Here is a 140,272-nt window from a genome sequence, read left to right on the forward strand (position 1 = left end):
TTATGACCAATCTACTTATCACCAATTGATTTTAAGTTGGAACCTCGTAATATAACCTAAATTCTAACATGTTATCAGAGCCCAAATCCTAAATACTCTAAATTTTTAATTAATATTAACCTTATCCGACCGGATTTATAGGTCGTAGTTAACCCTTTCTGATCGGATATAAAGGTCATAATTAACTCGCTTGACTGAGTATAATTGTCTTAAAGTTCTGAGATTTCTGACCGATAAGAGCCATCATCTCGAGGAAGAATATTAGGGATATATATCTCACATCGGAAATTCTAAAGGATATTAACTAATATATAATGGGTTAGGGCCAATCTATTAATCGTCAATTAGTTTTAAGTTGAAAGTCTCTGATAAACTCAAATCTAATAGATAATGATTTTTCTGCAAAAATAGAACAATCATATATATTCCTGATTTCTTCATATACGCATATTCTCGATTTCTACAGTCCAATATCAAACTATTCATTTTTTTCAGAAACAACGGGACCCTAATGGTGCATCCAATAAGATATCAAATACATTATACAAGCAAAATGAAACTGGGAAAATTATGGGTTAATCAACCAACTCACCTCCACAGCCACAGACATGAATATTATGGTCGTTGATGTGAGAAATCTCACAAGCTGTCCACATTGACATTTCACTTTGCTTAAATCTTCTTCGTCTGCACTTTTCGTTTTACAAAATCCGAAAAACTTAATTATATTGTTTCCCAATTCTTGGTTAGATGAAAAATGACGTTCCAAAACGACATCGACTTTAAATAAATAAAAAATTGGTCTTCAACCAACATGACCAATTTAGCACATGTACTCCATGTCAGCATTTGAAATTAAGTAAACTGAAATCAAATCTTGGATTTTAGCAACTAACCAGGTTTGAAAACTCTGGGTATGATATTAAATATGAGAATTAGTTCATGGTGTTTTATACTTAGATCCAAAAATTTGTTTATGAAAAGAATGGAAGAGTAAAGTTCACGGTGAAAATGGTCGTATTTCCTATGAATATATCGACATGTGAACTTCTTTTGCTTAATAGTTCATTAGGTGATAATTTGTACCGTATGCGGGATAAATTTATAAAATCAATTATATTTGGTGATTATAAACTCTATTATAATCTTTTGCATTTTAATAATAGTTAACAGATATATACATGTCGAATAATAACCATTTACTTGCATTTTATGCGGAATGAAAGTTGTATATACAAATTATTTTATATACTATTACTTATTTTACATTCTTTTACATTTTGTAACAAAAAATAATAGTTATATATTGAATAATTCAGAAACATTAATTATTACTATATAATAAATTTGGTGCAAACACATAAATCAGATAAATCACTCTTATTTGTTTACTACTATTTTATGGTAAGTAAATCTAAATAATCAAATTTATCTATTTTGTATAATTTCAAATTTAAAAGACACTAACATAGACATATAGTATTTTTTTAGTATGGAATGAGACTTCATAATCATACAGTTTTATGATCATTTATATCTTTTTATAACATTTTTTTTAAATCATTGATAAAAAAATTTTCAAAATGAGATTTTTAATAAGTTTATAATTTATAAATGTTTTTGAAAATTCATTGCAAATTTTGAAATTAAAATATTTATGTATTCTTATATGGCATATAGTTTATATATATGTACTAAATATCTATTAAATGAAACTTTTTACTCATAAGGTTTTAAGATCTGTATCTTTTATAATAAAAATGTTAAATCATTGATCATAAATTCTTAATATAAGAATTTTAACAGTTTTAATAATTTATAATCATTTTTAGAATTTAAAATATAACATATACAAAAAAGCTTACTTTAAATTTTATAGTTAATGTTATTGTTTAATTTATTTTAATAATATAAAATTAAACAAAAATGATGGAAGAGACACAAGTTGTTATCAAATTTTTATTATTAAAATTACTAATTGTCATATATATTATATTAATAAATCTGTAACTTTTAGTTAAGAAAATAAAAATAGTAATTATACACTTTTAATTCATTTATGATTAATTCAATGAAAAGTATAATATATATTTACATGTACTAACATACTTTTTAAAAAATTCTGAAAATTATCATGGTAATGACATGTGATTAGACTTAACGGTTGTAATACTCCTCAATTAATATATAAGAAATTATATTTTCTATTACAATAAAGGTATGAATTTCATTCTTCATCTGTTGAGATGACTATCTTGCCTTCACGTCTTAACCGTAATCAAGTGTTTGTTGTTCTTCGCATATTAAAAAGAAAACAATGTAACTAAATCCCTAGTTTTATGGGATTCGTGACGTGTGTGAACTTTATACAAATAAACAAACTACGTACAGCTCATTGTAGAAGTTCTCAAAATAATTATCTAACATGGCCAAATGTCCAATGCGTCGACTTTGCAAGATAAATCTTTCTTTTCTGGTAAGATGTGATATATACATTTAAATATGTAAAATAAAACACAACGAAGAGAAATATACGTATCAAACTCAAACTGAAAATGATTGTTAAATACTATTCTAAAACATAACGAGGGTTTTCTTGTTCAGATTACTTGTATTTTTTTATCATTCCAACTCGCGGACAAGTTGACTATTGAAAAGATGTTTCTAAATAAAAAAATCTCACATATAAATTGACTACTAAAAAACTAAATTAATTAACATCCCTTAATTATTATCTTTTTGTGGAAGAAAACATCCTATCTCTTCTGTTGAATAGACTTGAAATATAATTTTAAACTAGATCATGACCCGCTCGACCGAGCGGGAGTCAGTTTTTTTTTATCTTTGTTTTTACTAAATGTTATACATAATCGCAATGTGTATTACTATAAAATTTTGATAAATAACAATGTGTACTAATGTGTTTAAATAAGCAATGTGTTTAATTACTAAATTTGATTTTTAAATTTTATGATAACGTAAAGTAATTTTTTCTATATTATTTTTAATATATAGTGCTATATATTTTGTATTTTCTAACATTTATCATATAAAACTTCCATTGGGATATTATTTATATGAAAATATGTATAACATAATATATTTATATATTATATAAACATATGCACACCCGCACGGGTTTTATTTTTAAAATGTATTCTATATTATTTAGTTTTATGTAGTATCGAGTTTGTATATTCAATTTTGTGTTTAAAGAACAATATCAAAACTGTCTTTCGTATGTAAAAATAACATTTTGCAATCGCGAGTTTGTGTCTTTTTATTGTAACACAAAATTTTATATAAAACTTATGTTTTTTTGTACATTACGAAATTTAATTTTTTAAAATAATTATTACGTAATTTCAAAATGAATTTGATCTCTGAGGTCTAATATATTTTGTATGTAATGGTTCAAAGCATTTTTGATATAGATTATATTTCAGTTTGGTTTGTTTTAGTATTACTGTATAAATATAATATTATACAATATTACTATATTCTATACAATATATGAAGCTATGTGTTATTTGTTTTAGAAAGTAGATTAGGCCCAACATAGTTATAAAAATAGTCATATTTTTATGTATGTGTCTATGACTTATCTACTTAATGTTATTCGTACTAATAAAATTAATATGGCTAATGAAAGTTTACTGATCAATTTAAAATGAATTGTATAGGGTAATTATAAAACGATTAATATTTTTAGTATTCTTAGTATATATCTTATTTAAATCGACATGTAATAAATGTAAAATCATATATAGAATATGGACAAAAAAAAGAACTGTATTTTTTTTTTTTTTGCAAAAGAAAAAAAGAACTGTATTTAAGGAAATACATCAATGCAAAGTTAGAGTATGGTACGTATTATATATAAAGAATGAGACATTTAATTTAAATATATGAGGTCCATCTTTAAAAGTCCACCTAGAAAAAGTTGTAATGTTCCTGTTTTAATAAGATAGATTATGTCGGTCTCTCCCTATGTATTATGCTTATATAAAGAGACTTGTCTCTTTTCTTTAATGTTGCCATTTTCGGTTTTCTAGTAATTGCTTTTCAAAAATGGCCGGGGTAGTTTTCAAGGAATTGTTGTGGGTTATTACGGCAATGACGCTTACAATGGTCGAGGAGGCTCGTGCACAGCTAGTGCCTTGCTATTTCGTTTTCGGGGACTCAGTCTTCGACAACGGTAACAATAACGACTTGAATACCACCGTCAAAGTTAACTATTCACCTTATGGTATTGATTTTGCTAGAGGTCCTACCGGCCGGTTCAGCAACGGCCGTAATATTCCCGACTTTATCGGTTAGTCATTGGCCTGGTTTATTTCTTTGCCAACATGTTGTCGATTAAACTAATCAAAGAAACTGCCAAAAATTACAATTTTTTTTAGTAACTGGAAGATTCGAATGGATGTGTGTTTCTAGCTTATGTTATTAACGAATAATACAATAATAATGGGTATATAAAAAGAAGCGGAAATAACTAGATAATGATAATATGCAGAATAATCATAAGTGCTGAATAATATACTATTTTAGTAGATAGTTAAAGTTTTGTATGTATATTGTATTCAAGAATCAGTTTTCTAAAGAAATTTAATTAAAATTTATTCTGTATCATTTTATTGTAGCATTTTTTGTGTGTATTATTCATAACTAATGTATACGATTTCTTGTGTAATATGAGTTTGGTTTATGTGTTTTAGCTGAACTAATGGGATTCAGTGATTACATTCCACCTTTCGCTGGGGCATCTCCTGAACAAGCTCACACTGGTATAAACTATGCTTCTGGTGCTGCCGGAATTCTCGAAGAGACTAGCTACCATATGGTAAGAACTTACTTATTATCAAGAGAGGTTAACTACAGTATTTGGTATTGTTTCGGTTTAGAACACTTAATTATTATGCATTATGGTATTTTTGTATTATAGGGCGATAGAATCAGTTTTGAGAAACAAATCGAGAATCACCAGAAGATTATAATGGCGGCGAGTGTGCCATCGGAGAAGCTGGAGAAATGCCTATACACAATTAATATTGGAAGCAATGATTATCTCAACAATTATTGCATGCAAGGTGATAAGTACAATAGTAGTCGCACATTCACTTACGATCAATATGCTGAATTCCTCATCCAACGTTATCGCTCTTATTTGGAGGTAATATACTTTATATGCCAAGGTTTTGAAAAGAAAGAAAAAAATAAGGGAACTATATATAGGCCTTCAAATTTGACTAGATATAAATTTTTGACGTTATAAATAATTTATTAATTTTACGAAACCTAATAATAAGTAGAAGATTGGATCTGTTTATATAAATTTTATTCATAATTAATTATGTATTTTAAGCAGACATATTAAGAATTTAAGAGACCTTTTTATGTATAGTTATTGTATGTCCAAGGAGCAAGGAAGGTGGCGTTGTTTGGGGTCAGTAAACTAGGGTGCACGCCGCGGATGATCGCTTCCCATGGTGGCGGTCAACGCTGCGCTGCTGAAGTGAACAAGGCTGTTGAACCATTCAACAAGAACCTCAAAGCTCTGGTCAGTGAATTTAACACAAACTTCAACGATGCTAAGATCACTTACGTTGATATCTTCACCAGTCAAACGCCTCTTGCGTATGCTGCCTTAGGTAAGTAGATCTAAATATATTGAACTCAACATTTAGACCCAATAAGAGGAAATCCGTTTTGCCGTTTTTTTTTTGCTAAACTGATTTGTTGTTTGTGTGTTTTCTTTGCCGAACAAAAAACATATATAGTAATGCTTAAAATAAAAAATTTCTTATCAAGGCATTCTAGAAAATATTAATAATTTGTAATAAAATTAAGTTTCTTAAAAACACAATAACCGGTTTTGGGAGGGTTATGAATCCATCCTAAGCGCCAACTAATCTCTCTTTTGGTGTAAAAACGCCTACTAGTCCTGTGGTTGTATGAAAGCTTTTTCGAAAAGATTTTTAAGAATATAAATCTTCATTTTATTACAAATTTACAAATATTTGATCAGTTAATAAAAAATTCTTATATATTATTAAGTTCTTATAATTTTACCTTGCGTATATTTAAACCAAAATAATAATCATGCGTATAATTTTACATATTTGTAGGGTTCACAGAAACACGAAAGAGTTGTTGTACGGTCGAATCAGGGGAAGAACTATGTGCGGCGGATAAACCTGTTTGTAAATTTCGAAGAACGTACGTGTACTGGGACAAAGTCCACAGCACTGAGGCAGCCAACATGTTTGTTGCAAATTCTGCGTTTGCTGGAGTCACTGCTTTTCCTTACAGCCTTGCTTTGCTTGCAATATTATAGGGACAATATACTCAAAAAATGTCATTCGCATTTCTTTTTGGTGAATATAATATATATAAAGACCCTTAAAGACGGTTTCATCAACTCAGAGATTATTCATGTACCAAGACAGCAGAATATGCAGGCGAATCGACTAGCACGTAGTACCAGGACATAACCGTCTTTTGTTGTTCACATGGATGCAGAGTTGCCGGCATGGTTTTCAGAGACCGGATAAGAGTGTGTTTGTTTTTCTGCTGATGATAAAAAAAAAAAAATATATATATATATATATATATATGTTTTAAAGGCCTTCTTCATATTTGATTTTTTTGTTCTTTTTCCTAAATTACAAATGCATGCAGTGGCGGAGCCAGAACTTTTTTCTTATCGGGGTCAAAAAATATCAAAAATATATAAAGTATAAAATTTACAAATGTATTTTTCATATTAGAATTATGTATTCTCTATAAATCTACATTCAAAATTGCAAAGGTAAAAAATAGTAAGATTTTTTTGTTTTATCCCATTTTCAAATATTAAAACTAGATTGTAATGATTTTTTATCAAAATATGATAAATAATATATTATTTATTTGATGAATTAAAATAAATAATTTAAATTTTATAAATTGTAAGTTAAGAATATTAAACTTCTATATTTAAAAATAATTTTAGAATTTAGGAATTTAATTATAATTTTTAAATTTCATAAAATATAAATTTCATGAAATATAGAAGATTTAAAATACGAAAACTAACTCAACATTGAAGAGACAAAGACATAATTTTGAAGTTGTATTCTGAACTTTGTTTTTTCTAAAATAAAAATAAACTAATTAATTTTTAATTAACTAACAAAAGTTAGTGATTATTGTTATATTTAAATTGGGCTTAGACTTATTATGATCCCAAATTTAGTTAATGGAATTGGTTTCTGTAAACCCATTTAATCATTTAGTTAGGTAAATAAATTTTATCATTTTATTTTTAGTGTGTTTAAATTTTTGTGGGGTCAGAGATGATATCTTCATGGGATCAGTACATTACTTACCTAAAGAAATACATATATTTTTCAAAATGAAGTGGGGTCAGCTGATCCCACTACTCTCATCTTACCTTCGCCCATGAATGCATGAGACAAAAGGAAAAAGTGAAAAGAAAAGAAAATTAAAGAAAATGAAAGAGTATGCCATTTTATATATACTAGTGATCGGTCTGTGGTACGCGCAGAATTTGATGTATTTTTGTTTAAAGTATACTTTTTAATTTTTTTGTTGGGGTTATATTTGGAGTTATTGATTGTGGGAATGTTTTTAGTTTTTGAAAAAAAAATCATGGTAAATTGATTGTTGTTGGACCAAATAAGGGAGCAATTTATTCTTGTGTGAGTGAGTTCTAGAGGTGTTGAAATTAATTAATTAAGTTTACCAAAAACTGGTTACTTTACTTTGTTAATATTTAGTTGTATTCATTTATGTTTAGAAAGTGTACCATTCAAATTTGAGAAACATTATGAACAAACATATTAGAGCATCTGCAATAATGGTCTTTAGCACAAATCTTTAAAGAAAAATTATTATGAAATTATGCGGGTTCTACTTTATCTATGTTCTTTTGCCAACAAACCTTCGGAAACTCTTTAGCTAAAGACTGATTCGGTGGAGTCTGTTAACTATTCGCGGGTCCCACTGATATGTGGTGGTTCGCGATTAATTAAAACAAAATTTTAATCTGAAAAAATAATTAAAAAATAGAAAATCATTTTTAAGGATTCTAATGGAGGTACACGATTGCGGATACTCTTAAGAATGGGTGGGCCTTCGAGTATGCCCTAAATGTTAAACTTTTTGAGTTAAGTAGCAGTATGCAATAGTAGATATGAAAGAAGATTTAGATCATTTTAATTGCTTGGTCTTGTCTACACCAGTCAAGTGGGTATTAGATATGTGTTTGCAATTTAGTAGTTTTGTAGTATAATAACTTAAACGAAGTAACATGAAAACATGAAATTGGTTTTGAAACAACAAATATACCAATCGTGAGGATTATTACTTTTTAAAAAAGTTTATGTTACAATTTCTGTATCATTATTGTTTAGGGAGTTTTGTATTTGTATATTGGAGGGTTGATTGTCTGGTATGATTTATTTTTGCATATGAGAACACATACTGCGTCGACAAACAATGATAGTTTGCTGGTTGGTGTTGTTGGAGAGGTGATGATTATGTATTGGAAAAATTATTGGGATAATTTTTACAAACTAGCTATTTTTTCTTTAAGATGAGCTTATATTTTTGGTTTGTTATCCTACATGGTGTTGTAAGTGAAAACTTTTATTTACTTGATCGGTTGTAGGCATATATGTGCTTAGTTGAGAATATTATATTCATAGGAAAACTTAACAAAATAATTCTTAATTTTAAAATTTAAGCTAAAAATCTCAAACTCACAAATGCACAATTTTTAGTTAATTTTTCATTTTTTTGTCAAAAATGATTCATTGTTGTTTTGAATACAAGGCATGTAATAGCATAATTATTTGTTCGTAATTATAACTGATTATTTTTTGGATTGATCAGCTATAACCTTATATTTAATAATTTTAGCCTTTAAATACATAAAATTTAGGAATTTAGGGAAACCGTTTTAATCTTAAACTTTTAAAACCAAACTAATAAAACTTCATACTTCCATTTACCAAACCATTTTATTCTCGTCAACCGTTAAATATTTATTAGTCGACTTAACAATTGATTTTTACTAGGTCTATGGCTTGGTCAAAAGAAACTGAAATATCGATGATATAGTTAACTAATGTGCCAACGTCATCTTTTTATTTTTCTTCCATTCTGTTAAATTTACACTATTTTCATCACTATTCGATATAGAAACTATTACTATTTTTTTTATCCGTTTTTTCAAAGGATGGATACTTTTTTATAGTCCACATTGATAAAATTTACATGAGTTTATAATTTTTTGTTAGAAAACAAATGATTTAAAATAGATTATATTATGATATTTGAGTTTCAAACCGTGCTTTTGTATCTGACCAAAATTCATGATTGAAATGGTAGATTCGGCGCCCAGTACATTATACATTTCAAGTTTAATGAAAAAATATTAATTAAAAATCTGATATAGTCGGATAAAACCCCAAAAGTATGTTATTAACCAGTTGTTGTAGTCTTTATGAAAAATGATTTGAATCAATTAAAATTTAAAAGAAACAAACACACATCCTCAAATAAATGAATTAGATTATTTAGAAAATGATATATCACGTGGTTGAATTTAATGACCCCAGTGGACTGTAGTCAAATGATCGTAGTACATTGTTACATTATAATTTTGATTAGTTATGTTTAAAAGAATTAACACACGTGACTAAAGATGTTTTCTACTGATTTGTGTATCGTAGAAGTATCATTAATTTGTAAAAAAAGAATATCATTTGTGTATAACAGGTTTTCAAAAAGATACAGTTCTTTGTGTATGATAAAGTAAGACCACTATAAGTTTGACTTTATAGGCTATATCTAAGGTTAAAATTCAGTTGTGCATAATAGAATGTTTTTTTCTCAAATTATACTAATTAGTTTCAAATTTGGATATTTAATAAATGAATAATCTTGATTATTATGACTCAAACCCAATATTTGTTTGGACATCATTTGTAGTTCTGGTCCCAAAACATAAAATATCATTAATGAAAATTAAAATTGTTTAGAAAAAAGGTAAAAGTCTTTTAGATGAACTGGACTTTCATTAAAAATAGAAAAAAAAAACAGGATGATCATGTTTTAATATTATAGACAAGACCTAAAAAGTAAAACTTACTTTCAAATACATTAATTGCATCAAACTGTAATTGGTCTTGCTAAATATTTGTAGCAATTTAACTTTTTGTCTCAGACCAAAAACAGAATGATCATGTTTTAATATTACACCAATTTCAAATACACAAACATATTTTCCAATGTCCATCATTTTATCTTGTGATGGATTGATACAATGACAGTCTTAGACCACCACGTGCAAAAAAAAAATTAGCTAATCTAAATGCGTTGCAAGATCATACCAAATGTTGCAATTTACAAACTCTCTAAATTCTATGTCAACTTCTGTTATAGTAAGCACAACGATATAAAATTTCAAAAAAAAAAGATGTTTAAGAAACCGGTAGACGGTAATTAGATGTTTTGTATTGTAGGGGTGTGTGTGTTGCGAGATATTGAGAGCAAAGCATCCACCTGCTCGTTTGGAGTATCTCATGCCCTTATCTGTAGCGATAGCTTCTCTTGTGGGTTCATTGGTCACTCTCCCATGGTCTTCTGGTATAGATGTTCAAAGTCGGATTCATCAAGATGAACGGAGCACGCTTGTCATCATCCTGCAGGTTTGACGTTGACTTTGTGTATCTTTTGCTGATGATTAATATATTATTCAGCAGAATGAGATTCACACGTGTTTATTGCATATTACTAATTAAGCAATGAAATTCACTTTTGACAAAAAACAGCAACGAAAAAAAAAACAACGTAAGGTTTAATTATTTGTATATAAAGATACGTAATTTTGTTATTACAATTCAAGAACCACATCATGAGTAGAATCCCTACTCGAAACATCCTTAATGAAAATGAAAATGCATAGATACATGAATACTTTTTTTTTGATCGAGCATAAATACATGAATACTTTTTTGTTGATCAAGCATAAATACATGAAGACTATAACCCTATATATCTTCATAAAAGTGTTTCTTGAAGGCCTCCATGTGAGCCACTTGTTGACAAGTGGCTAGAATTAGAGAGCCGTCTTCATTTTTATCTAGCAATAGCAGGGAGTTCCCATCGAGGTCATTCGTGCCTGGTCCCATGTAGACCTCTTGGCCCCATCCGTAATCAAGACCGTACATTGGCAGAGTTAACCAGCTCACAAGTCCAAGATTAGGGTTCCCATAAAATGGACCTTCCTTTCTTCCCAGAGTATGCATATCTTGAAACTCTTTCAGATCCTCGTGGTTTTTTAGATACTCTATCCCGGTCATCACGTATTCGTTTGTAACATTCTTTATGGCTTTACTGATTTTTCCCGCCGCGAAGCCCAAGTCATTCGATATCAGTTCACCTATATGCATCAGAAAATGTTCTAAATGTAGAACTTTCATTGGTCTCACTTTACGTGTATAAGAAGTAACCAAGAGATCTTCCATCTAAATTCAAATTTCTACGATAACAAGAAGCGTTGAATTTCTACCGCTTGCGTAATATCTTTTAATAGACTGCGATTAGATTTACTGTGATGATAAGAAATTATTGTTTAGTACTAGTTGCGATTAAGGATACATGTAGTGATCGATCGAGTCGTGGGTATTTTTTTATATCAAAAGACTATTTTTTTATCCAAACTAGAAATGATATAGGAAAGTAGACCGGAATCAAACAATTAACAAAAAAAAAAAATTCCTATGAGAAATGTATGCAGTCTTAGCTAATGAATATGCAGTCTGGTTTCGAGCTCGAGGATGATAGACAGTTTTTGAAGTCATGAAAATTTTCTTCTAAGACAACTAACTTCATCAATTCTATCGAGAAGTTTGGCCATGCTGTTAGATCTTGAATCATTATGATTAGATCCTTTCAGTATGTTCCCAACTATTGACAGATTGAGTATCAAAGCATTCATTCTATAATCTAGGTTAGCGCTTCCACTTTTGTATGATGCACGTCTCCTTTGATTTCTTAATCCTAAAAGTTGTTCATTTTTTGAATACTCTTTCCACCCTTATCTACATCCACTGAAATTTGTATCAGAAGTCTATGAAACATCTACTAAACATTTACTACACAAGCTTAAGGCTTGAGGTGTCATCATTAGATGATCTAGTGATTGCTTTCCTCAATGTCTGGTGCATTAGCCACGTTTGACATTCACTATTTGCAAGCAGTATTAGCTCTAAAGGATATTTTAGGACTCCTTTAAATAATATATTATTGCGAACTTTTCAAAGATATCAGATTATTCATGGATAAAAATCTTAATTCAATTCCATGTCTAGAAATCTTTTTTCCTCCAAGAAAAATAACTCAAGTTAGTATAAACACTGGAAATAAGAAAATCTGATGGGCAGGATGGCGTAGGAGATAGTGCCCAATTTTTTTAAGCGGGATAACATCCAAAATAGCATGATCAACATATTCATACGCTTCTCCACATCAGGGATAACGAATATCACATTGCATATGATGTTTCTATTTTCTCGTTGCTGCTAAATTTCTTTTTTTCTTGAATTAACTACAATGTCCAGCGGCCGAAACCAACAGACTATTCTGTGGATCCTGGCGATGCTGATATTTTTAATTCCCCGGTGGCCAACGGGAATCAGACTGCGGGTTGCCGTATTGGGTTTTCCCTCAAGTATCACTATCCCGAGCCAGTTGGTTCAAAACCGTTGTGGGTAAATTTTTTATAGTGAATAACCTCACCACGAAAGGTTCCATATCCAGGAAAACCCCAAAGAATTTTATTTGGATATGTATAGTACCACTGCACCAACAGAGTATTAAACCTGCGACCTCTGGCAGTCGTCTGTGAGAATCTCATGTTACAATATGCCATATAAAATGATGTATCTTCGGAGAATTACTTATGTTCCAAACAAAGGCTTAAAGCTTTGTGATGCTAGGCTCAATTACCATAGCCTCAGGTTCGCAGTTTAGAATATCCGTCTATACCCACTGTAGGGACAAGATTCACAACCGTTTTCCGATCAAACACCCAATATCCGTCTATACCCAGTGATCACTCTTTGTGTAGCTATAACAAAACTTATCACCTCGAGATTGGCTAATGTACAAACTCTGAATAAGAAGTATATCCTCCAGAGTTACTAGGATCTCCACATCCCAATTTTTAGGCTGACCATGAATAAAATCACTCAAAGTCATCACTGGATGAACAACCAGAACATTATGACAAGGTAGCCTTGCAGGAATCCATGGGTCCTCCCATGCTCTTATCTCAAATCCAAAATGCACTTTATGTTGTATGCCTAAAGTCTATAATGGTCTAGCAGTCGATAAACTCATCCAAACATAAGAAAATCTATCTATAGCAACTGGATGCAAAGACAAACTCTTTATGTAATACTTTCCACACAATACTCTTGCGAGGAGAAAATATTGGAATTGTACCGGATGCCACAACTGATTTCTCAACAATCTAAACTATTAAAACTAAAGTACACTTAGCTTTGTCCCCTTAAAATTGCACAAATATTACAAAGAAATGCCATTGATATTAAAACACAGTAGTTTTGCACTTTCTTATTCCCTAAACACTTTTTTATAACACGTTAAACTAAATTATACCACCACAGCCATTTTTTTCTATATTGTTCAATTATTAAATTATAACCGAGTTCAATATGCTGGTACACAATCATATCTAAACTATTAAATTAGACCACCACGAAACCTAAACTATTCAAAACCAATACCCCAGATTTAATAGTTGACCAATCAGCACATACTTTATATTATTCCAATCCAATACTCCATGAAACCTATGGTTTGTAATAGTTTTTCTTTTAGCTAACCCATCATAAACTAAACCAAATGATTCATAACGAATTCTTAACCATAATCTAATCAATATTCAATTTATGGTTTAATATTTATCACAATCGATACTAAATATGCTAATTTGGCGAATTATGGTTTAGCTATTTTACTATTTAACAAATTAATTGTTTGGCATATTTCCCATCTTTTGTGTACAAAATCTAAATTAAAAATCCTATTTTCCTTCCACAATTCACTACCATTAAAAAAGATTCCTAAAACCACACAATCGTTTTTAAACACCCAAGATCATAACTTAATATTTGTTACTTCAATAACAAATCAACAGACTCCTAAATCCAAGCAATCGCTATTACACAAGAGATCATAACTAGATATTTCTTTCTTCGAAATTAATCTTCAATAACAAATCAAATTTTGATTTACCATTAGCCCATCATATACACCCAATCTTGGCCTAAATATTTATTTCATTTAGATCCATTTTTTCTTATTAATATTTACTATTTTGTATATATAATTTTATTTATTCTCTATTTATATTATTCACATCAATATATTTAATATATTTTTCAAGTTTTGATGATTTTGAAGTTTAAAAAATAGTTAGAGAAGATGTGAAAATGCAAATTGGATTTTTCCAAAAAATAATAAATTTAGCGGTTGCCAAATTGTATTTTATGGGTATTCTTAGATATCTATATTATTAAAGTTAAAATACACAATTTGATTGTTTGGAGACAAGAATAGTAGAATAAATGAAATATATTTGGAAATAAAGATAGTAGAATAAATGAGATATGTTTGGAAACATGAATAATAGAATAAATGAGATATGTTTGAAAATATAGATAGTAGAGATGTGTACTTTCTTTTATTTACACATTTAGCCACTGTATTTTTAATAAATTAATAACAAATGAGAATTGTTTAGAAACATGAATAACATATTTAATACTTTCTTTTATTTAAACATTTAGCCATTGTTTTTTATAATAAATTAAAAAACCTTCATTCTATATATCTTTTTATTTACAATTTTGTCACTATATTTACAATTCTTTTTGTTTACAATTCTTTATGGTAAAAATATAAACACAAACTGAAATATAAATAGTATATTATATAAAAAAATTTAAAAACAGTATTATTACTTTATTTAGTTTAGTCAAATATAAAAATTTCAAAAGTTCAATTTTCAAAAACAAAAATCATAAAATTAATAATAATTCATAAAAAATAATGCAAAAATTAAAACTTTGAAACATGGATAAAAGTATATCAGTTTTGAAATATTCAAAATGGACTAATCTAATTACCTAAAAACATTGTTTTCCAATAACCATTATTAAAAAATATTTTCAATATATATAAGAAAAATACAACAAAAAAATTAATTTCATATACCAACTTAAATTATGGTTTTTATATTTTACATTAAACTTTAAGAATATAATATATGTGATTATTTATAAGATAGTACATATAAAATACTATTAATTATATGATTATTTATATGATGGACCACTACAATTAATTATACGATGACGTATATATGATACATAATAGTGATTAGGATTGGGCGTTCAGGTATCCATTCCGGTTCGTTTCGGATCTGTTTGGGTTTCAGCCTCATTCATATATTTCTAAATTCCAGTTCAAATTATGACTAGGGCTGGACGTTCAGGTATCTATTTGGGTTCGTTTCGGACCTGTTTGGGTTTTGGGTTTCGGGTTTCCGGGGTCAAAGATTTCAGCCTCATTCAGTTATTTCTAAATTTCAGTTCGAATTATATTCGGATCTTTGTGGGTTCAGTTCAGGTTCGGATAATCCATTTAAATTATTTTTTCTTCAGATTTGAATTTTTTATCCAACTTTAATATTGACATGAAAAATAAATAGCAATATATTTTGAAATATACACCCGCACGGGCGTGCGGGTCAAAAATCTAGTACCATATTAAAATCAAGGATCATATGCGGAAAGCAAAGCAACATTCATCTTTTGGGGAACACAACTTTTCCGATTTCCCTCAATGCATCCATCATTAGGTGCATTGGAGCTCTACCAGAATCCCGCAATGAAACTCGAGAGATTTTCGCAAATATACAATGGTAACAGGAAAGTTTCTGGATGCGTCGCAAATAGAACAGGTTTGACTTTTCCTTCTATGTCTAGAAATGTAAGATCCTTTTCAAGTGTATATGTGATAGCCGAGATTATATTTGTTAACGCTTCATCGATCTTTTTCGGGTTTGGTGACTCAAAAATATTTTTGAAATAGCTCGTAACAATGGCTATCGGACCCTCTTCTGTCTCGACGATATTATCTAAATCATCAATTAGGCGTGTAATTGTGTCTCTCGCCTGTCTTTGCTTGGTTAGCACATAAAAACATCGAGTTCATATACTCTTAGCATAGCCAAAGTATTCCACTCTTTAGACAATATCAATTTGATCAAATGAGACAAATACTTTTCATGTGAATTAAATTGTACTCTTATATAAGAGGTGTTATAAAAACGAACCAATTAAAAGTGAACCGAATCGAAATAGGAAAAGTGGTTTGGATTTAGTAATACCGAATATAAACTATATAATATAATCAAAAATAACCAACTGAAAATTAAACAAACAAAATACGTACCTGAGGTGCTTTCTGCGACCACATCAAGAGTGGCATTGCCAAAGTAGCCACGTGGCAGAGGTGGCTGCACCCTACTACGAACATCTACACAGATTACCAAACCCGTGGGTTGCTCTGGCGAGTGCCCACGTGCTTTACACGCGCACCTCCATACGTGTCCCGTGACCGTCTCGTACCTTGTAAACCCTCTCGCCGGCTCAGCGTATTCGCTTGTATTCACTCTACTCCTAAGCTTCTCAAGCTGTATTTTGCTTAGCTTTAGCATCGCCACAACCGTTTCCTTCTCTCTTTCTTCTACACAGTTCGTTTTACCGATCAGTAAAGGCGGCTCTTCAAACTCTTTACCTTCGTACTGAGGAGACGAAGCAAATGGTGGAAGCGGTTCACCAGCCCAGAGGATTTTGCGGTCCATAAATGGAATGGTTTTAAGTGGTTCACCACGCGCGATTCTTCCCCATTCCGACATGAAGTGAAGCGCGCTTTGTCCATCTACGACTGCATGTGAAACTCTGATGCTGAGGCTTATTCGGCCGCATTTGAATTTGGTGACCTGAGCTAAAAAGAGAGGGATTGTTTCGATAGGGGATTTGTAGTTTACTTGTGGCACAAGTTTCTCGAATTCAGGCGTCCCTAAGATATTGTTGAAATCCGAAAGCTCTGCCTCGGATTCAGCTACGATGAGGGTCGCTCCGGCAGCATTACAGTCGAGCTCTAACCGGCCGCGAGAGAGCCACCGAAGACGACCAGCTAAAGGGTAGAAATGGAATAGCGCACGGCTCAACGAGTGTTTTAGGGTCTCGACTACATTGCCTTGGAAGGAGTCAGATGGCTTGTCGTAGAAGTAAACTGTGGGAACGTGAGTTATTGTGCCAACTTGATCCCATTCGGCTAATGGAAACCGACCGGTCCATGTTGGTTCAGCCGGTACTATTGTGTAAGTGTTTCTTAAAATAATGGGAGCCATATCACAAATCGCTTCTTTTGTCCTTGAATTTCGTCGTAAAGTACCAATTATAGGATGTAGAGAATCGTATGAGTTTATCGCCTCTAGTTCTATGGCATTTGATTAAAATGTAATTCTCGTGATTTAGTTTGTTTCCTTGTAAACCGCTTACATAATGGAAGTGATAGTAAGGTTTACCTTTTGTCGGTCAGTATGATCATGCTTATTGTCCTCTTTCTTAATTTCACTCTCACGGTACATTAATTGTAATATCCAGCGGTGTATGTATAATTGATTTGGACATTTATATTAGAGTTTTTTTTTTATCATCAAACATACAGACTCATATAGACTTTGTACACCAAACTGGTAGCTCTGCATCCATGTGAACGACAAAAGACGATTGTTGCCTGGTACTACGTGCTAAACGATGCGCCTTTGAGTTTGCCGTCCGTAGTACATGAATGAATGAGATGTGAGCTGTGGAAACTATTTCGTAAACTCTTGATATCCTCCTGGACATTTATATTCGAGTTTATTTATAGAGAAATTGAATAGTATATCACTTTTTAGTTTATTTTCACAAAATAGTATTCAAAGAGAAAAAATGATCAACATAAGTTTTATTAAAGGGTAAAATATGCATTTATATCATTTGGATTAACTAATTTAAACTTACGGTTTAGAATTAAAAGGTGTATTTTGGGTATATGTTTCAAATTTCAAAAATAAAAATTAAAAACTAAAATTTTCAAAACAAAAAATAAACTATTTTGGTCATTTTATATTTTGAGTGCTATTTTTGTAAAAATTTTAAAAAAACTATTTGAGAAAATTGCCCTTATTTATATCACTTATTTTTTTTGTCACACATTTATATCACTTGTCACACATCTCCAATTCATCTCTAGTTTTTGCCTTTAAAATATTTTTTCTATTTCAGTTTAATTGTTATTGTATAGTAAAATTTTTGTTTCAAAATAAGTGTCGTTTTATAATTTCAATAACTAATTTATTGATTTTATATTCTAGTCTATTTTTCCAATTGGTTTAAATGCGGTTAGGTATATCGATAATGATATATTTATCTAGTAAATATACAAAATTGATTTTTTTTCTTAATATGTGTGTTTGCGTCCAAAATGACAATTAAAATGAAACTGAGGACATATCATTTAAATCCAAAATCATTCTAAATAGTTTCTATTTTTCCTTTAAAATAGCATTCTTCTGTATTTTATTTTCTATTTAAAGATTTTTATTTTAAAAAGATACATTATAGCAAAATTTATCTTTATTATAGATAATAGAACATTGTACATAGTCCATAGTGCTGGGCACGAATACTCGTTACTTGCCTTATACCCTAACTCTTGACCCGTATTCGCTTCGTTTTTAAGTACTCGTCGTTGCCAAGTCAAATATCAAGTCGTTAAATTTTGATACTTGCAAGTATAAGGCAAATAACAAGTAGCAAGAAAGAGTTAAAGACTCGCCTTGTTATCACTCGTTACTTGTTTAACAATTGAGAAAATGATAACTAAGCTATAAAAACTAAAGTTCTAAACTAATATTTTTATGTTGTAAAAAGTAAAAAGTACTTTTTATCGAAATATTTGTATTATATTCCTTTTTAATATTAAATACAAATATTTTATTTAAAATAATTCGCGTGTTTTTACTAAGTCGAGTAAACAAAACAAAATTTTATAATCTTCTCTCACAGAATATTATCTATCAAGTAATTTTTAGAAAGAATTGGAAATAAATTTAAATAATTCATAAGTATTTATAAGTAGTAAGTAATCGAACAAAGCAACTAATTTGCAAGTAATATATTTTTGGACTAAGGGGCTGACTAGTTTTCCCGCTACCACCCGCAAACGCAGCTTTTGCGGTTCATAGCGGTTGTTGGCGTTTCGAAACAATCACAGAAAACGCTACAAATCGCTTCAAACCGCTCCGAACCTCTTAAAATCAAAAGCTGGTTCCAGCTAGCGTTTGCGGTTGCGAGCGGTTGCGGGAGGGTAAGTTTTTTTCTTTAAAAACAGAATAAATAAAAATAATAGTAAAAATATCCGATAAAAAATTTCAATTGAAATAATAGAAATTGTAAAATGTATTCATATTATATTTCAATTTATATTATAAAAATTCAAAACTAAAATATTTTCTATAAATTTTTAAAGTTGAATAGTATGATTTTATAAATATAAATTTTAGTTTTATCATATTATTATGATTTTTAATATTTTTTATAATTACATAAAATGTAAATATTGTTAAATTATTATTTAACAAATATTGCGTTTGGTAGTTTACCAGTCATGAGAGTCCCGCAAACGCAACAATTTCTAACAGTTGTACCAGTCGTACAAATCTCTAGAAAACGCTTAAAACCGCAACCATCCGCACCCGCAAACTCCCGCAACCGCAACCGCTGCGGTTACACCAGTCAGGCCCTAAGTATTCGAAATAACAAGTAGTTGTTGTTCAACAACGCTAATACAAGTCCAAAAATCCAAGACATGACAAATATCAAATACATATAAAAATGCAATCGCCTTGGGCCACCCCTAATACTCCAAAGCTCATATCCAACTCCACATTTGAACTTGTTACGCGCTATTGGTATTACATAGGCCGACAATATAAAGCCCAAATAGGTTGGCGGATTATTAAACCTGACCGGAACCCGTACCCAACTGGATCTTCTCTTCTTCTCGCCCAGCCAGTCTCGCAATCGACGATCGAATCTTCGCATCTTTTCTTCTTTCTTCTTCTTTGGAGTGGGGAGTACACGACGACGGACCAACAATCTCTCAACTCAACCAGACCTGTCTGTCACACGACGACAATGGAAGGCGATCAAGACACATCTGATTGCACTTTGGTAACGAGGAAGCCTTGCTTCGGTCTCCCAACGGCTTGCCCTAACTGCCTTCCCGCTTACATATACCTGAAACTAGCCCAGCTTCCTTTTCATCTTGCCTTCAATTCCACCTTCCCTGATTCAGGTTTCTAATCCCCTCTCTACTCTAACTCAATCAAGATTCGTTGGTGTTTATCAGAGTTTAATTAGGTTTTTAAGCTAATTTTAGTTACTGTTTTAGGTTTAAAGGATCCGTTTTTTAAGAGAAAATCAACATTCTTATAATATAGGTTCGAATGCTCGTTAGTTAGGTTTCAATAGGGTTTGTGGTTTAAAGGATTCATTTTTGAGAGAAAGATAAATACTTTGGAGATTTGTGATTTAAATGTGTTTATCATTTGTATATTTTTGTTTTAGAGGAACTGCCATACTTTGAAAGTGGGACATATGTTGCATACAACAACGAAGACGGAGGGGTGATTGAGAAGCTGAAGAAAGATGGGATTGTTAATCTTGACTCTCAGCTCCAGTCTCTTCCTGATTATCTATCCTTGAAGGCTCTCATTGTGTCATGGCTTGATGAAGCGCTTAGGTATGAGATATGGGTTGGTACAGAGGGGATATGTGCTTCCAAGATGTACTACTCAGATCTTCCTTGGGTGATCGGCAAGGTCCTGTTTTATAAGCAGACGTATTTGGCCAAGAACCGTCTTGGACTCACCAAAGAAAACGCGGAGCAAAGAGAAAAACTGGTAACCGTTTGCTTAACTTTACAACACATGTGGTTTATATATTTGTAAACTTGCTACTTATAGTTGAAGGGGCTGAAAATGAACAGATATACAAGAGGGCAAGTGAGGCGTATGAAGCTTTGTCGACTAGGTTAGGCGAGCAGAAGTTTCTCTTTGAAGACAGGTATTGCTGCAATCAATCACATTGACCTTAACTTGATTTGTTGTATCTTGTAACCCCTTGTGTTATAAGATTCACCATGTTTTCTCTTTTGCTCTTCCTTGACAACAGGCCGTCGAGTTTGGATGCTTTCCTTCTCTCACACATGCTTTTTACGATCCAAGTATTACCGGTAAGCAGCTTTACAATGTTCCACCAATGTACTTTTCAGCTTAGAACAATTTAAGTAGTTTCTTTATGGTGAATGGATCAGGAAACATCAGTGCTTCGGTGCAAACTTCTGGAACATAGCAATCTTGTCAGATATGCTGAGAAACTCAAGTCAGAGTTCCTAGAAGCGTCTTCGTCATCTCCTTCCCCTCCGCTTCACTCATTCCCTTCCTCGTTTTCAGGAAAGAGTAAGACACATCCAGATCTTACTATTTATGTAACTCATTCTTATTATGTATCTCACATACAGAACTGAATATATCTAAGCCTGTGGAGCAAATGAATCTTATCTGTTGTTCAGGTTCGAAGCCAAAGAGCAAACCAAAGGCAGAAAAGAGTGAAGAGGAGAAAAAATTCAAGAAGAGAGCGAGATTCTTCCTCGCTGCTCAGTTTATAGCAGTTGTTATTTACGTATCCGTGATGGGAGGAGTTAGTTCCGATGAAGTGGAGTATGAAGATGATGATTAGTACAAGCTAAAGCTTCTCCCTTATTATTATTGGACCAGTAACTCTTTTACTCTCTTCTTTGTAGACTCATAGACAAAAAGAACCAATCATCTCTCTCTCTGCTTTTTCTTGAATTTTTTTTTGTTATATTGCCAAGACTCTTTGTTGTTCAACCACAAAATCAACTGAACTAACTCTGTTTTGTCTTGCTGATAATACAAATCTAATCCATCTAAAAACTATCTTCTGATAGCCAAAAAAAACTACCTAATTTCTAAACTCTTAGGAATTGAAATTTACATCCGGATGTTGCCCTGAAGTGGAGTCAGCAGCGTCCTCTGGTTGGTTAACAAGCTTCGAGTGTTCATCAGCCGAGTTGATAGCAAACTCAGCTAGTGAGCTCACTGCAACAGACATCCCATGGCAGAGAACTTTAGCAGCAACTTCTGCAAGTTTCTCAGCAGTCATCAAAACATCTTCATCAGCCAACACAAGGTCCAAAGTTTCTGACCCGGAATCTCTTTGACCCGCTTCCGCTCCAACTCGGGTCTTCCCTAACCTGTCTTGCATACACTGAACCCATCCCTGAGGCAAAGAACTCGAGTTTGTCCAAGACCGGCTTCTCCTCCAAGCTGCTAAGTAACTTGGACCACTGGATGCAGACTCGGTATATAGGGTGAGGACATGAGGATAATCTAACTTTCTCAGGGTCAGGATCACATCTGAGACATCTGAGAAGCCAGCCAGACAATGCTGCCATGTAGGATCTTTGAGACGTGATCCAGAACTCGAAGCAGGCTCTCCAGTTTCGAACCTGAGCTTCAAGATTCAAAGCAGATTGAGCTAATCTTTGAGAGTTGATAGCCTCTGGCATCATCACTGGAGGCTGTCTCTTCTTGTGACGCTTTGAAACCGGTGCCCCTGCAAGTAACATTTTGGCTTCTTCAAGTGTTCGTTTCTGTATCTGATGACTCTCTGCCATCACTTGCCACATCCTTGTTAATCTGTTATGATCATATGATCTTACCATTTGTCAGTGAGAGAAACCAAAGAGTGAAGAAGAAGTTGTTGTAGGTGTTTGTTTACCCTTGAACAAGCTCGAGAAGCTGAGGCAACAGTTCTTGATCACGAAGAGTCTCGATCCTTTTGGAGATGGATTCAATAGAGTGTATAGAGACCTTAATCTGTGTGTCTAGGTCTCTGATCGTAGCTCTTGTCTTATCAACCGAAGACGGATCATCTCCTTTGACGTCTTGATTCCTTAGCTGCATACATTTCTTCTCGTATGCTCTTCTAACACGTTCTCCAGACTGTTACAAGACCAGAAAGGGCTTGTTCATCTTATAAAACAAGAGAGGCAAAACCGAGATTCCGATTGTCACTACCTTAACTTCATCGTAGAGTTTCTTCTCCCATGCGAAGAGTTTGTCCAATGTGGTTTGGTGGCTGCCTGAAACCATGCAAGATTTATCTGAAACATCGCTTCTACTTTCAGAAGAAGTGATCAAGAATCTTGAAGAGGAAGATCTTGATGATCCCGAGCGGAACAAAGCTACTGGATTCAGCTTCTTCATTGCTACAATACACACACAAAAACACTTCTAACTCAATCACACAAACATAAGAGAGATATTGCAACTTTTTAATTACCACTATGATCATTATTAGCAGATGGTGCGTATTGAGCTCTGCTAGCTTCCAACAGCCCCGAGACCTCCTTAGCCGCGTCGCAGATGGTTGTGAACTGATCTTCAAGATCTTTGATTACCTCTGCCATGCTCGTTGGTCTCCGGTTCACATACACCGTGAAACCTGGCGTCTCTCTTTTTGCAACCTCAACAACATTCTTCACCTCTTCAACCTTCCCAACTCCAACAACATTACCTTTATTAGTTTCTACTTTAGGCACCTCAACGGTTCGCTGTTCTTGCGTTCCAATGCATTTCTCATCTCCCTCGTTCTCACTTTCACACCCACTGTCCGTAAACTCCCCATCATCATCCTCATCATCATCCTCATCAACATCTTCAACTTGAACTTCCTCCTTGCCTCTACTTTGTTCTACTACTTTAGGAGTATTATTAAGACTCTGAAACCTCACAGGCTGAGGTTCATCATCTTCTTCCAAGTCTGGAATCCCTTCCTCCTCTCTAACACGTCTCAACCCTCTAATCTCATCATCCACAGTACCACTCCTATCCTCAACACTTCCTCTATCACAACTATTATCATATCCATAATAATCCAACGAAGAGAAAGGATTCCAGAAAAAGTCCCATTGCGAGTTCTGCGGCGAAGGAGGTGGAAATGTTATGAGTGCTTAACTTTTGTTCAGGAGAGCTCGACGGATTCCAAAACGAAGAAGAAGAAGCTGCACAAGTGTTCACATTCATATCCATATTCATCCCAAAGAACCCATCTGCTTCTCCGTATTGGTGGTGACGACTCGGAGGAGGTGGAAACGACTCAACGCGAAACGTTTCAGGGGATCTCTGTTCGACGCGAACCTGTCTGGTTCTGTTAGCCATCAAGTAGTTCGCTCTCACCCTCGTTCTTGGCTTATCTTGAATCATTTTCGGAGGCATGGAAGAAGGTGAAATGGTGATGAACTCACTGCGGCGGCTGCTCGGTGGTATTCTCTTAACCGGAGTCAACAAGTCGACAAACTCGTGAGGCTTGTAGTTGTTGTTGTCTCCTTGGATAATAAAGTCATGGAGAGCGTCAGAGACTTGTCTAAGAGATAGGATATAAGCAATGTGAGTAGAAGCGAACTTAGTTCTGTGTTCTATGGCTTGTTTGATGAAACGTTTCCTGTCTTTACAGATCTGAACAGCTTCTTCGTCTTCTAACTTGGAATGAGAACATCCCATTTCTCTCTCTCCTCTTAAGCTTCAAAATCCATAGATCAAAAACCTCATTGTAAAATATATAAGTGAAACAACTGAGAACAATAGGTATTTACTTTAGTGTGTAAAAAAAAAAAAAAACTAATAGGTTTATGTTATATCTCGAGGGACGAGGAGCGAGAGTGAGGATTTTCTGTAGGGAAGAGACGTTGGAGAAAGCAACGGTCTAAACTACTGTCGGAGAGAGGAGACAAGTCAATAAGAAGGAGAAGAAGAAGACAGAAACAGAAAAACACAACATCAAACACTATTAAAAGGAGAATAAGAAGTATTCTGAAAGTATCCACGTAAAACATTTAAATCATCCAATCAGATGGTTTAGTTTTGCCACATCAGATGACTTCAATATTTAGGCTTAGGTGTGGGCTTCTTATGAATTCTAAAAAAGAGGCAACGTGACGACGGAAGTCACGAGGATCTATTCCTCTACCTTTTCGTCTTCTCCGACTGTGTTTTGATCGATCTACTTCTACACAATCAAAACTCCTCTTTAATTTGATCAATCAAACACTATTAAAAGGAGAATAAGAAGCCTTGTGAAAGTGTCCACGTAAGACATTTAAATCATCCAATCAGATGGTTTAGTTTTGCCACATCAGATGACTTCAATATTAGGCTTAGGTGTGGGCTTCTTATGAATTCTAAAAAAGAGGCAACGTGACGACGGAAGTCACGAGGATCTATTCCTCTACCTTTTCGTCTTCTCCGACTGAGTTTTGATCGATCTACTTCTACACAATCAAAACTCCTCTTTAATTTGATCAATCAAACACTATTAAAAGGAGAATAAGAAGCCTTGTGAAAGTGTCCACGTAAGACATTTAAATCATCCAATCAGATGGTTTAGTTTTGCCACATCAGATGACTTCAATATTTAGGCTTAGGTGTGGGCTTTTATGAATTCTAAAAAAGAGGCAACGTGACGACGGAAGTCACGAGGATCTATTCCTCTACCTTTTCGTCTTCTCTGACTGAGTTTTGATCGATCTACTTCTACACAATCAAAACTCCTCTTTAATTTGATCAATCAAACACTATTAAAAGGAGAATAAGAAGCCTTGTGAAAGTGTCCACGTAAGACATTTAAATCATCCAATCAGATGGTTTAGTTTTGCCACATCAGATGACTTCAATATTTAGGCTTAGGTGTGGGCTTCTTATGAATTCTAAAAAAGAGGCAACGTGACGACGGAAGTCACGAGGATCTATTCCTCTACCTTTTCGTCTTCTCCGACTGAGTTTTGATCGATCTACTTCTACACAATCAAAACTCCTCTTTAATTTGATCAATCAATTTCTTCTTTATGATTTCGTTTCATCTCCCTTTTCTCCCCTTCTTTATATATTGATCCTCTTTCTGTGTACAAATCAAAACCCTAGAACTGATATAACCTCAATCCATGGCGATGAAATCAAATGGGAAGTCCCCTGAATCTCAACATATGAATCTTCTAAATGAAATACAAAATCTCTAGCCAAGTCTCCGGCGGCTCTATTTTTCAACACCATCACACCAGGCCTCTCCGACACGGAGTTACGCATCAGTTTAATCCACTTCTGGGTGTTAAGAAACAGGGGGCTACGTGTTGGCTTAGAACTGCTGCTCTGCAACAAGCAGGTATGATCTTTTACTGATTAACATATAACCCTATACTGTTTTCACAAGTCACGGAAATTGTTTGTAGGTGATATCTGTTCATCTTCGTGTTTGTCTCATAATTCATATGGCTTGCATTTCATTTAAAATAAACAATAAAAATCAATTATTGATTCTCAAATCGCTGTGTCTAACAAGGGCTTCAGTTCTGAAGCACTCAATTGGAAAATACTTAGCTGGCAGATTCTTTGATTGATATTTACACAATCGGCATCAAAAGCTTTCTTTGTCTCTGAAACACATTGTACAAGTAAGCTTTTCTTTTTTGGATTTTAATATTTTTTGTTGCTGTGCATTTTCACCTTAGTTATTTTTTCTTAGCAGTTACAAGATCGATGCTCTACTGAATGAGAGGGATGGAAGACTTCTAATGATGGTTCTACTTTGCGGAAATAGGAACGAGCTTCCCATGAATAAAGGTAAACCATAAGAGAAACTCCAACCAAAACCCATTGTGTCAACAGAGAATAGCAATTTTAATTTTTTCAACTCAGTTTTCCATTTGTTAGGCATTTGTTCTTTGTCGAGACTGTTAATCATTAGCTCTAGAACTTTTTTTTTTTGGAATTCAGAGTTGTATATTCTTATGTCCTGCAAATTCCAGTTGTTTATTATATTCCTGTAAAAAAATTGAGACTGATAGATTGTTTTGAACAAAAGCTTCGCAAATAAAGTTTCAAGCTTCATCCCTTTTCTCTCCTTAATACTATCGATATGGCTTTTTCTCCAAATTAGTAAAATTAAGGTAAGTGGTCATGGCAGCGGTTGATGCATCTTTTTCTGTTTTATTATGGCTTTGTTTAGACTTCATGATGATTTGTTTTTGGACTTGAGGAAAGAACCAAGTTATGTTATGTATCGAAGCATACATAGAACATTTTCACTCAAAGCTTGGTTTGTTCTGTCACAATCTTCATGTCCCATTTCTTCGTTGAACAACTCTTCTATTTAAGTCATATGGATCTCGCGTCTCTATCTACTTTGAGGGTAATAGAGTGATATGTTAGATTGACTTTGAATTCCGTCCTCTAGAATGAAGTTACCTTATACAGTGATATTTTTGTCTTCTTTTCATTTTTGATCTCTGTTTCTTTTTCTGTGAATCGACTTGATATAAATTTTCCTTTACACATGTAGATTGGTTTTCTGACTGGTGCTTGAAGATATAGCTCTGGTGTATTGAATTCTCTTTATACAAGATTTACTCTCTTAAGGATGATAGCAGGTAAGATTGATTTTTTAGATTTCAAATATTCTTAGTTGTTGAGTCTTTTAACTGTTTTTTTTTTTGCTTTGTAGCTTTAAAACCGTTTCTATGGTCGTTGCATTTTTAAGATCAAGGTTTTTTCATTTTTCAGACAATGATCATGCGGTTGGAAACTCGGTAGAGAGTCGCAAAGATGAGTCTAAGCCTCAAAACTGTTCTGAATAGAAGTGGGAAGATGAAAAGCTTAGGTCTCGAAAAATAGGAAGAACAATAACAATGTGTGTGAGTTGTTCTATGATACAAGAACCAGTGAGGACTTGGCAAAATAAAATGATGGAAACCATTCTTGTGGAGATTCTGATGAGACTGGAAAGAAGTTTCAGTTTTATAACATCAAGGCTAATAGTTCTCCTGAGATAGTTTTCTGGTGTTTATAATGGACAAGTATGTTACGGCATATGTAACTTGCATAGTTTGTTACAAGGAGAACACTTATCATGTTGTGAAGGACATATGTGTTGATGAAGGTGTGACAGTCCAGGAGAAGTTCATATTCGTTAAGAATGATTCTGTGTTTGTGCCTTTTTGGGATTTGTAATATAAAGTTTAACATATTCTTTGATTGTTTTTATTTATTTAATTCTGTAATCTATGTATGTTTATCAATGTTTTCGATGTTGCTATTTTCATAAAAACTGAGAAGGAAATGTTTGATGAGATATGAGTTATGGGCTTTGATTCAATACAAGACCAACACAAAAGTCTCTGTGAATATTGATATGCGTTTTGGTTCATATTGATTTCAATATTATTAATGGTTATTTACATTTAAGTTTCTTTTTTTCATTTTAGTTACAGGTCGGCTCTTATGATTTTTTTTAAATAAATTATTTGATATGAGGTGGTATTTAACTAAAGTTAAACAAAACTTCCAACAAATAATTTGTTATTAAATAGATTTAAATATTTTAAATATCATGAGAAAATATTTCAACAGATAATTTTGTTATTAAATAGAGTTCACCAAAAGCTATAATAATTAACAAAACATAATCAGTAAAACACTAAGATTAATTGAAATTAATTCGCTCAAAAAATAATTATGCACTGAAACAAATATATATTCTAAACATCATTTGCTGTTAAATTAGAAAATACTAATTATTGTTTTTGATATTATCAAAACTATTAATATATATTTAAACATTAGGTTTAGTTATTTTATTAAGCTCTATTAAATTTTTATTGATTTAGTTTGGAGGTGGTTTATTTTGTTATCATGAAAAAACTAATTAGTGTAAAAATATTTAAACTTGAAAATTCTTGAAATAAATAATTTTTTATTAATTTAAAATTTAGATTTTCTTTTATTATGTCAAAGTAAAAAGAAAAAGAAAGAAATATATATCATTACATCTTTTTGAATCACTTTTGTTACTTTTTATTCTGTACACAAAATAAGGAATGTTACTGTTATTTTAAATTCAAACCAAAAATGTTTATTGAAAAAACAATATGATCTCAGAACTCTGTTTATTATTTATTAGTTTATAGCATTGTTTTTTGTTTAGAATAATTAATCTAACTACGACAAAAAAATAAATATAATGCTGTGTAAATTTTAAAAAACTTTCATATGAAATAATTTTAAGTATACTTTTCCGGCCGTAGGCCGGACCAACCGCTAGTATTGTTAAAAAATAAATAATACTCCACTAATGTTAAAATTAAACAAAATAAATAAAGAGAAGAAAAAAAGATAAATGGGAAAAGCTACGACGAATAATAAGACGGTACACGGATTACGACTTCCCCCATTTTGTTTTTCACCTTTACTTTTTATATTTATTACCGGTATTACCACTACAGATGAAAGAGGCTTTTACAGATGAAAGAGGCTTTTTTCATAGGACCTTTTTCATACGAGTATTATAGGCCAAAGCATGGGTATTTTCGTAACTTCCGTAGTATATGGAGTGGGAAAATACGTTGTAAGAATTTAGAAAAAGAAAGGACCGGCCTGTAAAGTAAAAGGCAGGATTGGGACCCACATGATCAAAAGATATCATGAAATGTAGGGATGGTAATCAAGGACCTGGACCGCAGGTCTGGCCCGTAAAGACTTGCTACGGGACGGGATTGAGCTTCCATTTGATAATCCCACAAAATTGCGGACCTCGCGGGACGGATTCAAAGCGGGATGGACTCAAAGCGGGACGGGCCGAAAGCGGGATGGGTTAAACCGCGGGATTTTGAAGACCCGCAATCCTAAGTCGCAATCCTAAGGATTAGACATTATGGAACTTCGTTGATGGTGGTTTCAGGGTCGATGATGCTTTCGGTCTCCCAAGCGCCTCTGATCTGCACCGGTGGAGCTTCTTCAAGCCATCATAAATAATAATAAAAACATTTGATTTGTATAAGCTTAATGTATTGATCTTGTAAGAGTATGCTCGATCATGTGCAAGCTGAAACTCAATTTTTATCTATGTTTGTTTGTGCATGTAGAAACAAGCAATGTAATATTCGATGTCCCGCGGGACGGTCTGCGAAAGCCTACATATTTCGCTGTACGGGATTGGGCAGCTATTTTGAGGACCGCATCCCGCGCGGGACATGCCCGCTGTGTACCGCCAGAAGCCGAACCCACAGCGGTTCAGGACGGGATGGGACGGGAGAGCCCAATTGCCATCCCTAATGAAATGCCTCGATACTTGAGATTTCTCTTCCTCCTGCCCCTGATTATTTCGTTTAATCACGAAAACACCATTTGGTTTAGAAGTAATAGTTTAGTAGTCCTACAATCTTTCTCGATTGGGTTCACGTTTAAATAAGGCCCGACCCTGACCTAAAGTCCAACAAGCAAAGGTTTTACGAGCCACAAAATATATGGTGCCAATTTGTGAACAATTTTTATATAGTACAATGGTTAGAGATGACTGCCAATTTCTGCAGAAACAGAGTTCGAACCCAGCCTGTGACCACATAGTGCAATACTTTTTTCTCTGTTTTAGAGCATCTCCAATGTAAAATTCCATATTTTCCTTCAAAATAGAGTAAAAGTTATTATAGAGTAAAAATACTCAAATCCCACTCTATTTCTTACTGCATAATGAAGTAGTGAACAAAAAAAAAAATAGATTACTCCATTTATAGAGTAAATTTCATTATGGAGTAAGAAATAGAGTGGGGTTGGGGTATTCTTTGCTGCATAATCACTTTTACTCCATTTTAGAGGAGAAAATGAAATGGGGTTGGAAATGCCCTTAGGCATGAAAAAATGTTGGGCCGGCACTGGTTTAGATCAATATCTTACTTGCCCGGTAGACTTCATTGTCATGAAATATACTTAGCCCATATCACATAGTGTGTTGTTTTTGTTCGAAGCCATTGCGATTCGGTCTCAAATCTATTTTATTGGGACTATGCAAAATCCATTTTCCTGAAGCATTCAAGCATTCATGAGTGGTGTAAGTTCAGACATGAATATGGATCTCCAATCATGGCCCATATCAATCTTTTTGTTTAATATATAATTATATTAAAAGAATTACATCCAAATTCTAAAAACAATATCTAAATTAATATCTTTTTATTTTTAAAATATTATTTCTAAATCTATCAATCTATGAAAAATAGTTAATCCAAAGTTAAGTTTATAAATACAAAAAAAACTTAAAAATAAAAGATTTAAATTTTTTTCTTTCAAAATCTAAATATCTGAACCCGAACTAAAAATACCCAGACCCAAATCGAAAAACAAAAATACTCAAACTCAAACATGTTCTATAACCGTATAGTGAAATATCCGAAAATATGAAATACCAAATCCCAATCCGGGTATCCGAACATCCACCCCCTATCTACACCTACAACTCATTTTTTTCAAATTACTCGACTTGCAGCGCAGCTGTTCAAACGGTACAGGATCTGATCTGCGGCTTTTGATTAAAACTTCCATGTCCACTAGCCAGATGATCATCTGCTCATAAAACAGGTGGGGTCATCTGACTTCAATCATAGTACGATTTAGGTGTTTGTTCGGTTTTAATGCAACTTATAAATATCGGTCGCATTTATATTCACAACAGCAACAAAGAGGACGACTAATAAAATTTCATTTTGACGAGGTCAAGCAAATATTCACTGTAACTTATTTGACTTTTCTCATCAAACAACCAATCAACCACACAAAAATCAAATCTTTTCTCTCTTTTCTTTCTGAAATTTTCTAATTCGCCATTGACAACTGAACACGACCGTAAAGTCATAAAGATTTGTCTCTTTTAAAAAAAAGCACAGACTCTTCATATGATCTCTCTTCATCTCTCTCTTTCCTCCAAGCTTTTCTCATGGTTTCTTTCTTCTCCACCCTCTCTTTCTTCTTCGTCTTCCTTCTCTGCATCCATGTCTCTGCCGCCGCAGATACGATCTCCGCTAACTTCACACTCTCCGGAGACCAGACACTTGTCTCCTCCAACGGAACTTTCAAAATGGGTTTCTTCAAACCTGGCAATTCCACAAACTTCTACATAGGTATGTGGTACCAACAACTCTCTATTCAAACAATCGTATGGGTAGCTAACCGTGACAAACCAGTCTCCGACAAGAACACATCACTTCTCACAATCTCCGACGACGGTAACTTAGTCTTACTCGACAATAACAACTTAGTCTGGTCCACCGGTCTCAACTCCTCCTCCTCCTCCTCTGCTCTCGAGGCAGTCTTGCAAGACGACGGCAATCTCGTCCTCAGAGACGACTCGGGCTCTCTCCTATGGCAAAGCTTCGATCACCCGGGCGACACGTGGCTCCCCGGTGTCAAAATCAGGTACGACAAACGAACCAAGAAGAGTCAACGACTCACGTCGTGGAAGAACACCGAAGACCCGTCGCCTGGTCTGTTCTCCCTCGAGCTAGACGTGTCCACAGCTTACAAGATCCTCTGGAACGGGTCGACCCAGTACTGGTCGAGCGGTCCTTGGAACCCTCAGAGCAAGATCTTCGACTCGGTGCCGGAGATGAGACTCAACTACATCTACAACTTCAGCTTCGTCACCAGCGACACGGAGTCGTACTTCACTTACTCCCTCTATAACCACGCGAACGTCTCGAGATTCGCCATGGACGTTTCGGGACAGATCAAGCAGTTCACTTGGCTGAACAACAACAACCAGTGGAACCTCTTCTGGTCTCAGCCTCGGCAACAGTGCCAAGTGTATGCTTACTGCGGCTCCTTCGGGATTTGCAACGACAAGTCTCAGCCTTTTTGCCAGTGCCCTCATGGTTTTAGCCCCGTGTCGCGAAAAGACTGGGACTTGAAGGATTACTCCGCGGGCTGCGTCAGAAACACCGAGCTGCGATGCTCTAGTCGTGGAGAGATCAACGAGTTTCTTCCTCTTACCAACGTGAAGTTACCTGACAACAACAACTCAGAGGAACTAGTATCAACGAGGTGCAGATCAGCTTGTCTAGGGGACTGTTCTTGTATGGCTTATGCACAAAGCTCGAACCGATGTTTGATGTGGAGTAAAGATGTGTTGAATCTTCAGCAACTAGAGGAAGATAACAGCGAGGGGAGTACGTTTTATCTTAGACTCTCTGCTTCCGACATGCCTAGTGGTTCTCCTTCTGGTAAGGGTAACAAAGTGATGATAATCGGCGCGGTTCTAGGGTCGTTAGGGGTGATCGCTCTTGTTACGTTGGCTGTCGTATTAATCTTGAGGAACCTTAGGATGAAGAGAATGAGAGGTGAGAAGAGTGATGGTACGTTGGCTGCGTTTAGCTATAGAGAGTTACAGAACGCGACTAAGAACTTCTCGGAGAAGCTAGGAGGAGGAGGTTTCGGGTCCGTGTTCAAAGGAGTTTTACAAGATTCTAGCGTCGTTGCTGTGAAGAGGCTCGAGGGTATTAGCCAAGGAGAGAAGCAGTTTCGGACCGAAGTCGTGACGATAGGAACGATCCAACATGTGAACCTAGTGAGGCTTCGCGGGTTTTGCTCCGAAGGAAACAAGAAAGTGCTTGTGTATGATTACATGGCTAACGGTTCTTTGGATTCTCATCTTTTCATCAGCCAAAAGGCCGTCCTCGGGTGGAAACAGCGGTACCAGATCGCGTTAGGGACGGCTAGAGGGTTGGCTTACTTGCATGATGAGTGTAGAGACTGCATCATTCATTGCGACATCAAACCCGAAAATATCTTGTTAGATTCGCAGTTCGGTGCCAAAGTTGCTGATTTCGGTTTAGCGAAGCTCGTGGGCCGAGATTTCAGCAGGGTTTTGACGACGATGAGAGGCACTAGAGGCTATCTTGCACCGGAATGGATCTCCGGAGTGGCGATTACAGCGAAAGCCGATGTTTACAGCTACGGGATGATGCTGTTCGAGATTGTTTCGGGGAGGAGAAACACTGAGCAGGCGGAGAACGAGAAGGTCAGATTCTTTCCTAGTGTGGCCGCTACCGTGGTCACCAAAGATGAAGACATCCGCTCGCTGCTTGACCCGAGACTAGAAGGGGAGTCCGTGGATATAGAGGAGCTGACTAGAGCTTGTAAAGTGGCGTGTTGGTGCATACAGGACGAGGAGAGTCATAGACCAGCGATGAGTCAAGTTGTACAGATTCTTGAAGGTGTTTTGGAAGTGAATACGCCGCCGTTTCCGAGATCGATCCAGGCTTTAGTTGAAAACGATGGATCTGTTGTCTTCTTCACTGAGTCGTCATCTTCATCAAGCCATAATTCTTCACAGAAACAGAGCCATTCTTCTTCTTCCTCTTCTTCCAAGAAAACGACCAATAATAACTCTTCGGCTTAGTTTAGTATTGTAAACGGGTTGTGTTATGAATTGTGTAATATTTAGTATATGTTTAATAAGTTGTGAGAGGAATCACTTAATTTTCCTTCATTGTATAATTATTTATTTGTTACAGATTTATGTAAACTTTCATTTCTTAAACCTCATCTTTCTGATTCTCAGAGCACACTAGCTAAGTAATAATCACGCAATGTACAGAGCATTATATCGTCATCATTTCTATTAGAACCGTTACATTTATTGTTAAGATAGATGAGCTTCCGACCTAAAATCAAATGGTGATAAATAGAATGGTTCATCTATTTTATATATTAAGAATGATTCCAACATCCAATATGGAATTTATAATACGTCATCTCAAAATGATGACTATTTGATCGTCAACTCGGAATGTTCTGAAAAAAAAATATCGATTGATCATTTTTAAGTCAGATCAATATAGATTGGGTTGGACTGCGTAGATCAGACTGTGATATCAGGTTAAGTAAGATGTGGTTCCAACCAAAACTAATTAGTGATAAGTAGAATAGTCTATCTATCTTATATATTAAAAAGGGAAATTATTTTTTATAACATCCGATGTGAGATATTTGTCCCTAATATTCACGATTTTATATAATAACTTGGGGACGGTTAACATCGTAAAGCTTTTGTTTGGTATTAAAACTTTGATTTGTGTTTGTTTTGGAGTTAAATAATTGGATTTCAATCTCCCACAAGTAAGGTCAGCTTTATTGGAATTATATGAATCATGTGATAATGGTGTTGAAACCTTAATCATGTTTTGATAATTTTGAATTCTTTCTTGGTATAATTAATTTGTATGAGATTTTGTTTACTATTAGGTCAGTGAGTAAGAACTTATTATCTAAATCTATGTCCATTGATAATGCTTCAAAACAATTAGGTGTAGTTCTGTTCTTGAGAAATATAGAAAAAGGGTTATTGGGTTCTTATTTGACTTGAGAAAATTAAATGCATTAGATGAAATGAAAGTAGCTCCAACAACATTATACTGATTTTTACAGAGCACACTCTGATTTTAGGAAGTTGTCTTGAAACAACACACTTGTCTACTCTTCTTCCCTTCTGTGTCTTGTGTTTTCGTTCACATATTGTTGTAATAGTCCCACGAGAAAATTCACAGTAGGTCCCATCATATTTTTGTAACTTGTTTGACTTTTCTACACTAAACAACCTCACAGAAAACAAATCTCTTTTCTCTCTCTGTTCTTTCTGATTATTATTTTTCTTACTATTCTCCATTGACAAACCAAACCTTACGACTAGTCAAGGAGCACGACCCTAGACAGTAGACTAATGACGATGTGTAGCTTTATAAGAAATGCACACTCTTCATATGATCTCCCTCCCCCACCTCTAAGCTTTTCTCATGGTTTCGATCTTATGCGTCCTCTTTTCCTTCTTCTTCCTCTGCCTCCATGTCTCTTCCGCCGATACGATCTCAGCTGACTTCTCTCTGTCTGGAGACCAGACAATCTTCTCCTCCGGCGGAACTTTCAAACTGGGCTTCTTCCAACCTGGCAATTCTACAAACTTCTACATAGGTATGTGGTACCAGCAACTTTCTCAACAAACAATCGTATGGGTAGCTAACCGCTACAAACCAGTCTCGGACAAGAACGCATCAGTTCTCAGAATTTCCGACGGTAACTTAGTCTTACTCGACGGTAACAACTTAGTTTGGTCCACCGGTCTCAACTCCACCTCTGCTCACGAAGCCGTGTTGCTTGATGACGGCAATCTCGTTCTCAGAGACGACTCAGGCTCTGTTCTATGGCAAAGCTTCGATCATCTGAGTGACACGTGGCTTCCTGGAGCCAAAATCAGGTACGACAAACGAACCAAGAAGAGTCAACGTCTCACGTCGTGGAAGAACAGTGAAGACCCATCACCAGGTTTGTTCTCTGTCGAGCTAGACGAGTCAACAGCTTACAAGATCCTCTGGAACGGGTCGACCCAGTACTGGTCGAGTGGTCCTTGGAACCCTCAGAGCAAGATCTTCGATTCAGTCCCAGAGATGAGACTCAACTACATCTTCAACTACAGCTTTTTCTCCAACGCAACAGAGTCATACTTCACTTACTCCATGTATAACTCTAGGAACATCTCACGACTCGTCATGGACGTTTCGGGACAGATTAGGCAGACCACTTGGTTAAACAACAACAATCAGTGGAATTTGTTTTGGTCTCAGCCTCGACAACAATGCCAAGTCTACGCATACTGTGGCTCCTTTGGGATTTGCAATGACCAGTCTCTGCCTTTTTGCCAATGCCCTCAAGGGTTTAGGCCCAAGTCGCAAAAAGACTGGGACATGAAAGATTACTCTGCTGGCTGCGTTAGAAAGACTGAGCTACAATGCTCTCCTGGAGTCATTAACCAGTTTCTGCCTCTTACCAACGTGAAACTACCTGACAACTTAGAGGTATGGGGGATAACGAGTTTTAGTATGTGCGGGTCGACTTGTCTAGGGAACTGTTCTTGTACGGCTTATGCACATGATGAAAGCTCGAATCGATGCTTGATGTGGACTAAAGATGTCTTGAATCTTCGACAACTCGAAGAAGATTACAGTGAGGGGAATACACTTTATCTTAGACTCTCTGCTTCCGACATGCCTACTAGTTCTTCTTCAGGTAAGAGTTGTAACAAAGCGATGATATTTGGCGCGGTTCTATGCTCGTTATGGTACTACTACCGCTGGTTTTTTCAAGAGCTATGGCACATTGCCTAGACCATTAATAGACTTATTAAAGAAGGATATGATCCATTGGTTGGAGAAAGCACAAGAAGCATTTGATCGCTTGAAAGTCACAGTGTGTTATTACCCCAGTCTTGGCTTTACCGGAGCCAAGCGCTTTGTGGTTCAGGTTGATGCTTCTGGTTTTGGAGTTGGAGTTGTAATAATCTATCTATACTATTATTTATGAAGTAATTTTGCTGATTTGTCATATTCTCCTTAATTTTAGGTAATTTTGCTTATTTGTCATGTTTTTATTAGGTTTTAGCAAAATCATTGATTTATTATTCATTTTTAGAAAAATCACTGATTTATTAATTTTAAAATACCCTTAATAAATCTTATAAATATTAAAAACGAATTTAGTTTTAATAATATTAAATTATATGTTATATTAAAATTTATTTAATTTTCCTTATTTTTCATATTTTTTTAGGTTTTCGACTTTTACCTAGGTTATTGATTTATTATTAGTTTTTAACTGATTCACTAATTTTTTTATTAAAAAATACCTATAATGAATTTTATATATACTTAAAAACAAATTTTATTTTAACATATAAAATTATATGTTATATTAAATATTAAATAATTGATTCTAAAATAATAAAAGAAAATTATCAAAAAATTAAAATAAGATAATTCTTATATATATTGTGTTGCTATCTGAAAACAATTTTTTATTATAAAGGTTAAAAATTAAGATGCAAAAATATTATAATTAAATTTTAGTCAAGAAAATACATGTATATAAAGATAATTTCTAAACTATTTCTAAGATATGAGTGTTTTAAAATATAACACAATAATAAGTATATATTTTTATAAAAAATATTTGACATACATAAATACTTTGATGTTCGATTTAATCATTTGAAAATACAAAATAACTTATTATGCTGGTTTTTAAATTAATAAGACATATATTAATAAGTATTGATAAGAAGATTATGTCCGCATGGGTGGTAAAACACATTCTTAACTAAAATAAATCAAAATTTTATTTGTAGTTGCCGAACATTAAATTATTTTTTGATCTTGAAAATCACAAAACATTATCACAACAATGTACAAAACCAAAATATTAAATCTTATACAAATAATCTATAAAAGAAATAGGAAACTTAGTAAAAATATAAAGAAACATAAAACAAAAATAAAATATTGAATAATATAAAATAATTTAAGTATAATCTAAACAAATAAAAATGTATGTTCTATAAGTTATTGGTTTTTTTTGTCTCTCATAGTTTCTTAAATATAATTTGTTAATAATATATATAAGCTTATTAGTCATGGTTATTTTTGTTGATGTTTTTTTAGCCGTGATTGTTTCTAATATTTTATTGCTGGTGAGATCTTTTTAATTTACAACTACAATAAGTGTTTAATTTCAAATTCAAGTTTCCTAATCATAAATTGGTTGTTAGTAGTGATAAATTTTGTATCCATTTTATACACTTATAAATGCAAAGATGAAAAAAAAGTAGAATTTAATGCATAATGGTCAATACAAATACTGAAATTAAATAATTTACTCAAAATTTGTATCAAATTTAATAATTTACATTTAAACTACAAAATAACACTAAAATTAAATTAATCCGCATAAGGTGCGGGTAATCATCTAGTGCGACTGATTACTTCAGCCATATTTTAACATCACGAGAACAATTTAGACAAAATTATAGTTGTGTTGGAATATTTATAAGTTATTTGATGTAAGCTTAATACATTGACTAGATTTTGATCCGCGCTTAAAAAACGTGGGTTTATTTTCGAAACTAAATAAAAAATTTCTATGAAGTCATATAAGATAGGGGAAATTTCACATATACACTTTTCTTGGTACCACAATTCAACTATACCACTAATCATATGACATTTTCAAAAATACCACATTCATTAATAGGTAAAAGACTAAATTAGCCTTACCTTATTTTCTCTAACCATCGTCTTCTCTCTCATGAGTATCCGTCGACGACGAGATCGAGCGTTTTATTTCTCACAATTAGCTCCTCGCGTAATCATCCGGCGATGAAATCGTCTCTCTCTCCCGTAGCCAGCAACTCAATCACGTCTGTTCGGGAGAATTGAGATTCAAAGCCTCAAACATGTCAGCTCCTCTACAAGATTCCCAGTCTGTATATTTCTAATTGTGTATTTTTAATTGTTTGTTTCAAGTAATTTTTTTTTATTTTGGTCTTTATGTTATAAGCAAAATCAAAGAAAGTTGGTTTACACTTGTATTTGAACAGATCGATCTAAGAGAAAGAGTTTCTATAATGAACATTGAGTTTTTGAAAAATTATAACCCTTTATAAATCTGAGTTTCTAGTAATTTTTGGATTTTATTCCTTTTGTTCTCCAAAATCAAAGAAGGTTGATATAGGCTTGTCATTTGAATAGTTCTGGTTAAAAGAAAGTTTTTTTCCAATGGTGGACACTGCATTTTTAGAAATTATAACCCCTTATAAATCAAGGTCATATGTATTGGTATGTATATGTTTGTGTATACTCTTCTTTGTATAAAGCTTTGTAAATTTGAAGTGCTTATGGATATGTCGCTTTACTTGTATGTTTCGGTAGGTGCTGTGTAAGAATACTATAGTATAGTGATGTCTTAAATTACTAATAAATAAAAGAATCTTTGGTTGTATGCATATAGTTTTGGTTTATCAATAGATACCATTGTCAGGTTCTTGAAACTTAAAAGCTTACTTTTCTTTTGTTCCTTGGTTGATTTGTTATGATGACGAAGAACCTGCCTGTTGCGCTCATCACATATGTCAAACCTGAAAAGCTATGAGATGTAATGTCAGGATATGGATGGTAAGACTTTCTTCTATCTGCATCAATCCAGTTAATCAACGATCAAAATGTTGTAAGCTTTTCACACTTGCATTTCTTTTTTGTTAATGGTTTCTTTGCTACAGGTTCTTTGTGCTTCAAATGACGACCACTCAGTGGTGGAACCATTGCCACCACCTGCTGGAGCTAAACCAGGAGAGTTTGTTTCATTTTCAGGGCATATAATATAATGTAAATTGGTTTAACACCAAACCCCTTTTGATTACTTTGGGTACATGCTTTGTAACATCACTTACTTAAGAACCCTTGTCTTAATATTTATATAGAGTCGAAGGAAAGCCAGAAGAACCCTTACTTTCTAAATGTTTATAACTAATTTATAAACCTTTATAAAATGATTTATAAATGATTATAACTGAATTCTAAACTCTAATAAATGATTTATAAATATTTATGAACTCTTATACATGATTTAGAAGTCTTTAAAATATTAATATAACCTTATAAAAATAACTTATAAACTTATAAAAATATTAATATAACAAAAATGTGAACTCTCAATTAGGTACTCTCTAATGTCAGAAAGTCAAATACTACAAATCTAACCTCTGATCTCACAACAAGAATATCTTGAAACTGCTTTGTAGCTTCCATAAGTTTTGTTTTTAAGTCATCACAAAATGTTTAAAATGTTTATAATGGTTTATAAGAATATATAAAGGGTTTAAAAAATCACTTACAGGTGTTTATAAATATTTTAAACAGAATTTATAAGGGTTTATAAAGTTTATAAAGGGTTTATATAAGTTTATATAAGATTTGTAAGGATTTATAAAATATTTTAATAGGTTTTGAAGAGTTTATATAGGGTTTATAAAAAAATTATAAAGGTTTCTAAAACCGTATAAATATTTATATAACTATTTATAAGGGTTTATAAAACCATTCATGAACCATTTATAGAGCTTATAAAACCTTGTATCAACCATCTATAAAGTTTATAAAACACATATTAATATTTATATAGCTATTTATAAAGGTTTATAAAATTATTTAAAAGGTTTTATAAAACTATTTACAAGAACTTATAAGCTATTTATAAGAGTTTATACATTTATTTATAAGTATTCATAAACTAATTTACAAGGTCTATAAATATATTTATAAGCTTCTCTTGTAACTCAGAGTTCTGAAACCACTCAGTAGTGAGATGAACACCAAGGCAGTAAAGACTCTTGGGCACTTCTTCATAAGCAATCTGAGCATATTTAGCACTCTTCTCAGTAACAGAATTCATATGCCCTTCAAAAGATTGAATAGTAGCCTTGAGCCTCATGATCATGGTGGCGCTGTCGTAATGAAGCGGCTGAGCTTGGTAACGCAAGACAGCCATGTTGCGGATAATGGGTTCAGAGTCAAGAACCATCACAGGACGTCTGGAAGCAGCGGCATTGGAGAGAAGCAGCTGAGAGTTTCGGATCTGAGCGCTAAGGGTCGAAATACATTTACTGTTACTAATTAATTTCAAGCCATTTTGTTTGTCAGATACCTAGGCAATTGTATAAGAGCTTATAAGAGTTTATAAGAGCCATTTTATAAGAGTCTATAAAACCATTTATGAACCATTTATAAATTGTATAAGAGTTTGTAAAACCTTGTATCAATCATCTATAAAGTTTATAAAACGTATATAAATATTTATATAACTATTTATCAAAGTTTATAATACTACTTAAAGGGCTTATAAAACTAAATTACAAGAACTTATAAGCTATTTATTAAAGTGTTAATAAATTAATATACCAGGTTTAAAAATCTATTTCTAAGAGTTTATTAATCACCAAATTAACAAAATTCACGAAGTGCTCTAGAAATTTACATAGTCCCACCATCCCAATCGCCGAGTACGCATCACAAAGGGTGATACTTGGGGACGAAGCTCCGCTGCGTCTCCACTCTGCATGAAAGAATCTGCAAAGCAACAACAACGAGGAGAAGAAGCATCAAAATAATGTTAATAAAATCAACAATGTCGGCCATTACTAAATAATCAATGAATATTTTTTTTTCTTAATCTTGCTATGATCAGGAACGGTTATGTGTATCACATATCCTTACAAACGGATGATTCTCAGTCAAATTAAAATTCCAATCCCCACCTTTCTGTTCGTAACTGATACGAATCAAAAACCCAAAGCTTTTCACAAAGACTGAAATCAATTTAGAGTCGCATCCTTCAAGTGCGGATTGGAGCTCGAGCAAACCCTAGGAGAGGTCCAGAAACGGCATAGCTCATGAACGGATTGATTCGGAAAACCATTTGAGGTTCTTGTCCGGAGCAGATTCTGTGAACGGCGGCTCTGTTGATGGGTTTGATCAACGGAGACGAATCTCTTTGCATTTACATAACCTCGAAACAATATCGATCAAACCTTCTTCAAAATCGTCTCACAGTAATCTGGGAAGAACGTAAGCTTGGCTGATGGATTGAGAAGATGACGGTTCTCACCGGAGTGGTCCAATCACGCCGGAAATTTTGAGCGGACACAGTGAAGAAATATCTAGGAGAATAGAGAATAAGTTTAATAGTTAGGGGTACAAGAGTATTTTGATCATTAAAAATCTGATGGTATAATTGGTTAGTGTAAATTTGAAAAGTGGTATCATGAAAGTGGTATTTTTGGCAATTTCTCTATAAGATAGTGTATAGGTCTTGACACATTTATCCGAAGAACTATAAAAAAAAAACAGAAATAATGCGAATCAAACCCGAATGCTAAAAACTAATAATGCAATTATATTTAGATAGTGGAAAAAACTATTCTATTTTCACAAATTATTTAACTCTTTTTAGTGAGGTACATATGTGATTTATAGACGAATTAAGATATAAGAAATGTTCTTATACTCGATTCGGATCCGCGATCGAACCCGTTGACTTTATATAATCTAGTCTGGCTTATGTTCTTTATGTAGCTTCCTATTAGAGGTTTACGTTCCCACAAAATTTGGATTTAACAAAATCTCAATAATTAAAATTTTGATAAAATCCAAAACCTGTTGTTAATCCTTGAACCGACACCGGTTGATACGAAAAAAACTCTGAAAAAATTGATAATATTTGTTTTAAGACTGATTAAACTTCTCATATACTTTATAACAGTACATAAAATTGAGTAAACTATTTTATTTCTACTGTAAATTAAATGTATTGTATTTAGGTTATTTTATCGACGAATTAAGATATAAGAAATGTTCTTATACTCGATCCCGATCCGCAATCGAATCAGTAAACCCGTTGACCTTATATAATCTAGTCTGGCTTATGTTCTTTATGTAGCTTTCTAATAGAGGTTTACGTTACCACACAATTTGGATTCAACAAAATCTCAATAATTAAAAGTTTGATAAAATCCAAAACCCGTTGTTAGTCCTTGAGCCGACACCGGTTGATACGAAAAAAAAACTCAGAAAAAATTGATTATATTTGTTTTAAAACTGATTAAACTTCTCGTATACTTTATAACAGTACATAAATTGAGTAAACTATTTTATTTCTCATATAAATTAAATGTATTGTATTTAGGTTATGAATATTTACATATTTGTGTTGGGTGCAAATATCCTAATAACAAAGAGGAGTTATTACCTCTTTCCAAAAAATATTTCCAAATAGTTTTCAAAACAGATATATTCTTAAGTCTATTATATTGTTATTACGATTTATTAAAATAATTTTTAATTTTATGATAACTAAAGCCAGCTATGAAAATATATTTCACACATTGATCTAATAAAAAATGTTAAACGAAATATTTAGAACACGATTAACAATTTTAAAGGTGTATTCTCGGTTAAAATAGTGCAAAGTTGTTTAAATATGATTTATTTTGTGTATAATTATCATAGGAAATCTTTAAAAAAAAATTCACTTTTTTGGAGAAGATAAAATTTTCATGTATTTTCTGATCATTTATTAATTGTTTCCTACAAATATGGTATATAGTTATAATTATTGAAATTTTGATATTACCTGAAAAAAATATGTTAAGAGTTAAAAATTGTTAAGAACAAACCACATCAAATCTAAATTTTGAGTTTTGACAATTATTTTAGTATTTAATATAGAATGTAAAGTATGGAACATTTAATTTCTTATGAAGTTATTTGGTTTTGATGGCTAGCAACGATTTGGTTAAAACTAATGTTGGTCTGGTTAAACTTAGTAGTATTGGCAATATATTATAACTGTCCATTTAACTTATGGAAATATAAATGATAGTGTATGCTTGTGCAATATATAAAACATATAAATATAATATCATTTATAGTGTACGATTTAGATGATAGTGTTAGGCATCATGATTTTGACTTATGGTAATATATAAAATAAAAGTGATAATGTACGTTGTGAAATTATAATATTTATCAAAAAAAAGAAAGGAAATCGTAATCGTATTATCAACCATTTGAGATAATTATTGGTTTTACTCTGTGTTGGAAAGTAAATATTTGTACTGGTGGTGACCGTAAATTTCTCTAACATTACCAACATGATTTATTTGAAATATTTCAGCAATATTAAATGGTTCAAATAATATACTTAAGTTTCTAATGAATAGGCCCAAACAACTGGTATAAGTAGATTTTTCAAAAATGCTTCCCTTTTAATAGTATAGATTTAAAATCTTATGTATGTTTTTTTTGTCCCAAATTGAAATACATTCATAATCAAAGTAGCAATATTCATACATAAACTGGCGGCAAAACGAAATAGCCCCAGGACCAAGAACCCATAGAAAGCGGCACACTAAAACCCACACTGAGGCGACTTGAATCTACACAGGGATGACTTAAAAACACAGAACCAAATACACAGTTACCATCTATGCAGGAGCAAAAACAAAGAGCTTAGTAGCCTTTAAACTGAGGAGAAGCCAGTGATAGGGAGATACCGCTGCTGCCCGTAGCCCGCCACCCGGGAACCTCCGCTTCTACACCCAAACCACCCTTATCGCTGCTGCCTCGCCCGCCAATCGATAAGACCAATAACTGGAGACTTCATAAATCGACAAGGGGAACCGCTGCTTGGTCCACGCACCTTGGATAACTAAACGTTCAAATAACTTAGAAAGAAGCTCCTCCATCACACGCACACACACTGAAGATGAAGCCTTGCCAAATTAACCTCTCTGGAGACACACACAAGAGAGGAAAACAGACGACAAGCAACCACCAACACTAAACCCCAGCAAAAAACTACTAAGACAAGAGATACACTCCAAGCAAAAAGGCAACAAACCGACCAAACCTTTACACCACTCTACTGAAAAGAGAACGGGAGAGACTAAAACGAGCAAGGCTCACAAACCAATGCACTTCCACTTCTAGATCTGAAACACGAAATGTGCTGCCCCAACCGACCACAGCCACATCTGCATCTACTAACTCGATGAAACACAGTTCCAACATAAGCATGACGAAAATCATAGAGAAAAGACAGAGCTCACTAAGCTCATGAACCAGCACGAAACTCAATCCAAATCTCAACGAAAACACAAACAATAAAGCCCAGAAGATAAAGAAAGGAAAACTACAAATGATTTGACCGGCGGTGGTGTTAACGGAACCACCACGCGCCGGTCACCGGCAAAAAATCTTATGTATGTTTTACAATCCAGCATATTTTCATAGATTATTATCGTTTATATTCTTAATGTTTATTTTTAATTATATATTTTGCATTGGTTAAAGCACCCTTTAGTGATCTAAAAACAAAATGTTTTACATGATTGATAAAATAATCTATAAATTATAAAAGTATTAAATAATCACTAAATTCTAAACCTAAATGTTTTAGTATTTTCGAAGTGACTTCCAATTTATGGTGTTTCGAACAATTTTTTATGGTTTTCAAGTTCTTAGACGTAAACATTAAGATTTTGTGTCAAATTACAATGATAATTTTAAAATATACATAAAATTAATTAATTATTTAACATATTATAATTTTACAGCTTTATTTTGTTCTTAAAATTAAAATAATAATTATATGTAATAGTTTGTTAATAATTACAAATTTAGTTAGTTATTTAAATATTGAAACTTTCAAAAATATATAAGATTTTGGTTGTACTATAAATAAATATCTATAAATAAATAATATTATTTAGTGGTAGAATAATTTTATGTGTGGCTGTTTATTCTATTAAATTGGTTTATATGTAATGACTAAAATACCTTTAAGAAAACCTTAAAAACAAATCTAGTGTAGTGAAATTTTATGTAAATCACACGAGATTAGGTATATTATATGTGTGTGTATATATATATATATATATTAGTTTTGTCACAATTTGATTATTTGACTAATACTGTTAAATCAAATGACCACTAATAAAGACCTTAGGTGTCGATTGCATAGATGGTGGACAATGGGGGAGTATAAAATGTATGAATGGTCTGGAGAATTTCCTATTAATAATCAGAAATAAACAAGCTCGACAAATACAAAACCTAAAAAATATCATTTGAACAAGATTTATTTTATGAGTTTTGTGGTCGTCAAAGGCGATATCTTCTAGAGAGCAGAGATCATTTTGGACTTTTTGTAGTTTATTTGTGGGTTCTGGGATCGTCAAGCTGTCCCAGAGTATAGAAGAGTCTTCAACCCTTGATTTTGGTCTATCACTTGATGAACTTTGTGATAGGTGCATCTCCATGGATAGTTTTAGTTACAATGGAAACTTTTATAATAAACACATCAACAAAATGTTAGTTTTATATTGTATTTTTTTAATAGAGTGAATTAGTATGTATATTAAAATTTAGTAAACTGTAGTTATCATACATACCTTTTTTTGATCAACTTTATACATATCTACATACCAAACTCACATTAATTAAACGCATACAACTTTATATATTGAAATTTGACTGATCATAGACTAGAGTCAAATAACCCACGTTAAAGCTTTTAGGGGTTGCCAAGTTAACTCACAAACCAGAACATCTAAATAATGTAGATGAAGATCTACCACAAATAAAACTTTAGACCTGTACCACCGACAAGTAGTTCATCTCGGACGAACTACTTGTGATGCTTGACGCGACAAGGTTTTCACACTTGGCCACGGCTCTTACACTCTCTATCAGCTCGTTTGTTCTTCCCTCTTCGGACAATATCTGCAAAAGTTCTTCCGTGTTTATGACCAGCTTCACTTTCCATATATCACCTTTGTTTCTCATACGCTTCCTCGTCTTCTTCTTCTCCTTTTGTCGGGTCTTTCTTGAAAAAACGTTTGTATACGATCTCTTCAACACCCTGCTGTTGTAATCCAGAGACATTCCATAAGGAGTTATCACTGGCAAGGACTCGCTGTTGGATCTTACGTGACAGTTTTCGACAGAAGACTTCAACTCGTCGGAGCCTGCTGTGACGGGGGAGAAGAACTCTAGAACTCCACCGTCAGGTTTTATGACTTTGATCGGTAAGCACTCTTCCATGTATCCTCCGAATAAACAGTTTCCCATGCCTAATTTAAACGTCGTTGACGGTGAGAGAGTGAGCGATTTCCTTATAGTGATTCTTATTAAATAGAAAGATAAGACACAAACTATGTGAACACTAAAGTCGCGTACATCAAAGGCAAAAGACCGTGGAATCTTCTTTGCTTTTGATATTTGAAATACTACATAGTTTGCTTTTTTGAGTAATGCTATTAGTGTTAGTTCTTTTGTTCTTTACTGATGAACATATAGGATACTCAAGTGACCATAACATAAACCAGTTTCTATATTGTCATCCATTTTATATTTATTCATATCTTAAACTTCTTTTCGTAAATCCTATGAAGTAAGAAATATGCAGATATCCATTGTAAGATAAACGCTTTAAGTAGATTACTCGGATTTTATCCCTGTTTTAAAGTATGAATTATCTTTGAAATGATAAAAAAAATATTTATTGAAACTATAATTTTCTATAGTTTATGTATTATCTTTAACCCGTCTTGTATCTTTTAACATGTCTAGTCTTGATAAATTTTTTTAATAATATAATAAAAAGAAATATATATTTATATTTAAAATTGATAGTGAAACATTTTTATTAAAATGAAATCTTTAAGAAGACATTGAAGTATCTTTTAGTTGTTTTGTTTAAGAAAATACAATTTTTATGTTTTTCTTTCCAGAAAACTAAAGACGACTCATTGTTAATTTTATTTAATAGATCAAAAAGTCATTACAACTTATTTTGGCGCCAGAAGCTAATTCTACAGTCTGAGTCTCTTTCCAACTTTCTCTTTAATCAAACGCATCGATCTTTTACTTTTGTTTGGAGGCCACCTTACGTTTAATACGAATACAAAAGTCTGATTTTGGCGCCAGAAGCTAATCTTATACTAATAAAATTGAGTTTTTTATCTCTTCGGGGAAAAAAATGTCATGTGGCATTCTCTTTTTAATAATTAAAATATTTTCTCAATTTTATTTAGTGTGTTTTGGTATTAATTGTGATTAGATGTTAGTTTATTTTTGTTATTAATAATTTATTACAATGATGTTTTAATTTAGGATTGAAAGTTTAATTTATTATGAATTTTATGTTTTGATTTTTTTAGATTTCATAACTCTTATGTTACATATTTTTTTAATACTTTAAATTATTTCTTAATATTTTGTATGTCAAATAAAAAATACAAAAATAGAAACTAAAGTTAAGTATTTTTAAAATAATTTAAACATAAAATAGATACATATCCAAACTATTACTTTATGTTTGAAAACATTTAAAATATTAACTTTAGTTTTTTTATATTTATTTTCATTGCTAATATATTATTATATAATAAAACTAATTCATTTACTAAACCGCGGTTCACTCATGGTTGACCCAATGATTCAGAGACTCGGTAAATCGTCTGGTTCAATGTCCGGGTCGGGTGTCAAAACACGGGTTTATAGGGTTTCTTTGTATTTGATGTTGACGATGGAGAATGGAGCATCTACGATTCTCCATCTTTAACGCAATCGACATAACCGTCGTATAATCAATCTAGAAATTCCACTCATCCCACTCTAATAATGTTTAGTAATTGATGGCGATTCAAGTCCAAAAAACTAACACTTGGTCTATTGGTATTGACACATAAACTCTATGGTATATTTCCATGTTACACTGTGCAAGGAAACTAATAACTTCCATGATGCATGCTATCCGCGTTTACATTTTAAAAACCGTGAATATGATTAATATACTTTTAAAACTTAACTAAAAAAAAGAATCATTACTTCTAATCTGAGAAAAATTTAAAAATGTTGTCTGGTTGCTAAAGTTATTTAAAATTGATGTAAACCACACACCAACCTCACCATTAATCATTTGCACCACATTAACCATTTATTGTCAAAATCATTACTAAATGCAACAAGTCAGCAAGCTCGAATGTCACAGATAGTTAGAAATTGTCTTTCTCATGACCGTTGTAGATGCTAACATCTCATTTACTAATTAACAAATTGACTTTTCAATAGGAAGATTTGGTGAAATTGTTCCATTCCAGTTAAAATAGAAGTTGTCCATTAAATAGAGGAGTTTATAAACCATTTATAGTTTTTAGATAAAAACATATTTAGATTTATATTAAGATTTTATATTTCTAAATAAGGGTGGACAAGCAAGAATTTCGTTATGAACACACACAAAATCTTCCATTATAACAAAACTAATATAGAAAATAATTTTATGTTTCTTATTTTAAGATATATCTTTTTGAGAGAACTTGAAACTAAAGTAACACATACAACTCGCACCTCTATATTTTAAAAGTCAACATGGTAATTTTAAAAATATATATTAGATACTCACCAATTATTTTACCAAAAATTGAAACTTCACCCTTATTTTTTTTATAAAATTTATAAAATTTGAAACGTATTCCATCTTTCTATTATTTGAACTAAATATATTAGTAAAAGTTTTATAGTTCATATATAGTTATTTTAATAATTAATAATATAAGTATGTTCTCTATATAAAACATCAACTTTGTTTTATGTTTAAATTCCAACTAAATTAATACTATCGGCTTTTTATTCTTTTTTATTAAATCGATTAATAACAACCGCTTATGCTATTACAATTTGAACTAAACAACTTCAAACAAAGTAATGCACTACGGCCACTAACCACTATAAAAAATCAGAAAATATCATTTTTAATATATTTTATTTTCATATTAACATATTTTATTTGTTAAGACCATATAATATTTATAAATTAATGTAAAAGTATAACATACGAATCCGGCGCGTAGCGCCGGTAAATCACTAGTAAACTATAAAATATAAAATAGCACAATTAAACAGTAAATGTTTACGGATGACATTTGGAGACATACAAATGGTTTGATTGGTAGAGCATTAGTATAAGCATTATGTTCGTTATTATCCAATCAACATTTGTTACAAAAGCATTTAGAATAGCATTTACAAGATGTTTATGCTCTCTAAATGCTCTTTACTTAATGCTCTCTTATAGATTTTTTGGTAGAGTATTTGCATTTAAAATATATAAAATTTTAAAAATAATTATATATAATTAACTTCTTTTCATTTAATAATATAAAATTATGTTTATAAAAAAAATTGAGATTAAATAATTTTAACATCTTTAAAAGAACAATATTTCACATTTAAAATATAATATAATTTATATAGTTACACACATTATTCATTATTTTTAATAAATAACCTAACATTTAAAATAAACATATCTATATTATTTAAAAATAAATAAATCCTATGTCATATATTAATTTTTATGATAATATTATATATGAATAATTTAATTCTCTACCAATTTATAAATAATTATAATTTATATATATTTTTTATTTTATTTAATAATATTCAAAATTATTCTATGTCGAACAATAAATTTATATTTAAAATAAGTTTTACACTTATTTTTTAAATAATAATATTGACATTCAAAATTTAATTTAATTTATAAAATTAAATATGATTTATTATTTTAATAACAAATATATTATTATTATATATTATAACTTAATATAAATTATTTTAAAATAAATAACTTTTATAATAATTTTACAATTATATACTGCTACTTTTCTACCAACTATCTTATTAAAAATTTTAATAAAATTATACAATTTTTACAGTATATTGCTATTGCTTTTTTGTTGTTAGCAACGTTATTTTGAGTTTATAATTTGAAAAAACACGTGTATTTCCACTCACGAAGAACTTTTTTTTTTTTTTGATCAATCCACTCACGAAGAACTAGTTATACAAAGATCTAAGTACTATTATATTAACATGTCAAATCTGGAATAAGAAATGCTAACACATATCAAAAACACTGGATGTAGTTTTTTAAATTAGAGGTTTAAAGATTTTTACTTGTCAATAAATATATACAAGATTAGTTATGATTCACGTTTTTAAAATGCAAGATTATTTGTGTTTAAAAAATTTATTTAATAAAATTATATTTTCATCCATAATTTACGTATTTTAAGTTTAAATATTTTTATTTAAATTTTTGTACATTATTTATCGTAATTATTTTTAAAATTTAAAATTTTAATTGTAATAAAAATTATAATCATTATTCTATATAGATTTTTAATTAAAATATTTAAAATTGATATGAAAATAGTTAATGAGAAATATCATTTTTAGTTTTATTACATGTGTATAAGTTCAAATTTCAGTCTTTGAACAAAAAGGTCTGAAATTCAATCTTAAATTTGTGAAATAAAAAGAGTTTTACTTTGAGATGTTAATATATTTATATTTTTAGAAATTTAAGAGTAACTTTTAATAAATTAAAATAGGTATTTTATACTACCCATAGTATAACAGAATATTATAATTAAAAACTAATTTTAACATTATATTCATAGTAAGTTTAATATATGTTACATTGATTTATATTAATTTTTTGTTTTACATAATAATATATGTTCATAAAAATTTATATTTGTGTGTTTTAATATTATATATTCAATTTAAAATTTTATATAAATATAACTATACAATAATCAAAGATTTAAAATAGAATAAATTTTTTATTTGGTGTCTCTCAAATCAGTATTAATTTATTTTAAAATATTAAATTGAAACAAAATAATATATCTGTTAACATGTTTTTTACTGGTCAAATTTGTTTTTATAATTTTTAATATAAATAACATATGTTTGTTAAATCTGTATCTTATTGGATTTTATATTGTAATATTGATAAAATAACCTTTAAAAATCTATAATCATAAAATTATCAACTGTAACCTGTTCCACTATACAACAAAATAATATATAAATTTTATTTTCATCAAATAAATATATATGTATTTAAAGTTTTAATTTTTTCTTATATTATAATTTTATTTATAGTTTACGTAAACGACATCTCCATTCTACCTATTCCATTTCGAGGGGTAGCAGTGGATAATGTCTATTTTCATTAACTAAACGAAAACAGAGGATATAGCAGCTGCCGAATATTTGATTAAGATAAAATATAGAGTATTATTTATTTAATATTATATTTTATTATATTTTAAAATAAATTAAATTAAATTTTAAATCTATGATTTTTTGTGTATATAAACTTTAATTTATTTTATTAAATTTAAAATTAATTAATAGGTTACATTAATTAAGTTGCATAATTAATGTAAATGTCTAAATTTGGTAATATCACACAAGACAGACTAATGTAATATTCAAATTCTGTTTCTATTTTAATATCATAGATTTATTATATTTTACAGGATGACGTTTTATCTAGAATATATATCTTATTATATAAAGATTGATTTTTTAAAGCTTGTTTTTGTTATTATCTTAGTATATATATATATATTTAATCATGAGATAAATTTATACATGTCACAATCTTTGAATAATCGAGATCTATACTATTATTTATGAAGTGATTTTACTTACTTGTCATGTTCTCCATGATTTTAGCTAATTTTGCTTATTTATTATATTTTATTAAGTTTAAGCTAAATTATCATTGATGTATTATTTGTTTTGAGCTGAGTCAATAAATCATTAATTTAAAATAATAGTCTTGATGAATATTATATAAATAAAAACGAATTTTATTTTATTAATATTAAATTTATATGTTATATTAGTTTTTCTTATTTGTCATATTTTTATTAGGTTTTAGACTTTTAGATAGGTTATTAATTTATTATTAGTTTCTAACTATTCACTAATTTATTTTAATGATATAAAGTTTATATGTTATATGCTATATTAAATAATTGATTACAAAATAATACTTTAGAATTATCAAAAAAAGATAATTCTTCTATATATATATTCTTTTTTGTGCCTATCTGAAAACAATATTTTTATTATAATTTTTTTTTAAAAAATAAGATACAAAATAATTTATTATTAAGTATTAGTCAACCAAAATATAAATATATTTTCTAAATTATCTCTAAGATATGAGTGTTTTAAAAAAAACTTAACACAATAATAAGTATATATTTTGATTAAAAATATTTGACATATATAAATATTTTGATTTTTGGTTTAACTATTTAAAAAAATAAATAATAATTTATTATGCTGGTTTTAGATTAATAAAACATAAACAAATAAATATTTATAAGAAATTTATGTCCGCACGTGCGGACAAAACACCTAGTTTATATAATAAGATAGAAAATATTAGAGTAGGGAATTTAGTATAACACAATTACAAGTTGATCCAATTATAAAATTACACATCAACTATTAAACTTAGTAACTATTATTAATATAATAATAAAAAGTTAAATCTTAGCAACCTCTCTAGAAAAATTTTACTTCTGTTTTTGAACCGAAGAGACAGAGACTTCTTCGTCTTCTTCATCGTCGTTGTGTGGAGACTTCTCCTCCTTAGGTTTATAGAGTACATACCTAACTTCATTTTACATAGAGAGAGAGAGAGAGATCAGAAGAAGAAACAAAATCGTGAAAAGGTGGAAACTTTTTAAAGAGTAAGGAGATTGAAATTACACAGAAGGAAACGTTTATATGCGTGGATAGATATCGATACGTATACTCCTGGAGTGTTATATACGTCTCTTTGAGTGTTTGTGTCTCTCTCTCAGTTGTTCTTTCGCTGAAAGTTGGGATCTTTGGGGGCGGTCTGTGTGATCCGGCGCCGTTTAGAAGTTTATGATCCAGGTTCATATCTTCTCTTGTCTTAACTAGATCAGATTTGGTTTTAGATTTGGAAACTGTATTTTTTTTAAAAAATATATTCTAGGATTGAGAAGCAAACATTTGTGGAAACTATTGACTGAGATTTTTCTCCTTAAAGCAATGAGCTTTAATGATCGTGTGTGTGTGTATTAAATTGGCTACTAGAAGCTGTGACGATAGTTTTGACTTTTCTTGGTTTGGATATAGAATGGAGTTTGTTTGTTGGTACTAATTTGAATGTTTCAATGTAGAGATGATATATTATCTTCATCAAGAGTTTATGATTTGATTCATATGTATCTTATGCTGTCCAGCTTTGGAAACTTTCAAGGATTAAACTAGAGAGACTATCTTGTTTTAGACCTTGATCTGGTTTAGCTTTCAAAGTTGCATCTTGTGCAGTTATGCTCTTGTCTTGTCCTGTTCTCTTTTGTGTGGTCTGAATGTTTCTTCTTTTTTTTGGTATGTACCTTTAGGTTACGACTTCTAGCTACCAAGTGGAGCTTTTCGGTCTAGCTGAAGAAGCTTGTTTGTACCCCCAGTGGATTAAGAAATATTTGAGGTTGAGGTGTTGAAGTATGCAATAAAGTTTTTTTTTTATGAGATGAAGGCAATTAAAGGGTGGCTTCTAGGAAGAACAAGTTATATGCAGTCCTTGCCTGGTGGTGCTCGCCACCACCGTTCTCCTACAAACAAACCAGTATGGATCATCGCAGTTGTTTCTCTGATTACACTGTTTGTAATTGGTGCTTACATGTTCCCTCGTCACCGCAAAGCTGCTTGTTATATGTTCTCATCTAAGGGATGCAAGGCGCTTACCGATTGGCTTCCACCCTCAGTGAGGGAGTTTTCCGATGACGAGATCGCAGCTCGTGTAGTGATTAGCGAAATGTTGAGCTCCCCTCGTGTCATCAAGAAGACTTCTAAGATTGCATTTATGTTCTTAACACCTGGTACATTGCCTTTTGAAAAGTTATGGGACCTCTTCTTCGAGGTAAACTGTGTCAGATGTTTTGCTTCTGGCTAAGAAGATACTGTCGAATAGGAAGTACAATGAACTCTTTGTAATTTTGTTACCTCGTCACAGGGTCATGAGGGGAAATTCTCTGTGTATATCCATGCATCAAAGGATACGCCGGTTCACACCAGTCGTTACTTTCTTAACCGTGAAATCCGAAGTGATGAGGTCTGTCTCTGATACCTGTATATGTAGATATCATGTCATGACATCTCTCTAATTTGGTCATTAAAAAAAACATTGAGTGACTACATGTAGTTGGTGGCGTGTGTCATGGCTCTGTAGTAATTTTCATGATTGTGGTAATAGAATCATATATATGTTGTTTCTGAAGGTGATCTGGGGTAGAATATCAATGATTGATGCCGAGAGACGTTTATTGACCAATGCTCTTAGAGATCCTGAAAATCAGCAATTTGTTTTGCTCTCTGATAGGTAAACTCTCCCAGACACTTTACTTCTCTGATTATTCTGAGGTTGGCCCTAACCAACTTGGTTGTTTCTTGTTTTGTGCAGTTGTGTGCCACTCCGAAGCTTTGAATACATGTACAACTATATGATGTACAGCAATGTCAGCTATGTTGACTGGTAAAGTCATTTTGATCTAGTTGATGAGATGTCAAAATCATAGTTACACATGTTACCAGATATCTTCCCGGCTTACTTTGTAGTAGAAATATATATGATTTTCTTATATTCTTCAGCTTTGAGGATCCTGGTCCACATGGAACCGGCAGGCATATGGATCACATGTTGCCGGAAATTCCAAAGGAAGATTTTCGAAAGGGTGCACAGGTACAAACTACTTCGCTTATCTAGTACACTATGCTTGCATCATACATGCGAGATCACTAAAATACAAGGACTCAAATATATGGAAATCATTTATGTGTCATTGTTGGGACTGGTGTATTCGATGGAAGGCTTTGAAGTAGAACTATTTTGCTTATCATCATTTAAAGCACATTTGATCGGCTTATTTGGTCAAGTGACAAAAACTGGCATGAGAGTATTTTTAACAAGTTTTTATGGCTTAGTTAACTCGTATCTCTATATCCTGTGCAGTGGTTCTCAATGAAGCGTCAGCATGCTGTAATAACTGTCTCTGACAGTCTTTACTACACAAAATTCCGGGACTATTGTCGGGTGAGTATAACCTAAGCCTCCAAATAGATTCTTCTATTTTATGGAGGCATTGCTATTTAGATCTATGAAAATAGCCACACATTGATGCTAAGACCTTTTTTTTTTAATTCAGCCAGGTGTAGAGAAAAACAAGAACTGCATAGCTGATGAACACTACTTACCAACATTTTTTCATGTGAGAATCCATTTTGAGTCTATAGCTAAAAAGAAAGTGTTTCACTTTCTCATACTTTCTTTATCCGTAATAATATACTTTGGTGTGATAAATCTCTCAGATGCTTGATCCTGGTGGCATTGCTAACTGGACTGTAACATATGTTGATTGGTCTGAGAAAAAGTGGCATCCAAGAACATACATGCCCAACGATGTCACGCTCGAGTTACTGAAGAATCTCACGGTATTGTCATTAAACTGCTATAATCTCTTAAAACTCTTCCTTTTCTTGCTTCAATTGGGATGATTAACTGGTATATCTTTTTGATCCATTTGCAGTCCATTGACGCAGTTTCACGGGTAACAAGTGAAGGAACGGTACACGCTTCATCTCTACTTGTAATCAGTTGTAAATCTACCCTCAGCGAGATGATAATCTCCTTTTCTATTTTCTTATGTCTGCAAAAACACAGGGTGAAGTAACATGGACATCTTGCATGTGGAACGGAATCAAAAGACCTTGTTATCTCTTTGGAAGGAAATTCCATGCAGCTACTCTCAACAAACTGATTGACCTCTTCTCAAACTACACAACCATGGCATGAACCTCTCACAACAAGGCGTTTTGATTGATGGATTAAATGCAAAGCATAAGAAGGTATTCTTTTGACTCGGATTCTTTGACCAGCGTCCCATTACATTCTAAGGAACCAAGTTTTGAACTTGAGGAATAGAAACCCTAGAAGATGTAACTCACTCACTGCAAAGTCCTTTTAAGAGAAGAGAAAATCATTGTGGTCTTGAGAAGCATAGGAACTGTGTGTATTTCATCTGGTTGGGGACTACATCTCATTGTTATTTATATAAAAAATCTTACCAGAGTGCTTTCTGTTTTATACAATTTAAACTCCAGCATCTGATCATACCTCACTGAAACTCCGAAAGGTGGAGCTTTATATCAAAAACTAATCATACAAATTGCTATTAAGCATTCTCCTTTTTTCAGTTCTCTAGAGCTACATTCTTATTACTGCATGTTACAACAAAAAAAAATATTACAAACACAACAACATTTGTTCAGTGCCGATGTCCCAGAGCCACCACAGGAATCCTCACTTTATGTCCACGGCTACCTTTCAACTTCACCTCTCCGAAGCTGTAGACTCCAGAAACCGATCTCACGGTCAGAGTAACAGAGAAAATTCTAGAAGCACCAGGTCTGAGAGTCATTGCTGGTGGGCTCACTTCAATGGCAGTAGAAGGCTGCATCCTAGCTGTTATTGTGTATGTTTCTTCTACTTCTGCCACGTTTGTCACTCTCCTTGTTACGGTCTGAGTCCCCACAAGGTGAGAAATGGCGATGGATGCTGCATTGAAGTTTGAAGGATGTTTCATATCATAGTTGCAGGGCGTGTTGGTGTAGTTTCTTATCTCGTGGGAATCAATCCCCGGGGTTGTGCACAAGAATCCTAGATAGTCCTCATAACCTACAAGCGAAAAATCTTATTGAACAGAGAGATGGAAAGATCTTTGTACAGCGTTGATGAGAAAAACAGTACCTGCATCAAAGACAAGACCAGGATCTAGAGCAGCATGTGGATTGACATGACCACTTCCATAGTCAAAAGGAGTTGCTTTCATAAGCGTTACAGCTTCTGTGTCTGAATATTGCTGTGCCTGGAGAAGCCTTCCTGCTCTATCTATGACTGTTGAGGTTGTCATCAGAGCTGATTTTATAGCAGCTGGACTCCATTGAGGATACTTCTGCTTCACAAGTGCAGCTATCCCGGCTATGTGTGGTGCAGCCATGCTGGTTCCTGATATTAGCGCAAATCCTTCGCCTGCTCAACACCCCCAAAAGTAACAAACTTCATAAGAACCTCCACATGTTAGTTTCAGTACTTTGAATGCTACTTACCAACATAGTTAGGCTCGTCTGTTCCGTTTGGACACCAAGCAGCCCAAATTAGATAACCGGGTGCAAGAATATCCGGTTTAAGAAGATCAGCATCTTGAAAGCTGAAATCTTTGGTGTTAGGTCCTCTAGCAGAGAACAATGCCACTTGAGGTGCTGATTTGTGGTACACAGGTGCTAAACCATCTCCAATGCTTCCCTCAGCGTTAAAGCTTTTCACTCGCCCTGTCCAGTCTCTTGTTGTACTGACATTGTAGTAATCTATCAAATCCTTAAAGATGCAAACACACAGCGTTTTTTTAAGATTCTGACTAAAACTAAGGCTAAAGAGTAAAGTGAAAACAATGAAAGCTCTCTCATTACCATTGACTTAGACACATCTGTTATCAAGATTCCTGGAACGGCAGAAGGAACGGGATCGAATTTTGTTCCTGGAGAAACATTTTCAACAACAAGAACGAAACCAGCAGCTCCGAGATGCTTCACAGTTGCAACAACTTTCTTGATGGAAGCTGTGCCGACAACGAAGTTGAAAGAGTATCCACAGAGAAGAATCTTTCCTTCAACTAGTTTCTTGTTAAAGACTTCTGGTCTCTGGCAATCAGATGGATTATACTTTGACACAGATGAATCCAGCAGAACATCATTTGCAGAGACCAAAGTGTACATGCGATGTGGCCGAGTTGATGCTGCAGAAGAAAGAACACATAATCATTTCATCAAAACATAAACTTGGAATACGTCCAATGCTAAATGCAAGTTTCATTTTGTTTTTTTGATTTTTGCTTACGGGACAGTCCCATCCCAGCCAGCATTTTTCCATTTCCAAGTGTAAGATGGTTTTTGTATCTGCGGTCATCAATAGCAGCTGCGACAGTAGTTATCCAGGGGCTATATGAAACCAAAGTTTTTGGAAATGGGCCTCCGTTTCCAGCAGCTTGAGCAACGAAAACGCCAGCTTTCACAGCTCCAAGAAGTGTAGCATCGAATGGATTCAAGAACGTTGTCTTGGTAGTTGTTGGTGGACTGTTGGGACCAACAGAGAGACTCAGGATATCAACTCCATCATGAACAGCCTGCTCATGAAAATCTCTTCTTATTAATATCAACCAAAGGCATTGTTTACGAAAAAATTAGCATTTATAAGGTTACTTGTGGATGAATAAAGCATATGCAGCAGTAGAAATCATTTCACTAAGCTGAGATCATGTTCTAACTTGTGCTTAAGTACTTTATCTTACCTGATCAATTGCAGCAACTACATCAGCCACAAATCCTCCAAAGAGCCGGTAAAGAGCCTTGTAAACAGCAATCCTGAAAGACATGCCTTTTAGCTTATGAAGGAGAACAAAACAACTTTCATTAAAACTGCCATTTGCACTAACTAACTAATCATCTATCTACCTTGCACGTGGAGCCATCCCACTTGCTCTTCCGAATTCATAACCGTGCATTCTCAACGGAATGCCATTATTCCCAGCTGCAATAGCTGCTGTATGACTGATTATCCAGCAGTAAAAAAAAAGAGAATCAGAATTGCTTAGTACAAAGTAAAAGGGTTTTTGAGTACACCATTAGGAACATAGAGACGAACCTTCCATGGCCATCACCATCCATTGGCGATGCATAGTCAATATTTGGGTTAAATGCACCAGCAGCTTTAGCAGCCTCAGCGAAGTGTTGTGCTCCAACAATCTTCCTGTTGCAGAAGCTCTTCTTGGTATGAGGATCTTCTTCACATTTCCCTTTGTAGTGGTGAAGAGGTCCATAAGGTAATCTATGGTGAGAGGCAAAACTCGGGTGATGCGGATAAATCCCAGAGTCAACAAAACCGATAACAATATCTTCTCCTGCTCTTTCAAAGCCACCACCTGTAGGCCAAACATCTGTTGGAAGTCCCAGAAACTCTGGTGTATGTGTGGTGAGTCTCCTCACTTTCCAGTCTTTGTTTACAGATTTCACACCTGGGGTGCGACGTAGTGTTTCTGCCTAGCAAAACATAGTGGATTAGTGTAAGGGAACACCAACAAACAGAGAAACAATGATCTCATCATCTAATTACCTGCTCTGGAGAGACATGTACTGCAAATCCATTTATAAGGTGTTTATAGCTGTAAAGCTTTTTGTATGACCCTTCCTCAAAGAGCATTCCAAGAATCATATCGTGCTTCCTCTCTAAGTGACGAGCATAAGATGTCACCAATTCACTGCAAAATAATAACAGAGGCAAGCAATGTTATAAGACCGTTCTTTAAAAGCAGAGAGAAACTATCTAAAAAGTACCTTGATGTATCAATCCTCTCATCAGATTCGACAGCAGTTGCTTCATAACCATTTTCTCCACCTTGGTAACTTATGATTGGATCTCCTTCTATTGTCACAATGTAAACATCTGCTGTTACAGTAACAAGAAGCGCCGAAAGGACAAAAAGTATCATGCCCATATCCATACTGGTTCTCAAAGATGAAGCTCCAACTTTAGTTACTGCAGAATCAAAATCAAATGAATGCATTAGCATCCTGAGAGTGAGAGACCAATACAACACTCAAACCACATAAATATATTCAAAAACAATGACATTATTAATCATCTAATCTCATTTACTCTTCTCCGAGAGGGACCAAGCTTTCACAAGACAAAACATATAATCAAACAAAATCATCTCCATGGTCGAGTACTTGCAGGTCAAGAACATCAAAACTTATAATCCAGTGAAAAAAAATTGAAGCTAAAAACCACCAAACAAAAGAACAAGGAAGAGATTCATGTTTCTCACTGTTTCACTTCTCAGCTCAGAGAAACAAACACATAAAAAGAGTATAAGCATATCCAACCAAACCCAAAGAAAAGAAGTTGAAATCTAAACAACAGCTTGAAGACAAAAAAGATACCTATAAGTGTATATAGTACTTACTCTAGAGAGATTTTGCCTAAACACTATAATCAAGTAAAGAAAGTTCAGCTCCACCTTATGCTATTTATATAATAAGAGAAGAAAAAGCTAGAAACCGAAAAAAACAGTAAGTACAGTATAACAACTATTGCTCTTCAATTAATGAGACAAACAAAGAAGAAAGAATCTTTAGCCTAACAAGCCTACATTTTCTATAAAATTTAAATTATCAAATCAAAATATCAAGACTAAGTAAGAATAACCCACTTTCATAAACCATTCAAGCAAAGTATAAACAACAATAAAACCCAGACGAAATAGAAAAAAAGAAAAAATAAAGTGTCTACCTTTATCCTTATAAACTGTAGCTTGAAACAGAGTAAAATCCAAAAAAGGCAAATAATGTGTACGAACTTACATTTGCTTCACGAGACGAATCCAGACGCAACAATCAGACAAACAAACACACACACAAAAGTAGCTTTTTGAGACGAAAGGTTAGAACTTTATTCACTACATTTGCAGAAAGAACAAACCCACAACAATAGAAGCTGATTCAGATCTTTTAATCGAGTGGTTTTGATTCTGGGTTTTCTCGGTAGAAGAGAGATCTAGCAAATGATCAAAAGAAGACACGAGAGTTCAGTAAAAAAAAACAAAAAAAGAAACAAAAGAGTTACTGTGATTTAGTGATGAATGGAGTGTTGTGTGGGGTAGAAATGGAGAAGAAAAGGTTTAATTTTTCTTGTTATTGCTTTATAAAAAATAAAGCAGCTATTAAGGAGACAACGAAGCGAAGATGATGGTGACTAATATTAATTGTTAATTTTAATTGTAATGTTTTGTGTGTAATACTGTAATGGTAAAATGTTTTTAAAAAGTGTTTCTGGATTTAACTAAAAATCCATATGGTTTGATAATGGAATTTACATAAATATCCGATTGTCCGAAGGTGGGGAGGAAGGAGACTGACCATTCGCGCGCGAGATTTGCTGTCAGTTTGTACTAAATGACGATATTACCCCTCAAAAGTAGATACGGGGAAATCAATGTTTTGTGTTTAATGATCCAGTGAAAAGTTATGTGGATTTATTATCTGTACCAAAATATACAGGTTGATTTCCAGAAATTGATGTTTTATTCATTCATTGTTTCATGTAATTAATGGTTCAATAGTACTTATTTCACCTTTTTCAATATAAAGTAGAATCAAAAGGTATCTTTTTACCTGAATTTTTTTTTGGTCAAAACCGGAAAAAATATTATAGATTTGGATTTGATAAAAAAAATATTGTAGATTTGGCAATCGATATAGAAATATGCTGTGGCCTAGACAAACTTAAATTGAAAGATTGTTGACAGAAAACAAAGAAAAGAAGTTTGAGAGAGAAACAATGAAAAGTTCTATATACATTGTTGACCTAAATTGGTTACAGCCTTATTACAGGTTAAAAGTTGAATATATTTTTTTGCTTGATAAAAGAGTTAGATATTAAATTCATAATTAGAGGGCCAGTGTTATATAACTCCATAATGATGTTTGTTTTCAATCATAAACGTGTCTTTATTCGAAAAGGCATAATGAAATCGTAAATTTTACAATAACTAGCTTAAGGCAGACTCCTCAATGTTTTCGAAATCCATACTGAAATCTAAAGTTGAGATTTGATTCCCTTATTTAATTTCGATGTCTTTAGGCAAATTTAGAAAGTTCTTATAGTTTTGCGTTCAGATTTATAGAAATATTACACCAATATATGAGATTTGGAATTCGTATATAATTTTGAAATAACTACTATATTTTAGATAATTACAGTTTTTAGTAAATAATAGGAAATATCTTAGACATTATCTGAAAATGATTTGCCATGTATAATCATCACATTAATTTTGAAATAAAAATCATGACACGACGTACAAACAATGATGACATGATTTGAAATTAATTGTAACATGAATATTTACATTTAATATTGATTTATATTTTAGGTGAGTTTTTTAAAAATATAGTAGTAACTCATAAATCATCATTACTATAACAATAAATAATATAACACTCTTTCCGTTTGATATTAAGTATCGTTGTAGAAATTTTTTTTGTTGCAAAATAAGTGTCGTTTTAGCATGTCAGTGCAGAATTTATTAACTTCATTCTCCTGTTTGTTTTTCTATTGGTTGACATATGAGTAGGTATATGGATAATGATGTTTTTATTTGAAAATATGCAAAATTAAATGATTTTTAATATGTGTGCAAAAGTCTAAACAACACTTAATATAAAATAGAGAGAGTAGTATAAATAGAAATATAATACACCCTCTGTTTCATATTAAATAGTGTTGTAGAAAAAAAATTTCATTGGATAATAAGTGTCGTTTTAGTATTTCAATGCATAATTTATTAATTTTATTTTCCTATTTATTTTTGTATTGGTTAAAATATGAGTAGGTATATGGGTAATGATGTTTTTATATTGAAAATATGTAAAATTAAATGATTTCTTAATCCGTGTGTAGAAGTCTAAAACGACACTTAATATGAAACAAATGGGGTAGTATTTAACAATTTTGGAAGTATTATTTAATTCTATTTTTTAATTATATAATTTTTATTACTAAAAATACTTTAAAATATTATGCAGTTTTTGAAAATTTCACTTTTATAATCCCAATACAATTATTTTCTTTTTAATAACTACAATTTTTTGAAATTTTATTTAGCTATATGTTTTGATAATTATAAATCTAACAAAGTTTTATTTTAATTCATAGAAATTTAATATATTTTAACTAAAATAAATAGATAAACTATTTAGATGATTATAATTTTAAATATATGCATATATAAAATAATTTCTTTAAAATATTTATTTTTTCTAACTCTTACATATAGTTAAATGAAAATAAAATATTTAAAGCAAATAAAATTTAAAAAATTAAGAAATTTTTATTTTAAAATATAATTTAAATCTAAAACTTTTTTTCTGCAATTGGTGTAAGAAAACATCTAGTGCATATAGTTTGTCACTGAAATTCAAATATTTAAACATTACATGACATCATGACATTTTTATTTTGTATACAATTACAAAAAAAATGTCTCTAACATCCACAATCATTTGAAATTTTAATACTTATTAAAATAACAAAATATTTTGATAAATCGGGATTTCAGCAAGGTGTTTTTTAAGAAGAGAAAAAGTATGTGGAGTTATTATTAGAGGCAAAGTCTCTAATATCTGTAGTTGGACATGATCATTAATAATATATAAGATATTAAATTTAATAAATTAATTATTTTTATTTTAATTAGTTACATTTATTAAAATAATATATTGTTGTTTTTTACAATTTTTTCGGATTTGGTAGATATTTGCGACTCAAATTTGCTCAATTCACATTATCTATATTATTAAAAGAGAAGTACCCATATAAAATATCCCTTAGTTTTCACTTTTAATTACAATGGTATGCCACTGACATTAAATAATACTTCCTATTTTAATGATGTCTTTTCCACTTAGATTAATGTGTTTTCTAAAATTATATTTCAATTAAATACACAATTAAATGATACTTTCTATTTTAATGTTTTGTCTTTTCCACTTAGATTAATGTGATTTCCAAAATTAAATTTAAATTTAATACACTTCATTAACTTCTCCATTAAATCAATGTCAAATTCAAAAAAAAAATATATGTTTTTATTAGACAAACAATTCTGGAAATTATAATATCAATTTTTCATTTAAAAAATCTGAACGAAAAAAGTATTAGCAAATTTGAACCGAAACTAGATAATATCCAAACTTGGTATCTAGAGAACCATAACCAAACCTTATCTGAACGAAATATTTTGGATATTCGAATATATTTAAATCATATTTATATACTTCAATATCTTAGCTATTTTTCGAATTAATCTCTAAGATATAAGTTATTTTAAGTTGTTTAAAATATTTGAAATATAAAAAATAATCAAAAGTTAACATTTAAAGTAGATAGACAATAATCAAAACATCAAAAATACTTAAAATATATATTTATTCTTCATCCAAATATTCAAGTTAAACCTATTTTTAATTTTTAACTTAGGTACTTTGGCTTTAGATTTAGAGAAATTTAAAGATATATAAATTTTGAAAATTTAAAAATAGTTTAAACGGGTTATCAAATCCGCAAAGATCTGAATGAAACCGGAACCAAAGGTTATAAATACTCGAATAGAGTTAAAATCTTTAAACTCAAAAAAACTCAAATCCGAATAAATTTTAACCGAATTCGAGTGGATACCCAAATATCCACCCCTACCTTAGTCAATATAAACCGATCAAATATTATAAATATACTATTTAATATAAATAAATAAAAACTAAAACTAAAAATTAATACCCGTGCGATCGCACGGATCAAGATCTAGTTCTACTTAAAATAGACTATAACCGTATCCACATGTTGAATTTTTTGGATGTGGATAGTGTCTCAAATTTCCAACTCTATCCATATTGGTAGTTGGAATGGATCTTAGTAATATATATAATATGTTTATCATCAATTGATTTTAAGTAGAAAATCATTTAGTTTAATATATATGTTTATCATTAATTGGTTCTAAGTAGAAAGTCATTTAGCTTAGTAGTTACATTTTAGACAATCGTAGAAAAGAAAAAGAGTAACCAACTGTTACCCATAATTAAAATGTAAATGCTAGAAATCTATGAGGTTATATTTGAAAAAGAGAAAATCAATATAAGTAGTATATATACACCAAAGAAGCCAAATGGCGTAGTAAAAGTGTAAAACCAATTTAGAAGACACGCAAAGCTAAAGTTCGTTACTTCACTTTAGAGGAATCAGATTAATTACAGTCACCGGATCTGGTCAGTCGACCCATATCAAGCCCAAACTAAACAGTTTTCTTTCAGTTCTATACCCGGGTCGGATCTCACGAATTCGAATATTTTTTGTACCCGTTTCAGTTGCACACACGTGAGTCACGTGACTTTCATCCCGCCCCTGTCTCTACTCTCTCTCTCTAAGCTGATCTTCATCCTCTCTCTAAAAATGTCCCGTCAGCTGTCAAAAACCCTAATTCCCCACGGGAGATTCTCCCTCCGTCGCTTCAACGAGCCGACGTCGCCGCCGAACATCGTCTGTTTCAGCCGCCGTCCCTATTCCTCCGAGCCGCATGTCATCGAGATCGACCTCGATTCTTCCTCCTCTAAAGCCGAGGCCGAAGCCGCGGTCCTCAAGAACCTGAACGAGTTCGTTCGAGGGATCTTCGTTGAGAATCTGACTCCTGACTGGCTCCCTTTCGCCCCCGGCTCCTCCTTCTGGGTCCCGCCGCATCAGAACACGGCCGTGAAGATCGCGAGTTTGGTCGTTGACAAGGTGACGAATCCGTTGACGGAGGAGGAAGCTTTCTCTCTGTTTTCTCCTTATGGCTCGCCTTGTTCCTCTTTCTACAACCCTCTAGGTAAGGTATTGCCAGATAGAGAAATGGGTCTCACTTGTTTTTTTGGTTTTGTGTGTAAAGATGGTTCCTTTAAGCTGTCTCCTATAAAACCAGTTTCTGAGTAAAAAAAAGTAATAAACTTGAATTCTATTAGGATGGTTTAGTCATTGGTTTATTTCGGTTATTAGATTTATCGTTGGTTTAAGTTTCCTTTTGCTTAAACCAATCTATATATATAGAAACAGTTGTACAGTGTAAAGATTGAGCTGAATAACAAACTTTCACATTTAACAAACTTCGTTTTCTTCTCTCTTCTCTCCATCATTGTTGAGCTCCGATCTTCAGTTCCAGATCTCATAATCGATCTTATTATGGTATCAGAGCACACAAACCGATCTTCCGCATCAAGATGAGCTTTCCGGTGACTCTGTTTTCACGATTCTTCGACCTTCTTTGTCTTGCGATTCGCGATTTCATCATTCAGATCGCTCTTTACCTTGCTCATCTTCTTCGATTGTGCCTTTGTTTACTTTGAAGACCTGGAATCTTGACGATCTCTTATATCTCGTTGGATCGATCTCGTTTCTGCTTTCTCGTTTATGGCGACTGTTCCTCCTGATAGATCCATGGTGGATCAATATGATAATCCGTACTATTTGCATCATAATGATCATGATGGTCTTGCTTTGGTTACTGATCGTTTGAATACAGCTTCAGAGTTTCATTCTTGGCGACGTGCAGTGCGTATGGGTTTGAATGTGCGTAACAAACTGGGATTCATTGATGGAACGATCCCCAAACCAAATCCTACGCATCGCGACTATGGCGCCTGGTCTCGTTGCAATGACATGGTTGCCACATGGTTGATGAACTCCGTTTCTAAGAAAATTGGTCAAAGCTTGCTCTTCATCAACACTGCTGAAGGAATATGGAAGAATCTTCTTGCTCGTTTTAAACAGGATGATGCTCCTAGAGTGTTTGATATTGAGCAGAAGTTAAGCAAGATTGAGCAAGGATCTATGGATGTATCAACATATTATACAGAGCTTGTGACTTTGTGGGAAGAACACAAGAATTATGTTGAACTCCCTGTATGTACTTGCGGAAAATGTGAATGTGATGCTGCAGTTCTTTGGGAAAAACTTCAAGAACGAAGCAGAGTAACAAAGTTTCTGATGGGGCTTTCTGAATCTTATGATCAAACACGTCGTCACATCCTTATGTTGAAACCAATTCCAACCATAGAAGAAGCTTTCAACATTGTTACTCAAGATGAAAGGCAACGTTCTCTTAAACCTGTGACGCGTGTTGATAATGTGGCCTTTCAGAGTTCTGTAGAATCTGTCCTTACCCCTGAACAGAATGCGTATGTTGCTGCTTATACTGCTCGTCAAGCTCAACGACCTATATGCACACATTGTGGAAAATCTGGCCATACAGTTCAGAAATGCTTCAAGCTTATTGGCTTTCCTCCTGGTTATAAGACACATGGTTCTACTTCCATGAACAAGAATCATCTTCAGTCTAGACCACAGTCTCAGACGCCTGTTCAGAATCAGATGCTAGCTCATAATCCAGCACCCATGACTCCTGCTAATACTGCTAATGCGATAGCAAATGTCTATGCTACTGCTGGATCATCTCATCATGCTACTCCATCTGCTCCTGGTTTTGTACCTCACATTACTACAGGTGGTAACAATGTCATGTTGCAAGACTTCACACCACAACAAATTCAAAGTCTGGTTGCTCAGTTCAACTCTCATGTTCGAGTTCCAGAGACTCATGTTCCTTCCTCGTTGACTGTTTCACCAGCATCAATTACTGATCATGGCATAATGGCTTCCACTTCCTCTTCGGGTAATCTTTCATTTCCATCTAAAAGCCTTACCTATTCTGATAATCACCTCAAATTCCAACATCATTCTCTTTCCACTTTACCATCTTTTCTTCCACAAAATGCTTGGATTGTTGATAGTGGAGCTTCTAGTCATGTTTGTTATGATATAGCCATGTTCTCAGTATTGACACCAGTGTCTAGTATATCAGTAACTCTGCCTAATGGTAGTAAAATTCCCATTACTCATACTGGTACTATACATCTTAGTGAGTCATTGATCTTGTATAATGTGCTTCTTGTTCCCGATTTTCATTTCAATTTGATCAGTGTGAGTTGTTTGGTGAGAACATTAACTTGTGCTGCTCATTTCTTTCCTCATGGTTGCTTCATTCAGGAACTTTCTCAGGGCTTGATGATTGGGAAGGGTAGCTTGCATCACAACTTGTACATCTTAGACATTGATTCATCTTCCATTGCTTCGCTTCCATCTTCATCATCTTTACCTGCTTCCTTTTGTGGCTCTGTTTCGGTTGATGCTCGCATTTGGCATCGTCGCTTAGGCCACCCATCATCTTTGATATTACAAAAACTCACTTCGTCTTTACCATCTTTCAAGATTGAAGAAACTGCAGAAAGTCATTGTACCGTTTGTCCTTTATCAAAACAAAAACGTTTATCTTTTACTTCTCAAAATAATTTGTCTTCAAAACCATTTGATCTTGTTCACTTGGATATTTGGGGTCCTTTTAGTGTTGAGTCTGTTGAGGGTTTCAAGTATTTTCTTACTATTGTTGATGATTGTACTCGCACAGTTTGGATCTATATGTTGAGGAATAAAAGTGATGTTTCTACTTGTTTTCCTGCTTTCATTGCTCTTGTATCAACTCAGTTTAATGCTACTATTAAAGCAATCCGTTCTGATAATGCTCCGGAGTTAGCTTTCACTGATATTGTTACAAAAACAGGAATGATTCATTACTTCTCTTGCCCTTATACTCCTCAACAAAACTCTGTTGTTGAGAGGAAACATCAACATTACTGAATGTAGCGAGATCTTTATTGTTTCAGTCTAATGTTCCTCTTGCATATTGGAGTGATTGTGTTACAACAGCTGTTTTTTTGATCAATCGCATGCCTTCTCCCTTGCTTAAAAACATTTCTCCTTATGAGTGTTTGACTGGTAAGGTTCCCACTTATACTCAACTTCGGACTTTTGGGTGCTTATGCTATGCTTCGACTTTGTTAAAAGACAGAAACAAGTTTTCACCTCGTGCCATTCCTTGTGTTTTCTTGGGATATCCATTGGGTTTTAAAGGATATAAGCTTTTAGACTTCGAGTCTCGTTCTGTTTTCATCTCAAGGAATGTTATTTTTCATGAAAATGATTTTCCATTTAAAACATCTGATCTTCTTCGTGAAACTGTTGATATGTTTCCTAATACCATCTTGCCGATGCCTACTCCATTGCATTTTGTTGAGTCTATGCCTTTACCTACTGAGCATTCTGATTGTCCTGTGCATAATTCTTCTAGTAGTTCTCACATTCATTCTCCTCCGGTTGTAGTTACTGAGCACTCTGATTCTGTTGTCAATACTGAGTCCTTAGCTAGACCAAAACGAACTACTAGAGCTCCTAACTATCTCTCTGAGTATCTTTGTAATCTCGTCCCTTTCATTTCCACTTCTAAACACATTTCCTCTGTTCCACCAAATCCTGTTCCTGTTTTTCCAACTCCATATCCTATTTCCTCTGTTCTTTCATATGATAGCTTATCTCCTTCCTTTCAAGTCTATACTCTTGCTTACTCTCTTGAAAGAGAACCCAAAAACTTCAAGGAAGCGATGACTTCTGATGTGTGGAAACAGTCAGCGAATGTGGAATTGGATGCTCTTGAGCAAAACAGAACATGGGATGTTGTGACTTTGCCTTCAGGTAAGAATGTGGTGGGTTGTAAGTGGATATTTACCATCAAATATAATCCTGATGGTACTGTGGAGCGTTACAAATCGAGACTTGTTGCACAAGGATTTACTCAACAGGAAGGTGTTGATTTTCTGGAGACTTTCTCTCCTGTTGCGAAGCTGGTGAGTGTGAAACTTATGCTGGGACTTGCATCTATTAAAGGTTGGAAACTCAGTCAGATGGATGTCTCCAATGCTTTTCTACACGGTGAACTTGATGAGGAGATTTATATGAGTCTACCTCAAGGCTATACGCCTGCTCCTGGAGTTATTTTACCTCCTAATCCTGTCTGCAGACTTCGCAAGTCTCTATATGGTTTGAAACAGGCTAGCAGACAGTGGTACAAGCGGCTTTCTTCTGTCTTGTTGGGAGCTAATTACGTTCAATCTCCGGCTGATAATACTCTCTTTGTGAAGGTTTCTGGCTCTTCATTTGTTGCTGCGCTTGTCTATGTTGATGATATAATGATAGCCAGTAACGATGATGATGCTCTTCTTCAGTTGAAAGACTTGCTTCGTTCTGAGTTTAAAATAAAAGATCTTGGACAAGCAAGATTCTTTCTTGGCTTAGAGATTGCTCGTTCAGCTGCTGGTATTTCTGTTTGTCAAAGGAAGTACGCACTAAATCTTCTTGAAGACTATGGTCTACTTGGTTGTAAACCAAGTTCTATACCGATGGATCCCACATTACATCTTACGAAAGAACTTGGGAAGCTTATGTCTACGCCTACTCAGTATAGGGAATTGATTGGTCGTCTACTGTATCTCTGCATCACTAGACCAGACATTACTTATGCTGTTCATCAGCTAAGTCAATTTCTCTCGGCTCCTACTGATGTTCATTATCAGGCTGCTCTCAAGGTTCTTCGGTATCTCAAGAACAATCCAGGCCAGGGATTGATGTATGCTGCTGATGCTGAGCTCTGCCTTAATGCGTTTGCCGATGCTGACTGGGCCACTTGCAAGGATACTCGTCGCTCTGTTACTGGTTTCTGTGTTTATCTTGGCTCTTCTCTGATCTCTTGGAAGTCAAAGAAGCAGGCTGTTGTGAGTCGTAGCAGTACAGAGGCCGAGTATAGAAGCTTAGCTCTTGTGACGTGTGAGTTGATTTGGTTACAACAGTTACTTCGAGATCTTCATGTTACTATGACTTGTGTACCGAAGCTCTTCTGTGACAACAAATCAGCTCTGCATCTTGCCAACAATCCGGTGTTTCACGAGAGAACGAAACACATCGAAATTGATTGCCATACGGTTCGGGATCAAATCAAAGCTGGACGCCTCAACACTCTTCATGTTTCTTCTGGAAACCAGCTTGCCGATATCTTGACTAAACCTCTTCATCCGGGTCCTTTTCTCTCCATGCTGCAGCGCCTATCTTTGTCAAGTCTCTATCTTCCCGTTGTGAAGTTATCGACTTGAGGGGGGTATATTAGGATGGTTTAGTCATTGGTTTATTTCGGTTATTAGATTTATCGTTGGTTTAAGTTTCCTTTTGCTTAAACCAATCTATATATATATAAACAGTTGTACAGTGTAAAGATTGAGCTGAATAACAAACTTTCACATTTAACAAACTTCGTTTTCTTCTCTCTTCTCTCCATCATTGTTGAGCTCCGATCTTCAGTTCCAGATCTCATAATCGATCTTATTAAATTCTTATCTAAATGAATATATAAAATGTAACGGAGCTGGAATTTGATTATGCTCAATGTCTCGGGAACTATGTTTTCTCTTGTTATTTACTGTTATCCTGATAATCTATGGTGTTGCATTGTTGAAATTTGAAAGATGATGGTTCTTCATCTACACAAGAGGAAGTAGAAGGTAGCATGGAGTTGAGCATCACGGGGAACGAGGTGCTGGAAGTCAAGCTAGAGTCTTTTCCACATCCTTTTTACTCTTCTAACCATGGAGGAGACGATGAGGAGTGATCTTACATGTTCAGCTGCTCGCGATTAAGTCCATTCCTGATGCCGTTGGTTTGCATATACGGGGGCTTGGGAAAAAAAACAGATGATTCCTGAGACTGATGACGAGGTTGTATGTGTACAGTTTGCAAACCATCCATCGAGGGGTTATATGATGTTTGGTTGGCCATCTTAACGCCTTTGTTGACTATATTTAATAAAGTCTTTTATTTATTATTAAGCTTGGTGGGAGCTGCTTGCTTCTTATCCACTTTCTGAGCCAGAGTTCATCATCGTAGTATTGTTAACCATTAAAATCAATGCTAGTGTTTTCGCCTCATATGTTTGTTTCCGCCAATATCTGTTTATTGATTGTCATGGAACTTAGTAGAAAAGATAGGTTGCATCAATTTTCATGCATTAATGCTCTATATAGATTACTGCATTATTGCATTGAGGTCGGTGGCACCAAATCGAAGAGCTTTTGTTCTTGCAACAGAGGTTTCATGTAAATTCTGCTTCCGTTATAGAAATGATGCATTCAACTGAAATCAGTTTAGAGTTCTAACCAATGCAAACAATAGTCCGTTGACATGTCACAGCACAGTTTTTTTTTTGTAAAAGAACTGGAGCTAATTATTAAACGATATCAACAATAGTGGTCATCGACCTGTTAGGGATACATTTGATGGTTGGCTTGTGTATAGCCGGAGGAAGCAGAGAGGGAGATGTAACGGTGCTCGGGTTAATGGCTTTATAGTGTATACACGGAAGAAGCACAAAGCAAATAGTATTACAGACAATACTCAAGCTACCAAAGTGGCATCTTCTTGTAATGGAACAAATGATTCCGACTCAGATACAGACGGTAGTAGCAGCCGCCCTTTCAGACAGTGCAAGCGTTGTGATAAGGCGGGAAATGTGGAGATGTTAATATGTGATGAATGTGAAGAAGCATATCATACAAGGTGCTGCGTGTTGGAATGAAAGAAGTTGCAGAGATTGATGACTGGCTCTGTCGCTCCTGTTTGAAAAAGAAGTCATCAAAGATAAAGATGAAGAGGAGACCACGAGAACAACGGAAATGGAGAGTTACAGAACCATTTGTAATAGGAATTCGCGTAGGAAAAGAGTTTCAAGCGGATGTTGCAGACTGGTCAGGTCCAACCATGAGGTATTTAACTTTAAACAGTCACCAGTTCAGTCCTTTGAATTTTTCAGTCCTATTGTGAGTGGCCTTTGTTTGATCTCAATGCAGTGATACTTCTTTTGTTGATGAACCCCTGGAGATTGATCAGTCAAAATATATGCATGTAAGCTCCAAATTAGTATATAATAATGTGTGTTTACATTGCCATAGATAGAGTTTAAGTTGTCACCTTTATCTCTTTCCAGGATCTCAAGAATGGTAAGAAACCAGTAAATTGGCTCCAATGCAGAGAGGAGGATAGGAATGGAGATATTTGTGGAAAGTGGCGCAGGTAACGTTCTATTTCTTGGCTAATGCTCTCACCTTTTCATCAGGCTTCTTTCCCTTCTCGTATCTGTCCGGTTGTTGCAAACCACCAACCGCGTGTGGCTACAACTTCGTCAACCCGACACTTTGGCTAAAACCAACCAACATGGGATGGCTGCAGATGCAGATTGTTACCTATGGAATAACGATCAAAGCCAGCTTTTGTTACAATTGCAACTCATGCAAAGCTGGTCTGTTGGGAAACCTTAGAAAATATTGGCGTAAAGCAAATCTCATACTTATCATCACCGTCGTTATTCTCATTTGGGTCTATGTTATTGCATGTAGTGCGTTTAGGAATGCTCAGACTGAGGATCGCTTCCGTAAATAAAACAGGGTTGCGTCTTAAGTGTGCATGTGTGCATGTGTATATATCTGTTTGTCGTTATTGGAATTGGAGTATTCGAAAATAGATTGTGATATTATCACTGTGTTAAAAAAAGCAACTTTGCTTTTGAATATTTTATTGATTGCCATTTGTCACTTACACAAAATCAAGAGGATTTAACCATGAACATCTACTCTCTTGAATGTTTCTTTTCTAAAGTTTATTTTCATCCTGCAGTGTCAACGACATACATAAATCTAGTCAGTTTCTCTATCACATAACACAAGGAATTAACGCATGATTGTTTTAAAAATATACTAAATTTTGATCTGCGCAACCGCGTGGATGTTTGTTTATTTATTTTAGAACATAAGTGCTGATGTTGTGCAAAAAAACATAAGTGGTATATATTTTTAAAGTTAATTATATACTTAAATGTTTATATAACTATATTTTTAATGTTAATTATATACTTAAATGTTTTAAAAATAAACAATTTATATTTATGAAAATTAATTTTATAAATTTATCAAATTAATATAATTTTATCATATTTGGTTCAATATAATAATTGTAATCTATCATGTATACCATTATGGTTTTATAATGCATGGTTTATATCTATGTATGTAAATCTAGTAAAAGAACCAAAACGTCATTACCAATGTATCTATAATTATAAGAAACCGGTCTGATGTCACATTTAGATATGGTCAATCATTTCCAGTAGAAGAGTGAACCGGTTTGACTAAGGATAGTTGACTAATTTAATTACACTCCTATGGTTTAAAAGTAGTCAACATTATGATTTAATTTAATGACTTGCCATTAGTGTAGAAAAAAATTAATGATATGATTTAAATTAAAGACTTTCTAATGAGAATCCATTTTTTTAATATCACACATGAATCAAAGTTATGACTTTTGTTTTAATATAATAGATTTATAAGTATATGACTTGCCATTAGTGTAGAAAAAAATTAATGATATGATTTAAATTAAAGATTTTCTAATGAGAATCCATTTTTTTTTAATATCACACATGAATCAAAGTTATGACTTTTGTTTTAATATAATAGATTAATAAGTATATACTTGCGTCTTCAGAATGAAATATCATTTATACTTATTCATGTTTAAATATACTATTTTACTCTTTCAGACATATATATTATAGTTTAATATTTAGACATATGTCCGACTCTGGGGTAAAGCCTGTAAAACATGAACTTAGGACATCGAATAATATATGCAAGTTTGAGGCGTTATAAACAAAAGTTTCTCGTTGGTGTAGTGTCTAGAGAGCTTAGAAATTACTTAGATATTATGGGTTCCATACTAGTAAATGGCAGGTTTTTATAAATTTGCTTTATGTGTATTATTATTCTGGACCGATACTGTCTAGACATAAACACAAATTTAACTTTATCCAAAAAAAGAACACAAATTTAACTATTTAATTACGGTGATGATGGTGATGGTGAGGGAGCACTAGGTGGTATGCCGCATTTTTCGCCCTTTAGAGTTTGGTAGAGAGATTTTCTTTCAGTAAGATGCTGGCCTTGTGGGCTCTTGAAGAAAATGCACGTTAGAACACACTCGCATATACAAAATCTTCTCACAGAAGGATCCTGATGATGGCACTTTTTCAAGCACTCAAATAAACATACGGGGTCGGTTCCTTCTGCTTCTCGTTCCATGGTAGCTATCACCAACACTACCATCATAATCACCACACTCCATTTCGTCATCCTATATCTGTTGTGATATATGTGAGAAAAAAAAATTAACTGATGGATAAACAATAAAAATACACAGATTTGATATGGTTTACCAATTGGTTACTTTCACAAACAAATAAATATTTTATTTGATGGAGATTATAGATATCTGTTTACAAAAACAACAAATCTGGTTTTTCTCTACAGCTGTTGCTGTTAGATTTAGAAGAGGTACAAAATATATATAATTGTGTCCTACCAACCCTAGCATTAATGGGCCTTAAAATACTAAGGCCTAACAGATCTAAGAAATTATTCAACAAATTTCTGTCTTAACTTGATTTTTCCATAATCAAATGTACCAAAATGCATTTTGTCATATTCAGAATACAAATATACCAGATTCTCTGTTTGACCAGATGTTCCGTCGAACTCAGATGTCAAATGTCTTGTCAAACCAGATGCTACTCGAAACCAGATACCCTCACTTGAGCCATATTCTCTCTTTGAGGCAAATGCCCTTTAGGACCAGACGTCCATCAAAGCCAAATTCAACAGCTTGAGATATTCAAGAAGCCAAGACAATGCATGAACTTGCTGTGAGAAATCGGTTTAGTGACATATCCGCAGGATTATCAGTTGTTTCCACCTTCTTCAATTCAATCTTTCTTTCATCTCTTAGAAAATAGTATCTTACGTCGATATGTTTTATTCTCTCATGATGAGGCTAAAATAGATAGCACTCAAGCTGCACATCACACAGTAGTCTGATCATGATGAAGAACAAGATCACTGACCAATCTTCTCAACCATATCGCCTCCTTACCAGCTTCTGTCAATGCCATTACTCTGTCTCAATAGTAAAAAAAGTCACCGTTTACTGCAAAGTCACCTTCCAGCTCACAACAGAACCAGTCAAAGTAAATATGTAACCAGTCATATATCTCATGCTGTCCACATCTCCTACATAATCTGAATCAGAATACCCAGTAACCAGTATCAGATCCTTGTCTCCATAGACAAAACCAATATCAGATGTACCCTTAAGGTACCTGAAAATCCTCTTCACAGCCATCAAGTGCTCCTTTCGTGGCTCAACCATGGACCCACTCACAACAGTGACTGCATGTGTGACGGAGCGGAAGTGATCGTAATAACCGATAATGCAAAGATATCGTTGAATTATGAGAACGTCCGCTATCTATGTCTTCTTAAATCTGTTGAATTCTTAGAGAATACCCTGAAGAAAAGATTCAAGAGATTGTGTTTTAAAAACCCAAAACCCTAAAATTATATTTATCAATAATCAAAAGTTGTGTCTCTCACAAACTTAAGAGATCACATTATATAGAAATACGAAAGCCCTAAACGAACAAAATAAAGGAATCCTAAACTTATATGAAAAAGGAATCTAGAAAACAAAAGCCCGATAGAAATAGGATGTTACTCTTAGGGATGTTAATATGCAGGGTTAGGGTTAAGCTCTTCTTTGTGTAATATAAACCCAGCCATATTTTAACCTAGCCCTGTTTTAACCCCGCATCTTGTAAAGGGTTAGGGCTAGACCAGGGTTGGCCCATTTAACCTTTTTATAAGTCAATAATTTTTTGCACATCAAATTTAACTTAATTTTTAAATGTTAAAAACTGTAAGTATGAATCATGTAAATGCAAAATGTGTCTTTTATTCATTTTTGTCTTTCTGAAAATAAAAACCAAAGTTTACATTCTCAAATTATGAATCATATAACAGTAGTTTTATTAAATAGAACTTTACTCAAACTCTCCAAGTCAGCCAACACTTCTTGCTCTCCAAGTCTCTTGACTCTTGAGTCTCTTCAAACACCTGTTTAGACCGTTTACCTTTTGGAGCTCGTGGATCTTGTGCAGCTCGTTGACTGAGCATGTTGAGTGTGTGTTGAGTCTGAGTGAGCACGTCGAGTGTGTTTTGAGTCTGACTGAGCATGTTAAGTGTGTTCATGTTGACTGAGCAGGTTCATTCACAGGGTTTAGAGTTATTTTAGACGGTCCTATTTTAACCCAGCTAAAAATTACAGGGTTTAGGGTTTAAAAAATTGACGCGGGCTCGGCTAACCCTACAGACTAAAGCCCATATTAACATCCTTGAGCATCCATGACAGTCGGTCCACAACACCTTATTTATGGCATCCTAAACTATGACAACCCATACATGACGGCTTGTCTATGATAAAATATACATGGTACAATTGAGCATTCAACAACGATATGATTGATGTGTCTCATTTTAAGAATAGGGATCCACAAAGTGTTGAGCTTTAAAATTCATGAGCAGAGACTCATCTTAATAGATTGAAGTCCCTCTTCTGTGATATCTTGTCTTGGAATTGACATGAACTCCGCAACTCCAAACATCACAAGGAGTTCATCTGAAAGTGGTCGATCACAACTTATGCTGAACTGTTTTTTCTTACAAATTCGTTGATTTTTTTTTGTCGGGTTTATTATGCTACTAGAAACTATGAGAAATATTACATAGACGATATTACAGCCGACCATTTTATCTGCCTTAGGATAATTCATGTCTAACTGCATCATCCTATGAGATCTATTTCTGACGGTATCCCTTGTGTCATGGTGAATATCCCTTTTAGGACTTGTCTCTAATATTCTGCATAATTTGTTTTCTCTGAAAATTAAAATCCAGATCTCCATTTTTGGTATAGAAATTGCGTTGTCTGTGATTCGAACTCTAGATCTGAATGTAGAAGCCTTTAAACCTTGACCACTACACTACAGTGCTTCCACGAATTCGATGATCTCGGAAACGACAATATAAAGGGGAGACTTAATAATTGTTGGAGACAGGAGTTTGACACCCTCTTCAAAGCTTTTCATAATTTAAATCAGCTCATGTAATATATATATATATATATATATTGGCAAAGAATAAGGAAAAGGAAATCGACGAAGAAAACGAAGTAAGCAGAAAAATAAACAAAAAAAATCTTAAAATGTATAGCAAAACCCTTAAAACAGGAAATTAAGGAAAGCAAACAGAGTTCAACCTTATATAAATAAGAAGGTTCTTCAAGCATAAATCACCATCAACAAAAATTAAGCCAGGATATGGAGAGAGCTGCGAAACTCGCCAGGATAAACAAAAACATGATGATACGTAGGATCAATGAGTTACCAGATGACTTGATCGTGAAGATATTCTCAACGGTTCCACCGTTTAAAGAGAGCGTTGCAACACGTCTCTTATCAAAATGGTGCGAGGATCCTTGGAAACTTGGCCCGGACGTCACGGTCGAAGATGATGACGAGAAGCGTTCCATGAGTTTTCTTTCTCTGTTTTCTAACGATGCTCCAACTCTAGAGACAATGCGTCTCAAGCTTATCCGGAAACATTCGGTTTCAGCCATCAACTTTTGGGTTCAAACCGCGGTTGACAGATCTGTGAGAAAGCTGAGATTCGACTTGTTGGGTGGAACCCTAGAACTGCCGTGTTGCTTAAGTAATTGCACAACCCTAAAATCACTGATACTACGTGACGTGACTATCAAAGTTGTTCCTTATGATTTTCATTTGCCATCGCTCAAAAGTCTTCACCTCTTCTCGGTTGAGTTCTTGAACCGCCACTCTGTTGCAAGCCTCTTACAAAACAGCCCTGGTCTTGAATATTTGGTATTAAACCAAACAGTCTACGACGGCTGGAACCGTGGTGGATCTTCTCCACGTTGGCTCCACTTATCATCACTCAAAAGTATGCACCTCTGCTCGGTTATATTCCCTGCCCATAACTCTATCACATATCTTTTACAGAGTTGCCCGGTTCTCGAGTCTTTGGTTATAAACCAAAACAAAACTGACTACGTGATGTTCGAGACTATTCCACCTGGATCTTGTCTGTCTTCACTCAAAAGTCTACACCTTTTGTCGGTTAACTTCGTTTCGGATGAACATGTAACAACGCTTTTAAAAAATTGTGCGTCTCTTGAAGACTTGGTTATACGCCGTACCAAAGATGACAATGTGAGGCTATTTAATATCGACGTGCCTACTCTGAAGAGCTTATCTATCAATAACGGGAAAGGGAAACGTTCCCATGACCATGGGTTTGTGATAGAAGCTCCCGCTTTGGAGAAACTCAACTTTAAAGACACATTCAGTAACTTTCTAAAGTTTGGATATATGCCTGAGGTCACCACGGCGAATATCGAGATTAGTTACGACCAACCGGAGAAATTTACAGGATCTTTTACCTACATCCGACATCTGTCTCTCTGTTGTCCAGCTTCAGAGACTCCATATCCTAGGGGAACTCTCTTTTTCTTTCTTGAACATCTTGAGCTGTGTACATGTTCTGCGAGATGGGCGAATCTACTTGTTTCTATACTCAGTGACGATCCATCACTTCAGTCTATCAAGCTTGAGTCCAAGTGTAGTGCTGGTTACAAGCGTCCGATGGAACTCTGGATCGAACCAACAGCTGTTCCCGAATGTTTACTGAAGCATCTTGAGATCTTGGAATGGCGAGAATATGAAGGCACAGAGCAAGAAAGAAAAGTGGCTGCCTACATACTAGCAAACGCAACTTGTCTAAAGATGGCAACATTCTCCACAAGATGTAGAGACAAATATACAGAGTTACAGAAAATGTCCAGAGTTTCAGATGTATGTCAGTTAGTGTTTGAGGAAGCTCTTATGTGATTGTATGTCTCTAGATTAGAAGATAAAGAGGCTATTAGCTTATCTTAATATTAAGAAAAAGATAACATTTCCAAAAAAGATAATCTTAAGCAACATAAATATATTTTCAAAGTAATAAAAATATTTTATTTATCTATGTATATTATTATTTGAGAATCCCATTTGCTTATTTGTCATTTTCAGGATTTTAGGATAAATCATTAGAAACGAACTACATCTAAAAATATAAGAGTTGGAATATTATTAATTCGAAATAAGTTTCGATAAAAATAATTTTTAAACAAATTTATACAATTTATCTGAATCAGAAGTATTTTTCATGGGACCTGACTCAAAGTATACCAAAATCGAATAAAGCCGAATAAATAAAATAAAATAAAATTAATCATAATTCCAAATAATTAGCGAGCATCGTAAAAAGATAAAACTTAATGGGAAAATCACATTTTAAACTTTCATACTAAAACTTACAAGAACTATTTTCACTAAAATTTATAAAATTCAAATTACAAATTTAACATTTAAACCTTGAATTTTCTTTTCTGCCAAAACATTATGACATATAAGTACGATGTGTTACGAAGTGGTGATTTGGAGAGACAAAAAGGAAAATAGCATGACCTGTAATTTATATTTTAAATTAATTTAAATTTTAGTTTTCAATTAATATACTAAATAAAACAAAAAACTATATAAATATTTATAAAAACTATATTTACAAAGCTATAAATTTTATAAGTTTTTATAAACTAAAACCTTAAAAAATCAAAATGAATATATTTTTTGAAAAGCATAAGATGTTATGCTATACACCAATACATAACTAAAATTCAATATCATTTAGAAAAATATATAATTGGATAATGTCTGCTCACCTACAACTGATATACTTATCCGATTTGATCTTTTTTTCATCTAGAAAATGTTATACTATAATAGTTTGTGTTCACTGTTTTTAAAAATCCAGTTATATATTTTGATATACTTTTGTATTTTAGCTTAGTTTGTTATATATTTATATATATAATATAGTTAGTTTGTTATTTTATTTTAATTTTTTATAATATATATAGCATGATATCTTATGGTTTTCTAAAAACTAAAATTTTCAAATTTTTGTATTTTTTAACTTTGCATTTCTGTTAACCTTAAATTTTTCTATATATAGTGTATACTTTTTTAAGTTTATTTTTTATTATTTTTTATTTAAAATTTAGAATTATTATTAAAAGAATAAATTATACAATTTACTTAGAGTCTGACTGTTGTAACTGCAGTGATTACAGGTGCGGTTACGGAGGTTTGCGAATGTGGATGACTACGGTTTTAAGTGTTTTTGAATTTAGGAAGTTTAAGGCGGGTTGAAGCGATCAATAGTATTTCTGTAATTGTTTCAAAATGCTAATAACCGCTACCAAATACAAAATTACGTTCACCAAATTATTACTTGTGGCGTCATATTTCATGTTATCTGTTTCTGGGCGGTAAGGAAAATTCAAGATTTAGAAATGTTAAAGTATTATTTTGAATGTTAAAACTGTTAATGAAAAAAATTGTTTGTTTATAATGTTTGTAAATGTGAATGATTTAAAATGAATTTTTCTCGAATGTCCGATCGGGCTTGAATCGTGTATTTTAGGTTTTCGCATATTTTTATATAGGGATATAAAATCTGTTCAGATATGTTTATATTTCGGATATTTGTAGTTTGGATTTGGATATTTCGAATCAGGTTCGGGATTTGTATTTTTTAACAAAATGAACAAATTCATGAATAATAAAAAAAATCTGAATCAAATAGTAAGTGTAAGTTGTAAGATAAAGCAACCAGAACCGAAGAATCGAACCGAGACTGAACCGAAAATCTTCAAATATCCGAATGGTTCATATATTTCTATATTAGAAATACCCGAACCGAGAACCGAACGGGTACCTGAATATATAAAAATACTAATTATATATACATATAACATAGCTAAATATATATTTATAACTTAAAAAATTATTAAAAGAATCTAAAAGTATTTAAAGAAAACTAAATTGTTATAAATATCCGAACTACCCGTAAGTATCTTAAAGTATTAAGATAGTTTTATCTGAAATATTCAATTTTATCTAAATCTTTCTAATTATTTGACATTTATCATAAATAACCGATATTTTACCCGAACTATCTGAACTACCTGATATACCCAAACTGGAACCCGAATTAAATGCGAACCAAATTTTTTCGGGTATTTTTTTATTCCTAATTTTACTATCCGAAAAGAACCGAACCCGAAACTAGAATCAAAAATAGATCAAGTAGTAAATTGATCTTCTAACTCTCTATCCGAACTATCAGAAATCCAAAATATCCAAACCGAACCGAAACCCAAAATGCTTAGGTTTAAACGAGTATATATGATCAATGAGAGACCAATACATTGAAATGAGCAAGAAAATCAAAATTTTGAATGATTATACAAGAAATTCAAAATTATTGTGCCAAAAATATATGTGACCGGTTTAACAAAGAAAGGAAATTAATGCAATTAAGCCAATGAACGACTATAGAATATTAGGGATTTAATGTTACCATATATTTTCAGATATTTTGGGAATTCGGATATCGAGTATTATCCGATCGGATTCGGCTATCGAGTATTATCCGATCGGATTCGGATATTCAATCTATTCTTACTCAGTATCCGTTGGGATATTCTCATGGATCGAATCGGCTCTTAGTTCGGGTATTAGGTAAAGTGAACATGCTATATCTCTTACTTCGGACGTCTTGCCGTTTCAAGACCGAAACTAAACGACACGTACTTCTCGTCTAAATAACAAATCCGGCGAGAGATTTGGCTGCTTTAACGAAAACATATCATCAATCTCCGTCGTCTTCGAGTTCCCGATCCTCAGCTTTTAACACGACGGAACCCTAAAAATCGGCATCGCTGGTGATTCTAATCGTTTTCTGGTGAAGTTGATTCGAAGTAGCTCTTCTCTTCGATGGCTTACGTAGACCACGCGTTCTCGATATCGGACGAGGACCTAATGATAGGGACATCGTACACCGTCAGTAATCGACCGCCGGTGAAGGAGATCTCACTCGCGGTGGCTCTCCTCTTGTTCGGAATCGTAGGAATCGTCTCCGGTTTCTTCATGGCGTACAACCGAGTTGGAGGTGATCGAGGCCACGGTACCATTTCTTTACTAACTTTCGCTTTGTTCGTCGTCATTAGCTACTCTGGGTTGATTACTTTAGTCCCGCCTCTTGCTTGTGTGTGTTTGATGAATGTATAGGCTTGTTCTATTTCAAAGACTCACTCCTTTCTTTCTTGTTGTTGTTGTTGTATGATTGAAACAGGTGTTTTCTTCATTGTACTGGGGTGTCTTGTGTTTATCCCAGGGTTTTACTATACACGGATTGCATATTACGCTTACAAAGGATATAAAGGCTTCTCCTTCTCCACCATACCATCCGTTTAACCCCCCACCCTTATGAGTACTCAGTGTATAGTTTTTGTTGTTTCTTGTGGTAGCTTTTGTATTGCTTAATGACTTCTTATGTTTAGTGTGATGTTTACATGACTTGAATGATATCCATGTTTAATATGTATCTCTTTTTGATTTCTCATTCTCTATCCTAGGCCTAGGTCACTAATCTTAGTATTGCCGTCTAATAAATACATCCACACTTCTAACATTATGCTACCTCGACTCTCTTTGCCTCTTCTTTTTATCACCACAAAGAACCGATGAAGGGATCATAAAATGGTATCCTCTAGCCGGACGCTCTCTAATTTAATTTGGATACAGTCTCCTTACTCCTTTGTCTCATTGTCATGTTCTGTGTGTCGGGGAAAAGTTCTGACCCTGCTGTTAGTGACACTTCCAAACAAATTGTATTTTTCTTTAGCTGTGTATGGAACTCGTGATAAATGAAAATGGAATATCCAAATCTTGGTATATATTTGCAAGTTGTAACTATTATTGGTGCTTGTTAATTACGACACGTTTAAATTTGGATGTATATCCGTATACTTAATGGTTCTTGGACGGTTTGGTCCCACATAGTAACACGTCAGGATCAGTTACAGCTAAACCGTTAAGACCTGTTGAGCTGAACTTGCCTCTTCCTTCTCTCTATCGTGCCGCCACAAACACTACCCGCCTCTCACTTCTCCATCTCTCTCTCTCTCTCTAATGACGTCATGCTCTTTCTCCAGTTCCTCCCTCTTCTCCTTCAACCTCCCTAATCAAAACTCTCTCCACCGTCGTCCACCAACCCTCCACCGTCACGTCACCCTCTCCTCCACCGTGAAAACCACCGATGAAAACAGCAACGGCGCTTCTTCTCCGACAGTAAAGCCTACTCGAACCGAAGACAACATCCGCGACGAAGCTCGCCGCCACCGCTCCACCTCCTTGAACCCTTTCTCCGCAAGATACGTCCCGTTCAACGCTCCCACCGCCTCCACCGAGTCCTACTCCCTCGACGAGATCGTCTACCGCAGCAAATCCGGCGGCCTGCTCGACGTCCAGCACGACATCGACGCCCTGAGGAGCCGCGACGGAGCTTACTGGCGCAACCTCTTCGACTCGCGCGTCGGCAGAACCAAGTGGCCATACGGCTCCGGAGTCTGGTCCAAGAAAGAGTGGGTGCTCCCCGAGATCGACGACGACGACATCGTCTCGGCCTTCGAAGGAAACTCGAACCTCTTCTGGGCGGAGAGGTTCGGCAAAACGTTTCTCGGAATGAACGACTTGTGGGTGAAACACTGTGGGATCAGCCACACGGGAAGCTTCAAAGATCTTGGCATGACCGTGTTGGTCAGCCAAGTCAACCGTCTTAGGAAGATGAACAAACCGGTGGTCGGAGTCGGTTGCGCTTCCACCGGAGACACTTCCGCCGCTCTTTCCGCTTACTGCGCATCCGCGGGGATCCCTTCGATCGTGATCTTACCGGCGAACAAAATCTCCATGGCTCAGCTGGTTCAACCGATAGCTAACGGTGCGTTTGTGCTGAGCATAGACACGGATTTCGACGGATGTATGAAGCTGATCAGAGAGATTACGTCCGAGTTGCCGATCTATTTGGCCAACTCCTTGAACAGTTTGAGGTTAGAAGGGCAGAAGACGGCGGCGATAGAGATTCTCCAGCAGTTTAACTGGCAAGTCCCTGATTGGGTGATTGTCCCTGGAGGCAATCTTGGTAACATATACGCGTTTTACAAGGGTTTCAAAATGTGTCAAGAACTGGGGCTTGTCGATAGGATCCCGAGGCTGGTTTGCGCGCAGGCGGCTAACGCGAATCCGCTTTACTTGCATTACAAGTCAGGGTGGAAAGAGTTCAAACCGGTGAAGGCCAACGCTACATTCGCATCCGCGATTCAGATTGGTGATCCGGTTTCGATAGACAGGGCGGTGTATGCGCTTCGGAACTGCGACGGTATTGTGGAAGAAGCCACGGAAGAGGAGCTTATGGATGCGATGGCTCGGGCTGATTCGACAGGGATGTTTGTATGTCCGCACACTGGTGTTGCACTGACGGCTCTGTTTAAATTGAGGAACCGAGGGGTGATTGCACCGACTGATCGGACCGTGGTGGTGAGTACTGCTCACGGTTTGAAGTTCACTCAGGCTAAGATCGATTACCACTCGAAAGCCATACCGGATATGGCTTGCCGGTTCTCAAATCCGCCGGTTGAAGTGAAGGCGGATTTTGGAGCTGTCATGGATGTCCTCAAGGGTTACTTGGGGAGTAAGGAACTTAGGTCATAAGACCAGCCTTTGTTATTGTTTGCTACTTGTATGTCTATCTACGTCTGATTTTGTTGTGATAAGCTTGAAATAAGATAAAGATTAAAGATATGTTTCCTACCGAGTTATGGAATAGGAAATAGGAAAGTCCTAGATGTTTAGGAGTTATCTAAACATCCTTATCTAATGTGTATTAGGGCTTTAATATCTTATATATATGGAGGTGTCAAAGTGTGGCATCTCATAAGAGTTTTAAGAGTTTGTTGTGCTTTAGTTTTTGAGTGAGTTTTCTAAGGCAATAAGAAGAGTTATTTCTTTACGAGCAAGCTTCTTAGTTTCTTAAGTTCTCTGTTTCTACACTTGGTATCAGAGCATTAGGAAGTGATGGGAGAAATTGTTCCTGCAACTGGGAAAACGAAAGATGGAGGACCGTTGATTAAGTGTCCTATGCTGAACAATACGAACTACACAGTCTGGAGCATAATGATGAAGCTTACGCTACAAGTACACAAAGTTTGGGAGGAAATAGAAGGAGATAACGCGGTTGGTGGAGATAAGAACTTCATGGCAAAAGCTTTGATATTCCAATCGATACCAGAAACCCTTATTCTTCAAGTGGGTGAACTTGATACCGCAAGAAAAGTATGGGATACAATCAAGACAAGACATGTAGGGGCAGAAAGAGTTAAAGAAGCAAGATTAGCAACACTGATGTCGGAGTTTGATAGACTTAAGATGAAGGACAACGAGACTATAGATGAGTTTGGAGGGAAACTTGCAGAGATATCATCAAAGTCTTCGGCGCTGGGAGTAAGCATCGATGAACCTAAACTAGTCAAGAAGTTCCTATCATGTTTGCCTAGAAAAAAATACATCCATATGGTAGCCTCACTCGAACAGATGTTAGATCTAAACAAAACCAGCTATGAGGATATCATTGGACGTATGAAAGCATATGAGGAACGCATACGGGAAGAAGAAGAACCAGCTGAAGATCAGACCAAACTCATGTATGCTAATCAAGATGGACAACAAGGACAACAGAATAATGATCAACGGAAGGAGTATAACAGAGACTACATTCGTGATAACAGAAACAGAGGACGAGGAGGAAGATCATACTACAACAGAGGTCGTGGTAGAGGAAGAAATACATGGGGTCGTGATATAACGACTGTAACATGCTATCGCTGTGACAAAACAGGTCACTATGCAAGTGATTGCCCTGACCGTTTGTTAAAACTACAAGAGGCTCAAGAAAACAACAGCGAAACGCATGAAGCAGATGAGCTTATGTTACATGAGGAGGTCTACCTTAACGAAAAGAATTGTGTACCAAGCAAGTATGAGAACAACGAGAAACCAGGAGATATCTGGTATCTAGACAACGGGGCGAGTAATCACATGACTGGTGATAGAAGATATTTTTCATGGATTAACAATGCAGTCACAGGGAAGGTGAGATTTGGAGATGATTCACGGATTGACATTAAAGGAAAAGGAACAATAAGCTTCACTGATATGAATGGCGAGGCTAGGAAGCTGACTGATGTCTATTATATACCTGATCTAAGGAGCAATATAATTAGCTTGGGGCAAGCAACTGAAGCTGGCATGGACATAAGGCTTAAAGGTGATGATCTGACTATGCATGATCAACGTGGAAAGCTTCTGGTTGCAGCAAAACGATCTAAAAACCGTTTATATAAGGTACGTATGGGAGTGAGAGACGTTGAGCAATTGTGCCTAACTGAGATAAACGAGTCTAATAGATGGCATGCTAGACTGGGACATGTCAATCTTACAACCATGAAGCTAATGATTCAAAAGGAACTAGTGATTGGAGTTCCTAACATCAGTGTTATCAGTGAGGTATGTTCTTCATGTATGTATGGAAAGCAGAGCAGACAGATGTTTCCACAATCCACAGTCTACAGAGCAACCAAGGCTCTCCAACTCCTACACGGTGATCTATGTGGCCCTATATCACCAAGTACTACAGCAGGAAATAAATATATCTTCGTGATCATAGATGATTATTCACGATATATGTGGACCATCTTATTAAAGGAGAAGAGTGAGGCTTTCCAGAAATTTAAAAGACTAAAAGAAGTAGTAGAAAGAGAAACTGGAGAAAAGATAGTGACCTTTAGAACTGATAGAGGAGGGGAGTTCGTTTCAAAGGAGTTTAACGAGTACTGCGAGCTCTCTGGCATACATAGGCATCTCACTGCCCCCTACACGCCACAGCAGAACGGTGTAGTGGAGCGTAGGAACAGGACACTAATGGAGATGTCGAGAAGCATGTTAAAACATATGCACATGCCAAACTATCTCTGGGGAGAAGCCACACGACATGCTACATATTTGATAAATCGAATCATAACAAGAGCTCTAAAGGACATGACTCCGTACGAGGTATACCGAGGAAAGAAACCAAATATTAGTCACCTGCGAGTTTTCGGATGTATTGGATATGCAAAGATAGAGAAACCACATCTAAGGAAGCTAGATGATAGATCGCGAATGCTTGTTAACCTTGGCACTGAACCTGGCACAAAAGCTTATAGGCTTCTAGACCCAAAATCTCGAAAGATAGTAGTAAGCCGAGATGTTGTTTTCGATGAAACTAAAGGGTGGAATTGGGGTGAACAAAACAAGGAAGATGAAAATTTTACTGTCAGTCTTGGAGAATTCGGAAATCATGGTATTCAAAGCTCTACGAGTGAGGATCAAAGTCACGAGAATATGATCAAAGCAGAGCCTGCAGAAACAGAAACTATTGAAGAAGAAGACAGTCATGAGAATCAAGAACCTGAAAGTGAGAATGAAGCGGTACCTCTAAGAAGAAGCGTGAGACAAACCATGACACCTAAGTACCTGGAGGATTACGTTATGGTTGCGGAAGAAGAAGGAGAGTTGCTGTTGCTAAGTATTAACAACGAACCTATTAACTTTGCAGAGGCAAGTGAGCGTGAAGAATGGATAGCAGCCTGCAAAGACGAGATAGCAAGCATAGAAAGAAACAGAGTATGGGATCTAGTTGATCTTCCACTCGGAGTAAAGCCTATTGGTTTACGTTGGATCTTCAAGATAAAGCGAAACTCGGATGGATCAATCAATAAGTTTAAAGCTCGACTGGTTGCAAAAGGGTATGTACAACAATATGGAATTGATTTTGAAGAAGTATTTGCACCGGTGGCTCGTCTTGAGACTATAAGATTGCTTGTGGGTATAGCAGCTGCAAAAGGATGGGAAGTACATCACCTAGATGTTAAAACGGCGTTCTTACATGGAGAATTAAAAGAGACCATTTATGTAACTCAACCAGAGGGCTTTGTGGTGAAAGGAAGTGAACGAAAGGTGTATAAACTCAATAACGCATTGTACGGATTGAGGCAAGCACCAAGGGCGTGGAACCATAAGTTGAATACTATTTTACTTGAGCTTGGATTCCGAAAGTGTTCAAAAGAACCTTCTGTTTACAGGAAAAATATTAAAGGGCACTTGTTAGTAGTTGCAGTATACGTTGACGATCTCTTTGTCACAGGAACGAGTGTGAAGATCATTGAAGGATTTAAAACAGAGATGGCTTCGAAGTTTGATATGAGCAATCTTGGAAAACTCAGTTACTACCTTGGAATAGAAGTTAACCAGTTTAATGGAGGTATAACTTTGAATCAGACGAGGTATGCTTTGAGAATATTGGAAGAAAGCGGAATGAAAGACTGTAACTTGGTACACACGCCAATGGAGTTAGGACTAAAGCTTTGCAGAGCCGATGAAGAGGAGGAGATTGATGCTACAATATATCGAAGAAACGTGGGGTGTCTTAGGTATTTGCTTCACACCAGACCGGACCTAGCTTATACGGTTGGAGTTCTGAGCCGTTATATGTCGTCACCTAAAACTTCGCATGGAGCTGCCATGAAACATTGTTTGAGATACCTCAAAGGAACCACGACTTTGGGTCTGAGATTTAACAGGACAGAACAGAGTATACCAAGACTCATGGGTTACAGTGACTCGTCTTATAACACTGATCCAGACGATGGGAAGAGCATCACAGGCCATGTATTCTACCTCAACGACAGCATGATCACTTGGTGTTCACAAAAACAAGAAATTGTTGCATTATCATCATGTGAGGCAGAATTTATGGCAGGTACAGAAGCAGCCAAACAAGCTATATGGTTACAAGAGTTACTCGGTGAAATCTTGGAGCAGTCGTGTGTAAAGGTGACTATACGGATCGATAATCAGTCTGCTATCGCTCTTACCAAGAATCCGGTCTTTCACGGAAGAAGCAAGCATATACATTCACGATACCACTTCATAAGAGAATGTGTTGAAAAGGGACTGGTGAGTGTAGAACATGTTGCAGGGAGTCAACAGAAAGCCGACATTCTAACCAAAGCTTTGGGACGAGTTAAGTTTCACGAGATGAGGGAGCTCATAGGAATGCAAGAGTTGAATGAAAATGATTTCAAGCTTAAGGGGGAGAATGTTGTGATAAGCTTGAAATAAGATAAAGATTAAAGATATGTTTCCTACCGAGTTATGGAATAGGAAATAGGAAAGTCCTAGATGTTTAGGAGTTATCTAAACATCCTTATCTAATGTGTATTAGGGCTTTAATATCTTATATATATGGAGGTGTCAAAGTGTGGCATCACATAAGAGTTTTAAGAGTTTGTTGTGCTTTAGTTTTTGAGTGAGTTTTCTAAGGCAATAAGAAGAGTTATTTCTTTACGAGCAAGCTTCTTAGTTTCTTAAGTTCTCTGTTTCTACAGATTTTCTGTTTATATTACTTACTTGAAATATTCTTTTCCTATAAATTCTTATGCAAATTTTCAGAACAATCTTGTCTGCAGATACATTTTGATTTTATAGTCTGCGCAAGGCAAATACAGTTTTGATTTAATGATACAGAACAGAGTGGGTTAGTTCCAGGTTTGGTCACGAACAATCATCTTTTACATTGGTCTATGTAAATCAAGTCATATCCAGAAAGCAGATAGGCTTGTTTAAGAGATGTGGGAGATGGGTATTTGTACACACTGAGTTTTTTATAACACTTTTACCAAGGGTGTTTCTAGTGTTAACAATATCGATAAAGATCTTAGATCTCTATCTCTTCGCTACTATATGGAGAATAATCATCATGGTATTAAGCCAAATAAAGTGACTTGCGACGTAATCTTGCACTAGATCTTGATCTGCTCTTGGAAAGCATAGATTTGCTTATGAAATTAAATAATTTGTAATAAATTTCTATATAAAATAATGTATAAGCTCAGACACATTTATTCAAAACTAAGAGCTGAACTGTACCAAAATGAAAAATATGAAATCAAAATTGAACAAAGTTTTATAAATAACCGAGCATATCATATGTTTTCTAGAATTAAAACCAAACCGAGAACAAAATAGGTGTCTAAATTTTTAAAATACAAATTATATTCTTTCAAATATTACGTCTATTCGATTTCTAAATAACCGAGTATCCTGAAAGTACTATTTATAAGCTAAATTATCCATAAAAATACCAGAATATTGTTTTCAAAATATTTAAAGTATTTGCATTATCTGATATTTTAACCCAACAATATGAACTACCTAATATTAAATTGAAAATCCTAAATTATCCGATATATTTATCTATAAATTCGTGATTACCGGAAAACTCAGGACAAAGCAAAACTGAATTGGACCTATATTTTTCTGGAATATTAGTCGGTTTCCAACTATACTACTAAAAAACAAACCAAAATAACAAAATAACAACACAACTAAAACCAGACCATTTTGTAAATAATTGAACGGTTCCTGAATTTGTAGAACCATAACACAACTAAAACCAGACCTTTTTGTAAATAATTGAACGGTTCCTAAATTTGTAGAACCAAAACACCAAAAAACCAAAGTATTCGAACCGAAATTAAATGTTAGAAGACTTAGTTCATATTACATTTAAATGGTGCGGAGAAAACATTCAATTGTTACAAATTATTAAACTCTTTTTAGTGGAGATACTTATGTGGTTTATAGACAAATTAAGATATAATTAGTGTTTTCATATATGATCCAAACCTACAACCAAACCGGTAAATGGTTACTATATAAAATCAGAACTGCCTTATGTTCTTCATGTATAGTCATATTTCTATCAACTAATATATTTCCACACAAATCGGATTTAATAATTAAAAATCCAATAAAACTAAAATATTTGCTATTAACCTGTTAATCTACTCTGGCAAAACCTAAAAGAAAAACTTATAATACTTTTTGAAAAATTAAATAAACTTCTCTTATACTTTATATAAAGTACATAAAACTAAATAAATTATTTGATTTGTCATAGTATATTTTTAAATTACACATAAAGAAGAAGGTTTGTTTGTTATTAGTTATTCCTTTCATATATATATATATCTATCTTATTAAAACAGGAACATTACAACTTTTTCTAGGTGGATTTTTAAAGATGGACCTCATATATTTAAATTAAATGTCTCATTCTTTATATATAATATGTACCATACTCTAACTTTGCATTGATGTATTTCCTTAAATACAGTTCTTCTTTTTGTCCATATTCCATATATGATTTTTACATTTATTACATGTCGATTTAAATAAGATATATACTAAGAATACTAAAAATATTAATCGTTCTATAATTACCCTATACAATTCATTTTAAATTGATCAGTAAACTTTCATTGTCCATATTAATTTTATTACTACGAATAACATTAGGTAGATAAGTCATAGACACATACATAAAGATATGACTATTCTTATATCTATGTTGGGCCTAATCTACTTTCTAAAACAAATAACACATAGCTTCATATATTGTATAGAATATAGTAATATTGTATAGTATTATATTTATACAGTAATACTAAAAACAAACCAAACTGAAATATAATATATATCAAAAATGCTTTGAACCATTACACACAAAATATATTAGACCCCAGAGATCAATTCATTTTGAAATTACGTAATAATTATTTTAAAAAATTAAATTTCGTAATGTACAAAAAAACATAAGTTTTATATAAAATTTTGTGTTACAATAAAAAGACACAACTCGCGATTGCAAAATATTATTTTTACATACGAAAGACAGTTTTGATATTGTTCTTTAAACACAAAATTGAATATACAAACTCGATACTACATAAAACTAAATAATATATAATACATTTTAAAAATAAAACCCATGCGGGTGTGCATATGTTTATATAATATATAAATATATTATGTTATACATATTTTCATATAAATAATTTCCCAATGGAAGTTTTATATGATAAATGTTGAAAATACAAAATATATAGCACTATATATTAAAAATAATATAGAAAAAATTACTTTACGTTATCATAAATTTAAAAATCAAATTTAGTAATTAAACACATTGCTTATTTAAACACATTAGTACACATTGTTATTTATCAAAATTTTATATTAGTACACATTGTGGTCATGTTTAACATTTAGTAAAAACAAAGATAAAAAAAAATTGACTCCCGCTCGATCGAGCGGGTCATGATCTAGTATTATATTAATTAAGTAAATGTTGTTTAGTCTTGTCCGATCTGTTTGGTCAGGTTTCAAGAGTTTTTTCCATATTACAAAGAACCTGCAATTAGGCTTTTTCCATATATATTGACAGGCTGACCAGAGGCGTCAGCAACTAGGGTGTTAATCCATAAAAGAGATTTCTTCAAAGTTGAACAATACGAAATCTCTGGAGAAAAGAAAAGTTGAAAGAATGGCAACAATTTCTGATCTTCCAAGGGATTTGTTAGGGGAGATCCTCTCTAGGGTTTCATTAACATCTCAAAGCTTAGCACGATCTACTTGTAAAACGTGGAATGATTGGTTGAAAAATCAAGTGCTTTTTGGCCAAAAAGCAAGGAAGGATCAGTTTCTGGAGTTCATGGTAGTAGATCACAGTGTTTGTTTACTGAGATTCGATTTGCAAGGAATCCTCAATGATGACGACGAGCTGGGTGCAGGTTCGTTTATGAAGAAAATAAGTATACCTAATTTCGAAGTCAAGATATCTCAAATCTTCCACAGCAACGGCTTATTGTTATGCGTCCTCAAAGACGACTACACGAACACGAAGCTCTTGGTGTGGAACCCGTATCTGGGGCAAACCAGACTGATCCAAACGAGAAGAGATGTATCGGCATCGTATGCTTTCGGGTACGACAACCAAGGCAACCACAAAATCTTAAAGATTTTTAATGAATACAAAGGCTTCGAGATCTATGACTTTATATCTGATTCGTGGAGGGTCGTTGTTGATGTCAATCTCCCCTATTATAAACCACTACTTTATCATACTGGCCTGCCACTGAAAGGAAATTCTTATTTTCCCCGTGAAGGGAATAAAGAATTGACCAACTTTACAAATAATTTAGTCTGTTTCGATTTTACAACAGAGAGGTTCGGACAGTGTCTGCCTCTGCCTTACACACTTGAACCTCATTCAGTTGATCTATTTTGGGTTACAGATGAGAAGCTAGCTACCGCTGTGTTACATCGTCTCCAGGGCACATTAGAGATATGGATTACGACTAAGATTGAGCCTAATGCTGTATCTTGGAGCTCTATTTTGACGCTGGATATGAGACTAATCAATGGTTTACCATATAATTTTCTGGCTTATCCTCGGAGCTTTTTCATTGATGAGGAGAATAAAGTTGCTGTGTTTATTGATAGAATCCTCAAGACCCGTCCGTACCAAATAGCTTACATCATTGGAAAAGATGGATACGTAAGATCTGTCAACATCAATAGACCACGTTCCGATCACTGGGATCGTGGCCTTCTTGTGTGTTCTTATGTTCCAAGTTTAGTCCAACTGCAAAATCAACCAACCGGGAGAAACTAAAGAAAAAATCAACCAACCAGAGAGAGAGAGAGAGAGAATAGTTAAACAACCGGGTTAAAGGAGATAAAGGAATGATGATCAACCAGTTCCATTTTCTTGCATTTTTTTCGGTGCATCTATTAATTGTTTGTTTTTGTTATTATCAAAGAACTAGTAATATTACAACATCTTTTGTTACATTACACTATTTGTTATTAATTCCTATGGTGTTTTCTTTGATGATTTCAACATCTGAGAAAGATGGCGAGTGTTTGTATATTGAGATGCAGAAAACCAGCTGTTGCTGTTTTTTTCTTACTAAATAATTGTTGATGATTTGTTTCTTGCATCATCTTCTTTTAACAAGACTGATTTAACTAAGAGAGGTGAGAAAAGAGAAAATGTATTATTCAATTTCAAAAAAAAAGAAATCTGTTTTTAGATTGAAAGAGTAGGAATTCTGTTTGAATCTCCAAAGCTAAAACTAGCAGATCTTTTCTATGTTGGTTATGTTTCGGTTTGTTTTCTAAATCCCTTCTAGTTTGAATAAGTAGAATAATCAAAAGATGAGATTAATTGTATGATAGATTTGTGTCCTTTTATCGATGGCAACTGTTATGTATTTAAGATCGTTTAAAGTTTCTATTATAAGCAATGAAACTTATCTATATGTAAGTGATTTGTGTTTTTTTTTCCTTTTTGTGTTAGTAGAACTAATTAACTAGTATTCAAACAAATGGTTAAAAAAAGGGAAGTTTACTAAAATGACACAAATTAGTTGTGTTATTACTAGAATGACTCATTTTTTTTGAAAATTATTAAAAAAAAATTTTGGTCGAAATTACCCCTGCCCATAGTTATAACAAAAAAAAAACATTACTAAAGTATCCTTAACATTTGACCGACGGCAGATTTATTTTCAAAAAAAATAAATCTGTCGAGTAATAAGTCAGCTTATAAAATCTGTCAAGAAAAAAAATCTACCGTTAACGTGATGACAGACTTTCTTAAAAATGTCAGATTTGTTTCCACGACAGAGTTAATTGTCCGATTTAAATAGAAAATAGATTTTTAAGAGTATGTCTGTCGAATGAGGTGGCAGATTTTTTATAAATAGTAGATTTTTATGGTCGACTTATTTTATTATGTTCGACTTATTTTCTTACGGCAGAGTTATATATCCGACTTAAAATTATTGGTAGACTTTTTATTTATGTGATGGCAGACTTTTTAAATTATATTGTGACAGATTTATTGACGAAAATCTGGATTTATATAAACCAAACTTAATTAAATGTTCATTTTCGACCCGGTCTACATTAATTTTGAATCTAATTTATTATTAAGATAATTAAGATCAAAATTAGGTGAATTTCTAGTAACTTTATCATCTCTTTCATTCTTTTTTCTTCCTTATCAAGTTGTTTTTTTTTCATGTTGGTTTAGTCAATAGGATAAGTTGTTTTTTTTTCATGTTGGTTTAGTCAATATGACATATGGTCTTCGCGAATTGTTAGATGTGCATCTTAATGGTTTGTACCGTTCTTCTGGCTCACCGCTGAAGATAAGTTGAGAACAACCAAATTAAGTCAAATCCCAAGAGTTGATTAGGTTCATACTTTCATACTCTTGTCTTTCTGGTGGATGAAAGAATCGTTCTAAGTTTATGGAAGTGGCCAAATACAAATAGAAAGGAACAATTATATTTTTCTACCAGTGTAGAAAATAAATTAGTGATGACAACAACTTCAAAATAAAACATGTTTTTTTATGAGGGACGGAGCTACAGATTTATATATAGCATATAACTAAACTCTACTAAAAATCTCTAGTCACCAAGCCCTCCATTATTTCAGGCTCAGATCATAACTCACCCAACACTTCTCAGTAAGATCTGTTATCCAAAACCAACAAAGCTGCTCTCTCCACTTGACGGTGAACATTCAACCAAATCCCCCAATATAACTTCCATATCCTACACAAATCCAACCTGAAGCATCTGATCAGCTTCATCAAGAACCACAAACTGAAGCTTTGATAGATTCAAAGCTCCCCTTTTGATCAGATCAACGATACGACCTGGAGTACCAACCGCAACATCAACACCATAGTTGAGCTCCCGCACTTGCTGTCAGATCGGTGTACCTCCATAAAGACATATAGTATCCAAGCTTGGAGCAAATTCCCTGAATTTCTTCTCAGCCTGATGCACAAGCTCTCTTGTCAGATCCAGAACCATACAAAGAGAGTTCTTCCCACGCCTGCCACTCATAAAAGGTTACATAAGAGGCAAACAAAGAGACTGTAAACACAAAGTACAATCAAGGAAACCACAAAACCTTGTTTAGGTTAGATGAAATTGGGAATTAGGGTTCCAAAATTTCAACATGCAATCAATTAACCTATGATAACAACAATTCGAATAGCACAGATAAAAGACTCACATATTAGAGTAGCTTGCAATTGAATCCAGATGTCACTGAGGTGAAATCGATTTGGGTTTGTCGAGAAACACATAGACGAAGGTGAGTTATCGTGGAGGATGCCGGAGAGAAAGTTGAGTTACAGTAGAGGTGACGGAGACAAACCTGGTTGTGGACGGAAAAGAGACCGTCGGAGATGGAGGTGACGAGACGACAAGCTTTCCTAGCTCTGGTGGAGAAAACGGTGTTCGACGTTTTTTTCTTTTTCCCTTTTTTGTTAATATTAAGATGTGTTTTTTTTAATTAGGGTTTTAAATCTTATTAAGGACAAAATAGTAAATTTGTATGTTTCAAAAGTTAGTCTAGTAATTACAAAATTATATGAGTTAATCTAGTCATTTTATGATTAATTAGAGTCATTTTAAGTAATTTCTCTTAAAAAAAGTTAGGGGTTATTTTTATTATATATAGAAAGTTGATCAATCACTAACGTTCATATTCTTGTTCATAATGTCGTATATTCTTACTTTCTTTCTTGTACATGAAATCTTCTGTATATATTCAGAGCTCTCCTCTATCAATAAAATCACACAATTCCAATAACTAATATGGTATGAGAGCAAGGCTCTTAGTTTTTTTTTCCGCTGCTCAATCCTTTTATCTCTTCTTCTTCTTCTCTAGTCTTACGGCAACTCTGTTTCTCTCTTCTGATGTCCATTCAAAATAGTTGAGTTGATAAAGTTTCAAATGAACAGGGACACTATGAATGCCAGTTTACAAAAAAAAGGACACCGTTTTCAAGAAAATAAGTAAATCTGATCTTTTCTGTTTATAAATTGTAAAATGTAATATAAGTTTTCCTATCATCTCTTACCAGTCAGATTTTAAATGTAGTAGTAAATATATTAACAAGAGCATAACAATATTTACTAACCAGTAAAAGCAGAAAAGAAGATGATCAAATACCCGCACAGTGTTTTTGAAACATTAGAAAAAAAAAATCAAAACCTTTTGGATGTTGCTAACAATAATTAAGTAAACAATGGCGGGAAATAAACGGCTGGAAACTCCCACAAGATAAAACGGCCGTGCAAGAAATAAAACATGAACAGCCAATTCTGGGCAGATTAAAAAGCAGCTGTGGAAAAAGAGAGTTTCTTCAACATCTTATCTTCCCTATGCAGCTGCACGCAGTTATGGCTGTACAATTAAAATAAAAAAAACAAAAATAAAAAAAAATCAATGGATCAAGAAACATATAAAAGTTGCAGAGGAATGACTTGGATCGAGTCATTGTTGTGAATCATCAACTGTAGAAAATTTTGCGTAATCGATTGCAGAGTCACCTGAGAATTAAAATGAAGTTAAGGCATATAAACCCAGATGATATTTTCTGTTGCAATCGGAGAAGAGGAAAACATGCAAGTGCTAATTAACAAGAGGCTTACTTAGGGTGGAATCAGTTGATGAGCGTGGTGGCGAAAGGCTTCCTTTGATATCTGCATGCATTCATATTTTTCAGTAAACTCTGACAAGCGTAGCTCCACAATGCATGCAGAGAAGAGAAATGGTGTTTAACCAGGACGCAAAGAAGAAGAAGAAGAGTTGCACCTAAAGAACGGCGAGACCGGACAGCGTCAAAGTTTCTGTATGTATATCCCACAAAGTTGATGTTTTGAGGAGTTATGCTCACCTTCAAGCAAAATAAATAGGTCAGATGAGAGCAAGAGTATTAAGCAAATACAATTTTTCCTTAGAACTGTGGTACCTTCCATGATGGTCCAGATCCTGTTCTTGTTGGCTTAGGACAGTCCACCTACGGAAGAGCCAGAAGATGATAGTGATGCGGCCAATTAAAGAGAGAAATAAACACTTGGGTGGATCTTTTACCTCATCAAACTTCATAAAATTCTGGGTATCAAGTTCTCCAGTGACAACTGGCTTGAAAGCTGCATCCATCTCGTATAGCTTTTCCCATTCCACATCTTTGAACCAAGGATGAGCCTAGATGTGTCTTGTTTTGTCAATAAAAAAATGTATTGTAACAGAGAAGAGGAGAGTAAACAACGGTTGTTATTTAGTTACATACTTTGATTTGCTCGGCTCCAGCTCCATGAGAACCAAGCCTATACTCAGAATCACAGAGCAGGCTACAAATGAGATCTCGTGCCTCGGGTGTCAACCTTGCATCCTCTGGGAATACCAAATGAGTTCTCCATCCCACAATCTAAAATTCATCAAGCAAAACATAGGGATAATGGAAAGACTGTCAATTTTGTGTCTGGGAGAAAGAAAAGGTGTGAAGATCGTGACAAAAAATAGTGCAACGCAAAACATGTTCGGAACTATTGAACACTTCCTCTATCTACAACTAAGCATCAATAGTATCCTTTAAGAAAATTGAAAAAAAGTGAAACTACTGCAAATTAGTAGCAAAGAGACCTTTCTACATGTTGTTACAGGGTCATCAGAGTAAAACGGGGGATAACCGACGAGCATCTCATACATAATGGCTCCTAAAGACCACCTGCAGTTAAATGAATGTGTATGAGCCGATGAACTGGTAGCTGCTCATTAAGAAATGCAGCAGGAAGAAAAAATAACAAAGCTGAAACAACAGTTCTATGGAAAATACTCTAAAAATCTTTTTGGGTGACCCACCAGTCACACTCTACACCGTATCCCTTCTTGAGCAACACTTCAGGGGCAATATAATCAGGGGTACCAACAGTTGAATATGCCTGTTTAATGCACACCCCCAAATGTTTTAAAGGACGACTATCATAATTTAAAGGCTTAAAACAGAGTTTATTTTTTCTTCTATACCAGTTTTCTTCTGTGTATCTGCCAATGTTGCAGCTGTTCCAACGGACTTCTCCAACGCCTTCCACGGCGTCCTATGGAGCAGTGCTCATCACATTCGATTGATTCATTCGTATTCTCATCATTCAAAGGCTCATTTACTTTCATAGCCGATATATGTCTACAGTCGAGAGGCTTACAAAGACCAAAATCTGACAGCTTCATATGACCATTCTTGTCCAACAGAAGGTTGTCTGGTTTTATATCCCTACAAAAGTTACATCCAGTTTAACACTGCATTCATATTAATGAGACCCGGGGTTACACCAACCTGTGAACATAGTTATGTTCATGTATCGACTCAATAGCCAAAACACTTTGTGCAATGTAAAACCGAGCCACGGTCTCAGTCAATGTCTCTTCCCTCATAAGCAAAGTCATCACATCACCACCGGACAAATACTCCATGATGAGGTACAAGTACTCTGGATCTTGAAACGAATAATAAAGCTTGACAATACAGTCACTAGCAACTTCAGCTAGCAAGTTCCTCTCAGATCTAACATGTTCAACCTATTTTGGACCCAACAACCAAAAAGGGGTATCTGAGACTTGTATGCATGCATGCAAAAACAAAGAGTGAAATGAGATCATTGTAAGACTCACTTGCCCTCTACTAAGCATCTCAGACTTCTTCAGCTTCTTCATGGCATAAATGTTGCCAGTCTTTTTCTCACGGCATAGTCTTACCTAAGAAAGAAAGATACCACATTTTACAAAACAACCAAAGTGCGTCTAATTGCTAACAACTACAAAAGAAATAAAAGAAAGACTAACCTCACCAAAAGCGCCTCTACCAATAATACTAAGAAGATCAAAGTCATCAACGCAAAGCCTGTTCCTCATTAACCTAGTATACTCTGTCTCTTTCCTCTGCAAATCTTCAAGCAACTCGAGTTGTTCTTTCTCTGATACATCTAAAGATGCTATCTTTTGTTCTAGCACCAAACGCCTTCAACTCAAAAAGAAGACAATTCACATTGAGACTTTGGAGAAATGTATAATTTGTTTCTTTTTTTTTTTTGCAAAACACAACTTTATTATTATTCTATTAGGGAATATAAACAAAACAGATTGGCGTGCGGAACAAGTTTTCACCTTTCTTTACGTTGTTGGATGTGTCTCATGCGTTTGTTGTAATGGTCCTCTATATACTTCTTCGCTGCTGCAACTCTCTCCAATGTCGAATTTGAAACAAACCCTTCATCATCCACAACCTCCGACGTCGGAGATGACGTCATCTTCTCCACCACCTCCTCCTCGTGATCCGTTTCACAATTCTCCATTTTTGTTTCCCTCCCAAGAACAAAACAAAACAAAAAACTATTCCTCTCTCTCTCTCTCTCTCTCTCTCTCTCTAAATGCAGAGAAATTTTCGCATCAATTTTGTGAAAACAACATTTTGAGTGGAAGAAGGAAAGCAAAGCAAAGTTTTTTTTACATCCATCAATTACAATGTACAAGTTTGGCATTCAGAAAAATGAAATCTGTAATTACTTTTTGGTTTTCTATTTTTTAATATATTAGGGAAAAAAGTAAGATAATATTTTTTAGAAATCTGTAATTACTTCCACAAACCACAACCTTACACATGGGTGACTAATTTTTTGACAAACTTTATTAACTCGATTATGTTCCTAATTTTCTTTGAAATTTAAAATTTTCTTAAAATAACTATAAAGTTAATAATTATAAAAGGGTGAGATATATTTCAAAAAGTATATTCATTTAAAAAAAAAATTAATACTTAGTTACTTTTATTAATCAGTCCTAAACTCGGAATCCTAATGTCAATTAAAAGTTTAAATCAAACAAAACAAAACCAATTCAAATTAATAGTCTGAATTAGTTTGCATAGTTTGAATTCAAAACTATTGCCGATTACAAGTACAGAAGAACATCTATAAACTAATACTTAATAAATTAATAATTCTGTAAATTATTAAATTTCGCTGACTCCAATTTTGGTTGGTTCAAATTTGACACAAAACGATAAAACTAATAAGATATTATTTTTAGAAAATTCTATGTACATATATGGTCCCATTAAAATTATAAATTAATAATTTATATGTATAAAAATTTTATATAAGCAAGAATCTAATATTATATTTTTTTGTTTTATATTCACAATAGAATTATCTTTATATTTTCTTAACATTTAATATATTTTTGATGAGATTTAGTAATATTATATCTAAAACCACATTTAAGTTCTATGAAATATATATTATATACACCATACAATATAATAAAAATAATATAAATTCAAAATTTCAAAAATAACTATTAATGTCTATATACTAAAATCAAAGATTTTTCTTATCTTAAAATAAATACATTTTAAAATAAAAAAATCTAAATAAGAAACTTTTGTAAATTAATATATATATATATATATATATATAAATTTTAAAGTCCCAACATTATTAATTTATAGAGATTCTAATTTTCAGTTTTTGGCTTTTGAATTTATGGTTTTGATTTTTCTTCAAAATTTAGTTCTATAAACCATTGCTCAGTTGGTTTGGACTCACTCAAACTTTAAATTAATAACATTTTCATAAATAATATTTGAATATGATTAAAATAATGATTATATTAAATGTTTGTTCAAAAAAAAACTAGAAAACAAGATTTTATACACTTCAAATAAATTTTATTTTTTCAAATAGATTATAAATAATCTTTTTTGTTTTTATATCTCCAAGATATCCAGAATTGATATCTCCAAGATATCTCTAGGATATCCAATCCTCAAACAAACATTGTAGATTTTACAAGTTATTTTCTCTTCTTTAAATATTTCTTCAAAGATAAATAATTATTAGCAGATATTATTCAAAATTAAATTAAACTATTTAAAAATGTTATCTTTGGAGAATTAAAATAAATCCGACTCTACGTTATATATTTTATAACGGGTTAAACAAATGTGTTGCCGACTTAGCTCAGTGGTAGAGCGCGTGACTTTTAATCACTTGATGAATTCTTATTGCTTGGTTACAGAGTAACTGTTTCACCCTTCATCATTTTTTTGGTTAATGATAGTCAGGAAGTGTGTATTCACGGTTGCTGGTGTTTCTTCTTCATATTGTTGGGAAGTGGTATGTATCTTATCTTGGTGAATCTCTGATTATTAACAAAATATCTACATTTCCAAGAATCATTTATGTAACAACATTTTTCTTGTAGGAGAGTGGAAATATCAAAATGACCTTCAAGGGGCACACTCATACTATTTGCATTGTCTAGTTTCGCGGAGTTCTTCTGCAATTCTGCAAGCCAGGTAATCGTGTTTTCGTAACAGCTCATTCTAAATCTCTTTCCAGTTTCTAGGTTTGGCTCAATAACCTTAAAGAGGTATTAAAAAATAGGGATGCTAAAGCTTTATATAGCAGCCAGATTATTGTCAGAAGTTAGTTATCAAACTTCCTTTTGTTTTCCTTAGGGCATGTTTATAGGTACATCTTAGTATGTATCTTAAGTTTATTTAGATTAAATTAAAAAGACCAAACCACCTTTATGTTAAACTCGTCGCTTAATTAAGAGAAGGAGAGAGTGTATCTTATGGCCACGTGTTGAGAGTTGATTGGAAAGAGGAGAGGCCAAGCACGACATCGTTTCATCTCTTTCATTTTTCCTTCTTTCCTTCTTTCTCTCTTGCTTCTCTCCTCTCCTCGGCGACACGAAAGGCGATTTTCATCATCTCGGTCAATCTCCTCAACGAGACGGCGTCTCTGCCGGTGGCTCGTCTCGACGAAGGAGAACGACGTCTCCTCTAGCGGTTGCTCTCCTCGACCAACGAAGACGGCGAGATTTCTCTCGTGATGGCTCTCGGAGACGAAGGGACAAACTATTTCATTCATGCATGATTGAAAGGTAACGATAAGTTTAATTTGTTTCAAAGACAAACTATTTCATTCATGCATGTATTAGACTGAATCGTGAATCTTTAGAATGAACAAGCCTCTGATTTGTTTTAATTTTTTGTGTATTTGTCTGTTGAGATGGATGATCGAGAGGCGCACTCTGGCGAAACCTTGCTCTTCGTCAGATAGAACCCCCACGATTGTTCATTAAGGTAAGACCTCTGTCTTTGATCATTTGAATAGAATAAATCATTCTTCTTTGCTCTGTTTAATTAGATAAACTATTGCCATTGCTAATGAAATTTAGAGTCGTATAAAACATTCTTCCTATAAAGAATATGTTGCGATATATGTTGCGATTGTATTTGATTTTTACTTAAAGAATTCAACCGTAGTGGTAGGTTGTGATCAATGCGTAGGTTTAGGTAATAAATTGTATGGTTAAATAGATATTGGTAGATTTAGGTAATAAATTTTATGGTTAGACTGAATTGAATGGTTTGTGTGAGGAAAGGTTTAGTGTGATTAATGGATTGTAGCTATATGTCAACTCGGTAGTGGTAGGTTGTGATCAATGCAGAGTGTGATGTCAAACACGGTTATAAACCGTGTTCTTCTCTTCTTTCTTCTCCTCTGTCCTGACATCACACTCTTATTCTTCTTTCTTCTTCTCCACTTTCTCATCTCTGTTATTTCTCTTGGTTCAATGTCTTACTTTCCTGGTTCTGGAACCGGTTCGTAGTGGACTTACTTAGTTCACAAACCCAAACAGTTTCCTTTGGAAGCTTTCCATCTGTAGCTAGTCTAGGAACCGAAGCTTCAAACCCTCATGGAGTCACTCCTGCTGCGCCAAAACAACGAAGGAAATGGACATAAGAGGATGACATTGTTCTCATCAGCAGCTGGTTGAACACGAGCAAAGATGCAGTGGTGGGGAACGAGCAAAGAGCAGGAACCTTTTGGGACCGAGTCACTGCATACTATGCTGCAAGTCCTCACGCTGCTGGCTGCTTGGCGAGAAAGACTGGTGACTGCAAGCAGCGTTGGCACAAGATCAATGATCATGTGTCCAAGTTCTGTGGATCATACGCAGCAGCTACTAGAGAGAAAATGTAGCATCCATATCCCGAGGATCTTTCTTAAAACCATAAACACAACACTTTTCGTCTAACAAATTTAATTGAAACACAAATTGTCTTACATAAAATCAAGTTCAACTTAAAGATTGAAATATCCAACAAAAACTTGAAAGAAACCCGAATATAAAGGTTTGGAAAGGTAAAGAAAACTCAAAACGATGGCACCATACCGACTCCTGCTCCTGCTCCTCTTTGATCATACCTACAAGAAGGAGGAGTGAGTAATTGGGATTACTCAGTGAGGGTAAGTTCTAGGAACCTACGAACTCATCTCAGATCACATAACACATGAAGCACAAGTCATAAGCTAATATCACCTAACATGTATCTAATAAGGTTCCTTTCATCCTCTACTCGATGGGTGCTCAAGCTAACTGCCCAAACACCCTATGGTCTTCCACGGCTTTACCATTCTCCGCCTAACTGGCACTCGCCAAACCGGCACGCCAAACCGGCACTCGCCAAACCGGCACTCGCCAAACCGGCATTCGCCAAACCGGCACTCGCCAAACCGGCACGCCAAACCGGCACTCATTCACATTACTACACAAGCTCATGGATTGTAACAAAATTTCATTCACATGACTTTCACTCTTATCACATCATTTTCATTCTCAACACTCAACCGGTTTATCCTTTAATAACCTATCATTTTCTAGGTCCTTTCATCACAATCAACAATCATCAATCATCATACTTTCTTCATAACAACAAAACTCAACAGTTAGATCTAGGTCAACATTAACAAAGGACTAAGCCCAAAGTTATTATACAACATGAGAGGATGTCACAACCGGGTCCTCACCTTAGCCTTTCTCGACGTCGCAGATTCAGATCTAGAAGAAATACACAGCCACACAACCACATATCTGTACTCTCATACTCAAAAGAATATGGGGAACGAGGTTAGTATCAGATCTATCACACCCCGTGCCAAATCTCTAAGAGGGAGAAGAGGACATGAAGATCAAAGGCTTACCGGATAGATCTGAAAAGTGTGAGATTTGGGTCTGGAGAATTCCAAAAATGCCGACCTGGTCTGCTCACAACCACCACCACCACCAGTTCCGATCGACGGCGAGGAAAGAGAGAAAGAGAAGAGAGATCGCGGAGAGAGAGGAGACGAGAGAAGAGACGGCGGCGCAGGAGAGAAAGCTTGACGGCTAGGGCTTCCAGTCTCCGGGAAATCTCTGCAGAGCTTCGCTTCAAGTTTTGTGATGAGACAAAGAGGAGGAGGAGGCTGGCTATTTATAAGAAAGGGAGGAGAAACCCTAGGTTTTTGTCAAATGGGCCGTAGAGAATCCCATTCTCATTAAAACAAAAATAGGCTCGGGATAGGGATGTTACAGAAAAGCTCCGGCCAGAGTGAAGTTGATGTTCTCAAACAAGCACATCATCTTTTTTGATCCATCACAAGAAGAAGTTTACTCTAGAACACGCATGGAGGGAGCTGCGCTATGACCACAAGTGGGGCGACATTACTAATAATGATGACAATAAGAAAAAGAGAGGAAGGATGAGGAAGGTGAGGATTCAGTTCCCTTTGAAGCAAGTGGAAGCAAGCGTCCACCGGGTGTGAAGGCTGCAAAGGCTGCAAAGGCTGCACAGGCTGCAAAGGCGAGTGGAAAGAAGCATGTGGTGCATGAGATCGTCGATGTTGACAAGTATGAGAGTATGTGGACAATCAAACAGCAGGATTTGGCCGCCAAAGAACGGTTGTCTAAGACTCATATGCTTGAGAATCTCCTTGCAAGACAAGATGCCTTAGCTGATTACGAAGAAGTCCTCAAGAAGAAGCTTATCAGTGATTTGTTCTCTAGTTAATGTTTCAATGTCTCCTTGTTTAATATTTCTGTTTTAATGTTTCTGTTTCAATGTTTTAATGTTTCTGTTTCTGTTTTTGTTTCAATGTTTCAATGTCTCCTTTGTTTAATGTTTATGTTTATGTTTTAATGATAATTTGTCTTTGTTTACTGTTTCTGTTTCTGTTTTAATGATAATTTGCCTCTGTTTAATGATAATTTATGTTCTTGTTATGCAGGTGGGAAGTACATAAAGTTCTTGTCTTTTTGTTTCATAAGACAAGTTCACGAGAGGATGAAAAGTAGACATGTAGTTCACAAGACAAGTTCACGAGATATCTTAATGGAGGGATGGAGGGATGGAGGGAGTACAAGTTCACGAGACATGGAGGGAGTACAAGTTCACGAGAGATGGAGGGAGTACATGTAGTTCTTGTCTTTTTCTTTCACGAGATGTATAGTAGACATGTAGTTCTTGGCTTTTTCTTTCACAAGCTGTACATGTTTCACTCTATTATATGATTGTCTTTTTGTCACTGTCTTTTTCATCACTTGTATCTATAAATTCACACTCTAGTTTCATTCTCTCATCACAACTCATCACAAAGCAATTCTCTCATCACAACTCTTGTTTCATTCTCTCATCACACTCTTGTTTCATTTTCTATTCATTCTCTCATCACACTCTTGTTTCATTTTCTATTCATTCTCTCATCACAACTCAAACTATTTTTTTTTTAAGATTCCAAAAAAATGGATGAGTCTTTCGATCAAGCTTTTGATCAGTATTATGATTACCATTTCGATGCAGCATTTGAGAGTTTGAACAATCAAAGAGGTGGTCAAGAAGAAGAAGAAGAAGAAGAACAAGAAGTGGTAAAAAAACAAAGAAAAAAAGAGTAGTTATCGAACGAAATCGCGAAGAAGGCCATCAACGGTTATGGAACGATTATTTCAGTGACACTCCTACATATCAGGAAAATCAATTTCGACGAAGATTTAGAATAAACAAGTCATTGTTCATGCGTATTGTTGACCGCCTCTCCAATGAAGTTCCATACTTTCGTCAAACACAAGACGTTACCGGAAGAAGTGGTCTCTCTACACTTCAGAAGTGTACAGCCGCAATTCGTGTCTTGGCATATGGTTCTGCCTTTGATGCGGTCGACGAATACATCCGGCTCGCTGCAAGCACGGCTCGGTTATGTGTGGAAAATTTTGTGGAAGCAATAATAGATTTGTTCGGCGATCAGTACCTAAGGAGACCAACGCAAGATGATCTTCAGCGTCTACTTCATTTTGGAGAGGTTTGTGGATTTCCCGGTATGATAGGAATCATCGATTGTATGCATTGGGAGTGGAAGAATTGTCCCACCAGTTGGAAAGGACAATTTTCTCGTGGTTCGGGAAAACCCACAATCGTTTTAGAGGCGATTGCTGATTATGATCTCTGGATATGGCATGCGTTCTTTGGACTTCCAGGTACTTTAAATGATATCAATATTCTTGATCGCTCACCTGTTTTCGATGACATCATACATGGCCAAGCTCCACAAGTGAATTTCTCGGTGAACGGAAATCCTTATTCAATGGCTTACTATCTCACCGATGGTATTTATCCTAAATGGGCAACTTTTATCCAATCTATACCACTTCCACAAGGACGGAAAGCAGTTTTATTTGCTAAAACTCAAGAAGCTGTCCGAAAAGATGTCGAACGTGCTTTCGGAGTCTTGCAAGCACGATTTGCCATTGTCAAAAATCCAGCACGTTGTTGGGACATACTCAAGATTGGGAAGATTATGAGAGCATGTATCATACTCCATAATATGATAGTGGAAAACGAACGAGTTGATCGCACTCAATACGCCACTTTGGGTTTCCAACCGGGAGAAGACGGCGAAAGTTCAAGTGCCGATCAGACCTTTTTCATAGATACCCCTCCAAGTATCTCCAATCAAGATAGTGTTATAATAAGTATGCGTGATAAACCAGCGCATCAACGACTAAAACGTGATTTGGTTGAACATATATGGCGTAGATTTGAACGTGATCAACGCAACAACTAAACGTCGATGCTGCTTTTCATAATCTTTATTTTCATGTTTTTATGTTGTTATTTTAAAATATATTTTTAAAGTGTTATGTTTAATTTTGTTTAATTTAATAAAATAATTTTATCTTTAAAACAAAAATTGTTTAATTTTAATTTAATATTTTTTATTGTTAAGAACTTTAATTAAAGAAACTACCTATAAATAAAAATAATTAAGTGTATCTTAATAATATATCTTAGCTTAATGATAATCATTAAAATAACACTAACCCCCACTTAAAATACAAATAAAGTTTCTACCTATAAACATGCTCTTAGGTTCTTGATCCTGAGAAAAGAGTTCAAGATTCCGGTTTCACAAATGTTCTCAGGTGGTTAAGGGAACAGTAGTATTTTTGGTCCGGTTCGGTTTAATATAACTATAGCAAATTATTTGAACCGGTTGGTGGTTCAGTTACTTCAGTAATTGTTTCGAATATGAACTGTTGTCGAATTCAAGGCCATTGGGCCGATTTAGTCTGATCTCGTACACGGTTTAACGAACTTCCTTTTGACTTTCTCTTATTGAGGAGTTCTATTTTCTTAGATAACTGTGAGGAAAAATTATATCAAATACTTTTTTTTGAATTATACAGAAGTATCCTGGCCCTACAGAAGTGGTCCAGACTAGTCACGTGTTGCCACATGTCGGTCTTCTGTCTCTGGCGATGCCGAAATGTTAATTCCCCAGTGGCCGGGATTCGAACCCAGGTGGCTAATTTTATTTGAATTGAGTATATCAAATACTTTATTAGCCAGCCATCAATAAAATGTTCTTCTTACTAATGAATGCTAAATATTTTAATCAACAGCTAATCGTTTTATTACTTGTATATGACTACATGACTTTTTCTGTTGATACTCTTCTTTTAAAAATAGAAGAACACATCAGCATCTATATAAGTCAATTACTAATCTTATCTTCTCCAAAATTATTTTGTTAAGAAGGGATTGAGATTTGTCTATATATCATCAGCTGCTACGAAAATTACAACTGGAAGTAGTATGAAGAATAAGTCACTAGTTACAAGTTTATGCGTAAAGAAAGTTAAGGGGTTTGTAATAATGCTTTTACAAGTTTATGCGTAAAGAGATGTAAAAGGCGAAGGGGAGGTCAAAGGTAGAGATTTGAACACACCACCAATGCATGTCATTGTTTACGCTGACAGTAACAGTATTCTCTGATCCATTGATATGTAGTAATGTTTATAGCTAATTTTAATATTCCTTCTGCCTATAACGGTAAACTTTCAGTAAATTATGGCTTCGAATTCAAATGCGTGATGTAGATCAAACACAGATTAAAACAAACTCAGATCATGCAGAATATTCTTGTTTTGTTTTTATTTTTGAATCTTTATTCAATTTTCTGTTCTTTCTTACCATTTTGTTCATAACTATAGAATTAAAATAATCAATTTTTGTATATATTATTGTATCAACAAAATTTTCATTTAACATTTTAAAATATAAAAATGCATAATATTGTACATGTAAGAACAACAAAATATGTTTGATATTTTATTGATATTTAGTAATTATAAATAAACTATAACATTTTATAATTATATGCAGTTAAAATATGAATTATCAAATATGAATGTATATCCACAAATTTGTTAAACTAGTTTATATGAAAATGTTAACTACTTTTTGAATATATAATACACGATTTATTGGTCACATGTTTTAAAAGGATACAAAAATAACATGTTTAACGTACTGAAAATAAATTATAAAAAATCATAAATATACAAACGAAATATATATTATTTTATAATCATATTTATAGAAGATAATACACTTTACATATTGTTTTTTATAAATAAATTCATTTAAAAATAAATTGTTACAAAGTATGAGAAATGAATATATCAAATCATACTCTTAAAGTGATTTGTGTTTGGTTTCAAAGTGAATGAATTTATTGAAATAATCTATACAATTGAAAGGGAAAAATAAGCTTATCTTATTGGCTCTCTGCATTTCAATAATTTATTGAAATAATCTATACAATTAATAGGAAAAAATAAATTTACCTTATTACCTTAATTAATTAAACAAAAAATAAAAATGTATGCATGTGTTATAATACATAGTATTCAACTATTACCAGCATAATTTATATTTAACTATTTTTATTAGTATTTTATAAAGGAGCCTAAAATTAATTAAATAAAATATAAAAAATGCATGCTTATGTCATAATATATTTGTAGAGAATGAGTAAAATGTTTACTGAATATTATTGAATACAAATTCTAACTTATTATAAACATATTAATCTTGTATAAATCATTGAAGAAACTAATTAAAAATGTATCTTAATTTTTGAATTTTTATTGTGTGTATATATATATATATATATGAGTCAACTTGAGAAAATATAAAAATAATTAAACACAAAATAAAGATAATACATGTATTTTATATACAATTCAAAAAATAAAATATGAAATGGATGTATATGTTATAATATACTTTTAGATAATAAATGGAATTTTAACTTATTTATAATCAAAATTTTAGATAATAGACTGTGTCACAAAAAGGAAATAGGCTTACTACACTATCCTTTGACCAAAAAGAAAGACCTTCTGCGTGTATTCATGATAAATCTTTAGTTATACAAACACCATGTAATATTTTATTAATAGCGAAAGTTATGTAAAATATATTTAATAATTTGATCAAACTAAAATTATTAAAATATTTAATTTTTGTCAATTCAAATATGATATAAATTTTTAAAATGTAAATTAAATTATTTATATATTTTATATAGTATACAAATTAATTTCAATGATATTAATATATATATATAGATGAATATATATCAAATGAAACTTCATGCTTATATGATTTATTATTATTGTATTCTGCTAAAACAAAAATTTAAATTATTATTCACAATTTAAAAGTTTATATATATATATATATATATATATATATATTTAAAATGATAAGATATCAAAATACATATGATTAAAATAATTCAAAGATTTTATATATTATTACTATTAATAAAATACATTTAATAAAAATTTCAAATGATGGTGCAAAATTTTTAAAAATTTAAAAAATCATGATTTCTATTTTCATAGATAAGATAATTGAATAACATAAAAATTAGCAAATTGTGGTATTTTTAAATTTGGGCAATTTCGTGGCAATGTATGAATATTGTCTTCTCACAACACGGTTAAGCAAAAACTAGAAAAGAAAGAATAAATAGAAAAGATAAATTATGTAGGTAAGCCCAAAAAATCCTATAAATAAGAGAAATATCTCCCACCAGTATTCGTGGTCATCTTCCTCCTCTCTCTCTCTCGTGAATCTTTTTTTTCTCCGCTTCCAAAAATAAAAAAAAAGTTTGATTCTCTCTTTGCAGGAAAGAGACAGACTCACGATAAACCGATTAATCAGCAATTTTTCTAATTTTCAACAATCTTTTCAGAAAAATTAAAACTTTTTTCTTTTGTGGGCTTTCCCATTAGATTCTGATTCTCTCTCGACTGCAAAATCATTTTGACCGTTTTCCTCTGCATGCTCTTCGCTTTTCTCTGTCTCGCCTCCTCCTTCCTTCCTCTTTTCGCTTTCTAGAACCTAACCGCCTTTTGAAAAATGGCGATTTTGGATTCTGGAAGTGTCACGATGGCGACGGAGAACGGTGTTGCGGATCTCGATAGGCTTCGTCGTCGTAAATCGAGATCGGATTCCTCCAACGGACTTGATACTTCCCCGTCAGACGATGCTGGAGCTCCGTCCGACGTGAGAGATCGGATTAATTCCGCTGCCGCCGAGGACGCTCAGGGAACAGCGAATTTAGCTGGAGGTAACGGCGGAGATACCGAAAATAGGGAATCCGGAAACGCAGATGGGAGGTTCACGTATCGGCCTTCGGTGCCAGCTCATCGGAGGACGAGGGAGAGTCCACTCAGCTCTGACGCTATCTTCAAACAAGTAATCACCTCTGTTTTCGATATATCCTTCTTCTTCTTTGACTTTTGCTCTCCTCTCTCTCTCTCTCGGCATCTTATAATATATTTGAGTTTGAATAAATGGGGCAGAGCCATGCAGGATTGTTCAACCTCTGTGTAGTTGTTCTTGTTGCTGTTAACAGTCGACTCATCATCGAAAACCTCATGAAGGTATAAGTCAAGTAAAGTTACTTTCTTCTTTCTCTTGAAACTTATGAGACACCTCACCTTTACTGTTTCCTTTCATTTCCTGTAGTACGGTTGGTTGATCAGAACTGATTTCTGGTTTAGCTCTACATCCCTCCGAGACTGGCCGCTTTTCATGTGTTGGTACAAAATGCTATTATTACATTCTTATACATATAGCAATTCAGATTCTTATAAAGTTTGGTATGTGGCAGTCTTTCACTTTCAATCTTTCCTTTGGCTGCCTTCACCGTCGAGAAATTGGTTCTTCAGAAACTCATATCTGAACCTGTGAGTAAAAACTACTACTGTCTATTCATTATTGAGAACAAAATTTGTATCCTGAATGAGTTATAACTTTCTTTCCTCAAGGTTGCCATCATTCTTCATGTTGTTATAACCTTGACCGAGGTCTTGTATCCAGTCTACGTCACCCTAAGGTGAGAATTTTAAGCTACGGTGTTGCTGGTGTGATGCTCTTTTCTTTTAAAGTTTAGTTGGCTTACTCTATGATCTTGAATATGGACAGGTGTGATTCCGCTTTCTTATCAGGTGTCACGTTGATGCTCCTCACTTGCATTGTGTGGCTGAAGTTGGTTTCTTATGCTCATACTAGCTATGACATAAGAACCCTTGCTAATTCAGCTGATACGGTAAAAGAAGTAATATAAATGTTAGCCAGTTGCATTGTGTGTTACTAGTTTGACCAGACACTGTTGTAAACTTTAGGTCGATCCGGAAGTCTCCTACTATGTCAGTTTGAAGAGCTTGGCGTATTTCATGGTTGCTCCTACATTGTGTTATCAGGTAATGAGATACTTCTTTTGCTAGTGGCATACACTTGTAAAAGTTTCTTTTCTAAACCTTGCGTTTTTTGCTTTTCCCAGCCAAGTTATCCACGTTCTCCATGTATACGAAAGGGTTGGGTGGCTCGTCAATTTGCAAAACTTGTCATATTCACTGGACTCATGGGATTTATAATAGAACAAGTGCGTTTTCATCATCTTTTTTTTTCTTCCTCGTGAGAATCTACACTTCTGCATTGTCAACTAACCGCTGGACTTCATCTTCTTTTTGTTACTTCTGTGGCAGTATATAAATCCTATTGTAAGGAACTCAAAGCATCCTTTGCAAGGGGATCTTCTATATGCTATTGAAAGAGTGTTGAAGCTTTCAGTCCCAAATCTATACGTGTGGCTCTGCATGTTCTACTGCTTCTTCCACCTTTGGTATGTATGCCGTGATCCTTTCTCCAAAGATGAACAACAGAAAAAGGATATATCTCATGAAGAAATTGATAACATTAGTTTTCTCACACAGTTTTGAGATGTAATTTCAGTTTCTGATCACAAATCTCTTTGCATTGTGTTCTTGTCCACAGGTTAAACATATTGGCAGAGCTACTCTGCTTTGGGGACCGTGAGTTCTACAAAGATTGGTGGAATGCAAAAAGCGTAGGAGATGTGAGTTGTCATTAACCTTTTGTTACTAAAGAACATTGACGTTTTATGTTGTCACACATGACTAACCAAATTTCATGTATTCACTTTCTTCCTTTGTCAGTATTGGAGAATGTGGAATATGGTATGGCTCTCTTCCTAAAACATCGTCGTCTTCTTTTCTATACGAAACAGAAGCAGAAAGCTAACGGAGAGCTTTTTGTTTTTGTTTTAACAGCCGGTTCATAAATGGATGGTTCGACATGTTTACTTTCCGTGCCTGCGCATAAAGATACCAAAAGTGAGTGTGTATATGTAGATTAGTGATTTGAGATGATCGAGATTGTTTTCTGTGTTTCATAGCTTTAACCATCCACTCATTTTTGGTTCCAGGTACCCGCCATTATCATTGCTTTCTTAGTCTCTGCAGTCTTCCATGAGGTTAATATACCTTACACTGTCTACAGACACACTAGTGAAAGAAAGGCTAATATACAAACACTGTTCTGACTTACTGTCTCTTGTTTACAAATTTTCCTTGCAGCTGTGCATCGCTGTTCCTTGCCGTCTCTTTAATCTATGGGCTTTCATAGGAATTATGTTTCAGGTTAAAAACAGTTAATAAAACTTTTGCCGACAAGTTTCACAAACGACCTGGAAGTTTCTTTTGGTTTTTTATTTTCTGACCACCCATTGGGTTTTGCGTAGGTGCCTTTGGTCTTTGTCACAAACTATTTACAAGAAAGGTTTGGCTCCATGGTATGCTCTCTAAACCCGATAAATAGAACTCTTTTTTAAGATGATAGCCACTTGCATGTTTAATGTGTTGTTGAAACTTTTTTAAAAGTTACTCTGTTTTGGAATGGGATGATTAGGTGGGAAACATGATCTTCTGGTTCAGCTTCTGCATTTTCGGACAACCGATGTGTGTGCTTCTTTATTACCATGACCTGATGAACCGCAAAGGATCCATGTCCTAAAGAAAATCCTTTGAGGACTTTTTTACGCCACAGAAAAAATGGTCAATTGGAAAGATGGAGTTTTGTATCCTTTTGGAGCGTTAAAAATGACTTCAGAGAGACGAATCCTTTTGAGTTCTTGTTTCTCTTTGTCTCTGTCACTCACTGGATCTTCGATTTCTCCTCTTTTAACAAGCCCATGAAGAAAAGTAGACTGAGATATTGGACTCTGTTATGCTGTAAAGAAAATTTCATTCGTATATGTTTATAACAATCTTTGACGGTTACCCAAAATACCGAGAAAAAATAATAATAAGCCTTTGAATGTAAATGCATTTTATTCATGATGATTCAACATTTCAAATTCAGGATAAAGAAATATAATAAAATAATAAATTCAAACAAAAAATAATAATAATAGATAATTACTAGTATTAATTTATGTTGATAAACTATTTTACTCATAAACTTTCGTTGAATATGCTGTTTTAGTCGCAGTGTTAATCAACCATTATAATTGACAAATAGTAGACCTAAACTGACTTTAAAGTTTTTATTTAGCAAAAACACTTTTTCCACAAAATGGGTTTTTAACTTTTGAAATAATTATCAGAGATAAGGAACTTAAAATACTTCGGTTTGTTTTATCTATACAATGGAGAAGACCAATGAACCATATAATTTAAGCACTTTGGTATAAATAAATCTCTATCCCTCCCTTATATCAAATCTCTAACTTCAAAGCCTTTCTTCAGAAGAATCATAGACTACCTTCAAATCCTCAAGAAGGGGTGAGGGTGAAGCAATCAACAAAAGTGAATACTGGTTGTCTTAAAGCTTCATCTACGAATCAGTCTGAGAGCTTTGCTTTGGTTTCCAAACGAGGAGTAGTATCGTCTCCATTTGATTCTGCAGTCTCATCCCCTGCATTGCTATTGATCCGCAAGCCATCAATGCCTTTGAGTGCAGATTCATAGTTTGCATTGTCACTCCCGCCACTGAACGGTTCACGACTACTTGAGTCCACGACTCTTCTTGATGATGATCCTTCTGACTGAACCAAGTGAAACGATCCAGGTGCCTGAAACCATTGGATCACAGAATCAATTGTCCCGGTTTGCAAAAATGTACATGAGAAAGAAAAAAAGAATTAACAAAACTAACCAGCTTGTCCTTTGCAACTGCAGATTCGTTTACGTTCTTGGTCTTCTGCTTCAGGTTAAAATCCAGATTCGTTCTCTGATTTGGTAAATCTATATATATGGCATACAAATGTGCTCAGAGTATATAAACAGCTACGTGCCTGCATTTGCTCGAGAGAATGATAAAAGCACAAATAAACATATTACCTGGACGTTTCTCAACATTGCTAACTGAGGTGTTTAATCCAGAGCTAGTCCCAACACCAACATCCTGACAAAAGAAGCATCAAATAATATGTCACTATCATGAATGGGATCAAACATCAGGTCTATGGAAACTGTACATTGGCACGAGGGGAAGGGTTTCCAGATTGTGATTGTTGATACTTGAGAACTGTCCAGTCAAACACAAAATCAAACTGAAAACCTGGGAATAAACAAAAAAAACACACAAAATAGTTAAGTGTCAGCATTCAGCAGAAGCTTATTATGAGTTTAATAGCCGGAGAGAGGAAATGAATTAAACCTTCACGAATGAAAAGGTTGCGGAAGAGTCTCTTCAAATAAGCATAGTCTGGCTTATCATCAAACCTAAGTGAGCGGCAGTAATGAAAGTAGGATGCAAACTCTGTTGGATGACCTCTGCATAACGTCTGAAAATAACACGGACTCAAAGTTACATTTCTATCTATATAATCAACCTTCTCTACTTCATCATTATTTCCTTCGTACATAGACTCATATAAGTTTCTGAGAGTGCACAAGAACTTACTTCGATGGAAGTAGAAACCTTCTTTTCACTAATCTTGTCGTATTTCTGTTTCTTGTTCCCAGCTTTCAATCCCTGCCATGGGAGACTACAAGAAAATAGGATAAGAGATGGATTGATATACAAGAAAGAGGATACAGAGAAAGATTGAGTGACTCTCACCTTCCCATGAGGAAGTACATAAGGATATAACCAAGTGACTCTATATCATCTCTCCTACTTTGCTCTACCAAGTATAGAATGTAGAGATGGACATAAGATTAGAATGACGTGAAAGAGAGGCAAAGATTTGCAACTATAAGGAGAGTTTATAGAAAGAAAAAGAAGTGGAGTATACCGATGCCTAGGTGAGTGTTCAAGCTGGCATACCTCGGAGTCCCAATCAGACTTTTATTCTCCCTGAATGAATAACAACAAACTCACTCTCAGAAAAAACACTAAATCTAACGCCCAATGAACAGAATCTCTCTGATAATGAAAAACTGTGTTTACCTGTATGGGATATGTCGATGGGTTGAGCTGTCTCTGTATTTCTTAGCCAAGCCAAAGTCTATGATGTAGACCTATAATAGAAGAGAGAAGAACAAAGTCATACACACTTGTGAAAATCACAAAACCGAAGTTGTTAATGGAGAAGAAAGAGAACCTGATTTGAGCGCCTTCCTAAACCCATGAGAAAGTTATCAGGCTTTATATCACGGTGAAGATAGGATTTAGAATGGATGAACTCGAGACGGTTTATCTGACACAAGAAGCAAAACAAGTTAATCCATCAGTGAAAGTTGTAATAACAATTGCAATACAGTGTACAAAGCAAGAGATACCATTTGATCAGCAAGCATGAGAACAGTCTTCAAAGAAAACTTGCGGTTGCAATAGCCAAAGAGATCCTCAAGGCTAGGACCAAGCAAATCCATGACTAAGACATTGTAGTCACCCTCAACACCAAACCACTTAATGTTTGGAATCCCAGCTGGGCATTAAAAACGCAAAAAAGAAAATGAACAAAACTAATAATAAACTGTAAAAAGAAGAAGAAGAAGACAGGAAACGAGGGGTTATCATACTTCCACCGTGAACAACCCTATATATCCTGGACTCATATGACAGTTGCGGATGCGCAGTCTTCGCACTTTCCTGCAAACAATATTAAAAAAAAAAAGAATCAACTTTGAACAAGGAAAAAAAAAGGGTAAAGTTGGAGTCTTTTTGTAACTTGGAGGAGAGATTGAAAAGACTCACAAGCTTAATAGCGACTTCTTCGTTAGTCTGAACATCAGTTCCTGTAACCACCAACAAGAGTCATCAGAGATTCAACATACCTAATTGACGCCTAGTCTAGTCACACATGAATGAAAGAAAAAGTAGAAGAGTGAGAGAGTGAGAGAGGAAGAAGGAACCGAGGTAAATCTCTCCGAAAGAGCCGCTCCCGATTTTGCGGCCAAGTCGGAACTTATTCCCAATACGAGACTCCATCTTCCCGAGAGAGAGAGAGAGAGGAACTAGGGTTTCACGTACGGAGAATCGAGAGTAGTTGACAGGGGGGACTAATTGGGAGTGAGAGAGAGAATGGAATGGAGTTTTGGTTAAGGAAGCAAAGCAACGAAGACGAAGAAAACCTTTGCGTGTGGTTTGACTCTTTTCTCAATTCTCTCTTTGTCGAGCCGGTTCGATTCATTTCGGTTCGGTTTGATTTCACCTTAGGTTTAGGCATTCATTCAAGCGTTTTCTGTCAGTCAGACTTCGTGGGGGTTATTGGATTATGTACTTTAATGGATTTAGAAATCTTTCCTGCAGTTTGAAATCCTTGGTAAATCCAATGATTTTAATATCAGACAATTAGATTTTAAAATAAATCAGATGAACTTCAAAATCAAATCAATGGATTATTATAAATCAACAAAATGGATTTGTAGTATTAGTTTATGATAAAGTTAATAAATATAAAAATATATCTTTTTCATTTTTTTCTTATATGTTCTCAAATTCTCATAACATATAGAATATCCCCACCTATTTGTTGTAATAGTTGTTCTTAACTGATTGATATGTTCTATATGCTGATTTTGGTTACAAGAAGTCAAGAACTTCTTCATCATTATTATTTTTAGATTTTTTTCATCATCAAAATCTTTTTTTTTTGGGGTTATTTGTAAAAAATGTGTAATTAAAAATATAATTTTTTGAACTAGAAAATATGATATTAAAAATAGTGATAATAGAATCGAGAACATGGAAGTTGGTTTGGGGAAACTTGAGTGGTGATTATAGAATGGAGAAAACTAATAATACAAATCCAACCAAATAACAAGGTTTAACTCAATATTTGTTTCTTTATATTTTGGTCTTAAAAATAGTTATAAATCCATTAAAATCCAATTTCAAATCAAATCCTTAAACAAATCACTGCTATTGAATAACACATGATTTTGAAATCTATTTTAAAATTATAGAACCAATAACACTGAATTTGACTTGATTTTAAAATTTATTTTAAAATCATAAAACCAATAACACTAGATTTACATATGAATTTTAAAATCATAGAACCAATAACACTGAATTTGGTTTTGATTTTCAAATCTATTAAAATAAACAAACCAATAACACCCCCTTCGGTTTTTCGAGGGTATCAAATTTAATTCTATTAGGATATTCTTAATTTTTAGGGAAATTAAGCCTAATAACAAAAAAACTATAATTCACTAAATAACAAAATCCTCACTCTCACTCCTACTTTTCTTCTTCCTATTTCTCTTTACTCTCATTCCTAAAAGTTAATTTCCATTTTTTGGGTTATTTGACAAATAAACCATAAATTTTAATTCGGATTCGTTTTAAGTTTTTTCCCAATTCAGTTCGGATATAGTAACACATCGCAAACCCAGCTGAACCCACTAACACCGGATTATGTTCTAAAACAGGTTCGATTCTAAATCGGATTTTGTTTCTAAATCAGTTTTGGTTACAGACATACATGTTTGTATATTCAAACTTGACGAATTCGAAACAATTTTTACTAAAAGAATTTGGTGGAATGATTTTTAAGTGATCATTATGAGGCGAAAACATAAACAAGTTCAAACAAATAATTGACAATTCTTTGGACATACAAAAAATTATTTAATTTTTCCAAATAAAACATAATTGTTGAACTTTTTTTTGAACTGAACATAATTGCTTAACTTAAGAAGTAAATCTATTCATAATTGAGTTTTAACTGCAATTATTAAAAAAAATTTTGTAATATTTGATCAAATATCAAAATATATATTAAATTAAAATACTGAATGGATTATACATTTAATAGTAAATATTCGGTTTGGTATAATATTTTGGGGAGAAATTTTAACTTTACTTAAAATTTAACATCACTTTTTAAATGATAGTTATGTTTATAAACATCTTAATGTGATATATTCACTAATCACTGACAAGAACATGTGTTACAAACATCTTAATGTGATATATTCACTAATCACTGACAAGAACATGTGTTACAATTCGCTGACAGCTCTATTGCCATCCATGCGCGATACGTCAATTTGCTTTACATTTATACATTTGCATTCTCTTCTTCTTTTTCCTGAAACAGTTTTGGCGATATTACTCTCTTTTCTGGAATATAATTTGATAGATTACAGTTGGCGCAAACTATCTCGAAAACAGATACTCCCTCCGTTTCAAATTATATGTCGTTCTAGAGGAAATTTTTTGTTTCAAAATAAGTGTCGTTTTCGGTTTTCAATGCAAAATTTATTGGCAATATTCTATTTTCCATTTTTTTTATTGGTTGATACATGGTTAGGTGTATTGGTAATAGTGTTTTTATTTTGAAAATATGTAAAATTAAATGTTTTCTTAATCTGTGTGCATAAGGTTAGAACGACATATAATATGAAACGGAGGGAGTATACACATGAACACAAACGACATTCTCATCTTTCTTTGTTTCAATTATATGTGATGTAACTTGTACTTACTCGGAGTAGCAAAGCCAGTCAAAAGTCAAAGACATCTTTAAAGCGAGTCTATACGCGGTTTATCAACTCGTACTCCGGCCAATAACGTAGTAGCCTACGAACTACTCGCGCGTTAGTCTTTGGTGGGGGTCAGGATTATTCAAAAAAAAAAAGAAAAAAAAAATAACATCGATGACAACTTGTGTTTGAATATTCTTAAGTCTCCTCCCTAAACTCGTTTCACGGGACAATAGACGACCAGCGATTTGGAAAGTCTGTATAATTTTCCCCATGTTCAAGTGTTGTCTGCCATACCAATTTGCACTTGCCATTGCTGCTATAACATGTCTCACAAAATGGGCATAATTACACTGTTCACAACTTGTCTTTTCTTCTTGCTGGTGTCTAGATTCACAGGCGCAGACGAAGCCGACGTAAATTGCCTGAGGAGCATAAAGTCCCAAGTCGAAGATCCCAATGGATATTTTTTCAAGTTGGGTATTTCGCAATGTGACTGAAGGTTCTATCTGCATGTTCAGTGGTGTGAGTTGTTGGAATGATGTAGAGAATAAACATTAAACTTTCTGGTTATGCCAATGGAGAATTCCCTTTAGGGTTTAACCAATGTTATGCTTTGGGAGGTCTAAATCTTTCTGGGAACAACTTCTTTGTCAAACGAAGTCAACGTAAATTGCCTGAGGAGCATAAAATCTCAAGTTAAAGATCCCTAGCGATTCTTTATCAAGTTGGGTATTTCACAACGTGAATGCAACTTATATATGCAGTTTTATTGGTGTGGAATGCTGGGATAAGGATAGGGTTATGAAAAATTGAAAATTGATCTTCCTGGTTATGATCTCGAAGGGGAATTTCCTTTGGGGTTAAATGACTGTTCTTCTTGACCGGTCTAGATCTCTCTAAAAACAACTTTTCAGGAGCTCTACCATCCAATATATCCTCCTTGATTCCATTTGTTACAACTCTCTACCTCTCTTACAATCAATTCTCCAGTGAAATTCCAACCAGTTTATCATATATTTAGTCTCTGAACATTCTTATGCTTCAGCATAACCGGTTCACAGGTCAGCTTCCTCCCGAGCTAGCGTCACTTCAGTGGCTCAAACAGTTCTCAGCGGCAGACAATCATTTTATCGGTCCTGTTCCAAAATTCAACCAAGCCTACTTTGGACCAAAGAATTTTGCTAATAACAAGGGTTTATGTGGTTGGCCTATGGATTATTGCATTGAACCTGAAGAAAAAGTGATCCGGTTTGGGAAGATCGGTGCAGCAATGGGTGCGGCTGTATTTGCACCAATAGGTTCGTTCTTAGGTGTGTTAAAAAAAAAGGTTCGTTCTTAGGCTGGTTCTTCTTCAATGGTAAGAAGGAGAAACAAGGAAATATAAGACATCGAAGCTGAATTTCTACATTTGGAATTGGGACACATGTCTTAATTAGTCAACAAAAAATATTTAATTTCTGCATCATGAGATTCGTGGAAGCACCTAAACAAGGACTTACCAACAGTAAAGTTAATCTCAAGATATTGTTGTCTATTCAATCTGAACACCATGTATGAGTTTACAAAATTTATCCTTTTTCCCCTCTTAGTTCCCCTCTTTCTCCCATCAAATCTTCTTGGAAAGTTAGTGTCTTATTCAGCTGATATTTAATCTTTTCGATATACATTTTTCTTTGCTAAAGTCTTTTCGATATACATGATAACATGAGTTTTCCCTTACTCGTCCAAGTAAGCCTGTGCATTGAATAAAAGAATTTCATTTTGATGTGATAGAAAGCATGCATCACGGAGCCACTCAAAGCTTGAAAATGGAGCTTAAAGCCATGACTGATGTATAAGGTTGCCATAGTCATGCATGCTAAAGGTGAACTCTAACCCGTTAGTCTCTTGGGGTTTGATGTGTATCTATATCAGTTCTTGATTCGATTATTTATGAAAATTAAATTATCAATATTTGGTCAATCTGGGCTTGGATTTCGGCCCAAGTGATTTATATAGTGGGCCGTAATAGATGATCGGTACACTTCCTAATATTAGTGAGAAGGTATTCCAAATTCGGGTTAAATAATGTGATATATATTTTCGGAGACGACCGGGTTCAACCGATAGAGTTTATCAGGTAAACTCTACTTCATCACAGATTCTTTTTACCTCCGATGAGACAGCTTGTTTTCTGAACTCTACATTTGTCACTTAAGATGTTTTCTACGCATAATCTAACTCTACTTACTTTTGATTTCACTGCCGTATTTGAAAACGTGGCGATCTATAAGATATTTTGTATGCGTCTTCCCGTCTTCCGAATTAATCATATAGCATTTTTGTATGGAACAGGGAATATACATGAAGGATAAGTTCTGAGCATCATTTTTTTAAGACTGATTCATAGAACTAGTGATGTTGTGTTACTTGTCGCTTCTCTTGGTGCTCACGACTTTGCATGTATGGCTTTCTTTTGATCTGATGTTTATATCTGCTTTAGGTTTTACTTGGAGACCCAAGGGCAGGATCCAATCAGCCAGAGATGCAGAGCTCTATTGTCTTCCATGCAGGATACGTTGATTTTGTGAGTATTCCTTTACTTGTATGGGTTTTTACTCTCACGTTGTCTTTACGCATGATTTCAATATTACATTTTCTTTTCTAGAATCTGATTTGAGAGATTTCCCTTGGCACCGTGTTTTCATATTCGACCCAAATTCACGGTTGAACGGATAAATTTGGTGACTCATAAATAGTCTGATTTGGTTTAACAAAAAATCCATAAATTAAAAATCCGATAAAACCGCTAAAAACCCAAAAACACGACATTAACCAGCGATCCGAAGGTAAAGATCATATTTATAATATTTATAAAAAATTAATTATTTTTTTGTACATTTTTAAAATTACAAAAACTGAATAAACTATTTTTTTGTAGTTTTTAGACTTTGATGAAAGTTGTACTATGTTATTCGAAGAAAATGATAATAAATAAACCAAAGTTTATTCATATAATTAATAACACTGTTAGACTATTATTTTACTTTTGTTATTGAAAGCATATAGCAAGTTTGTCTTTATATTCATTTTAGATTTAAAGATTAATTTTATCATATTTTATTTAATTATTTGTTATCTTATTTTTGGCCAAAGTTCTTATTTGGTATCAAAAATTAATCAAATAATTTATTTTGTGGTGGATGAAAATTGAAATTAAAGTAAAATTTAAAATTTCAGTTATATTTTGAATAAAACTTGATATTATCTTATATTATTCAATGATTAATAATATTATGTTTATATATATTACTATTTATTAATTTATTGATATGCTGTTCAATCAAAGAGTAATCCGGTGGCTGAGAGAGTGATCTGATTCAGTATCTGGGTCGGATTAAAAATATTGATTGGCACCAACAATGTATACAACACATACACATCTACACAAACCGACCTCTTTCTTTATTCTTTTCAGTGACAGTGTCTCTGATAAATGTTTTTAACCGCCATGACTGGTATCAGTCTTGAATATTCTTATACTCAGTCTGTACAAAAGCCTTAAGATTCTTATACGAAAGTATTCACTCGTACACCATGATTTAACATTTTTTCCACAGTTAAAATTCAAACTCAGGGCCCAGGGGACAAGCCGAAATCATTGTGTGTGGATGAATATTATCAAATCTCCTCTGTGGAACCCGTTTTACGCGACAAGAGACGACTTGTGACTTTAGAAAATCTTTATAACTATTAACTTATCACGCTCAAGTTTTGGATTCTATAACAATTTACACTTGCTATTCTTGCTTAAACCTCTCTCGTGTAATCTTCCATTGATCAAAGCTCTCAATCACTCAAAAATGTCCTTAATACCCCTACTCTCAACTTGTCTATGGTTCTTGCTGGTGTCTAGCTTCACAGGTGCAAACGAGGCCGACGTAAAATGCTTGGGGAACATACGTTCCCAAGTTAAGGATCCAAATGGATACTTATCGAGTTGGGTATTTGGCAATTATTCTGCAGGTTATATCTGCAGGTTCAGTGGTGTGACTTGCTGGCATGCTGACGAGAATAGGGTTTTGGGCATTAAACTTTCTGGTTTTGGTCTCGAAGGTGAGTTTCCTATCGGGATTAAACAATGTACTGATATGACAGCTCTAGATCTTTCTAGGAACAGCTTCTCTGGAGCTTTACCATATAATATAGCCTCTTTGATTCCATCAGTTACAACTCTCGACCTCTCTCGCAATCAATTCTCCGGTGAAATCCCAACAGGTTTATCAAATGTTTCCTATCTGAACACTCTTATGCTTCAGCATAACCAGTTCACTGGTCAGCTTCCTCCCGAGCTACTGTCACTTGGGCGGCTCACCAGGTTCTCAGTGGCAGGCAATCAACTGACCGGTCCCATCCCTAGATTTAATGAACAACACTTGAAAATCGGAGTGGACGTTTTTGCTAATAACGAGGGTTTGTGTGGTCCGCCTATGGATGCTTGTGTTGACCCGGACGAAGATAATATGATCCGGTTTGGGAAGATGGGTGCAGCAGTCGGTGCGGCTTTATTTGCACCATTAGTTGCGTTCTTAGACTCGTTTGTCTTCGATGGTAGGAAGAAGAAACAAGGAGTTATAAGACATCGAAGCTGAATTTTCTACATTTGGAATTGTAACACATGTTCTTGTCAGTGATTAGTGAATATATCACAAAATTAACACTCCTAAATACTATATAAAAGTGTAAGTCTTATTTATAGAATTTTATAAAATCCAACTCCACTCCTAAATATTAAATCTTAAACAATAATCAGTAAATTAAATATTTTGGATTTCGGCCTATTTTTGAAAAGAAAAAATGATTAAAATACTTAAAATTGTCTATTACTTTTCAAAATGCCGTTTAAAAAAACACTAATTTTTAAGTTTAGGATTTTGTGATTGTTGTTTATAAATTATTTCTTAACATTTATAAATAATTTAAGAGAGTGAATTTAATCGTTTTAATCACAAATTTTAAGTACTTATGAAATTTGCCTTTTATATATATATCTGTTCTATTAAAACACAATTACGTAGGTATAGTCCAACTATTTTAATACATTTATTAAAATATATTATTACTTATTTAAGAAAAATATTATATACATAAAAACATAAATATAGTTCAAAACATAAATATAAAAATTAAATTTAAAAAAAAAAAATACACCCTCGTAATCTAGTATATATATAAAAGTGTGCCCAATTATTTCGGTCTGTTCATTTTCATTTTTTTCAATTATTTAGGGGGTCGCTGGGCTGTCATCCCCCAAAAAACTAGGGTTTTAAAAAGGTTTCTTCTTTTCCTCTTCCTCCGCCAGACTCTTATTCTCTTTTACTTGCGAAGATGAGCAGCGACAAGGTCAACAACTTGAACATGTCCGATCTCACTGCCGGTAATTATTCGTTGTCTCTCCTGAATTCTTTTGTTTTCATATAAGATTTTTATCGAAAATTGCTTCTCTTTGCTTTTGGTAGCTCTTAACGAGGAGGATAGAGCTGGGCTTGTCAATGCTCTTAAGGTCTGTTTTCTTTTTTTTTTACTTTGAGTATTGATTTGACTAAAATGATTCATATCAATTGACTTTTAAGTTTAAGTAAACTGTATGTGATTTGATTGTTGTTCTGTCTGTCTGTCTGTTTGTGCGTTTGTGTACAGAACAAGTTGCAGAATTTGGCTGGACAACACTCTGATGTCCTTGAGAACTTGAGTCCTGCCGTCAGGAAGCGTGTCGAGGTTCTTAGAGAGATTCAGGCAAGTCTTAGATGATTTATGGACTCATTTTGCATTTAGTTGGGCTCTGATTACATTTTGTTGGAGTAGTCCAGAGTTATATCTGATTCCTTTTTGTATTGCAGAACCAACATGATGAAATCGAAGCCAAGTTTTTCGAGGAGAGGGCAGCTCTAGAAGCTAAATATCAGAAATTGTATCAGCCTTTCTATACCAAGGTAATGCAACTTTTCATTCTTTCATCACAAGATACCTTTACAAAAGTTTGGTTATGAAGATTTCTACTTGCTTATCTATCCATTGTGTTGTGTGTTCTTTACTTCTTTTTGTTTGTATGCCTACATGATTATAGCTGTTATTGTTGCTTTCCCTACCTATTATTAGAAGAAGACTAATAAAAGTTTAACATGACTTCTCTCTGTCGGATGATTATAACCGAATTTAATGTTTTTCTGCTTTCCTATCGCATTGATCACATAAAAACAGCGATATGAGATTGTCACTGGTGTGGTTGAAGTTGAAGGTGGACCAGAAGAAGTGAAAACTGAACAAGGAGAAGATAAAGCCGCTGAAGGTGTGTGTTGTCAACTACTTACACTAAGAAACCTGGTTATGTTTTTAGTTTCCACTTTCCAGTGATGGTGAAATCATGTTTCAAACTGTCAGTTGATGCGAACATCTTTTTTTTTTTTGCAGAGAAAGGAGTACCTGATTTCTGGCTTATTGCACTGAAGAACAATGAAATTACCGCTGAGGAGGTTTGTTGCTAGGATACTCTCTTTCTTTCTCTTTGTTAATTAAAAGGCGATTGTCTTTTATCTTTTATCTTTATGTGTTTCTTTCACATGATTCTAGATAACTGAGCGAGACGAAGGAGCTCTCAAGTATCTCAAAGACATCAAGTGGAACAAGGTTGAAGAACCAAAAGGGTTCAAGCTCGATTTTTTCTTTGATGAGAACCCTTACTTTAAGAACACTGTCTTGTCAAAGACATATCACATGATTGATGAAGATGAGCCTATCCTCGAAAAGGCCATTGGGTATCATCTTTTCTCTTTATCATGCATTTGCTGTTTTTTTTGTTTCTTAAAAGACAAGAAGTCTTATTGATGATCCTTTTTACACTATTTATTCAGGACGGAGATCGAGTGGTATCCTGGAAAATGTTTGACTCAGAAGATCCTTAAAAAGAAGCCGAAGAAGGGATCTAAAAACACAAAGCCGATCACTAAGACTGAGGACTGTGAGAGTTTCTTCAACTTTTTCAGTCCACCTCAGGTTCCTGATGACGAGGATGATCTTGATGATGACATGGTATGGGCCATCTCCAAGTGCAGTTTTAGTTTTTGATTTAGCATTTCTTAATACGTTGAATGTTTGACATGATGATTTATTATTGCACAGGCTGAGGAACTTCAAGGTCAAATGGAGCACGACTATGATATTGGGTATGTGTGCTTTTCTACTGGATCTTCAATGCTCTTTACTTCTTAATACAGTTCTAGGATCTGATTCTGTTCATTTTTTTTTTATTATCATGTAGATCAACCATTAAAGAGAAAATAATCTCGCATGCGGTGTCATGGTTCACTGGGGAAGCTGTTGACCCAGATGACCTTGAGATGGATGACGATGATGATGAGATTGATGAAGATGATGATGAGGACGAGGAAGACGATGAGGAGGATGAGGAAGACGATGATGAGGACGAGGAAGAAGAACAAGGAAAGAAGGTAATATGAGAGGTTATATGGTTTATTTCTATTGTAAAACTTAAACCTCTGAAGCTTATTTAGGGTGGTTTGTCTTTGTTTTGTTGCAGTCATCAGCTGGGCACAAGGTTTGACAATCACTCAGTCAAGATCGTAGGACCTCTTTGATGTTGATTACGCAAGTGATGTTGCTAACCTGAGCTTTTTTCTTTTTTCTGTGAACAGAAGTCTGGAAGAAGTCAGCTTGCCGAAGGCCAACAAGGTGAGAGACCACCGGAGTGTAAGCAGCAGTGAGGAGTCTTCTTTACCGGCGAAGAAGCTGCTTCTTATTTATGAAGAAGAAGAAAGAAAAGAGTCAGGTCTTTGAGACTAGGTCGTGTTTCTTAATTTGGAGAGTCATGGTCCAGTTTTTATGATATCAAGTTTTGGGTGGTGGTTTGCTTTTTTCTTTTTTTATTAAAAATGTTCTTTGGTTTGGTTATCGTGTGTTCTCAATGAACTGGTCTGAATTATAGAACTTGTCGATTTGGTCAAACTATGCTTCAAAAAGTCCTGTATTATCAGTCTCGGCCTTGGGTAGCTTCTTATTGTTCTGCTTATTTTTACATTCGACGAGGATGTGTCAGATGAGACATATGGTCCTGAAGCATCTCAAAAAACAACACTTGCTCTTCACGTTATTGCAAGAGCACAAAAAAAACAAGGAGGTTATCACAGATTCACAGGTTTCTTTAACTTTGGATATGTTCTTAACAGAACCAATTTGGATTTGAAAGGTGTGAACCTATCTCCTTGTTGATGCTAAGCAATGCTCTTGATTTAAGATTCTAACTAGATATTGACCCGCGCTTCAAAAGCGCGGGTTTTTTTAAATTATAAATAGTTATATATTATGTTACAAAGTTATATTATATTGTATAAGAGAATTTGCTTAAAATTTTATAATTTTTAAATTAGTTTAATTAAAATTTGTATGCACACTCTTATGTAACTCTTTTGTAGGCATAGGTATTTTACCAGAAGTCGAAAAACCAAACCACTCAAAAATGCAGACTCAGTTCAGGTTCTGATCTAGGAAAAATTATCTATTGGGTATATTTTTGGATCCGCAGGTCTTTGTTTGAGTCCATGTCTATCCGATACCGATCAATATCCAAAGTACTTGAATTGTATATTTAGTTATTTTGGATAAGTTTTTGGTATTAAAGATATTTTTTTCAAGTTTTGTGTTTGAGTTTTTTTTTGGGTTTGATTTGGATTTTAGGTAAAATATCAAAATTTTAAAAATATATTTGAAGTATTCGGATAAAATTTAGGGTATTTCCGGTTCCTCAGCCTGATTTCAAGTAGAATTTAAAGTTTTTGGATATTTGGATTTTTGTGGGTTTTATTTAGTTTTTGAGTTTTTTCGTGTTTTATATATTTTGGGTTTTCAGATATTTCTAGTCTTTTTTGGGTTTTAAATACTTGAACTAATCCGAACCTATTATATACCCAAAAAGTACAGGTATTTAACATGTGTTTGAATTATATATCCAACCGACTTTTAATCAAAAATAACCGATCTAAATATAATTTTTTTTTTCTAATTCTTACTTAGATTCAAATGTCTAGGATCTAAAAGATCAGGACCAGCAAGGAACCGGCCCTTGCACGATTTGAGGACTCAAATGCCCATATTTTCCTTTTTATTATATTTTATGTAAATTTTATAAGTCATACTTGTTAAGTTAGTAAGACGTAAGATGTATTTGATAGATTTTTGGCTAATTTAATAGTGTAGATATGTATTGTTATTAAAAATTAATTTAACGTGATACATAATTTAATTTTAAACATATTGGTTGGTTTTCTTTATCAAATTTGATTTTGCAAGCATTTAAAACTATATTTGTAAGATGGCATGGTATATGATATAAACTTTGTTCATTTTGATAATTAATTTCTAAATATTATAGATCCATTATTGAGTTATTGAGTATAAGAAATAGTGCATAATGTTACTACATAAGAATTTTAACGTTGGGTGATAAAATAATTTCTTTAAATATATTTGTATTCGACTGTATTTAAATTGTTATTTTTGTATAAAGTATCATTTGAGTAGTTATGGTTTTGAGACTTGAAATAATAATATATTAGAATATAATTGATGAGTACAATATTAAACTAAATATGTTATTTTGACTCACACGTGAATTGCATATGAACGTGAATTTCATATGATTTTATTCATAAATTTGTTTTTTTCTTTGGCAATCTTTGAAGATTTTTTTTATGAATATAATTGTGTAGATATTGTAATTAACTGAACTTTCCTAATACGTAGTTTAGTGGGCCTAAACGTTTTGTTACATTTATAACTAATTGTATATTATTTAGGATATGCTATGATTAGAAATTAAATATTGAGTCTAAATAAATTTTAGTGAATAGGTTCAATGACTTTTCATAAGTAGATTTTTTCAGAATGTTTCTCTTTTAATAGTATAGATTGTTACATTTATAACTAATTGTATATTATTTAGGATATGCTATGATTAGAAATTAAATATTGAGTCTAAATAAATTCTAGTGAATAGGTTCAATGACTTTTCATAAGTAGATTTTTTCAGAATGTTTCTCTTTTAATAGTATAGATGGTGTAATTTTACTAGTTTTAATTCTTATTCTTTAATTATGATCTGGTTACATATTCAATCAAAAGATATCTTGTCCTGGAGATAGAAGTTTCTTGGGATCAAACCGATCTTTCCTCTTGGAAAAATCACTCCACTTTGTTCCGAAATGCTCAACCCAATCTTCTTGTCTGGTGTAATGCATTAGATACTGCTTAATTTTAATACCCGAGTCCTTGCAAACCCTAATGATTTTGTCGTTTAAGCTTTCCACTTCTGGCACATTCTGTGGGGTAGCTGATTGTAGTATTCCGATTATATAAACAACATCTTCTTCATCTGTTGTCATCGCCGACATACGGTTGTCCCATCTATATATAATAAAACAAAAAATCATTATATCAAAATCTAGTTACTTGTTCGTGAAGATAACTATGAATAGAAAGCTTACTTAATCCGGTTTGAGGGATACAGGAGAGTAAGGCCAGAGGTCGAGTTCTGCTTGAGGAGTATGTCTTTGACAACAAGGTTATGGAAATCGAGAATCCGAGATTTGGGGACATAGAGGTTAAGCCATGGATGAGGAACTTCCCATAGATTCAAAGATCTGAGTTTATCTTCTTCTGCTTTTACACGGTTCAAGAAATCGAAGTAGGTCACGTCGTGGATTGATATGAACCCGGGCAGGTAACTAAGAGTTTTAGTTAACATGTCAACCACCTACAAAAAATAAATTAAATTTGATAAGTCTTCTTAGTTACGAATCAAAGTTCTATTTGAATGATGTACATGTGTATGTGGTGCAGTGATGATGAATGTCTTGCTGTGGCGTTAATGGATGATATATGGAAGAATTGACCATAGTGTGTATACTATATTACTATGTGTATATATATAGAATGAAAATATATATGTGTAATAGTACCTGGCCAATGATGGGAAGTGTGGGATCATCATAATACTTGGCTACTTCAAGAACATATATGATACCGTGGCTCTTGACTAAATCAGCGATTTTAGATTGATCAGACGGTGCGAAAAAAGAGGTGTCTACGACGCCGTTTGACATGAATAGTTGACCTTCTAAATAGTCAACTCCAATATCATTGGCTCCAATATCATTGGCCATTGATATCAAACGTTCCTGGTCCTTTGTAAAAGCTGTGAAGTCACTGTACAGCATTCGAAACCATTTCGCCTACATAGAAATTCCCCTTTGATTATCACTCACAAATATATAACGATGTCATTTACACATATACAAATACAAACATTGGTAAATTAGTTTTATTATTATCAAATAACAGTAATCTTTTGTAAAATTAATAACTATTTATTGAGTTTACCATTGGTTGTAAGAAGTCAATTAGCCAACAAACTTACCAACAAAATTCATGGACTAGATCCCAAATTTTGGACTGCCTAATTAAGAAGCTTGACTATGATCAAATATCAATATATTGACATCAGTTAGATTTTGCAAGGTATACAACATGATTGGACTATAACAAGTCCCTACGATTATGAAGTATAATAAAATATAAACCATATCTTTTTTTTCTTCAACGTATAGATTTTGTTGAATGAAGCCTTTGACTAGATTCTAAATTTGTACCAAACCTATTATATGCCTAACTACATGAGTTATGATCCATACGTCTCTAATTCTCTTTGTGTAAAATCATGAAACACTCTCTTTTATCAAATGTTATGTGCAACCAATTATTGGCCGTGATATTCAAAATATTACTAGCTCCACCTTACGCTAAACAAGGTCAGATAAAGAAATTTTGAACTGAGACAAAAATTAACTATTCTTAAGTGACTTTGTTACAAAAATGTAAAAGTAGCTAGTGATTAAAACTAACATACAATAGATTACACACACACACAGAGATGTGTGTATATATATATATATATATATTATATTTGCTATCGTTAATCTGATTTTACTTTTTCATTTTTCTGCTTTGATAGCTGATATTTTCTATATCACGATTAATAGCATGTGACAATATTTCATAGAAATTCAAATTTTGACATATTCGGGTGTGCCAAAGAAGCAAAAAAAAAAAAAAAATATTTATATAAAGGAAATTCTTAGTTTCAGAACTGGCCAAGAAATATTTCGTAAATGTTTAATAAATTTGTAGATTTTAATAGACAGAAATATAAGGTTAGAATTGATGTTACGTACCCTTTTAGGTGCATGGTTCAAAACAATTCTGGCTCTCGTGATTATCCCAAATTGACCCAAACCTCCTAAAACTCCATAGAACAACTCTGAATTTAGCTGTGGCGAGCATGTTAACATTTCACCTTTCCCTGAAATATATATAAAAATCCCTAACGTTTACTTTAACATTTTTTTTTGTTTTAAAAGGGCTTATGTTTATTTTAACATAATATTCTATTTCCTCTTATATAGCAAGAAATAAGAAAACTTACTAAAATATGTTGTTTTTTTCAACAATATTAATAGTTAAAATGGTCAGAGATCAAAGCATAGTACAATATGTTTTTGACAGAGAAGGCTACCAAATTTACACCTACAAATATATGTTACCTACCTAAATATTAATATTCTTAAATATGTCAATTATACGGTTAAGCCAATGCTTGAATTTTCTCACTTTTCATTTCAACCCAACGTAATAATGATGATGTTTGAATAATTAGAAAATAGATAAAAAAAAATTGGTAGTTGGATCGAAGAAAACTGAAAGCCAACAAAATATCAAAACGTTCCATTTGCATGTTTCATGCATGAGCATCAGAAAAATCACAAGTGCACACGCATAGGGGTGGGCATTTTATCCGTGAAATTTGATTCGATTCGTTATCCGTTACTATTCGATCCGAAAATTCCGAATATCCGTAAGCTACCGAAGCAAAGCAAATACTAAAATTCAATATCCGTTAATATCGAAGCAAATCACAAATATTAAAATTTTAGGAAGCGAATATCCGATCCGATCCGTCAATATATAAATATATGTATATTTTGATTATATCTAAAGTTCTATATGTATAAAATTATATAATTATTATTCTAACATATGATTTGACAGATTCTATTCACATTATTACTTATATAAAAGTATTACATAAAAGAAAAAGAAAATATTTATGACAATTATTATTTTTTTCTTAAGTTTTGTGTTATTATAATTGTTAACTAAGTTTAAAAATTTACAAAATATGTAGATTCACTATATCTTTTAGTTTTTTTTATCTTTTATACCATGTAAAAAAATATTTTACAAAACAAATTTGTATCGAATTTTTAAGATTATTTGTATTAATCAAAACAAATGAGATATCCGTAAGTATCCGCAAATATCTATTTATTTTCCGGATATCCGTTTTTCCGAATATCCGTATTTTTCCGAATCAAAGCAAATCGGAAAATTAGATATCCGTAACATTCAAAGCAAATCACAAATACCTTCAAAAACCCGGATATTCGATCCGTGCCCAGGCCTACACACGCATATACTACCAGTTGGGAATCTGTGATGACAAAACTAATCATTAAAGACGTATCTTAATTAGATGCGTTACACATTTTATGTTTCGGAGATTCCATTGCGTGTGGTGCAAAAAGTATATAATGACTATAAAACATGAAAGATGTCACACCAAAAAACTTATAATAACTATATAATATATAGAATTTTTAGCGTTTACGTACCAGTTATAACGTCCAACTCAAGGACGTTAGTAATCTGTGGACCGTTTCTAAACACTTCACCACCGATTCCAGCATTTGACAGCGTTCCTCCAACGCTAACATGCAAATAATCGGTCCAAGAAACCGGAGAAACCCCTTTCTCCGCGGTCTTTTTCAGGACATCAACCCATAACGTCCCACCGGCCACGTCGGCATACTTCATGTCATCTGAAACCACTACGCCAGCGAGACACGTCATGTTGACGATTACTCCGTTGAGGACTCCTGCTTGGCCCTTTAAGGAGTGGCCTTGGCCGCGGGCTGCCACTTGGAACTTTCTTTCTCCGCTGGCGGCGTAGCTGAGGAGACGGGATATGTCAGCGGGTGAGGAAGGGCAGATAACGCCACCGGGTATCACGGTGGTGACGTTTCCGAAATCTTGAGAGGCGGCGGAGATGGTGGAAGGATCGGTGAGGAGGGTGAGGTTTAGGGATTTGGGTAGAATAATCTCTAACGATTTGATATAACTAGGAAGTAAGTAAATCAAAACAGTCACTAGAGTGATCATTAGACGAAGATTAGCCATTTTTTATTCTTCTTTTACTCTCTCGTAATGAAAGATGAAGAAGAAATTTTGTAAGGAATGGATTGATTATCACTATTATATAGTATAATATTAATTTTGTTAGTTTCTCACGCAGTAGTATCTTGATTTAAACGTGAGGAAGATTAATTAGCGATATTTGTAATTATGGCAATATATATCAGAGAATTTCAAAGTCACATGAAATCTTGATTTTTTGCCAAAAAGAAGATGCAATCTTGAATTTATTAGGATCTTCATGCATATTTGGATATATAATATCTATTTTTGACTGCACTTCTTTTATCTATCTTCCATAAATACTTCTTCTGATATTTAATTGCATTTATTTTACCAAAGATCTATCTAAATGACGTCAAAAAATCTATTTAAAATGTAAACGAGTTTTTGAATAGTTTGCACATCCTCATGCGGAACGCAGCCCTTTGATTAGTTTGCACACTTAAAAACAAACTAGATTTTGACCCGCCCTTAAAAGGACGGGTATATGTTTTGTTTTACATTTAAAAAAAAATAATTTTAATATATGTATTTTAGTTATATTTACGTTTTTATTGTATAGTATTTCTTTTAATGATTGATAAGATGTTTTAATCAATACTATTAAATTTGGAACATGTCCAATTGATATTAGTTGAGTTCAATTTAAAATATACCCGTCTTGATAAAAATATAGAAACATGACCTATTGATATATATGCGATCCAACTATTTTAATACAATTATTAAAATCTTTTATTAATAATTTTAAAAAATATTATATAATGAAAAACACAAATTTTAAATTTATAAAAATATAAAACAGAAAATATACCCGTCCTTTAAAGACGGATCAAAATCTAGTCAATACTATTAAAATAAGAACATGACCTATTGATATAAGTGTGGTCCAACTATTTTAACACAATTATTAAAATCTCTTATTAATATTTTAAGAGAAATATTATGCAAAGAAAAACACAAATACAACTAAAAACACAAATATAAATATTTTTTTTAAATGTAAAATAAAAAATATATCCACACTTAAAATATCTGGTATATTTTTTGTTTCTGAGAGGGCGGGTATATTCTGTTTTATAATATATTTTATAGAAATTTAATTTTATTTTATATTTGTGTCTTTATTTATAATAATATTTGTGTTTTTTGTAAGCATATTTGTGTTTTCTTATTATATTTGTGTAAAAGCTTTTAAAAAAGAAAAATTATTACTAAAAAAAAAGTCTTCAAGATTTCAAAAATTATATATGGTCGTTTTTGTTAAGTAACAAATCGAAGAGAAAAAAATGATTCTTGGAATGTTCGTATCTTGCACCATTTGCATGTTTATTTAATTTTAGCTTTTGTTTGATTAAATAAAATATATGGAAGCAGTTACAAAAGTGGAAAATCCGATTATTGGGGGAAGTTAAAGGGGGTTATATCCACAATATCAATATATATATATATCAATGTAGTTATATTTAAAATGTATATATTATTGAAATTTTAAATTGGACATAACTTACTATCAATAGGTCATACTTGAGAATTAATAGAATAGATTCATCAGAAATTGCGAGATGACTCAATCGTCCACTTGCTTGAATAGCGATTTCGAAGTTTCATTATGCACGGTACGTGAAAACGAGTTTCCAGTTTGACCATTGGTCAAAATTGACCGATGCAATTGATGACATGTTTCACAACTAATATGCTCTTATTGCATGGTTCTCCTCTACTTCGCAAACGTTTCCTTGAGTCTCGAACATGTAAATACAGCAATCTACATTCTTTTGGAGGAACCCAACAACAAACTGAAACAACAACACAACTTCTCCACTGATTGTTGTCTTTAGCCCAGAGTGACGGCCGGATGCATCCGAGAAACCATTATAGCTCAAAGAGAGAAGACTGCCTTTTACGAACTTACTCCAAGAGTGGTTCACCCACGAGACATCTAAAGAAAATTTGCGCATGCAACTGTTTCATAAAATTAAAGTTTTTTTTATATATATATTTTCGTGGTATATCATAACAAACGTAATACAGTTAATCCTCTATAAATTAATAATGTTGAGACTTTCAAATTTTATTAATCTACACAAAAATATTTAACTTTTTATTTTAAAATATATTTATTTTTAAATAAAAAATATATTTGATTTTAGCGTATAGACATTAATAGTTATTTTTAAAAATTTTCATTTATATTAATTTTACTATATCATTTGGTATATATACTTTAATATATATTGCATAGAACTTAAATGTGGTTTTAGATATAATATTACTAAATCTCATTAAAAATATTAAATGAAGAAAATATAAAGATAATTTCATTGTGAATATAAAAATAATAATGTAATAACATGTTCTTACTTATATAAAATATTCATACATATAAATTATTAATTTATAATTTATGATTTTAGTGGGACCATATATTTACATAGTATTTTATAAAAAAATATTATCTTATTATTTTATCGATTTGTGTCAAATTTTGAACTGGCCAAAATTGAAAGCGGCGAAATTTATTAATTTATAGAAGTTATTAATTTATTGAATATTAAGTTATAGATGTTTTACTGTAACTTCACTAAATGTTTTATGCAAAAAAAACTTTTAATGTGCGTTTTTGCAATTTAATCTACGAAATCGAAATATAAGACATCAATGAAGTGATGATGTGACAAGTATTAGATATTTAACAGAGATCAACACTAAGGGGATGTATTCAACTAGGAGTTTTAAGTGATTTGTATTAAAATGACAAATCAACTGTTATTCAAACGTGGATTTAAAAAAACACTTTAAAATCCACTGTTATTGAACTTGACATTTTATAAAACACTCTGAAATCCACTATTATTGAACAAAATTTAAGTTAGAGATTTTAGAGTATTTTAAGTGTTTCTAGAGTGTTTGAAGGGAATTCCTTAGTTATAAAAACAAAAATCCAAATCCCACTGTTTTAGATGAGATTTTAGAGTGTTTTAACAAAATTCACATCAAATTCTCTAATTCTCCTGCAATCATCTAAAAACTCATTAAAAATCAAATCACTTCAAATTTCAGATTCAATGCACCCCTAAGTCCTTTTGATACTGTTTAACTTTAAAGACAAACTAGATTATATCTCAGCCTTTTAAAATGCATGCATATTTTTTGTAATTATATTTATGTTTAATATTAATTTAGTTTGATAAAATAATTTTTAAATAAATGAAATAAATAGTTGGATATAAGATTTATCAATAGGTCATGTTTTTATTTTAATAAAATAGATAGATAACTTGTATTCAAAAAATAAGAACCTTTCAAAATGTTAAGAAAAAAAGGAACTTGACAAATCAAACCCGCAAGACATCGCCGAGATGAATTCAAACGTTGAAAATTTTCAGCAACATCAGAGTCCCTTTTTCTTCTTTTCACCGTTGTTTATAGACGAGTTAATCATTGTGATGAGAGCCTAGAAGATGTTTTAAAACCATGGCGAACACAAACAGAAGAAGAAATAATCAGAAGAGTCGAGTAGTTTTATAATGAACGTGTTGGTTACACAAACAAGCAAACTAGATGACCGAAATAATTGTGTAACTTAACACTTGCCACATCATCACTATACTATACGGATGTCTTGTATTGCGGGCTGACAGCAATTTCGTGGATTGATTCTTGGGTTTTCGACTTCGCAAATTGAATTGCAAAAAAAAAACTACATTGAGAGT

At 33.7% G+C, this 140,272-nt stretch overlaps 20 protein-coding genes, 2 long non-coding RNA genes and 2 pseudogenes across 27 annotated transcripts; 16 read left to right on the forward strand and 8 right to left on the reverse strand.

Moving 5' to 3' along the window:
- Positions 1 to 4,024: 4,024 nt before the first annotated feature.
- LOC108839071 (GDSL esterase/lipase At2g19050-like) lies at positions 4,025 to 6,597 on the forward strand. Its single transcript, XM_056993413.1, has 5 exons — positions 4,025 to 4,315; positions 4,719 to 4,843; positions 4,946 to 5,173; positions 5,405 to 5,651; positions 6,129 to 6,597. Exons 1-5 carry the CDS (start codon positions 4,072 to 4,074, stop codon positions 6,335 to 6,337), a joined length of 1,053 nt encoding a protein of 350 aa, XP_056849393.1. The 5' UTR covers positions 4,025 to 4,071; the 3' UTR covers positions 6,338 to 6,597.
- Positions 6,598 to 10,861: 4,264 nt separating this feature from the next.
- LOC108826500 (spermidine hydroxycinnamoyl transferase-like) lies at positions 10,862 to 17,618 on the reverse strand. The gene is made up of 2 exons (XM_018599875.2): positions 16,558 to 17,618; positions 10,862 to 11,452 (listed from the first exon to the last, which is right to left on the reverse strand). Exons 1-2 carry the CDS (start codon positions 17,519 to 17,521, stop codon positions 11,061 to 11,063), a joined length of 1,356 nt encoding a protein of 451 aa, XP_018455377.1. The 5' UTR covers positions 17,522 to 17,618; the 3' UTR covers positions 10,862 to 11,060.
- Positions 17,619 to 20,204: 2,586 nt separating this feature from the next.
- Positions 20,205 to 22,131, forward strand: LOC108823625 (mitochondrial outer membrane import complex protein METAXIN). Its single transcript, XM_018596875.2, has 6 exons — positions 20,205 to 20,517; positions 20,790 to 21,124; positions 21,211 to 21,287; positions 21,396 to 21,456; positions 21,538 to 21,682; positions 21,796 to 22,131. The coding sequence occupies exons 1-6, from the start codon at positions 20,358 to 20,360 to the stop codon at positions 21,960 to 21,962; spliced, it is 945 nt and encodes a 314-aa protein (XP_018452377.1). The 5' UTR covers positions 20,205 to 20,357; the 3' UTR covers positions 21,963 to 22,131.
- A 40-nt stretch (positions 22,132 to 22,171) lies between these two features.
- LOC108823624 (protein ROLLING AND ERECT LEAF 2-like) lies at positions 22,172 to 25,212 on the reverse strand (annotated as a pseudogene).
- A 595-nt stretch (positions 25,213 to 25,807) lies between these two features.
- LOC108826769 (uncharacterized) lies at positions 25,808 to 28,424 on the forward strand. 2 transcript variants are annotated; one of them, XR_008938380.1, is made up of 5 exons: positions 25,808 to 26,465; positions 26,643 to 26,754; positions 26,829 to 26,923; positions 27,642 to 27,729; positions 27,863 to 28,424. It is a non-coding gene; the product is annotated as an uncharacterized LOC108826769 (long non-coding RNA). The 2 variants fall into 2 exon arrangements; XR_008938379.1 differs by having other exon boundaries at positions 25,811 to 26,465; positions 26,651 to 26,754.
- A 3,472-nt stretch (positions 28,425 to 31,896) lies between these two features.
- Positions 31,897 to 34,680, forward strand: LOC108828201 (G-type lectin S-receptor-like serine/threonine-protein kinase At2g19130). The gene has a single exon (XM_018601805.2). It carries the CDS (start codon positions 32,064 to 32,066, stop codon positions 34,521 to 34,523), a length of 2,460 nt encoding a protein of 819 aa, XP_018457307.2. The 5' UTR covers positions 31,897 to 32,063; the 3' UTR covers positions 34,524 to 34,680.
- A 1,090-nt stretch (positions 34,681 to 35,770) lies between these two features.
- Positions 35,771 to 37,491, forward strand: LOC108824217 (G-type lectin S-receptor-like serine/threonine-protein kinase At2g19130). The gene has a single exon (XM_056993681.1). It carries the CDS (start codon positions 35,917 to 35,919, stop codon positions 37,279 to 37,281), a length of 1,365 nt encoding a protein of 454 aa, XP_056849661.1. The 5' UTR covers positions 35,771 to 35,916; the 3' UTR covers positions 37,282 to 37,491.
- Positions 37,492 to 46,958: 9,467 nt separating this feature from the next.
- LOC130499505 (uncharacterized) lies at positions 46,959 to 47,688 on the reverse strand. Its single transcript, XM_056993629.1, has one exon. It carries the CDS (start codon positions 47,629 to 47,631, stop codon positions 47,149 to 47,151), a length of 483 nt encoding a protein of 160 aa, XP_056849609.1. The 5' UTR covers positions 47,632 to 47,688; the 3' UTR covers positions 46,959 to 47,148.
- A 6,270-nt stretch (positions 47,689 to 53,958) lies between these two features.
- On the forward strand, positions 53,959 to 57,541 carry LOC108827694 (glycosyltransferase BC10). The gene is made up of 11 exons (XM_018601164.2): positions 53,959 to 54,324; positions 54,819 to 55,336; positions 55,430 to 55,528; positions 55,695 to 55,795; positions 55,877 to 55,948; positions 56,065 to 56,155; positions 56,426 to 56,506; positions 56,619 to 56,681; positions 56,782 to 56,904; positions 57,000 to 57,038; positions 57,134 to 57,541. The coding sequence occupies exons 2-11, from the start codon at positions 54,947 to 54,949 to the stop codon at positions 57,263 to 57,265; spliced, it is 1,191 nt and encodes a 396-aa protein (XP_018456666.2). The 5' UTR covers positions 53,959 to 54,324; positions 54,819 to 54,946; the 3' UTR covers positions 57,266 to 57,541.
- Positions 57,542 to 57,583: 42 nt separating this feature from the next.
- On the reverse strand, positions 57,584 to 62,182 carry LOC108827693 (subtilisin-like protease SBT2.5). Of its 3 annotated transcripts, none has more exons than XM_018601159.2 (11): positions 61,888 to 62,182; positions 60,859 to 61,060; positions 60,638 to 60,782; positions 60,170 to 60,564; positions 59,980 to 60,075; positions 59,817 to 59,889; positions 59,366 to 59,651; positions 58,939 to 59,264; positions 58,579 to 58,846; positions 58,220 to 58,501; positions 57,584 to 58,147 (listed from the first exon to the last, which is right to left on the reverse strand). In XM_018601159.2, the coding sequence occupies exons 2-11, from the start codon at positions 61,023 to 61,025 to the stop codon at positions 57,738 to 57,740; spliced, it is 2,448 nt and encodes an 815-aa protein (XP_018456661.1). In that variant the 5' UTR covers positions 61,026 to 61,060; positions 61,888 to 62,182; the 3' UTR covers positions 57,584 to 57,737. The 3 variants fall into 3 exon arrangements, with proteins under 3 accessions (XP_018456661.1, XP_018456662.1, XP_056849585.1); XM_018601160.2 differs by lacking the exon at positions 61,888 to 62,182 and adding an exon at positions 61,491 to 61,693; XM_056993605.1 differs by lacking the exon at positions 61,888 to 62,182 and adding an exon at positions 61,353 to 61,420.
- A 4,240-nt stretch (positions 62,183 to 66,422) lies between these two features.
- LOC108827264 (uncharacterized) lies at positions 66,423 to 72,963 on the forward strand. 2 transcript variants are annotated; one of them, XM_018600641.2, is made up of 2 exons: positions 66,423 to 66,944; positions 72,517 to 72,963. In XM_018600641.2, the coding sequence occupies exons 1-2, from the start codon at positions 66,533 to 66,535 to the stop codon at positions 72,657 to 72,659; spliced, it is 555 nt and encodes a 184-aa protein (XP_018456143.1). In that variant the 5' UTR covers positions 66,423 to 66,532; the 3' UTR covers positions 72,660 to 72,963. The 2 variants fall into 2 exon arrangements, with proteins under 2 accessions (XP_018456143.1, XP_056849654.1); XM_056993674.1 differs by having other exon boundaries at positions 66,423 to 66,949; positions 72,517 to 72,645.
- Positions 72,964 to 73,277: 314 nt separating this feature from the next.
- LOC108825131 (uncharacterized) lies at positions 73,278 to 74,621 on the forward strand (annotated as a pseudogene).
- A 4,693-nt stretch (positions 74,622 to 79,314) lies between these two features.
- LOC108825132 (putative FBD-associated F-box protein At5g56560) lies at positions 79,315 to 80,894 on the forward strand. The gene has a single exon (XM_056994929.1). The coding sequence runs from the start codon at positions 79,347 to 79,349 to the stop codon at positions 80,892 to 80,894; it is 1,548 nt and encodes a 515-aa protein (XP_056850909.1). The 5' UTR covers positions 79,315 to 79,346.
- A 2,870-nt stretch (positions 80,895 to 83,764) lies between these two features.
- On the forward strand, positions 83,765 to 84,516 carry LOC108826097 (uncharacterized). The gene is made up of 2 exons (XM_018599472.2): positions 83,765 to 84,078; positions 84,247 to 84,516. The coding sequence occupies exons 1-2, from the start codon at positions 83,889 to 83,891 to the stop codon at positions 84,366 to 84,368; spliced, it is 312 nt and encodes a 103-aa protein (XP_018454974.1). The 5' UTR covers positions 83,765 to 83,888; the 3' UTR covers positions 84,369 to 84,516.
- Positions 84,517 to 84,999: 483 nt separating this feature from the next.
- Positions 85,000 to 86,751, forward strand: LOC108824319 (threonine synthase 1, chloroplastic). Its single transcript, XM_018597728.2, has one exon. The coding sequence runs from the start codon at positions 85,086 to 85,088 to the stop codon at positions 86,661 to 86,663; it is 1,578 nt and encodes a 525-aa protein (XP_018453230.2). The 5' UTR covers positions 85,000 to 85,085; the 3' UTR covers positions 86,664 to 86,751.
- Positions 86,752 to 94,269: 7,518 nt separating this feature from the next.
- Positions 94,270 to 95,644, forward strand: LOC130499631 (putative F-box protein At3g49520). Its single transcript, XM_056993890.1, has one exon. The coding sequence runs from the start codon at positions 94,435 to 94,437 to the stop codon at positions 95,563 to 95,565; it is 1,131 nt and encodes a 376-aa protein (XP_056849870.1). The 5' UTR covers positions 94,270 to 94,434; the 3' UTR covers positions 95,566 to 95,644.
- A 1,535-nt stretch (positions 95,645 to 97,179) lies between these two features.
- LOC130499430 (uncharacterized) lies at positions 97,180 to 98,248 on the reverse strand. Its single transcript, XR_008938299.1, has 3 exons — positions 98,133 to 98,248; positions 97,989 to 98,023; positions 97,180 to 97,805 (listed from the first exon to the last, which is right to left on the reverse strand). It is a non-coding gene; the product is annotated as an uncharacterized LOC130499430 (long non-coding RNA).
- Positions 98,249 to 98,836: 588 nt separating this feature from the next.
- Positions 98,837 to 102,399, reverse strand: LOC108826422 (uncharacterized). The gene is made up of 13 exons (XM_018599808.2): positions 101,928 to 102,399; positions 101,607 to 101,781; positions 101,436 to 101,519; positions 101,101 to 101,342; positions 100,794 to 101,037; positions 100,629 to 100,708; positions 100,410 to 100,494; positions 100,057 to 100,194; positions 99,858 to 99,971; positions 99,736 to 99,783; positions 99,579 to 99,660; positions 99,416 to 99,466; positions 98,837 to 99,313 (listed from the first exon to the last, which is right to left on the reverse strand). Exons 1-13 carry the CDS (start codon positions 102,299 to 102,301, stop codon positions 99,258 to 99,260), a joined length of 1,773 nt encoding a protein of 590 aa, XP_018455310.2. The 5' UTR covers positions 102,302 to 102,399; the 3' UTR covers positions 98,837 to 99,257.
- A 3,763-nt stretch (positions 102,400 to 106,162) lies between these two features.
- LOC108825135 (uncharacterized) lies at positions 106,163 to 109,719 on the forward strand. The gene is made up of 5 exons (XM_056994930.1): positions 106,163 to 106,402; positions 107,350 to 107,644; positions 107,882 to 108,042; positions 108,479 to 109,040; positions 109,125 to 109,719. The coding sequence occupies exons 1-5, from the start codon at positions 106,163 to 106,165 to the stop codon at positions 109,709 to 109,711; spliced, it is 1,845 nt and encodes a 614-aa protein (XP_056850910.1). The 3' UTR covers positions 109,712 to 109,719.
- A 3,319-nt stretch (positions 109,720 to 113,038) lies between these two features.
- LOC108823781 (diacylglycerol O-acyltransferase 1) lies at positions 113,039 to 116,658 on the forward strand. The gene is made up of 16 exons (XM_018597062.2): positions 113,039 to 113,700; positions 113,808 to 113,888; positions 113,974 to 114,047; positions 114,119 to 114,194; positions 114,276 to 114,343; positions 114,433 to 114,556; positions 114,633 to 114,710; positions 114,791 to 114,892; positions 114,996 to 115,132; positions 115,285 to 115,366; positions 115,467 to 115,487; positions 115,581 to 115,643; positions 115,736 to 115,783; positions 115,887 to 115,949; positions 116,051 to 116,101; positions 116,218 to 116,658. The coding sequence occupies exons 1-16, from the start codon at positions 113,362 to 113,364 to the stop codon at positions 116,320 to 116,322; spliced, it is 1,512 nt and encodes a 503-aa protein (XP_018452564.2). The 5' UTR covers positions 113,039 to 113,361; the 3' UTR covers positions 116,323 to 116,658.
- Positions 116,659 to 116,829: 171 nt separating this feature from the next.
- Positions 116,830 to 119,829, reverse strand: LOC108824064 (casein kinase 1-like protein 5). Its single transcript, XM_018597400.2, has 14 exons — positions 119,613 to 119,829; positions 119,455 to 119,495; positions 119,280 to 119,349; positions 119,037 to 119,185; positions 118,859 to 118,954; positions 118,705 to 118,775; positions 118,550 to 118,611; positions 118,375 to 118,438; positions 118,216 to 118,300; positions 117,970 to 118,096; positions 117,788 to 117,870; positions 117,651 to 117,714; positions 117,466 to 117,554; positions 116,830 to 117,382 (listed from the first exon to the last, which is right to left on the reverse strand). The coding sequence occupies exons 1-14, from the start codon at positions 119,686 to 119,688 to the stop codon at positions 117,152 to 117,154; spliced, it is 1,308 nt and encodes a 435-aa protein (XP_018452902.1). The 5' UTR covers positions 119,689 to 119,829; the 3' UTR covers positions 116,830 to 117,151.
- A 6,208-nt stretch (positions 119,830 to 126,037) lies between these two features.
- On the forward strand, positions 126,038 to 126,826 carry LOC108825139 (probably inactive leucine-rich repeat receptor-like protein kinase At5g48380). Its single transcript, XM_018598473.2, has one exon. It carries the CDS (start codon positions 126,038 to 126,040, stop codon positions 126,824 to 126,826), a length of 789 nt encoding a protein of 262 aa, XP_018453975.2.
- Positions 126,827 to 127,449: 623 nt separating this feature from the next.
- Positions 127,450 to 130,196, forward strand: LOC108823702 (nucleosome assembly protein 1;2-like). Of its 2 annotated transcripts, XM_018596984.2 has the most exons (12): positions 127,451 to 127,611; positions 127,694 to 127,737; positions 127,875 to 127,970; positions 128,075 to 128,167; positions 128,436 to 128,523; positions 128,646 to 128,707; positions 128,805 to 128,989; positions 129,086 to 129,263; positions 129,354 to 129,397; positions 129,493 to 129,682; positions 129,772 to 129,789; positions 129,887 to 130,196. In XM_018596984.2, the coding sequence occupies exons 1-12, from the start codon at positions 127,563 to 127,565 to the stop codon at positions 129,953 to 129,955; spliced, it is 1,116 nt and encodes a 371-aa protein (XP_018452486.1). In that variant the 5' UTR covers positions 127,451 to 127,562; the 3' UTR covers positions 129,956 to 130,196. The 2 variants fall into 2 exon arrangements, with proteins under 2 accessions (XP_056851301.1, XP_018452486.1); XM_056995321.1 differs by lacking the exon at positions 129,772 to 129,789 and having other exon boundaries at positions 127,450 to 127,611.
- A 2,112-nt stretch (positions 130,197 to 132,308) lies between these two features.
- LOC108826378 (cytokinin dehydrogenase 2-like) lies at positions 132,309 to 136,538 on the reverse strand. The gene is made up of 5 exons (XM_018599766.2): positions 135,974 to 136,538; positions 134,477 to 134,604; positions 133,205 to 133,477; positions 132,731 to 132,999; positions 132,309 to 132,650 (listed from the first exon to the last, which is right to left on the reverse strand). Exons 1-5 carry the CDS (start codon positions 136,536 to 136,538, stop codon positions 132,362 to 132,364), a joined length of 1,524 nt encoding a protein of 507 aa, XP_018455268.1. The 3' UTR covers positions 132,309 to 132,361.
- Positions 136,539 to 140,272: the final 3,734 nt, after the last annotated feature.

Source organism: Raphanus sativus, chromosome 9 (assembly GCF_000801105.2).
Source record: "Raphanus sativus cultivar WK10039 chromosome 9, ASM80110v3, whole genome shotgun sequence".
NCBI lineage: Eukaryota > Viridiplantae > Streptophyta > Magnoliopsida > Brassicales > Brassicaceae > Raphanus > Raphanus sativus.

Coding starts and splice junctions, on each gene's coding strand:
- LOC108827694 (XM_018601164.2), top strand. CDS start 54,947: ATGAAGGCAATTAAAGGGTGGCTTCTAGGAAGAACAAGTTATATGCAG. Junction 55,949..56,064: donor AATGTCAGCTATGTTGACTG/GTAAAGTCATTT, acceptor TATATTCTTCAG/CTTTGAGGATCCTGGTCCAC. Junction 56,682..56,781: donor ACTTACCAACATTTTTTCAT/GTGAGAATCCAT, acceptor TAAATCTCTCAG/ATGCTTGATCCTGGTGGCAT.
- LOC108839071 (XM_056993413.1), top strand. CDS start 4,072: ATGGCCGGGGTAGTTTTCAAGGAATTGTTGTGGGTTATTACGGCAATG. Junction 5,174..5,404: donor GTTATCGCTCTTATTTGGAG/GTAATATACTTT, acceptor TTTTATGTATAG/TTATTGTATGTCCAAGGAGC. Junction 5,652..6,128: donor TCTTGCGTATGCTGCCTTAG/GTAAGTAGATCT, acceptor ACATATTTGTAG/GGTTCACAGAAACACGAAAG.
- LOC108826097 (XM_018599472.2), top strand. CDS start 83,889: ATGGCTTACGTAGACCACGCGTTCTCGATATCGGACGAGGACCTAATG. Junction 84,079..84,246: donor TGGAGGTGATCGAGGCCACG/GTACCATTTCTT, acceptor TGATTGAAACAG/GTGTTTTCTTCATTGTACTG.
- LOC130499631 (XM_056993890.1), top strand. CDS start 94,435: ATGGCAACAATTTCTGATCTTCCAAGGGATTTGTTAGGGGAGATCCTC.
- LOC108823702 (XM_018596984.2), top strand. CDS start 127,563: ATGAGCAGCGACAAGGTCAACAACTTGAACATGTCCGATCTCACTGCC. Junction 127,738..127,874: donor GGCTTGTCAATGCTCTTAAG/GTCTGTTTTCTT, acceptor GTTTGTGTACAG/AACAAGTTGCAGAATTTGGC. Junction 129,398..129,492: donor GAGCACGACTATGATATTGG/GTATGTGTGCTT, acceptor ATTATCATGTAG/ATCAACCATTAAAGAGAAAA.
- LOC108826422 (XM_018599808.2), bottom strand. CDS start 102,301: ATGCCAAACTTGTACATTGTAATTGATGGATGTAAAAAAAACTTTGCT. Junction 101,343..101,435: donor AGATGCTTAGTAGAGGGCAA/GTGAGTCTTACA, acceptor GGTCCAAAATAG/GTTGAACATGTTAGATCTGA. Junction 99,972..100,056: donor CTGGAGCCGAGCAAATCAAA/GTATGTAACTAA, acceptor AGACACATCTAG/GCTCATCCTTGGTTCAAAGA.
- LOC108823781 (XM_018597062.2), top strand. CDS start 113,362: ATGGCGATTTTGGATTCTGGAAGTGTCACGATGGCGACGGAGAACGGT. Junction 113,701..113,807: donor CTGACGCTATCTTCAAACAA/GTAATCACCTCT, acceptor TAAATGGGGCAG/AGCCATGCAGGATTGTTCAA. Junction 115,367..115,466: donor ATGCAAAAAGCGTAGGAGAT/GTGAGTTGTCAT, acceptor TTCCTTTGTCAG/TATTGGAGAATGTGGAATAT.
- LOC108824217 (XM_056993681.1), top strand. CDS start 35,917: ATGGTTTCGATCTTATGCGTCCTCTTTTCCTTCTTCTTCCTCTGCCTC.
- LOC130499505 (XM_056993629.1), bottom strand. CDS start 47,631: ATGGGAAACTGTTTATTCGGAGGATACATGGAAGAGTGCTTACCGATC.
- LOC108825139 (XM_018598473.2), top strand. CDS start 126,038: ATGTCCTTAATACCCCTACTCTCAACTTGTCTATGGTTCTTGCTGGTG.
- LOC108826500 (XM_018599875.2), bottom strand. CDS start 17,521: ATGGCTCCCATTATTTTAAGAAACACTTACACAATAGTACCGGCTGAA. Junction 11,453..16,557: donor GGTCGCAGAAAGCACCTCAG/GTACGTATTTTG, acceptor TGATGCATATAG/GTGAACTGATATCGAATGAC.
- LOC108825132 (XM_056994929.1), top strand. CDS start 79,347: ATGATGATACGTAGGATCAATGAGTTACCAGATGACTTGATCGTGAAG.
- LOC108824319 (XM_018597728.2), top strand. CDS start 85,086: ATGACGTCATGCTCTTTCTCCAGTTCCTCCCTCTTCTCCTTCAACCTC.
- LOC108827693 (XM_018601159.2), bottom strand. CDS start 61,025: ATGGATATGGGCATGATACTTTTTGTCCTTTCGGCGCTTCTTGTTACT. Junction 59,265..59,365: donor GGCTGGGATGGGACTGTCCC/GTAAGCAAAAAT, acceptor TTTCTTCTGCAG/CATCAACTCGGCCACATCGC. Junction 58,847..58,938: donor CAGATGTGTCTAAGTCAATG/GTAATGAGAGAG, acceptor TGCATCTTTAAG/GATTTGATAGATTACTACAA.
- LOC108827264 (XM_018600641.2), top strand. CDS start 66,533: ATGTCCCGTCAGCTGTCAAAAACCCTAATTCCCCACGGGAGATTCTCC. Junction 66,945..72,516: donor CTCTTTCTACAACCCTCTAG/GTAAGGTATTGC, acceptor GAAATTTGAAAG/ATGATGGTTCTTCATCTACA.
- LOC108825135 (XM_056994930.1), top strand. CDS start 106,163: ATGTATCTAATAAGGTTCCTTTCATCCTCTACTCGATGGGTGCTCAAG. Junction 106,403..107,349: donor ACTACACAAGCTCATGGATT/GTAACAAAATTT, acceptor TAAGAAAAAGAG/AGGAAGGATGAGGAAGGTGA. Junction 109,041..109,124: donor TTGGAAAGGACAATTTTCTC/GTGGTTCGGGAA, acceptor TTGGACTTCCAG/GTACTTTAAATGATATCAAT.
- LOC108823625 (XM_018596875.2), top strand. CDS start 20,358: ATGGAAGGCGATCAAGACACATCTGATTGCACTTTGGTAACGAGGAAG. Junction 20,518..20,789: donor TTCCACCTTCCCTGATTCAG/GTTTCTAATCCC, acceptor TTTTTGTTTTAG/AGGAACTGCCATACTTTGAA. Junction 21,457..21,537: donor TTACGATCCAAGTATTACCG/GTAAGCAGCTTT, acceptor TGAATGGATCAG/GAAACATCAGTGCTTCGGTG.
- LOC108824064 (XM_018597400.2), bottom strand. CDS start 119,688: ATGGAGTCTCGTATTGGGAATAAGTTCCGACTTGGCCGCAAAATCGGG. Junction 119,350..119,454: donor AAGAAGTCGCTATTAAGCTT/GTGAGTCTTTTC, acceptor TATTGTTTGCAG/GAAAGTGCGAAGACTGCGCA. Junction 117,715..117,787: donor ACCCTTCCCCTCGTGCCAAT/GTACAGTTTCCA, acceptor TTCTTTTGTCAG/GATGTTGGTGTTGGGACTAG.
- LOC108828201 (XM_018601805.2), top strand. CDS start 32,064: ATGGTTTCTTTCTTCTCCACCCTCTCTTTCTTCTTCGTCTTCCTTCTC.
- LOC108826378 (XM_018599766.2), bottom strand. CDS start 136,538: ATGGCTAATCTTCGTCTAATGATCACTCTAGTGACTGTTTTGATTTAC. Junction 134,605..135,973: donor TGAGTTGGACGTTATAACTG/GTACGTAAACGC, acceptor TATATATTTCAG/GGAAAGGTGAAATGTTAACA. Junction 132,651..132,730: donor TATCCCTCAAACCGGATTAA/GTAAGCTTTCTA, acceptor TATTATATATAG/ATGGGACAACCGTATGTCGG.